The sequence below is a fragment of the Penicillium verrucosum genome, assembly GCF_028828655.1.
Source record: "Penicillium verrucosum strain IBT 35672 chromosome Unknown utg000004l_segment0_segment0, whole genome shotgun sequence".
Taxonomy (NCBI): domain Eukaryota; kingdom Fungi; phylum Ascomycota; class Eurotiomycetes; order Eurotiales; family Aspergillaceae; genus Penicillium; species Penicillium verrucosum.
Genome location: NW_026643213.1, coordinates 2,990,703 through 3,116,700, shown reverse-complemented (window position 1 = coordinate 3,116,700; position 125,998 = coordinate 2,990,703). Strand labels below are relative to the sequence as shown.

The 125,998-nt window shown below is 38.3% G+C and overlaps 15 protein-coding genes across 15 annotated transcripts, besides 2 other annotated features; 8 read left to right on the top strand and 7 right to left on the bottom strand.

Annotated features, from left to right (window-relative positions):
* Positions 1-41,458: 41,458 nt before the first annotated feature.
* Positions 41,459-41,509: a sequence feature (Short protein (N7516_010476, KAJ5922773.1) was converted to a misc_feature.).
* Positions 41,510-42,718: 1,209 nt separating this feature from the next.
* Positions 42,719-42,739: a sequence feature (Short protein (N7516_010476, KAJ5922773.1) was converted to a misc_feature.).
* A 1,237-nt stretch (positions 42,740-43,976) lies between these two features.
* On the top strand, positions 43,977-44,945 carry N7516_010475 (uncharacterized protein; the record flags this gene model as incomplete). The annotated part of the gene is made up of 1 exon (XM_057223194.1): positions 43,977-44,945. The coding sequence occupies one exon, from the start codon at positions 43,977-43,979 to the stop codon at positions 44,943-44,945; it is 969 nt and encodes a 322-aa protein (XP_057070415.1).
* Positions 44,946-61,407: 16,462 nt separating this feature from the next.
* On the bottom strand, positions 61,408-65,783 carry N7516_010474 (ABC transporter ATP-binding protein; the record flags this gene model as incomplete). Its single annotated transcript, XM_057223193.1, has 9 exons — positions 61,408-61,434; positions 61,487-62,992; positions 63,039-63,211; positions 63,274-63,847; positions 63,912-64,509; positions 64,566-65,167; positions 65,220-65,274; positions 65,329-65,444; positions 65,637-65,783. 9 exons carry the CDS (start codon positions 65,781-65,783, stop codon positions 61,408-61,410), a joined length of 3,798 nt encoding a protein of 1,265 aa, XP_057070414.1.
* Positions 65,784-66,752: 969 nt separating this feature from the next.
* N7516_010473 (uncharacterized protein) lies at positions 66,753-79,462 on the top strand (the record flags this gene model as incomplete). Its single annotated transcript, XM_057223192.1, has 2 exons — positions 66,753-72,644; positions 72,743-79,462. 2 exons carry the CDS (start codon positions 66,753-66,755, stop codon positions 79,460-79,462), a joined length of 12,612 nt encoding a protein of 4,203 aa, XP_057070413.1.
* A 1,170-nt stretch (positions 79,463-80,632) lies between these two features.
* On the bottom strand, positions 80,633-81,542 carry N7516_010472 (uncharacterized protein; the record flags this gene model as incomplete). Its single annotated transcript, XM_057223191.1, has 3 exons — positions 80,633-81,184; positions 81,252-81,430; positions 81,494-81,542. 3 exons carry the CDS (start codon positions 81,540-81,542, stop codon positions 80,633-80,635), a joined length of 780 nt encoding a protein of 259 aa, XP_057070412.1.
* A 1,945-nt stretch (positions 81,543-83,487) lies between these two features.
* N7516_010471 (Nucleic acid-binding OB-fold) lies at positions 83,488-87,383 on the top strand (the record flags this gene model as incomplete). Its single annotated transcript, XM_057223190.1, has 11 exons — positions 83,488-83,535; positions 83,599-84,073; positions 84,159-84,630; positions 84,685-84,724; positions 84,784-85,171; positions 85,219-85,394; positions 85,447-85,580; positions 85,645-85,993; positions 86,064-86,540; positions 86,616-87,020; positions 87,105-87,383. The coding sequence occupies 11 exons, from the start codon at positions 83,488-83,490 to the stop codon at positions 87,381-87,383; spliced, it is 3,243 nt and encodes a 1,080-aa protein (XP_057070411.1).
* Positions 87,384-88,384: 1,001 nt separating this feature from the next.
* N7516_010470 (uncharacterized protein) lies at positions 88,385-89,255 on the bottom strand (the record flags this gene model as incomplete). The annotated part of the gene is made up of 2 exons (XM_057223189.1): positions 88,385-88,968; positions 89,042-89,255. The coding sequence occupies 2 exons, from the start codon at positions 89,253-89,255 to the stop codon at positions 88,385-88,387; spliced, it is 798 nt and encodes a 265-aa protein (XP_057070410.1).
* A 1,423-nt stretch (positions 89,256-90,678) lies between these two features.
* N7516_010469 (uncharacterized protein) lies at positions 90,679-91,554 on the top strand (the record flags this gene model as incomplete). Its single annotated transcript, XM_057223188.1, has 1 exon — positions 90,679-91,554. The coding sequence occupies one exon, from the start codon at positions 90,679-90,681 to the stop codon at positions 91,552-91,554; it is 876 nt and encodes a 291-aa protein (XP_057070409.1).
* Positions 91,555-95,681: 4,127 nt separating this feature from the next.
* Positions 95,682-96,482, bottom strand: N7516_010468 (CE1 family esterase; the record flags this gene model as incomplete). Its single annotated transcript, XM_057223187.1, has 1 exon — positions 95,682-96,482. One exon carries the CDS (start codon positions 96,480-96,482, stop codon positions 95,682-95,684), a length of 801 nt encoding a protein of 266 aa, XP_057070408.1.
* Positions 96,483-97,521: 1,039 nt separating this feature from the next.
* N7516_010467 (uncharacterized protein) lies at positions 97,522-97,825 on the top strand (the record flags this gene model as incomplete). The annotated part of the gene is made up of 2 exons (XM_057223186.1): positions 97,522-97,746; positions 97,769-97,825. The coding sequence occupies 2 exons, from the start codon at positions 97,522-97,524 to the stop codon at positions 97,823-97,825; spliced, it is 282 nt and encodes a 93-aa protein (XP_057070407.1).
* A 1,312-nt stretch (positions 97,826-99,137) lies between these two features.
* On the bottom strand, positions 99,138-103,791 carry N7516_010466 (bifunctional urea carboxylase/allophanate hydrolase; the record flags this gene model as incomplete). The annotated part of the gene is made up of 15 exons (XM_057223185.1): positions 99,138-99,388; positions 99,448-99,851; positions 99,915-100,344; positions 100,406-100,562; positions 100,616-101,011; positions 101,062-101,164; positions 101,235-101,486; positions 101,538-101,571; positions 101,627-101,848; positions 101,918-101,936; positions 101,997-102,292; positions 102,347-103,067; positions 103,127-103,400; positions 103,470-103,589; positions 103,646-103,791. The coding sequence occupies 15 exons, from the start codon at positions 103,789-103,791 to the stop codon at positions 99,138-99,140; spliced, it is 3,825 nt and encodes a 1,274-aa protein (XP_057070406.1).
* N7516_010465 (Zn(II)2Cys6 transcription factor domain-containing protein) lies at positions 103,661-106,630 on the top strand (the record flags this gene model as incomplete). Its single annotated transcript, XM_057223184.1, has 6 exons — positions 103,661-103,863; positions 103,926-104,010; positions 104,077-105,352; positions 105,432-105,662; positions 105,712-106,010; positions 106,085-106,630. 6 exons carry the CDS (start codon positions 103,661-103,663, stop codon positions 106,628-106,630), a joined length of 2,640 nt encoding a protein of 879 aa, XP_057070405.1.
* A 496-nt stretch (positions 106,631-107,126) lies between these two features.
* Positions 107,127-108,084, top strand: N7516_010464 (uncharacterized protein; the record flags this gene model as incomplete). The annotated part of the gene is made up of 3 exons (XM_057223183.1): positions 107,127-107,281; positions 107,380-107,799; positions 107,871-108,084. Coding segments are annotated over 3 exons (789 nt in total), but the record flags the coding sequence as incomplete, so codon positions are not given.
* Positions 108,085-108,814: 730 nt separating this feature from the next.
* N7516_010463 (uncharacterized protein) lies at positions 108,815-110,511 on the top strand (the record flags this gene model as incomplete). Its single annotated transcript, XM_057223182.1, has 2 exons — positions 108,815-110,249; positions 110,315-110,511. The coding sequence occupies 2 exons, from the start codon at positions 108,815-108,817 to the stop codon at positions 110,509-110,511; spliced, it is 1,632 nt and encodes a 543-aa protein (XP_057070403.1).
* A 1,813-nt stretch (positions 110,512-112,324) lies between these two features.
* Positions 112,325-114,571, bottom strand: N7516_010462 (ankyrin repeat domain-containing protein; the record flags this gene model as incomplete). The annotated part of the gene is made up of 1 exon (XM_057223181.1): positions 112,325-114,571. One exon carries the CDS (start codon positions 114,569-114,571, stop codon positions 112,325-112,327), a length of 2,247 nt encoding a protein of 748 aa, XP_057070402.1.
* Positions 114,572-117,652: 3,081 nt separating this feature from the next.
* On the bottom strand, positions 117,653-118,405 carry N7516_010461 (uncharacterized protein; the record flags this gene model as incomplete). The annotated part of the gene is made up of 1 exon (XM_057223180.1): positions 117,653-118,405. The coding sequence occupies one exon, from the start codon at positions 118,403-118,405 to the stop codon at positions 117,653-117,655; it is 753 nt and encodes a 250-aa protein (XP_057070401.1).
* Between the last annotated feature and the right edge of the window lie 7,593 nt (positions 118,406-125,998).

Sequence of the window (125,998 nt, the reverse complement as noted above, 5' to 3'; positions counted from 1 at the left end):
GTTTATTCGAGGTCTTTTATACCTAGGTATTAAGTCGTTTCGGACGATAAAGTAATAAAATAGTTTAAAATATATAAGATATAATAATAGTAAGTTATTAAAAAGAGAGATAAAGAGATAGAGGGGTAGATCTATATCGAAGATAAATTTAATATAAGTAATATAAACTCGGTATAGTTCTTATAGATCTATAATTAAATTAATATAAATAGGATTAATTTATTTTAGTAGGTTATTATTAGATCTCTATCTATTAATTCTCTTTTTCTCTCTCTCGCTTCTAAATTCTTAGTTTCTTTCTCTTTTTTAATCAATTTTTATCGATTTTTATCTTTTTTTATTTAATTATAAATAGTTCTACCCTTTCTATATTTATTATAACTTAGTCCTTAGCCTAGATTATCTTTTAGACGGCCGAATATATAAAGCTTAAACCGCCTATAACCCTTAGAGATAATAAGGATAATAGTTCGGACGATAATAGTAAAGAATAAGATAAAAAAAGTAATAATAAAGCCGGCTTAGGTAAAGACGAAGGGGAGCTAGTAGAGACTATAAATATAGATATTAGAGTAGATAGTAAAGATAAAAATACTATCTCTAGCTATAATTAACTTAATATTTATTAATAGTAATCTTATAGTTATAGTTATTTCTAGATTTATTAGGGCTACTAGTACTATTATCGCGGTAGTTCTTAGTCCGATTAGACCTATTACTAAAGTTACTAGACTTATAATTAAGATTATTATATTAATAGCTAAGATAGCTATACCTATTCCTAATACTACTTTTCTTAGTCTATCTTAGTATAATAATATAAAAAGCTAGTCTTATCTTTTACTATTTATTACTATTAATAATATCTATTAGGCTATATAGATAAATAATAGTACGTTTAACTCTTTTTATTTTATTTATATAAAACTAACTATTATTTTATAAGTACTAATTATAATAGCGCCGGTCTATCTATACTTATTAAATTATCCGCTATACTAGCGAATAATATATAGCGCCGGATTAATACTAAGCGGGCTATACTTAATTAATAGATTAGTAAGCCTATCTATTTAAATATTATTAGCTATATATAAGCTATATTTAGTTAGCTAATTAACTATTTAGCTTTTACTAGTAGGATATATAAGCCTTATACTTATAGTAATAGATTATAAGGGTCCTATTATTTAGTTTTTTTAGAGGGTCTAGGTATTTAGTAGAATCTAGCCTATATAAACTATTAGTATTTTAGTACCGGTAATAAGTATTCCTTATATAAGTTCCTTAGATCTAATTTATCTTATATAATTATTAATATAATTATAGATACTTTAGGCCTCGCTACTAATACCCCGAAATAGATATATAACCTCCTATAGTTCTACTAACTAGATAACTCTTTTAAAGATAAGCCTATAATAATCTATTATATTATTATTTATTATCCTATTAAAAAGAAGAAAGCTATAACTACTAGCCTAACTCTAATTATATTAGATAATAATAATATTATATTTAAACCGGCCGGTATAAATAAGAAGAAGAATAAGAGTAAGAGAAAGGCTATAGATAAAGAGAAAGCTATTATTACTAAGATTACTCTAGCGCTTATAAAAATATATAAAGCCGTTTAGGATACTACTAAGGCTAATAAGAAGTATATAACTCTTATATTTATTATTATAGCGCTAGCTTATAAAAAGACTAAAGATAAAAAGAATAAGAATCCTAATCCCCCTATCTATATAAATACTACTCCTTATTCTAGTCTTATTTTTAATTTAAATCTTTATATTAGTCTATTAGACTAGCCGAAGGTTTATTATAATAAGAATAAAAAGTATTTTATAAAATCTTTTAATTATATTTAGGAGATACGCCGGCGTATATAGTATAATTACTAGTTTATATAGGAATTTATTATTTCTTAAGGCTAATAGAATAAGACGGATAATACTAAAGAGTTAGAATCTAATAATTCTAAGATTAATTTAAAAGAACCTATAGATACCTTCTAATATTAATTAATAGCGGCGTTCTATTTAAGATCGTTCGGACCCCTTTTTTATATATTAATCTTTTTTTAAGATATTTATATCTTTATAACTACGGTTTAGCGATATTTTCTAAACTTTACCCCTTTTAGGCGGCTCTTTTTATATTATTATATAGGTAATATAATTCGAATTATTTAATTTCTCTAGCTTCTTTTATTATAAACTCTTTAAATATCTCTTAATAATAATAGAATAATAACTACGAATAGGCTTATTATCCGAACTAAGTCTTCTATAGACTCTTAATAAATATCCTCTACCGATTCGTATCTTAAGGAATTATTTATTTATAAATCTTCGGATTTATAGTCGTTCGCTTCTAAGTCCTACTTATCTATATCTAGTAGGCCTTATTTAGGTACTTTATTAATAGTTTCTTTAGACCGTTTCTTACGCGCGGCTACCTATACCTTTATAATAATATATTTAGCTATAACTTCCTCCTCTAAGAATTTAGTAGAGGCTCCTAATTACTTAATGTTAGAGTCACGTGACGGCCATATGGGGCCGCAGGTGATCCTGACCCATAGAACTCAGGATATTGTTAGACAGTAGCTAGTTTTTCTTCTCTTCTTTTCTTTCTCTCTAGAGTCTATAAATCTAATCCTTTAAGGTTAACATTCATTCCTATATAGCCTACATTCTATCTAATAGGTTATAAGCCCTTACTCGTATAACTCTAAGTATCTTTTCGTTAAAATTTTTAACTAATTAGAGTTTTTATTTTTTATTTTATAGGACGTGTTTTTCGGCCTATTCTATATCTCTACTTTTCGACTATCGATCCTATTATTAATTTTTATCGATAATCTTATTATAAGTTAATATTTTTATTATTCTAATTATTTAGGAAGCTTTATTTTCTATAGTTACCTTATTAACGCGATAGACGGTACCGCTTTATATATTTCTTTTAATTAAGACCGAAGATAGATATTTAATATATAATTAAAATAACTAATTCTTATAATAATAATAATAATAAAAAAGAAGATTCTTTATATTCTCTCCCTACTTCTCGCTAATAATATAATCTTATTTCTAATAATTAGTAATAGTAATAATATAATCTTATTAGATAGATATATATATAAAAGACTAATCTTCTAGAAGTAAAGGAAATTAAGCTTAATAAGGATATTAAATTAGCTTTTAATAGTAGTAATCTAATAAAATAGAAATAATAAATTATTAATAAATTAAATATAACGCGAATTAATTAGATCGCTAATTATAATCTTTCTTATCCTACCGAATTTAATCTTAATTATAATCTATAAAAATATTAGTCGAAGATTTTTAGTAGATAGATTAAAGATCTTCTAGATTAGAAGATTATTATAACTCTTAAAAGATATATAAATAGTTTTCTAATTTATACTAATTATATATTATATAAAGTCGAGTCTATTATTTATAGTACTAATATTATTAATAATATAAGATATAAGATAATTAAATTTAATAAGATAAAAAGATTATACTTTAGTTCTACTAAAGACTATATTAATACCTACTAGACTTAATATAACTAGCTTAGTATATATAAAATTAAATCTTATTTATTCGGAATATTATTTATAATATTTCGATAATTAGAAGATAAATTTAAATCGATTATATTTACTTATAAGACTTTAAAAGATAAAATACTAGATTCTATTATAAAAAAGATTTTTAGTAATATATATAAGATATTAATAATTAAAGTATATAATATTCCTACTTTATTATTATTTAATCTAAAAGCTTCTACTAATATTATATAAAATAATAATAATAATAATTAATATAGAAGTAGAATAAGAGGTTAAGGCTATAATAATAGAGATTATAAAGATAATTTATATAACTCTAGATTAGATAATAATAATAATAAAGATAATTAAAATAATTAGAAAGAATAGTATTAAGATATAAAGAATATACTACCTAAAGATAAATTAATTAATAAATAGGCGGAATAATAGTATAATTAATAGCTATAATATATAAATAGTTCTAAATATATTTATTATAAATATACTAGATATCCTATTAAAATATATTTTTATCTAATAAAAAATCTATTTATAAAGAGATAGAAGCTATATAATAATACTTAATACTATATAATTATATATAAAAAAAAGATAAGGCTAGTATTACTTATACTAATATAGCTCGTTTTTTAGAGAATAATTAGATAATTAATAGTAGTATTTTTAAAATAATTACTAGATATTATAAGAATTTCTATAAATACTTAACTTATAAGCCTAATAAGGAACTATATAGCTATATAAATACTAATAATAAGATCTAATTAGTAATTAATTATAATAAAATACTAATTTAAATTAAGAATTCGGAAGATAAGATTAAGATAATTCTTATTAATATCTATTATAATATAATAACTACCGATTATCTACTTTTATTTAATATTTTTAAAGCGGATTATAATATCTATTATAATCTAATTATTTCGAAACTAGTTTATAAGAATAAGAAGGAAGTTAGATTAGTAAAATAGTTTAATAATTTACTTTAGATTAATAGTCTACTTTATTAAAGAATAATTTTAGAGAAAATATAATAATAATCTTCTATTTAAATAACTTACTTCTATAAACTAAATTCTTTTAATTTAGACTTAGATTTAGATAAAGAGTTTAATTAAATTAATAAGTCTATTTCGACTTATAAAATTTATTATTAATTTAGTTATATAAAAAGACTATATATTAAAGCTTCTCTTTTTAATATTATTCTTCTAGAAGAAGGAGACTAAGTTAAACTTTATAACTTTAACTATAAAGCTTATTAACTTAATAAAACTAAGAAATAAATTTCTTAGGATATATAATAATATATAGAGAAGCTAGATATAAAATTTTATATAAATATATAAATTATAAATTTATTTAGATCTTATAGTAAATATTATTAAGTACTAATTATTAATAATTATACTCGATATACTAAAAAATTATACTTTCGAACTAAAGAGAAGATTATATCTTATATAATTATTTTCTATAAAAGATAGAAGATTCTTTATAAATATTATCTAGCTTTCTAATAAATTAATAAAGGAACTAAATTCTATAAGTTCTAGATATAGATAAAGAAAGAAGATATAATTTTTAAAATTACGCTTATCTATATATCTAAACTAAATAGTATTATAAAATATATAGATAATTATATTAACTAGATTTAATATATAATAAATATAGACGCTAAGCTTTCTAAATAGCTTTAGCTTTACTAAGTAGATACTATAATTTATATTTATAATTATTTAATTAATCCGAAGACTATAAAGATACCGATTATCTTTTAATAAAAGGGCCTTAGTTTTAGTAAGATAAAGATTAATTTAAAATATCTTTATATATAAGATATTATTATATTTATCTATATTCCGAGGGAGATATATATTTAATTAGAGAAATTAGCTATTTATATATTTAAAAGATACTTAGTTAGTTATAAAGATAAGAATAGTTATATCTTTAAAATATAGAATCTTACTTTAAAGAAGATTATTTATTTATAAGATATTACTTTTCCTAATAAATTTAATCTTAACTTTTCTTAATTAAATAATAATCTAAAAAAGAATATTTTAGCTAGAAAGCTAATATCTAAAGATCCTAATTTAGATAATAATACTAGAGTACTTTATAAAGAAAGTAGTCTATATATTCTAGATTTTATAATTAAGAAAGATAAATAATCTTATAAAGATTTAAAGGTTATAATTAGACTAAAGCTAGTTCTATAGATTTCTATTACTAGTAGATAGCTAAAGATAGTAATTTAGATTTTAAGATCTATAATTTAATAAGAGTAAGCTTCTATAAGTCTAGATATACTAGGAAGAGTATAGACTATACTATTTATACTAAAGCCGTTAACTAGAATATAAGAAATTAAAGATTAATCTCTACTTTAATAACTAAATTTCTAAAAGTAAGTTAAACTAGCTTACCTTCTACCGTTAAAAAAATAGATTATTTAGTAGCTAATTTATTAATTAATTCTTTAATTAATATATTAATATCTAGTTCTTTAATTATAGATTTATAAGATAATTTAATATTATATAATTAATTATATAGATAATAAACTATTACTTCTATTAGTTCTACTATAGCCTAAAAAATAAATAGTAATATCTCCGGTTTTAGAGACTATTCTAAAGTCTTTAGTTATTTATTAATTAATTAAAGAGGATAATAGTAACTATAAAAATAATAAATATAATAATTTTATTTATTAAAGATAGTATATATAGCGAGCTATTTATAATATAGAAGTTTTTATATAATAAGCTATTCCTATTTCTTTTTAGTATTTATCTAGAGTATTTTAGGAGGATACTCTAAAAGAGATTTTTCTATAAGAGATTTTTTTATAAAAGATTTTTATATAAGAGATTTATAATCTTATTATTTTAGAAGAAGAATAGATAGTAGTTTAGCTTAGTTCTTATTAGATTTTTAAGCCTATTTTTAAATTATATATAAAGACGATATCTAAAATCGAATTATTTTAAAAAATTTTAATTAAAATAATTATTAATAATTTTATTACTAAGATAGCTTCTATTTTACTAAAATATTTTATTCTCTAACGATCGAGCTAAATAAGATAATCGTCTAAATAATATAATTTTCTTATAAAACTTACCGAGATTATATTAATTCTAAGAATAAAACTAAAAATAAAATTAAGATTATCGAATTAACCGAAGCGAATTATTATAAAACTAAACGCTTTATAAAATAATAATAATATTAATAAAGAATTAGATAATAATAATAATTAAGATAAAAAAAGACTTATAAAATCGAGAGTTATTATAAAATAGAATATTTCTTTTATTTATAATAGGAAGCTTTTATATATTAAGAATATTATTATTCTCTAGTCTTATAATAAGACGATAAATTCTTAATTTTTAGACCGTTAGTAAATAGCGATAGAAGATTAGTTTAATAATATTTATATAAAAAGAACTTTTAATATTATTTATAAGCTATTAAGGATAGTACCTCTACTAAATTAATAGATTTTTAATTTTAAAGTAACGAAAGATAATCTTATTTATAGTTTTAAAACGTATTAAATAATTTATAATAATTACTAATAAAAGAAAGAGGATTTAATCTTCTATACTCCGGTTATTTAGAATATTTTTATAAAGATTATCTTTATATTTATTATATAAAGAGATTATAAATAGCGTTAGTTTAATATAGTAGTTATATATTTTAATACTTCTTATAAAGATTAGGAGATAATTTATATTATTTAACTAGTAGATTTTAAATACTCTAAACCTAATATCAGAAGTAAAGATTAGATTTATTAGTTATAGTAGGCGTTATTTAGTCTTTATAATTTAGTAGCTTTATAAAATAAAGAACTTAATAGAAGACTAGTTAAGATTAGGTTTTATACTCTTAATAATAATCTATATATCTATATTAAGATATATAATAATTTAATATAATTTCTTTTTATTTATATTAATAACTTTATTAATATAGCTCCGACTAATAAAGAGATTAAGATAATTTTTTAGTAGATAAAAGATTAGTTTAAGATTAAAAATATAAGAGAACTATTTTATTTTTTTAATAGTACTATTATTTAGGATTATAATAAAAGAATAATTTAGATAATATAATAAATATACTATCTAAAAATACTTTACTTAGTAAAAATATAAATATATTCTCTAATTTTAATTCCGCTTTCTCTAAATTATAAATAGGATAATAATAATAAAGATCTTAATACTCTTTTAGATTAGAAGAGATATATTTTATTTTAGTCTCTAGTCGGTAGGCTTAACTAGCTAGTAATTAAAACTAAGCCTAATATTAAATTTAGTATTATAAAATTATAATATTATTTTACTTCTCCGACTATTAATAATTTATAAATAGTCTATACTATCTATAAATATCTTAGTAATATAATATATCTTAATATAATACTAAAAGAGGTAGATAATATCTTATTTTTTATATATACCGATATTTTATATAATAATTAGTATAATTTAAAATTAATAGAGGGTACTATTTAGTTTTTTAATAGCGTATTTATTATTTAGTACTCGAAGAAATAGAATATTATAACTCTATTATTAATAGCTATAGAATAATATACTTTAGATCGACTTATTAGGGATATTTAGTAGATTTTAAAGATTACTAAAATACTTAATCTTCCTAAGATAGGTAATCTAATTATTATTTTAATAGATAATATTAATACTTAGTTACTAATAAGTAAGAAATCGTATAAGAATAATATATATTAGTTTAATATAAAGTAATTTTTCGTTAAGGACGCTATTTTCTAGAAGAAGATCGATTTATAGCGTATTAAGACGAAGAGTAATATCGCCGACGGGTTTATAAAAGCGCTTAATAAAGAAGTATATATAAAGTTTATCTAGATATTAGATCTTAATTAATCTATATACTAAATTTTATAGGTAGATATAGGTTTATATTATATAGGAAATAGTAGAAAATAAGAAAACAAAATAGAGAGTTTTTATTAGTAGAGATAAAGAGATATAGTAATAGTCTTCGTCCTAAAGGAGGGTATTAGAGTCACGTAACGGCTATATAGGGCCGTAGGTAATCCTAATCTATAGAACTTAGGATATTGTTAGATAGTAGCTAGTTTTTCTTCTCTTCTTTTCTTTCTCTCTAGAGTCTATAAATCTAATCCTTTAAGGTTAATATTCATTCCTACATAGCCTATATTCCATCTAATACTTAAATTCCTATTATTCTTAGTATATAAATATAAATAGGTCCGAATATATTAGTAGAGAGGGTTTAACTTTATTAAAGATCTTATAAAGTTCCTTAGGATAGCCGATCTTTTATCTAGCTCGCTATAAGGCTAAGCGGCTAGCTAGAGAGGCCTATAAACTAAGGTCTTCGCTAATATTCGCGTCTATTAAACGCGCGTTATTAATTAGGTTCTTAAATATATATCTATTTAATTAGGTTAAGGCGTATATACTAAGTAGATAGGCCTATATAATCTAATATAGGCTAAACTATATACTCTTAAATTTTTATTTTAACTTATTTTAAATTAAAATCTAATTATTTAGTTTAAAGCTTATTTTCGTAACTACTAAGTCCCGAACCTTTTACTTCTTAATTATATAGATAAGTAGTAGTTTATTCGCCTTTAAATAGGCGTCTATAAGCTATTAGATTTACTCGTCTCTATCTAATTTTATCTAAGCCTTTAGTTAGTTATTATTATTAGTAGCGATATATAGATATACGCTATAAACTAAGAAGAAGAGACTTATTTTTATAATAGTATATTCTTATATACGTACCGCGAATACTACTTTAATAAGATATTTATCTTATAGTTTTATAGGCCTTTTTATAAGATATTTTATAAATATCCGGCTAATTAGGCTATTAAAATTTTTTACTTTTCTATTTATATAAAGATAGTATAATATAATTATTTTATAGTAGGCCTTAAAAAAGCCTATAAAGTATTTTACCGCTCTAAATAAAAGATTTATACTATTATCCGAGAGTAGTTTATTAAATATACTATAATATATATAAATATTACGGAATAAAAACTCTATAAGGGTTTTTTTAATAGCGTTAGAGGTTATTTAAATAACTAGCTAGCTTATTATATAATTAATTACTATAATAATCTACTAATTTTTATTTAATATAGCTAGAAAAGGTCCGATTAGATTAATTCCTTATCTTTTAAATAGCCGGATACTACTTATTATTATATATTAAGCTACTTCTCTTTCTAAGTCTTTTTAGAACCTCTAAGATATTTAGTAGTTTATATATTTTTTAACGGATTTCTCGATATCTATTTATATAGCTAGCTACTATCCTTAGAATTAAATAATATTATTTAGGCCTAGATAGTTAAAATAACCGAACTTATAATATATTATTTATAAAAATTTAGCTTAAAAAGATAGTTCTAGATATAAAAGGATTACTTTATTATCGTATATAAAAAATAATTATCGATTCTCTTTTAGCGAGGCCTATATAAATATATATATATTCTAAAAACTAAATTTATCGGTATATTTCTTTATAACTTATTTTATAACTTTATCTTTAGATTCTATACTATTTTTTAAAAACCGGATTATAGCTATTAGCTATTCTTCTTCTAGGATACTTTATACTATTATTATAATAGTAAGATATATATCCTAAATAAACTATTCGAGGTTAATATTAATAGGCGTAATTTTAATTAAATTAAGATAGCGACTAATAACGTCTATAATAATATTTTTAGTACCTTTTCGATATCGTATTATTAGGTAGTATTATTAAAACTCCGCAATCTATTATATAAGCCTTTTATTATACTCCTATATAATATTAAGATATTATAAACTAATATTATTAGTAATAATAATAGTTTTAAAGCGATCTCTATCGATATATCTATCTTATATATAGATTACTTTTTTAATAGCTAGTAATTCTTTCTTATAGACTAGGTAGTTTAATTCTATTTTATAGAGTTTATAATTATTATATATTATTAGATATAGTTTATTATTATTATCTTTTTATATAAAGATTATTCCGATAGCTTATTTAAAGATATCTATTTCGATAATATATAATTTATTCTAATCTAATTATTTTAGAATTAGGATAAATACTAAAAGGTTTTTTATCTTTTAGAATATATTTTTATAGACTTCTATTTATATAATTAGGCGGAATTTCTACTTCTTAAAGATACTATCGCTTTCTTTTAAGAGTTTATAAAAGAGTATATATATCTTTAAGAAGTTATAAATAAATCTATAATAGTAAGTAGTTAAATCTAAGAATTATTAGATATTATAAATAGTTTTTAGTTATAGCTAGATTTATATAGCTTCGACCTTAGCTAAGAAGGGCTATATACTTCTATTACTAATAATATAACTATAGAATTTAAGTTTATATATTATAAATATATATTTTATAAGTAAGATATATAGTTCTTATTCGCCTAATAATATTAGTATCTACTTAAGATATTTCCGATATTCCTCTATTAAATTAGAGAAGATTAGGATATCGTCTAGATAGACTATTATATTATAGCTTAAGAAAGAGTATAATATATTATTTATAATTAATTAGAATATAGTAAAGATATTATAGAGCCTAAATAGTATAGCTAATTATTTATATTTATCTTAGATTATATTAAAAGCTATTTTTTTAACCGATCTTTATTTTATATAGATTTACTAATATCTAGCTATTAAATTAACTTTTAATAAGATTCGGGTATTTCTAATAATATTTAGAAGCTTATAGATTTATAAGAGCGGGTATTCGTTTTTCTCTATTATAAAGTTAAAGACCCGATAATTAATATATATACGTTATTTCTTATATAGCTTTCTTATAAATACTATTAAGAAACCCTAGGCGCTACTCGACTATTAAATTAAACTCTTTTAAAAGAGTTCTTCGATCTATTTAGCCTATTTATTAAGCTTTTTTATAAAAAAGCTATAGATATTAATATTAATAAATCGGTTTATATTAATATAGACTTTATAAGTTATATTATATTCTAATAAAAAAGCTATAAATAGTTCTACCCGGAATAATTTTTTATATTTTGTTAGGATCTATTAAATTCTAGGATTATTATAGATTAATAGCTCCGATTTAGATCTTTTAAATTCTTCGCTTATATAGCGGACTATAAAGAGATATCTTTTATAATTTTTCTTCTAAAAGAATTAATATATCTATTAAATAGATACTAAATTAATATAAGCCTTTTCGGTATAAATTATTTAGTTATTATTTATAAGATAAATATTATAGGTCTAATAATTATAATCTATAAAGATTATAATTAAGATTTACTAATTAATATATAGATTCTTAATTTTAAGAAAATCCCGCCTTAAAATAATATTATACTTTATAGGGAGTATCTAGGCTTTAATCTATCCCGCCTAATTACTAATCTTAATTAAGAGGATTATAAATCCTTTAGTAATTAATTATTTATTATTTATAATAGTAACTATTAAAGATATCTTAGATTTTTAGATCTAAATCTATATATTAAGTTTCTAGAGTATCTAAGATAAGATAAATATATTACTAGCTCTACTATTAAAAAGTATATAAATAAAAGTAGTCTATTAGTTTTTTATTTTAATTTTATCTTAATAAAATATAAGAGAGTTATTAAGTATATTAAGTAAGGCTAAAAGAGATAATAAGATTCTCTATTATTTAGAGGGCTTTAGCCGAGTCTATTTAGATATATTTATATAATAATTAGGATCGAGGACGTTATCTATATTAAATTATAATAGTTTAGAAGTCTTATTAAAATAACTAATAAAAGCTTTTATATTATATAATTATACTAGTTTTTTATAGACTATTTAGAGGTAGTCTTTTACTTTTATTTAGTCTCTTCTATTTTTACTTAATAGTAATTATAAGCTAAATAATCCTTTTTTTTATAATTATAGTATTTTTAGATCTCTTTCGAACTTATAATTAGTTAGATAGATAAATTTATAGCTATAAAAATCTTACTATTAATATTTATTATATTAGGATAATAAGAAGTAGTCTTATATTAATAGACGATAATCTATTCTTATTTATACTAGACGAATAAGGCGATAATATCTTAGAACTTTTTAAATTAGTCCTATTTTTCTATTTATTTAATTTAATAAAAAGATTTTATTCTAATTATAAATTATTAGATAAATATTAGATCCGGAATATTCTAGTTTAGATTAAAGATAATCTATTAAAGATTAAAAGCGTATTCTTAAATCGATTAGTTTCCTTACTTAGTCGATTTATACTATTTATATAATTTCTTAATAAATAAGTACTCTATAAACTCCTATTAGAGTTATACTTTAAAATTTAGCTATATCTTAAAGATTTCGAGCTAAAAAAGGATATAGTATTTCTTATATTATTCTAATTATTATCTTATAAATCTTACTAGCTTTCCGGACGTATATAAGATCTTTACTTAATTAAGGGAGTTATATCTAGTAAATTTAAATAGTTCCTAAAAATACCGGTTATAATTATATATCTATTTATACGTAGTATTATTAAAGATTATTCTATTAAAGTTATTAATTATCCTAAGATTATTTAAAAACCTTTTCTAGATCTCTTTATTTATATCTATAATATTCTTAAATATCGGAATTTAAGCCTATATAGAAGCGTTTAGAGCTATCCCGCCTCTTTCCTAAAAAAAAGAGAGGTCTTTAAAGAGCCTCTTTAGTAATATTAAAGACTATTATAATAGCGTTAAGAGATATAGTAAGCTAGGCTATCTTAGCTTAGACTATATTAGTAGCTTTAATAGTTATTATAAATTACGCTATTTTAGTTTATTCTTATTAGGATATCCTAATCCTCTATATAGCTTATATAATAATAGGATCGACGCGTCTTTAATTAATTATAATATATAATTTAATAAATATATCTCGTTCTTTTTCGGTTAGGATATTAAAAGTTTTATTTATCTCTAGGCTAAGCTAAAAGCGGACTTAAATCTCGAGTATTTACTAGGGAATATTCTTAGCTATTTTAATTAAATTTAAATAGTTCTATCTTAAGAAAAAAATAATTTTTCTAAATCTATTTTTCCTTTTATTAGATTAGGAGGCTATTATCTTCTTATAATAATACCTAGATATAGATCTCTTTCCGCTAAATATAGTACGTATAGTATTATTATAGTTATTTTTTACTCTTTATTAGCCTATAGGGCTATTAGGGTTTACTTCCCCTCTCTATCCGGGGGTTTTTAGGACCCCTTTTTCTTCTCTTTTTTTAGGATAGAAGCTATTCCCTTATTTCGGGTAGTAGAGTAGTTAAAATATTTCCTATAGTATCTTTATATTTAGCCTAATAGGTCCGCTAGATCGTTATCGGGATAATACGAGAGGGTATTAGTATCTCTTAGATCCGATTAGACCTTCTAGAGATACTATCTTATACCTCCCTAGGCTACTATAGGAGGTAGCTTATACCGATATACTACTAGATAAGATTCGTAAAGTATCGTATAGTTTCTATTATATTAGGAATACTAATGTCTAAATACCCTACTAGTACGGGTGCCCATAGCACCCGAACGTATAGGTTCGGGCCTTAGCATATCTTATACGGACATATATAAGGGCCAATGATACAAATCTAGTTATATAAGTGGCCTCTAGGATCACATAGGACTAGCGGTTTATAGTACCTAAGCTAGTAACGACCGCTATCTTACTAAGATAAACGGCGAAGCTATAGCCGACGTAGCGAATACCTTCGAGGTACTATTCCGATCCGTCTATAAAGATAGTAACCGCTATCTTAAGGAGAGACCCCTACTACTCCTTAAAGTTAGTAAAAGCCGTATCCTTATCTAAGAGACCGGTAGGATTAGTACGATAGCCTATAGTATAATAGGGGCCGTATAGGACTAAGCGAGGGACCCTTAGGAGGAGGTAACCGAAACGCTAGATCTTAGTTTTAAGTATCTACTTAGTACTAGTACCCCGGCCCCGTATAATAATTAGCGGATTAATTCTCCGGGTAAAGGGGTAAGCCTTATCTACTATATTAAGACGGAGGGTAAAGCGAAGTTTAGCTTCCTCGGGTACGATTATAGCCGAGGGGAGGCCTACGTCTTAGAAAAGCGTAGGTATTAGGGTAGTTCTTTATACTAAAAGGACTCCCTAGAGGATAAAGGCGAGAATACTATCGACTAGGCTAATATACTAGCCTAAGCGAGAACTTACCTAGCCCTAACTAACGTATCTCGCTAGCTTAATACGTCCGCTATACTAGGCTTTAGTATTATAAAAAAAGGAGGGAATAATATAAGTAGTAACCGTCTTTCTAAATAAGAAGGCGAGGGGACTATCTATAGTCTAAGTAAAGCCGCGAATATATTATATAAAGGCCTAAGCCTTAGCCGCGTATACCGCTATATACCGACGCTATATAAGACGTCTATCGAAGTATACCCCGAGCTATTTAAGGGTAGGCTATTAGCTAGCTTTTTCCGCTAAGGTAATAGGGTAGATAGTAAGGTTATTATTAATCTTAATAGTAGATATATCGCCTATATATTTCCGGGAGATATAGATTATCTCGAGCTTTTTAAAGGTAAAGGCGACCCTATTCTCGGCTTCCTAGTTTAGAATAGACTAGATATCGTAAGAGAGATCCTCGTAGTTCTTTTAAAGAGAGTAAGACGTCTTATATAGGGCGATATTATCGGCGTAGCCGAAGCGAAGGTTAGGGTCTTAGAGTAGGAGCTCCGCTATATATAGAAGGAAGAGTATAGGGGAGAGGGGGAATCTTATAACGTACTATATAGGACGGGATAATCCGGCGTAATAGCTTTCTTAAGTCTAATCTAGGCTATCCTATTAGAAAGAAAGCTATTAATTAATTATACTAAGATCTTAGGCTAGCCTTATTACTTTATACGCCTAAGTAAGCGTCTATATAGTAGGGTATTAAAGGCGCTTAGTACGTTTATTATAGCTATTATAACTACCTTTCCGCTAGATAGAGCTATCTCTATATTATATATAAAGATAGCGACTAGGTCTATAGTCGATCTCTTTAGAAGGGTATTCCTATATTAAAGGCTAAGGACTTAGTATATAAGCGCTATCTAGGCGATTCGTTTAGCGACGACTTATTCGAGCCCCTTAGCTATATATAAAAGTAGCGTAATTAGTCTCTAGGAGCGAACGGAGGACTTATCCTTCTTTCTAACTTTAGAAAGTATAGCTACTTCTATAGTCTTCTACGGTATAGGATAATAACTAATAAAGAGGTAGCGATTAAAGAGGGCGTAAAGAGTAGGGCCGACCTACGGCTAATAAGCCTTAAAGAGCCGAACTATAATACTATCTAGCCTAAGAGAGGTACTAGCGACGCTAATAGTACTAGCCTCTACTTCCTCTAAGAATACGCTAGTATCTTAAGGGAGACGTTTATTACCCGTCTAGTAATTAAAAAGGCTATTACTAAGGTTATTATCTTCCGAGAAACGGCTAAAGACCGCTTTTCTTAGGGCCTCGGCTTTCTCTATAGTTTTGCTAAGCGCAGCGAAGCAAATTTATAGAAAAGGTACCTAATAGACTATGCCTAAAATTCCGACTTACGAATTCTAAGATCCTAGCCTCTAATTGGCTAGAGAATTTATTAGTCATATAAATAGGGTAGGGTTAGTCACGTGACTCGACTTTAATATATAGATACCTTAGTGCCTAATAAAGTACGTGACCTATATAGATCACGTAAGCAATATAGGGAAAGCTATATACTTCTTATCGTTATCTAGCCCGTATATAACCTAGGTTTAGCTAGGCCCTATTATTTATACCGCGTCCTCCGATTCTAATTTTCGACCTTATATACTATCTTACCTCTATCTCTCTATATAGCTTTATTTATATATACTTATAGCCCTCTTCGCGTTCTAATAGATCTCGTTACTTATAGTAGCTACAGTTATACTAAGCCTATAGATTAATTTAATATATCTTAGGATCCTACGGCCTATACTACGTCCCGTCGAACCTATCTCGATTATTATACTTAGTATAACTAGATATCTATATATCCTATCTATATAATATATTATTATCTAATACTTTATAAAGTAACGCGTATAAAAGAGACGTATAGGCCGCGATATTAATACCCTATAAACCGCGTCCCCTACCTAGCCTATATATTAAGATTTCTCGCCTACTATAGCCTATTATCTAATCGAGCCCGCCGGATCTTTAATCTAGTAGCTATAAATATACTAAGTACCGCGTCTATAAATATACGGATTAGTTTTATAACCGCTACTAATTAAGTATTCTTATTATAGAGTACTTAGATTACCGTTAGAGCTAGAAACCGCCTACTAAATCTCTATTTATTAAGATTTAGATCTATATATAGCCTATCCTATATACCGATTACTATATATACGTTAAATATAATACCGCTAAGCCGCTAGACTAATTCTAGAATTACCGCTAGACCGGTTTCCTAACTTAAGCCTATCTCTAATATTATAAAGAAGCCTCTACTAAGATTTATAACTTCTTTATTATCTTTACTTTACTAATATCCCCTCTCTAAATAGCTTATAATATCTAGGCCCGCTATTATATATTCTAAGGTTATTCCCGGCTATATAGCCTCTACTAAGTCTTATAATATAAAAAAGAGGGAGTATCGCGTCCGGTATCGCGTTAGTAAAGAGGTCTCTTAGACGCCTCCCCTTCTAAGATCGTCCGTTCCCCCCTCCTTTTATATCTTTTTATCTTCCGACCTCTCTATACTATCTTTATCTTAATATTTCCTATTCTCGCCCCCTCTTCCTACGCTTAGTACTTTTTATACTTTCTCTAGTCGGCTTATAATTACCCCTACCTATATACTATTATATTTATTTTAATTTTTATAGATCTACTTAGTTTATACCGCGATATCTAGGCCTTTAATAAAAATATAATAGGATCTAATCTATAACTTCTAGGATATACTTCGAGGATCGACTATAGAGACTTATACGCGTTATAATAAGCGTTAATTCGATATAAAATATATAATATAAGGGCCTTAGGCCGGAGTCTATTATTAGTATTATATTAAAGATAAGGATAAAGACTAGAAGCTAGTTCTATCGGACTATATCTATTTTTATAGTCTAAATAATAATATACGTCTTAATAACGTCCTATCCTACCTCTTTATTCTAATATAGATAGAAGAGATACTAATTTTATTTATCTATATTATTATTAAAGTCCGCTAGATTTATAATTAATAGTATTTTTATTATAGCTATATAGTATATTTTTTAGTAAATATATTTAAAGTTTATAATTAATTACTACTACTTCTTACCGAGTTAGATCTTATTATACTCCGACTTATAGATATTATAAAATATCCCTAGCTCCGCCGCTAGTTTAACTATAATTTTATAATCCGCTACGCGGCGGTTATATAATAGCTTTAATTCTTAACTACTTACTATCCTAGATACCGCTATCTTACTATTAATCTAGCCCGTCTTTCTTAGTTATCGCTTTACTAGAATATCTCCGATCTTATCCCGTCCTAAACCTAGCCTCTTAAGCTAGAGAATCTAATAGCGCTATTATAATAAGACCCCCCTATCTAAGATAACTTAGGTCCTAAATATATAGCCGTTCTTAATCTCGAAAATAAACTAAATAAAAAGACTATATTATATAATATTATTTTTATAGCCTACCCGCTATTTAAGAAGTCCTCTATTTAGCTTAAATATATATTATTATAATATCGCTATCTTACCCTATCTTCTATTAGACCTACCCTAATACTCGAGTTTAGTAGTAGCTAGCCTATACTCTCCCTTATATTCCTAACTCTTTTTTTATATAATAAAGCCGAGTTTTAGGCCTTTTATATATATATAATTAAATTTAAAAAATAGTATTAGTACCTAATACGCTATAAGTCGGGCTAGTTTATATAGTATCCTCGGTTCTATTTTATAATCTTTAATATATTTATATAGCGCTTTATTATATCCTAGGCTAACTTCTTTATTAAGGATTATAGCGACTATAAGATCTTAACGGATAACCTCTATATAGCTTTTAAAAATAATATATCTAAGGCTTAGAAGCTACTTTAAAATATTACGCGTTATTCTACCTATCTCTAAGATATCTAGCCTTATTAGAATACCTACCGTTATAACCTAATTATTTATATTTAGAATCTTAGTACTATATATCTTTTTATTACCCTTTTAGCCGCTAATCTTTATTAAGATAATCTTATATACTATCTCCCGAAATATAGGGACTAGCTAGTAGCTAATAGCGTTATATAATACTATATTATATAGACTAATCTTTAAAAGAATCCCTATATTATTATTTAGTAGTTTAATATATACTTTAAAGCCTTTTAAGAGAATATCTTTAAGTAGATATTTTATATTAATAATTACTAGAACTATTATAAGTAGTAGGGCCGAGGCTCGATTTATAATTACGCGTTATACTAGATCTATAATTACTTAGACCCTAATCTTTTTAATACCCCCGAGCTTTAGTCCTATTTTATCTAGTATTAGGATATATCTATCTTTATAATTAATCCTATCCTTATCTATATAGTATACGTCCTATATAAATAAGCCTACTCGGACCTATAGCTCCGGCCTAAGGATTAGTATAATACTATTAAGTATCTAAGACGTATTATAAATTAGGTCTAATATTACCGGTATAGTGTCTAATATTATCTATATAAGAATAAGATTATAGACTAGACTAACTACCGGATAGGCTTTTCTTATTAGATTCGCCTAGAATCGGTTATAATAAAGCTACTTAGCGCTATATATTATTATTTATATCTAGAGCGTAATAACGCCTACCTTAATTTATATAATCTAATTATTAATATAATATAGCTAGCTAATATAGATATCGCTCTATATACTAATACTAAGGTATTATTAAATTATCTATCTAAATATATAAGTAAGTCCGAGCGTTTAATATAAAATTATCTCGATTTAATATAAGATATTCTATCTTATATTAATAATTATAATCCGCTTTTCTTAATTATATATAAGATAATAAATACTCTACTCTCTTAGCGTAATTAGTCCGCTTAAGAAATTTTATAGATTCTATTTTAGATCCTACTATATTATAGTAGCCGGATTATAGTCGCTATTTAATACCGCGCCTAGGATAACTAAGCGATATTATATTATACTTAATCTAATAAAAAGATCTAGTTATATAAGTCGCTATTTATAAAGTATTATAAATATCCCTTTAAATATAGGTAGATTATATATTTAGAATTCCTTCGATATTTTAATTATTAAATTAAAAAGCCTTATAGTAGTATTATACTAAATTATATTCTATTATATTAGCTTTAGTACTAGCTTAATATAATAGATTATACTTAGATTAAGATTACGCTCTACTATCTATTCTAATATAAAGATAAGCTTCTTAAACTTAATAATATTAGATTTAGCTTCTAGCTTAATATATATTAGTACTATTAGGCCTCTTATAGCTACCCCGACGATTAGTACGGCTATATAATAAATAATACCCTAGAGGACTTATATAAAGATTCCGCCGATAAGAACGATAAGGATAAGCCGCCCCGCTCTTAATAGAACTTAGTATAATATAGCCTAAATCGGGACCTAGCTATATATATCTAAGACCCTAATAATCTCGGAGAGCGTAATCTCGACTATAAGTATAACTAGATATCTTATATATACTATAATATAGATCTCTATATCCCCTTAGACTACTAGAAGGAGTCTATCTTTATAGATCCCGCCCCTCTTAAAGCCTAATCTAACGCCTCGCCTAGTACCCTCTAGCTAAAGTAGCGGTAGATATTCGATATAGTTATTAAGTATTTCTATAAGTCCCTTTTAGTAAGACTAGACCCCCTACTACTAAATATCGATAGTAAGGTAGGGACTAGAAAGTCCTACCTGATTATACTCTTATCCGCTATACTTACTCGGATAGCTAGAGAGGCTAGCGTCTATACCCCTATCCTATATATAGCCCTAATAGGGGTTGCCGTATTTAATGTTATAGGCCGTACTTTATATTTATTATTCCGCCTCCCGCTTAAACTTATAGGTGAGTACGTATCTGTTAGAGTCACGTGACGGCTATATAGGGCCGTAGGTGATCCTAACCCATAGAACTCAGGATATTGTTAGACAGTAGCTAGTTTTTCTTCTCTTCTTTTCTTTCTCTCTAGAGTCTACAAATCTAATCCTTTAAGGTTAATATTCATTTCTATATAGTCTATATTCTATCTAATAGGTTATAAGCCCTTACTCGTACGACTCCGAGTATCTTTTCGTTAAAATTTTTAATTAATTAGAGTTTTTATTTTTTATTTTATAGGACGCGTTTTTTAGCCCGTTCCGTATCTCTACTTTTCGATTATTAATCTTATTATTAATTTTTATCGACGATCTTATCGTAAGTTAATATTTTTATTATTCTAATTATCTAGGAAGCTTTATTTTCTATAGTTATCTTATCGACGCGATAGATAGTACTACTTCGCGTATTTCTTTCGATCGAGACTAAAGATAGATACTTAATATATAATTAAAATAACTAGTTTTTATAATAATAATAATAATAAAAGAGAAGGTTTTTTACGTTCTTTCCCTACTTCTCGCTAGTAATATAATCTTATTTTTAATAATTAATAATAGTAATAATATAGTCCTATTAGATAGATATATATATAGGGGACTAATCTTCCGGAAGTAAAGAAGATTAAGCTTAATAAGAATATTAAATTAGCTCTTAATAGTAATAATCTAGTAAGATAAAAATAATAGATTATTAATAGATTAAATATAGCGCGAATTAATTAAATCGCCGACTATAATCTTCCTTATCCTACTAAATTCGATCTTAATTATAATCTATAAAGATACTAGTCGAAGATTTCTAGTAGATAAATCGAAGGTCTTCTAGATTAGAAGATTATTATAACTCTTAAAGAATATATAAATAATTTCCCGATTTACGCTAATTATATACTATATAAAATTAAGTCTATTATTCGTAGTACTAGTATTATTAATAATATAAGACGTAAGGTAATTAAATTCGATAAGATAAAGAGATTATACTTTAGTTCTATTAAGGACTATATTAATATCTATTAGATCTAATATAACTAGCTTAGTATATATAAAATCGAATCTTATTTATTCGGAGTATTATTTATAATACTTCGATAACTAGAAGATAAACTTAAATTAGTTATATTTATTTATAAGATTTTAAAAAATAAGATACTAGATTCTATTATAAAGAAGGTTTTTAGCGATATATATAAGATATTAATAATTAAAATACGCGATATTCCTATTTTATTATTATTCGACTTAGAAGCTTCTACTAATATTACGCGAAATAATAATAATAATAATTAATATAAAGGTAGAATAAGAGATTAAGGCTATAATAATAAAGATTATAAAGATAATTTATATAACTTTAGATTAGATAATAATAATAATAAAGATAATTAAAATAATTAAAAGGAATAGTATTAAGATATAAAGAATACGCTGCCTAAGGGTAAGTCGATTAATAAATAAGCGGAATAATAATATAATTAATAGCTATAATATATAAATAGTTCTAAATATACTTACTATAGATATATTAGATATCCTATTAAGATATATTTTTACTTAATAAAAGATCTATTTATAGAGGGATAGAAGCTATATAGTAATACTTAGTATTATATAATTATATATAAAGAAAAAGATAAAGCTAGTATTATTTATACTAATATAGCTCGTTTTTTAGAGGATAATTAGATAATTAATAGTAGTACTTCTAAAATAATTACTAGATATTATAAGGACTTCTATAAATACTTAACTTATAAGTCTAATAAGGAGCTATATAGCTATACGAATACTAATAATAAGATCTAATTAATAATTAATTATAATAAGACGCCGATTTAAATTAAGAATTCGGAAGATAAGATTAAGATAATTTTTATTAATATTTATTATAATATAGTAACTACCGATTATCTATTTTTATCTAATACTTTTAAAGTCGATTATAGTATTTATTATAATCTAATTATTTCGAAATTAATTTATAAGAATAGAGAGGAAGTTAGATTAGTAAAATAGTTTAATAATTTACCTTAGATTAATAGTCTACTCTATTAAAGAGTAATTCTAGAGAAGATATAATAATAATCTTCTATTTAAATAACTTACTTCTATAAACCAAATTCTTTTAATTTAGACTCGGATTTAGATAAAGAGTTTAATTAAATTAATAAATCTATTTTAACTTACGAAATTTATCGTTAACTTAATTATATAAGAAGGCTATATATTAAAGCTTCTCTTTCTAATACTATTCTTCTAGAAGAAGGAGACTAGGTTAAACTTTATAATTTTAACTATAAAGCTTATTAACTTAGTAAAGCTAAGAAGTAGATTTCTTAGGATATATAACGATATATAGAGAAGCTAGGTATAAAGTTTTATACGGATATATAAACTATAAACCTACCTAGACCTCGTAGTAAATATTATTAGGTACTAATTATTAATAACTATACTCGATATACTAAAGGACCGTACTTTCGAACTAAGGAGGAGATTATACCTTATATAATTGCTTTTTATAAGAGATAGAAGATTCTTTATAGACGTTATCTAGCTTTCTAGCGGATTGACGGAGGAACTGAATTCTATAAGTTCTAGATATAGGTAGAGGAAGAAGGTATGGTTTTTAAAATCACGCCTACCTATATACCTAAACCGAATAGCGTTATAGAGCGTATAGGTAGTTATATTAACTAGATTTGTTAGAGTCACGTGACGGCCATATAGGGCCGTAGGTGATCCTGACCCATAGAACTTAGGATATTATTAGATAGTAGCTAGTTTTTCTTCTCTTCTTTTCTTTTTCTCTAGAGTCTATAAATCTAATCCTTTAAGGTTAATATTCATTCCTATATAGCCTATATTCTATTTAATAGATTATAAGCCCTTACTTATACGACTCTAAGTATCTTTTCGTTGAAATTTTTAACTAATTAGAGTTTTTATTTTTTATTTTATAGGACGTATTTTTCGGCCTATTCTATATCTCTACTTTTCGATTATCGATCCTATTATTAATTTTTATTAATAATCTTATTATAAGTTAATATTTTTATTATTCTAATTATCTAGGAAGCTTCGTTTTCTATAATTATTTTATTAATATAATAGACGGTACCGCTTCGTATATTTCTTTTAATCGAGACTAAAGATAGATACTTAATATATAATTAAAATAACTAATTCTTATAATAATAATAATAATAGAAGAAAAGATTTTTTATATTCTCTCTCTATTTCTCGCTAATAATATAATCCTATTTCTAATAATTAGTAATAGTAATAATATAGTCCTATTAGATAAATATATATATAAAAAATTAATCTTCCGGAAATAAAAGAGATTAAGCTTAATAAGAGTATTAAATTAGCTTTTAATAATAGTAATCTAGTAAGATAGAAATAATAGATTATTAATAGATTAAGTATAATATAAATTAATTAGATCGCCGATTATAATCTTTCTTATCCTACCGAATTTAATCCTAATTATAATCTATAAAAATACTAGTTAAAGATTTCTAGTAGATAGATTAAAAATCTTCTAGATTAAAAGATTATTATAACTCTTAAAAAAATATATAAATAGTTTCCTAATTTATATCGATTATATACTATATAAAATCGAGTCTATTATTTATAATACTAATATTATTAATAATATAAGATATAAAATAATTAAATTCGATAAGATAAAGAAATTATATTTTAGTTTTATTAAGAATTATATTAATATCTACTAAATCTAATATAACTAACTTAGTATATATAAAGTCGAATCTTACTTATTCGGAGTATTATTTATAATATTTCGATAACTAAAAGGTAAACTTAAATTAATTATATTTATCTATAAGACTTTAAAAGATAAGATACTAAATCTTATTATAAAGAAGATTTTTAATAATATATATAAGATATTAATAATTAAAATATATAATATTCCTATTTTATTATTATTTAATCTAGAAGCTTCTACTAATATTATATAAAATAATAATAATAATAATTAATATAGAGGTAGAATAAAAGATTAAGGCTATAATAGTAAAGGTTATAAAGATAATTTATATAATTTTAGATTAGATAATAATAATAATAAAAATAATTAAAATAATTAGAAGGAATAATATTAAGATATAAAGAATATACCGCCTAAAGATAAGTCGATTAATAAATAAGTAGAATAATAGCGTAATTAATAGCTATAGTATATAAATAGTTTTAAATATACTTATTATAAATATATTAGATATCCTATTAAGATATATTTTTATTTAATAGAAGATCTATTTATAGAAGGATAAAAGCTATATAATAATACTTAGTACTATATAATTATATATAAAGAAAAAGATAAGATTAATATTATTTATATTAATATAACTCGTTCTTTAGAGGATAACTAGATAATTAATAGTAGTATTTCTAAAATAATTACTAGATATTATAAGGATTTCTATAAATATTTAACTTATAAATCTAGTAAGAAGCTATATAGCTATATAAATACTAATAGTAAGATCTAATTAGTAATTAATTATAATAAAGTATTAATTTAAATTAAGAATTCGGAAGATAAGATTAAGATAATTCTTATTAATATCTATTATAATATAGTAACTACTAATCGTCTATTTTTATTTAATATTTTTAAAGCGGATTATAGTATCTATTATAATCTAATTATTTTAAAACTAATTTATAAGAATAGAGAGGAAATTAGATTAGTAAAATAGTTTAATAATTTATCTTAGATTAATAGTCTACTTTATTAAAGAGTAATTCTAGAGAAGATATAATAATAATCTTCTATTTAAATAACTTACTTCTATAAACTAAATTCTTCTAATTTAAACTTAAATTTAAATAAAAAGTTTAATCGAATTAATAAATCTATTTCGACTTATAAAATTTATTATTAACTTAATTATATAGAAAGATTATATATTAAAGCTTCTCTTTCTAATACTATTCTTCTAAAAGAAGGAGACTAGATTAAATTTTATAACTTTAACTATAAAGCTTATTAACTTAATAAAGCTAAAAAGTAGATTTCTTAAGATATATAATAATATATAGAGAAGCTAGATATAAAATTTTATATAGATATATAAATTATAAATCTATCTAGATCTTATAGTAAATATTATTAAGTACTAATTATCGATAACTATATTTAATATACTAAAAGACTATACTTTCGAATTAAGAAAGAGATTATATCTTATATAATTACTTTTTATAAGAGATAGAAGATTCTTTATAAATATTATCTAGCTTTTTAATAAATTAATAGAAGAACTAAATTCTATAAGTTCTAAATATAAGTAGAGGAAGAAGGTATAATTTTTAAAATTACGCTTATCTATATATCTAAACCGAATAGTATTATAAAATATATAGATAGTTATATTAACTAGATTTAATATATAATAAATATAGACGCTAAGCTTTCTAAATAGCTTTAGCCTTATTAAATAGATATTATAATTTATATTTATAATTATTTAATTAATCCGAAGACTATAAAAATACCGATTATCTTCTAGTAAAAGGGCCTTAGTCTTAATAAAATAAAAGTTAATTTAAAATATCTTTATATATAAAGTACTATTATATTTATTTATATTCCGAGGGAGATACGTATTTAATTAGAGAAATTAGCTATTTATATATTTAAAGGATATCTAGTTAGTTATAAAGATAAGAATAGTTATATTTTTAAGGTATAGAATCCTACTTTAAAGGAGATTATTTATTTATAGGATATTACTTTTTTTAATAAACTTAATCTTAATTCTTCTCGATCGGATAATAATCTAAAAAAGATATTTTAACTAGAAAACCGGTATCTAAGAATCTTAATTTAGATAATAATACTAAAGTATTTTATAAAAAAAATAATCTATATATTCTAGATTTTATAATTAAGAAAAATAAATAATCTTATAAAGATCTAAAGATTATAATTAGACTAAAGCTAGTTTTATAGATTTCTATTACTAGTAGATAGCTAGAAATAATAATTTAGATTTTAAAACCTATAATTTAATAAAAGTAAGCTTTTATAAGTCTAAATATATTAAAAAGAGTATAAACTATACTATCTATACTAAAACTATTAATTAGAATATAAGAGATTAAAGATTAATCTCTACTTTAATAACCGAATTTCTAGAAGTAAGTTAAATTAGCTTACCTTCTACCGCTAAAGAGATAAGTTATTTAATAGCTAATTTATTAGTTAGTTCCTTAATTAATATATTAATATCTAATTCTTTAACTATAGGTTTATAAGATAATTTAATATTATATAATTAATTATATAAATAATAGACTATTACTTCCGCTAGTTCTATTATAGCCTAAAAAATAGGTAGTAGTATTTCCGGTTTTAGAGGCTATTCTAAAATCTCTAGTTATTTATTAGTTAATTAAAAAGGATAATAGTAACTATAAAGATAATAAATATAATAATTTTATTTATTAAGGATAGTATATATAATAAGCTACTTATAATATAGAAGTTTTTATATAATAGGCTATTTTTACTTCTTTTTAGTATTTATCTAGAGTATTTTAGAAGGATACTCTAAAAGAGATTTTTTTATAAGAGATTTCTTTATAGAAGGTTTTTATATAAAAGATTTATAATCTTATTATTTTAGAGGAAGAGTAGATAGTAGTTTAGCCTAATTCTTATTAGATTTTTAAGTCTATTTTTAAATTATATATAAAGATAATATCTAAGATTAAATTATTTTAGAAGGTCTTAATTAAAATAATTACTAATAGTTCTATTACTAAAATAGCTTTTATTCTACTAGAATACTTTATTCTCTAATAATCGAGCTAGATAAGATAATCGCTTAAATAATATAGTTTTTCTATAGAACTTATTAAGATTATATTAATTCTAAAAATAAAACTAAAAATAAAACTAAGATTATTAAATTAACTAAAGCGAATTATTATAAAACCGAACGTTTTATAAGATAATAATAATACTAATAAAAGATTAGATAATAATAATAATTAAGATAGAGGAAGACTTATAAAGTCGAGAGTTATTATAAAATAGAATACTTTTTTTATTTATAATAGTAAGTCTTTATACGTTAAGAATATTATTATTCTTTAGTTTTATAATAAAGCGATAAATTCTCGATTTTTAGATTATTAGTAAATAGCGATAAAAGATTAGTTTAACGATATTTATATAAAAAGGACTTTTAATATTATTTATAAACCGCTAAGGATAGTATCTCTATTAAATTAATAGATTTTTAATCTTAAAATAATAAAAGATAATCTTATTTATAGTTTTAAAACGCGCTAGGTAATTTATAATAATTACTAATAAAAAAAAGAGGATTTAATCTTCTATACTTTAATTATTTAAAATATTCTTATAAAGATTATTTTTATATTTATTATATAAAGAGGTTATAAATAGCGTTAGTTTAACGTAGTAGCTATATATCTTAATACTTTTTATAAAGATTAAAAGATAATTTATATTATTTAATTAATAGATTTTAAATACTCCGAATCTAATATCGGAAATAAAGATTAGATTTATTAGTTATAATAGATATTATTTAGTCTTTATAATTCGGTAGCTCTATAGAATAAAGAACTTAATAGAAGACTAGTTAAGATTAGATTTTATACTCTTAATAATAATCTATATATTTATATTAAGATATATAATAGTTTAATATAGTTTCTTCTTATTTATATTAATAATTTTATTAGTATAACTCTAACTAATAGAGAGATCGAGATAATCTTTTAGTAGGTAAAGGGTTAGTTTAAGATTAAGAATATAGAAGAACTATCTTATTTTCTTAGTAGTATTATTATCTAGGATTATAATAAAAGAATAATTCGGATAATATAGTAGATATACTATCTAAAAATACTTCGCTTAGTAAAAATATAAATATATTCTCTAATTTTAATTCTACTTTCTTTAAATTATAAATAGGATAATAGTAATAAGAATTCTAACGCTCTTCTAGATTAAAAAAGGTATATTTTATTCTAGTCTCTAGTTAGTAGGCTTAACTAACTAATAATTAAAACTAGACCTAATATTAAATTTAGTATTATAAAGTTATAATATCGTTTTACTTCTCTAACTACTAATAATTTATAGATAATCTATACTATTTATAAGTATTTTAGTAATATAATATATCTTAGTATAATATTAAAAGGGGTAGACGATATTTTATTCTTTATATATACTAATACTTTATATAATAATTAATATAATTTAAAATCGATAAAGAGTATTATTTAGTTTTTCGATAGTATATCTATTATTTAGTACTCGAAGAAATAAAGTATTATAACTCTATTATTAATAGTTATAGAATAGTATACTCTAGATTAATCTACTAGGAATACTTAGTAGATTTTAAAGATTATTAAGATATTTAATCTTCTTAAGATAGGTAATCTAATTATTATTTTAATAGATAATATTAATATTTAGTTACTAATAAATAAGAAATTATATAAGAATAGTATACGTTAGCTTAATATAAAATAGTTTTTTATTAAGGACGCTATTTTCTAAAAGAAGATTAATTTATAACGCGTTAAGATAAAAAGTAACGTCGCTAATAGGTTTATAAAAGCGCTTAATAAAGAAGTATATATAAAGTTTATTTAGATATTAGATCTTAATTAATCTATATACTAAATTTTACGGGTAGATATAGGTTTATATTATATAGGAAATAGTAGAAAATAAGAAAACAAAATAGAGAGTTTTTATTAGTAGAGATAAAGAGATATAGTAATAGTCTTCGTCCTAAAGGGGGGTATTAGAGTCATATAATAGCTATATAGGGCTATAGGTGATCCTAACCTATAGAACTTAGGATATTATTAGATAGTAGCTAGTTTTTCTTCTCTTCTTTTCTTTCTCTCTAGAGTCTATAAATCTAATCCTTTAAGGTTAATATTCATTCCTATATAGCCTATATTCCATCTAATAGTATCCCTACCTACCGATACCCTTAAGGCTATATAGGAGGTCTTCTATAATATCTACTATCTTATTATTGATAAGAAGTCTATAGTCGGGCTTAATATACTATTCTAGATCAAGTAGCGGTACTAAGAGATTTTCTCCCGCTCCTAGGACCGCTACTTTAGTAGTCTTAATATCCTACTTATAGGAGACTTTTTCTAGCTCCCTCTAGTCCTCTAGAAGCCTATATTCTCTAACTTATCTATATCTAAATCTTATAATATATAGGCTAAAGCCTTCTATATAGCTTTTAACCGGATTATCGAGCTCGATACTATTATACGTTAGTAGGGTACCGATAATATTAGCGTCCGGTTCCGTAGTATACTAGACCGGCTTTATAAAAAGCGTCTTACTCGGGCGGACTTTAAGCTCCTTATATCCTAAGTCCGTAGTAATAATCCTTATAAGACTATCGCCTTTACTAATACCTTACGTATCCTACCTACTTAGAGCTAAATATAATAGTTTAATTATAACTATCTCCGGGACCTCGATTAGCCTATACTTATACTTACTACCGCTTATATTAGTACTAATACTAATACTACTTCTACTAAAAAGGCTAATAATATCTATTATATAATCTAATTCTTTATTAATAGCTATATTATACTCCTTAATAATATTTAGACCGAATATAGCTTTATAAATAGGGTATTTAGTACTATTAAAGATATAGTATAGCCTTTTAGTATTATAAATCCTTAATATAAAATCCTAATAGCCCTTCTTATATAATTTGATTATTTTATAAGCTATAAAATTAAGCCTAATCGCTCCTCTATTATCCCTATTCTTACTATTATACGCGAGTTCTTTATAAAGAACTAATAATATATAAGGACCTAGTTTTTCCTAGTCCTATTATACGCTATAATAATATATAAGATATAGAGTATTAATATAGACTAAATAGTACTTAATATTACTAAGCGGCTTTATTCCTTAGATCTTTATTATATCGTAGTTTCTTAGGTCTATATTTTTATAAAAGTTCTCTTTAAAAAGACTATTAGTTTCGATCGCCTCTAACCCGCTCGGCCTATACCGACTATATTTATATATTTAGATAATTAATAATACTATATACTATAATATATATCGCTATTAGACTCGATTTCGTTTTTTATAGCTATCCTAGTCCTTCGCCTATTTTTATATTTTATATTAAGCCGATTTATATCGTCTTATCTTCTAGTCTAGTTTTTTATTATTTCTTTATCCGCCTTATTTCTTTCTTTTTAAAAAGCTACTACCTATCTACTATTATTACTAAAGCCGCTATTAAAATAGCTTCTAGAAGATTAGATCTCCTCCTCCCCCCTTAATTAGTATAGCCCCTAGCTTTATTCTTTTTATTATCTCTATAATAAATAAGCCTATACTAATATAGTATCTAATTCTTTTTTATAAGGACCTTTCTAAGTCTTATAAAAGCTATTTTAACTACTAATATTATTTTTTAATCTATCTATTTATTTTACTACTTTTATTACGCTTTTATAATTTTAATTTAGGCTTATAAAATTATAGTCTCTATCCCTATCTTTTATTACCTCTTTAGTATTTATCCTCTTTCTTTTTAATATTTTCTTTAGATAATCTTCTTCTTATTATCTTTAATTATATTATTATATATTTATTAAAAATACTATCGATATTTATACTCTAATTCCCCTCTAATAGCTATTTAATCTTTATTAAGCTTTTAACTCCTATATTCTCTTATTTTAATCCGGCCGCTAACTCGTCTAGATATATATTTCATTAGTTCTTATATCTTTATATTATTAATACTTTTTTAGCCCTCGGCTATTCTAATCTTATTATAACGCTCTTACCGAGCCTAGCTCTATATAGTCTTAATATTAATAATAATCTAGTATTTAATCCTAACTCTTTAAGCTAGGAGAGGGAGTACTAAGTATTAATCTATACCGATTTACTATATCTAGATTAACGATATTAAGCGTCTAGCTAGTCTTATTATTATTATATAAAGCTAAGAAGACTATTAATCCGTTCGGTTCTAGATTAACGGTTTAATATTATAATTAATCTTTTTAATTAATATATCTTCTATATATAGAGTAATAGACTATACTAATTATATATTATTACTATCCTCTTAGAATCTTAAATATTATTTAATAGTATATATATAAATTATACTTTTAACGATAGTAGTAATTCCTACTCCTTCTATATTAATATATTAGATAATATCGCCTAGTACTTTATTATTTAGGCCCTAGATATTAAGATTATTATTTCTTTTTAGTAAAAGTAGTAGATTAGTTATACTCTTACCTCTCGCTATATAATATTTTAATAATTAGTAATACCTCTTCTATCTTATTAGAATATATAGTCTAAGTTTTATAAAATATACTTACTATCTAAATCTATTATTCTTTTATCGCCCGATAGTATACTACGCTCTAATATAATCTAGTCTAGGCCTAGATTACGTTTATTATATCCTTTATCCTTATATAGGTCTCTAGTTATCTAGAGCCTATATACTAAGCTTATTTAAAATCTATAATACGCTAGAAAGTAGGTAGATTAGATATATCGTTAGATTAACTAGGATCGGGCGGTTTTTAACGCTTATATTACTAAGCTTAAATACGCCGCTTAAAAGCCGGACTTAGTAGATAACGAAGCTAAAAAGGATCTTTTTATATAGATAATATAAGTTATAGGCCGTTATCTAAGTATATATAGAATCTAGTTTACTCTAGATTATCTAGTAGTTCTATAATAGTTAACTTAATTTATATTATAATTAGTACCTAGACTATAATAATATATTCGGATATATCTAATTCTCTCTATAGCCCTACGCCTAGTATATATATTAAAAATAGAATCTTTAAAGGCTATTTAAGTATTAATACCCGTATCTATCTATCTATAAACTTAGTATATTATTATAAAGTACTTTTAAGGATATATATATATATATATATATATATTATTAATAGACTTCGTTATAGATTTATTATATAATATTATACTAGTAATCTTTAAGAGGATCTTTATAGGTACCCTCTAAAGGATCTTTATAGGTATCCTCTAGAGGATCCTTAGGAGTATCTTTAGAAGGATCTTTATAAATACCCTCTAAAGGATCCTTAGGAGTACCCTCTAGAGGATCCTTATAGGTATCCTCTTAAGTAGTATATATAGATTATACTCTATAGTCTAATATCTATATATATCTATATTAAAAGTAGGATCTATATATATATTATAGATTTAAAGCTATTATAAAGACTTTTAGATCTATCTAATTAGGTTAGTATACTCTACTATAATCCTTCTTTAGAATTATAATACGCTTTTATACTTCTTTATTTAAAGTATATAGTTAATTATAATCGCTAGCTAATAGGTCTTTTAGTACCCTATACCTAAATCTATATATCGGGATAAAGATTATAAAGACTTATAGTATCTAGTCCGGGATCTTACCTATAAATAAATAACTAATATAATTACCTCGGAATACGTAGTATATATATACGCTATCGAAAAGTATAGAATTATTTATATTAATTATAATCTTATAAGTCTTAAAAACTATAGGCCTTATAATATATTATTTATAGCGATCTATATTTATAGTTTAGATACTAAAGCGTTATCTATATAGGGCGATATAGCCGGCTAGGTCTATTAGTATTTATATCTTATAAGCCTCTTTATTATCTATACGCTAGTTAATATTTAGATATTATAAATCCTTAATACTCTCTAGGTATATTAATATATCGGATAGAAGCTAGGTTATATTTATTCGTTTTTAGGCCTAATACTTTTATAAGTTATCTACTATATATATTAATATATAGTCTATAATTAGTATCTAGTATATATCCTTATTAATTAGAACTAATAATTTATCTAATAGTCCGATATTTAGATTTTTATTAGATAGTAGCTTATCTTAATTTATATCTATTATTATTAATATTATCCTATTATATATATAAGATATAAGTATATCTTTATCGTCGGTCTCTTCCTCGGTATCTCTTTTATTATTATCTTATACCGCTTTAAGAATAGTATTAAACTAACTCTCTAGCTAGTCCTCTATTATATTAATAAAAAGTAATACTTATAGAATCTAATAAGATAAATTAGAGTTAGTAGTAATATAAATTAACTAATTTAAAGAATTATAAGATCGAATAAAGTTAGTATATTATTAATAGTAGCTATATAATATCTATATTTTATTTATAACTTATATACTAGCCCTATATTTAATAATCTAATTTAATAGATTAACTATTCGATAAGTATAAATAATAAGAGAGTCGATAGTAGAGAAAAGCGAGTAAATATATAGAGATTTTACTATCTACTTATTTTACTTTCTTACTAAATATTATCTTATTAGCCCTTCTATCCTTATCTATATATATAATAATAGCCTAACTAACTATCTCGACTTTATTTTCTTATTATTTTTTATTACTTCTTTTTATATTATATCTATCTAGTATTTATATATAATAATCTTTATTATAGCTAATAATACTAAGCTAGTTATATTCTTTATATTATTATTACGCGGTAAGTATTATAAGCTACGGCTTAAGTATATACTTATATATTATACTAATATTTTTTTTAGCTACGTAGTAGTTCTTAGATCGATAAGATAATCTTATAGTTAACCTCGCTAACTCTCCTAAGGAACTTATTTATATCTTATCTATTAACTAGTTTAGTCTTTATATCAACTAGGTCTATAATAAGTATAATCTTAAGATTTACTAGATCCCTAGCTATATTAATAATATTATAACCCTCTTTAGTTAGTAATTTAGCTATATCGCGTTTTATAATTAAGCCTATTATAATTACTCCCTCCGTTAATACTCTTTTTAGTCTTATTATATTATTATTAATAAGGATAGTAACGCCCTTTTTAAGAGGTATATATAAATTATATATTCTATAGCTAGGCTACCGTCTACTTATTTAGTATATTCTACTATTTCCTTTTATATTTTTAGTTCTAAACTCTAATTATATAGTTTTTTATAGTCTATAACCTATCTCCCTTTATTTATACTCTTTTTAGCGAGGCTAAACTTACTAAATTATATATTAAGGATAATAATACTTATATATACGCTATTACTATCTCTTAGTATAGTTTCTAGGTAATTTATATTATTAGGATATAGCTTAGATTATAGTAATCTTAATAATATCTATAGCTATCTCTTTAATTAAATCTTTTATAAATTATATTATACTTTATATACCTATAGCTACCTAACTTAATCTTTACCTTTATTTACTATAATTATATTATAGTCGTCTAAATTATCTTTTAGTATAGCGTCTCGGTTTATTATAGAGCTTAGTCCGGCCTAGACTATTAAATTTATTAGATACTATTTATAATTATAGAATATACTATTCTTTATATATTAAAATTATATATATAGTACTTTATCTTAAAAGCGTAGCTTATATATATATCCTAAAATACCGGCTCTTCTTTTTTATTTATAGCTATCTTATAAGATTTAAAAGGCGCTAGGCTAGCCTAATATTAGTTATATTTCTAATCTTTAGGCGCTACTATCCCGATTCGCTAGCTATAGAGGGCCTCGGCTTTATAATAGTATACTAGAATTAGTATCTTAAGGATACTATTATTATTATATTTTTAGTCTATATCTAGGCTATCCTAATAAATTATATTATAGTATTTTTTCTCTACTAGGCTTTAGATTAGCTTCCGGCTATTAGGATTTCTATTAATATTAAGATATATCTCTCTAGCTATATTACTAATTAGTAAAGTCTCTTAATCCTTCTCCTAATCTAGCTTACTATTTATTTATAGTAGCTTTATCTCTAGTAAGCTACTTAGTCTTTTAGGATTTTAGGCTATATAAATAATATAATTATTAGCTAGTAAGTCGTATATTATTAATAGATCTATAAAGATATTACTAGTTAAGAATATATCTATAAAACTCTTTTCGGTATCCTCTAATAGTATAATAAAGATATTTATAGTTAAATAACTACTATAATAGCGTTAAATAAATATATATACTAATAATATTTATTAAAAGTTTATTATTCTTTTTATATATAGTCTTTATTTTTTTTTTATTCTTTACTTACTCCTCTCTTTAACCTCTTCTTCCTATTTTTTATCCTAAGAAGACTTTTTATTATATACTTTACTATTATCTATTATTATCTTTAATAATACTATCGTCTAAAGCTAGAGTTAAGGCTAAAAAGTAGCCGGAAATCTTTAAATACCCGCGTTATAAGTCCCTAGTCCCCTCGTCCGATAATAAGATTATTTTTATTAAGAGTAAGTCTTTTATAGCCTAAGGTAGATTAATTATATATCCTACCCTTATATCTATATTAGTATAAACTAACGTTAGTAATACCTAGCCTATTATATTACCGTCTTAGCCTAGTCTATATAGTCTAGATAAATATTAGAGTAATAGAAGAATCTAAGCTTAATTAATCTACCGCTCTCTATACCGCTAATTCTAATCTATATATTACTTACTAATAACGCCTTTACTTTATAGATACGATACTATAAGTATTATCGCGAGACCCTAGCTATACTCGCTTATATAGACTATAAGCGGTAGTAACTAAACGCTTATATATAATAATTTTATAAAAAGTTAGCTTAAGGTCTAGCTAAGTAGTCTTCTAATACTAAGGTTAAGATATAAGATAGTATTAAATAGTCTAAAACGGAGATATAGAAGTAAGTAAGCGAGTTATATATATTTCCTATCTATATATCCTATTTAATCTTTATTATTTAAAATAATTAATTTATATATATATTCTATTAGTCTAGTATTATAATATCTAATATACTAGTAGTCTATCTTATACCCCTATTATATTATATTCGGCCTAGAGAGCCTAATATTAATTAATCTAGTTTTTTATACTAGCCCTAATTATCTAAATCTCTTTATTTATTATTATCTTTATTATTTATATCTTTATTATCGGTCTCTATCCCTTCTATAAGTAACTTAATAGTATTCTATAGCTTAGTTATATATTACTATTATTACTTAGTATCGGTTATTATAGTCTTTAACTAAATTAATATATTATCGATTGTTAATTTAATTAAGTTATCTAAGATAGTAAGATTATTAATTAATTACTCTATCCTATCGGTATTTTATATAATATCCTATAATATCTTATACCGCCCTATCCTAATCGGCTTCGACTTAGCGACTTAGGGTTTACTTACCTTCTTCCTAGTCTTATCTAATATATCTTATATAGACTCCTTTCTTTTAGCCTTATTATTTTTTTTAGTCTTCTTAATCCTACTCCTACCTTTACTAGTCCTTACGATATCTTTAATAGTCTTTTTATTCTTTATTAGCTATCTTATAATAGTAGTAATACTACCGCCTTTATTATTATTATTATTATTATTATTATTACCTTCCCTACTCTTATTAGGGACTTTAAGGCCCTTAGCTATCTTTCTTATATAGTATTAGCTTATTATTCTTTTCTAATACTAGCTATATTATTTATTAAGTTTATACTAAGTACCCTAACTATTCTAATAATAATTAGTATAGGCGCTTTTTAGCTCGCTTTTAATAATTATATATATAGGAAACGGATTATTCTTCTTCTAGTAATAATTATATATCTTTTCTATATTATCTCTAATAATATAATCTACTAATATTTTTATATTTACTATAGACTTTTAGGCTTTTATAAAGAGATCTATTATCGGTATTTTCTATATATAAGATTCCTATTTAACGATTAGTTATTAGAGTATTTATATTATCGCCTTACTTATAAGATCTTTATTATCTAGACTAATCTATTTATATTTTATAACTAGCTTTACTTATTATATTAGCTTTATATCTTTATCTTTATTATTAGCGATAATCGGAGGGATCGCTATACTATTAATTATTATACCTCTATTTCTATCTTTATCTCTAGCTCTATCTCTTTTTATTATAAGCTTAGGTATAAGTCTAGCTCCTACTATAGGCCTAGCTACTCCTCTTTCTATAGGTCTAGCTCCTCTTATAAATCTAGCTCCTTTTTCTATTCTTATTTATAGTCTATTAGCGGTTAAACTCGCTATTATATATTATTTAAAGGACTATTTATTAGCTAGACTAATAGTTCTAAAGGCTATTAATATTTCTAGGTTATTTATTTTATAATTAGATAATATAGATTCCTTACTAAAGAGCGATCCTAATTTATTTTTAATAAAAGTATTTCCTAATCTTAGTTCTTTTATTATATACTTAGTATATATAGAGAAATCTAATTATAGGAGATATAATCTCTTTTATATCTTCTTTAGCTAGATTTACTAAGTTATATAACTCTTTATATAAGTAGTCTCTATCTTTTAACTAATTCTAGGCGTATACTCCGCTTTTTAACTATTAAAAAAATCTATTAGGGACTATAAATATCTCGCTATATTCTACTTTTTATTATAAAAGCCTCTTTATTAAGACTTTTATATATATATAAATTTAATTTAGGATATATAGCCGATCTTTACTAGCTATCTAATTATAAAACCTAAAAAACTTTATATAGGCTTTACGCTTAACCCTTTAAAAGGGATATACTAATCGATAGTCGACTAGGGCTAATTATAATTAATAGTAGCTACTAAGGATAAAGGATAGTTTATCCGGGCCTTATTTCCCCTTTCTATATCCTTTAATTATAAATAAACTCTAATTCTATCTATCCTAGCTTAGATCTAATACGCTATAATCGGCGCCCCTCCTATATAGCCCTAATACTACTTACCCGGCCCTATCCGACGTTTATATAATTAATAGTCCCTAATATCTATTATTTCGAAAACTAGCCCGCTAATTATAGTCCGGCTATACCCCTATAGTCCTAATACCGCTATCGGCTATCTTCTATAAAATCCGGTATATAAAAACTACGCTATAGGCCCCGAAAAAGAGCCGGCTATAGGCTAGAAAGGCAGCCTACGGGCTATCTTACTCGGATCCGCCCCGGATTTGCTTCTACTAAGCTTAGCAAAATATCACCTATATGCGTTTCTACCCCCGGTAGGCGCTTACAGGTAGCTGGTATCCTTAATCCGATAGCTATTAATTATAAGAGGTAGTATCTTAAGTCTTAATATAAGTTTATACTAAGCTATAATATTATAAAGGTCCTTATCTAACTCGATCTCGTCGATAATAGACTTCTAGTACCGACGCTTAGCCTATCTAACTACGTTTTTAAAGGACTCTTAGAGGCGTTTAGTAGTAGAGCTAGCTTTCTTTATAGCCTTCTAGGCTAAGTAGGCTATCTTATACTCGGACGTCTACTATAGCGCTATACCTAACGCCGAGGGCCGGCGTCTAATAGTTTTTATAGATTCCGAGAAAATTATTATAAGTCGATTAGCGATACTATTAAGCTAGTATAGTTTTATAAAGGACTAAACGCTAGGTAGATAGGTAATATCTATCTATATTAGGCCTATAAAATAAGGAAAGTCCTTATCGAGAATTACTTTATATATAGAGGGCGCTAGGGTCGGTTTATCCGGATAAAAAATAATAGTAATTTATATTTTATAATCTAAACTATAATAGAGGTCGCCGCGGACCTCCGTTTTAATAAAGGTAATATTAGAGAAAGTAAGATTAAGGACGTAGCTAGCTATATATATTAGTACGCCTAGATCGCCGATAAAGTCTATATCTAAAGCGGCGGCCTACTAGATAAGTTCGCTACCCTAGTAGGCGTTAGCGACGCTAGGCTTAAAGATATCGTATTAAGTATTAAAGTCCCCTCTAATTAGGTATTTCGGGCTAGGAACGAGGTTAATAATATAATCGATAATTTATATTATAGTAGGCTACTAATAGGCGTTAAGTATTTTATACCCGTTAACGCTAATCTAAAGGAGATCGCGACTCTCTACTAGGTAGTATTATTAGGCCTAGATAATATTATATTTACGAACGTAAGTTATAATCTAAGGGCGTTCGGCTTTCCTTATTTATAGATCGGTCGAGTCCTAGATATCGACTAGCGCGTAGTAGTCGTAACCTAGATAGTTAGAGGTCTTAATATCTAGGAAAGTATAAGGTTCCTAGACGTAAACGACTTTATACTTAGCTTTAAAGGCTAGATAGAGTAAAGCTATATAGTAGGGAAGTAATTTCCCTATATTTACCTAGTAGACTATAAGATCCTTACTAGGCGGTTTATTATAGTATCGGCCGCGATATACCTAGTAAGGTTATTCTAATATTAAGAATATATTAGGTCGTCGGTCTCGTCTATCTCCATAGGGGCGGGGGATAGATTAGGGCCTTAGGAGGTACGAGTTCGAAGGGAGATCTTATTAAGACTACTTTTATAGATAGTACTATAGCGCTATCTACTATATATAATAGTCTACTATAGGCCCTTATCTTCTATAGACCTACCTAAGATAACTCGCTTCCTACTAGATTAGGAAAAGGCCTAGTTCTTATATAGTATATCTCGGCCTTAGGCTTATAGCTAGAAGTACGCGTCTTAGAAGTAGCGGTCTCTATAGTAGCGGATACTATTAAGCTCCTTCCTAGAGGGATATATAAGAATACCGTTCCTCCGCTTAGAGGTAGTAGGATAGAGATTATATCCTAAAGGATAAGGACCGTAATAATTAGCGTATCGTAGGTTATTTATATAATTAGGGCCCTAGGGGCCCTTATACGTATTAGTTCGTTCGCTATAGTAAGTATAGTAAGATACCCTAGTATACTTTAGTAGGAAGTAGTATCCTTAATAGCTAGGGTTATATTAGGCGGTCGGAGGCTTTTTATCGATAAGATAGGAGGTCTTTATAACGTTAAAGAGAGTAAAGGTCTATACTAAGTAAAAGAAGGAGATAATCTAGGTCGTAAGCCCTATAAGGGGATTAGGGCTATATTTAAAGGGGCGGTAGTTAATAGATTTAGCGCTAGCTTATATAGTAGCTTCGTCTACGATTAGGTCGGAGGTATTAAGTCGCGTACGGTCGAAAACGCCGACTATAATAGGGACGTCTTAAACCGCGTAGTTATACTATTTCTAGGAAATAGTGACTTTAGTAACGCCGAGGGCGCGGTAAATAGTATTAGCGCTCTCTAGCTTAACGAGTTTATCCTAGGTCGCGATATCGATAGGGGTAATAGCCTATCCTATATAGGTAGGTTCGATCTTCGGGATCTCTATAACTAAGTTTAAGCCTAGGACTAGTCTAGTAAGTATCTAGCGGACTATATATAGCTTAGAACGGTCGAAGAGCCGAGAGGGCTCGAGGATAATTAGGATCTAACGGATCTCGCGTTAATTAGTCGAAGCGGTAGAGCTATTATATACTATATTTTTCGACCTACTTATCTTAGTAAGGGGCGCGTTAGCTCCTAGATTTTTCGGGGTCTAGGCGATTTCCGTATAGGAAATAATTTTCCTAGAAGTAGTAGTAGGTAGGCTTCTCGCCTAGATAAGAATGTAAGATACGCTGTTAGTATTAGTATAGCTGCTTATAGAGATAAAATAGGTAAATCTAATATAGATATCCTAGGCGATAGCCTTTTTATTAGGCTATCTATTCTCGAGGATAAAGTAGTCGATAGTGTCCGCGAGTGCCTAGTAGACTTCTCTTCGTAGGTTAGACTTACGTTCGACCTCGTCGAGCTAGCTATAGATAGCGGTAGAAGCAGAGGTAGTTGTTGTTGTTATATTGATTAACGTCCATGTGGTGACGGGCGTAGCCCGTCTACCGACTACCTCCCTTAGGGTATCGGGACGTGCTAAGCTATAGTATTATATATATTAATATGCCTATAGAAAGCAACTCTTTTAAAGAAAAAGGGTGCTGAGTCCCTAGTTAGATGCCCGTCCTTCTCCGCTGGCTAAGAAAGATATAGTTAATATTAATAGTAGGGTAGTCCCGCTATAGGTTTTTAGGTAGTATACCCTATCTTAGGGCGGTATTACGCCTATATATTAAGGGGTAGGAAGCCGAAGCTACCCTTAATTCGCGCCCGTATAAGTAAAGAATAAGAGTAGTAAGAGAAAGTAAAGAGGTAAGTTAAGATAAAGGAGATAGGGAAAGAGGGCGAGGGGAGGGGAGAGGGGAAGAATATATAGTACGGGCCTAAAGGCCTTATCTTATATAAATAATAGCGTAGAAGCTAGTAACGCGTAGGAGCTCGTCGAACTTAGAGGGCCTAAGTCTCCGGAGGTAGGCTACGGCTACGTCCCGGCCTATTAGAAGGGAAGGAGGCCTATTAGGCTAGGCCTAGAAGCTATATTACGCCTTATAATAAAGTATAATATACTCTAGTATCTTAGCCCTCCTATAGGAGTAGGAGAGCTTAGTATTATTATATCGGAATTTACGATAGTACTAGCTAAAGTCCCTATACGAGGAGCGTAGAGCGAGCTAGCGGTATAGGGTAGGTCGACGGAGGTTAAGTTCTAGAAGGTCCTTAATTTTATATACCCCCTACTACTATTAATACTATACCGATAACTTTAAGGAGGCCCCCTACTACTAGGCGTAGCGGGCCTCTTTTTAAAGATCCCGGTATATAGAGCGGATTCTACTGATTATAGGAGAAGCCTAGGGGGCGAGTCCTTATATACCGTGAAGGGCGCCTTAGTTGGCAAGATGGTCAGCCGTATCATTGCCCTCGATGCCCGTATGGCCTAGGGACCATCGTACGTGGACGATCCGCCGGGCCATGATATTATGGCAGCGGATGAAGGCCCACTGCGAGGTAGGAGGGGCGTTGCCCCGAAGAAGCAGAGGTAGTTAGCGCGCTAGGACCTTTAAGGATTAGAGGAGGACTATAGGATTGCGGGTTCTTTATCCTCTTCGTAGTACGAAAGTTAGTAGGAGACTCCGTGGCCTAGGGCCTAGTGAAGTCAGAATCGTAGTCCGCGATGGGACGGTTAGGAGTTGACGGGCCTATGGATCCGGTTCCTCGCGGAAAACACGGTCGGCAAAGGCCGGGAATGAAAAGAGAGTAAGAAATGAGGTATCTGGGAGCTATTTGAGATCCTGGAGGGCCTAAAATGAAGGGTACCCCAATTTCGAAAATAGTTGTAAAGGTGCGGACCGCCAGGGCGACAAGAGGGAGTTATATATTCAGTCATGTGATCCTAAACAATCTATCTCATCCCTTAAAACAGTGACCAAATTGAATCTAACCATTATGTGAGCAGCATTGACATCGTTCTTTTTGCACCATTTCTCGAACAAGCGAGTGATTGTCTTCCTGCTTTTACCTATGGAAACCTGCCTACTACAACCTGATGGCTGGTCAAGCATTAACCCTCCCACTCCTTCGGGGCTCTATCACATTAGATGAAGCCCTTGAGCAGGAGGAGGATATGCTTCTCGACGTGTCTTATCCAGATTCCCGGATGGAATTCTTTGTATTTCTCTACAGTCATCGCAACGACATCGCAGCAGTCGTTTCAGACCATTTGGGACTAGGCCAATCCATCCATTGTCGCTTGGGAGAAGTAAGAGAGTGGATACATGGCAGCTTCAACGTTTGCATCCCTGCTTATGTCGAAAATTGGAACAACCATTCGGCAAAGCGAGTCCTCATCCGGTTCCCTCTGCCGTACAAAGTAGGGGAATCGACTTATCCTGGAAACGCCGATGAGAAACTCCGTTGTGAGGCCGCTACCTTCATTTGGATACAAAAGCATTGCCTTGATATCCCACTCCCTACCCTTTGGGGATTTGGTTTTCCTGGAGGTCAGACCGTATGCTATCGAAACACATCAGGGCGTTATGCTTAGAGACTAATGATCATTTCTCACAGTTCACCAGACCCGAACAAATGCCTGTGACGACCAGGGTGATTTGGTACCTCAAGCAATACGTATCATGGCTCTTGGGATTTCCGCTACCCTGCCCATATATAAGCTATCGTCGTCAACAAGTGCTAGAGCACGGTTATCTAATCATGGACTATATCGACGAGCCAGAGGTGCAGATGCTGTCAGAGACATGGGATGAGTTTCCCCACCAACCCGACAAAACAGCTAACTTCTACCGGGACCTATCTCGCATTATGCTTTCCTTGAGCCAATGTCCATTACCTCGGATAGGATCTTGGACGATAGACTCAGACGGAGTATTACAACTTTCCAATCGGCCGCTCACTCTTCGCCTCCATCAGCTGGAAAATGCGGGTATCCCAACTAATATCGGTCGGAATTTGACTTATCCATCCACTGATTCATATTACCTCGATATTTTGTCCTGTCATGACAGCCGTATACGACACCAGCCCAACTCCATGGATGACGAGGAGGACGGACGTGCCCAGATAGCGAACCTGAGCATCATGCGAGCGCTTCTTCCTCACTTCACCGACCGAGAGTTCCGCCAAGGACCGTTTTTCTACAAACTCACAGACTTACACCCAAGCAACATCTTCGTCGACAACCAATGGCATATCAAATATCTAGTCGACCTTGAGTGGGCATGCTCACTTCCATCAGAGACCTTGCGCCCTCCGTATTGGTTGACCGGTTGTGCTGCAGACAACATTCTTGGTGAAGACCTTGACACATTCAGCAAAGCATACGACGAATTTATGGAAATCTTTGAGGAGGAAGAGAGACGATATCCGCCTCTATTCAATGTCTGCTCGTATCGGACAAATATCATGAGAAAAGGCTGGAAAATCGGAAACTTCTGGTACTTCCAAGCCTTGGATAGTCCCAAGGGCCTATTTAACATATTCCGTGACCATATCCAGCCGAAATTCGCAATGTCTCAGAGTGCTGATCCATCAGAATTCTCGAGAATCGTATCCGAGTACTGGGCTGTAGATGCGAATGATGTTATGGCGGACAAGTTGAAAGATAAGGAGATGTACGAAAAAGAGCTACGCCTGCGCTTTCAAAATGGTTCTAATGGCACATGATACTGAAGCAGAGCAGCAATTCATTCTGCGAAGCAGACCATCTATATAGCATGGCCGGATTTACAGATGGTTTCTACAGGGTATATAAACCCCTGCATTATTAGTTTTAGCAATTAAGGATCTTTCTCCTGATTTTTCCCCACACATAGTAGTGATCTAAATCCATAGATTGCTCATCAGCTTCGCTTACGTCAGTTTCGTTGTTGGGCTTTCCGACACACTTCCGTACCCATGAAGACATCTTGGATAACGTAGCTGCCGCCGAGACCATATAGTATTATTTGGGTATTTCCGTGTAACAATACTTCGAGGTGTGTTACAACCTGCCCCTGGACTTGCGAGTTACACACTAGGCCAGAAGATCATTATATATGAGCAATTACGCTCAGATTCTCCAGGGTCCGATATATAATAGTGCATGACATGACAAGGTGGTGCGGCTGGCTAAATATCCTAATGTGGATCCTGCATATACTTCTAAGCTAGTAAAGTTGGCGTTTTATTTCATCACAACACTATGTTTTTCTTAATGAAGAACTTACAAATTGGTATATGCAATACAACATCGTGCTAGCAAAAAGATTAGCGTAGATATTTCTGACTAGATGGGTTAGTATAGGTGATATCACCGGGGGTAAAAACGGGCAACCGGAATAGAGGGAGGGAGGTCCTATAAGTTTCAAGGGAATAGTAGACTCAATATGATAGCAAAAACAAACAAAAACATACAACAGTGAGGATTCGCTGGTGGTCACCCACCCAACTACTAACTCACCGGCGTGTGGCTTAAGTACGGCTGAGCGGACGGGAAGCCCTGTTTTCCACACCCTGTGGTCGTATGTACCAGATTATGTGAAGGACGGAATGATAGAATGAGATGAGTACAATCAATTGTGAAGATATGGGGTTGTATAAGGTGAGAATGAGGTTGAATATAGCCCTGGGTCTGTTACGGTCAGCTGTGTTGGTCCTATCAGTTGACACGGACTGGGACTTTTAGATCGCAAGTCACCTGAAACAAGGTTCGTCCCTTGGGATTTGTACGTAGCGCTAAGATGCCATATATCCTGATAAAAACTAGATTGCCCATTCAGAGTCCACGTGTACAATCCATTGGGAATTGTTACACTGATAGTCAGGGGAAGGCAAGATCGTTTCTATTCGTAGCAAGCCCACGCTGCCTATGGAGGGGCAGCGGGTCTGTGCTGACTAACTACTATTATGTAACATCTGCCGCCGCCGAAAGGCTCGGCCGCCCCGGCCGCAGCGGGAAATGCGAGAAATATCAAATGAGCAAAGAGAAACATTATATGTAGATAAAGCGATAAGTAAAGCCTTCCCTCCATCGTCTACGATGTTGTCGTAGCAAGGAGTCATCGGCAGATGCTACGGAAGCAAGTTTGATCAGCCCGCCTGTGGCGAGTGGTCGGGCACGACGCTACCCTATGTCTTCCCGGTGTCTTTAGATGGCGCTAGGGTGCGAATTCGTGATGGTTCTACTACGACGCTTAGGTGCTATATAGGCAGTAGCTTCGCCTATTTATTACGTAGGTTAATAAGGATGCCGATCGTAGGGTCCTCCTGTCGTTCGTTGCTTATGGCTACGGAGAAGACCGATAGGCTCTATACGAAGCGTAGCGTATCCCGAATGTGTACGCTCTCCGCTTCTATTTTAATGCTCGAAAGCGTGTTGTTTATATATATAGGGAGTATTTATTGTCTAGTACGTTAAAATAGAATACTCGCTTCCCCGTCGTTTATATTATACTTACTGGCTAGGCGTAGGAATGTTAGGGCTTTCCTACTTATTACGTAACTAGCTGTAAGCGCTTCTAGACGGCTGGCCGCTATTATTAATACTAGGAACGATCGGGCTGCTTCTAGCCTCGCGAGGTTATAAAAGGATTGTAAGGTCGGGAGGCTCTGTTACGTTTCGGTTAAGTAAACTTCGGGTATAGGAATTATTGCGATATCAATATTCTACTCTGTATTATCTATTATTATAGCTACGTCTTTAGTTTAGACTTTAGCTCTGCTTACTAGTTATACTATATTGCTGTCCTCTAGCTCTAGGGTCGAATTAGTAATTAGGGTGGTAGCGGTAAGCGTTTTTGTTTTACGACGCTTCGCGGATATAACTACTATAGTTGTAGACGATCTCGTTTTGCGGTATCGGGACGAATGCGATTTCGTGATCTCTTCCTATATAAACGGAGTGCCGGTTCGCTCGGCGATAGTGGTTTCTTTTATTTAGCCGTCGCGTAGTGCCGCCTCGTAGTCTTCCTCTATCTAATTAGGGGTCCGTAGGCAAATCTCGTAGGGGTTATCTTTATTCGCGGATTAATAGATCTTAGGGTAGAAGTATTTCTATCCTTATAATATACCGATTATTCCTCCTTTTTCGGTAATAATAAGTACTAGGTAGTAAGCGCGCTGATTCCCTTCGAAGTAAATCTTATTATTACGGGCGTATACGGTCTATCTATTGATTAGCGGACTACCGGCTTAAGGTTCGTAGCTATCGAGCGTGATATTTATCGATATAGTAGGCTCCTTCGCTAGTAATACTAAGCCGGCTATAAAGCGGTTAACTAGTCCGGGGTTGCTGCTTAGCAGCTATCCGTAATTGTTTATACCGCCGGTAAAGGCGTACTAGTCCTTCTAGATAGGTATAGTCTTAAGGCCGTTCTATATAATCGTGATCGTTAGTCCGATAGGTACGCGTATTTTCCGGATCTCCTCTTTAGAGTCGAAGTCCTATAATAGGAAGGTTATACGGTATTACTTATCGTAGATATAGATCGATATAATTATAGCGTCGTCTATTAGGCGGACGTACTTCGGTTCCTAGAGCACGCTACCTAATCTATCGAAAAGTTGATACTATAGTAGTAGCGATATTAGTTTCTAGCTACTATATCCGCCGCGTTACCCTTTACTCTACTCGAATTCTTCGCCGTCGCTATTACTATCTATCTATCGGTTTATTACGTTTAGCTAGCTCCTAGCGAGCTATCGCGCGAATTTATTATTATACTATTCTTATAGCGGTTTGATTTCTAGCGCTAGCCTCTTTTCCTCCGGTATTAGGGTATCTATCTTAGTATATAGGGTCGATACGCGTATATAGATAAGATCGTAAATACGTATATAGATAAGATCGTAAATAAAGGTTAATAGAAGTAAGTTAGTAACTTAGAAGTAAGTAAGATAGGATTGAGATTAGTTAGATTCGGATTAGGAGTTAATTAAAATTAGAATAAGAATTAAAATTGTTTATAGATTGGTATAGGTATAATGATTCGAGTAAGGAGGGAGTAAGAATAGGAATAGTAGAGGTAAATTGTTAGGAAAAATGTGAAAGTAAGATTCGTAAAGAAGGTTTTATTTATAGTGTCAATTTATACCGTCTTAGTAAGTAATACTATTATAAATAGATTAAGCGTTCTTTATTATCGCTATCGGTTAAACTCGTCGATCGCTTCTTCTACGCCGACTACGTCTCTTTCCTTAACCTATTCGGCTTCCTCTCTTAACTAGCCGCGCCACTATATTAGATAGTCTATCTAGGGTATTCTATATCGTCCCGCGCGGCGTATCCGTACGTCGAGGACCCGTTCTACTTCGTAGCGGTCGGTATTATCTAGGAAGCGTTCGTCGAATATAGCTTCTAGTTCTACGGCTTCCCTATCGAATAGGTTTGGGCTAGGCGCTAGTTCTAAGTGTTTGATACTAATAACTAGGTATATCTTCTATACTATAGGAATATCGATCCGGTAAGCGAGTCGTCTAATACGTTCTAGTACTATAAAGTATCCTACGTACTACTATCCTAGCTTCTTAGTATATATATTATTAATAGGAATATTATAACCTTTCTATAGCCGGAGTAGTACTCTATTACCTACTACGAAGTACTTCGGTAGGTAGGTACGGTCGTAGTACTCCTTTATCTTAATAGCCGCGTACTTTAGGCATTCGGTAGCGTTTTAGCGAGCTAAGGTATCTTACTATCCGCCTAGTACTATCTATAGTAGGTTCTATAGCATTCGAAGGTTTACGCCGAATAGGAGCTTATATAGTATCTCGCGTATAGCTACTAAGACTAAGCTATTTATTGCTATAATTAATCCTAGTAGGCCGTTCGGCTAATCTACTACGCGGTAGAGAGCGTAGTAGTAGCGGAGCTAGATCTCGGTAGTTTAGTTAGTCCTTTCGCTCTATCCGTCTGCTTATATATAGTAGGCCGTAGTATAGAATAGTAAGACTTATAGTATAGTGAATATAGCTTTCTAGAATCCTTTAGTAAATTTAGGATTACAGTCGCTAATCTATACCGTAGGAATACCCTAGTCTACTATCTATAAGAATACTAGTACTACTAGGGCCTATTCTTCGCTCGTCTAGGTTAATTTCCCTAGGACTACGCCTAGACGCTTTATAAATTTGTATATTAGGTATACTACTATATCGAAACCTTCCTTAGATATTAGTAGCCCCGTAATAAAGTCGATATAGATTATATAGTATAGTATCGGTAGGGATATAATTGGTTATAAAGTACCGTATAGTCGGTGCCTTCTTATATTATTACGTAGGTACTCGGGATAGTATTTGATATACGTCTTTAGTTTATATATTCTATAGTAAATCACTAGTCCGGCTATCTTTACTTTATATTGTTTAAAGCCTTAGTATCCCTAATCGTCGTAGATAAGCTAGAATATATCCTTCCGAAGTGATTTTAGAACGTATAGCTAATAGCTACCGTCTTCCTATAGCGAGTATAGTAGCCTATCTTTTATAACGTATAGTAGTTTCGCTACTATATCGTCTCCTTCGTTTACTACGTCTTCGAGCTCCTAAATAACCGTCTTTTAGCGTAGGTTAGTCTCGTAGTTATCTTTGACTTTCGCTTAGAACTCGTCGCTTAATTAGATCGCGGAGGTTTGGAGTATATAGGTAGCTAGATCGTAGTCTCGTTCGTTTGTTCGTATACCGAATAGTACGTAGCGAGGGTCCGGTATCGCGGTTAGTACTTCTAGGTCGTCGTCTTCCTTTACTAGTATCGGCGAAGCGCTTAGTAGCCTTAATAGCGCGTCTATTATCCTATTCGTTTTCCTAGGTCTATAGAAGATCTTAATAGGAAACTACTGTATATATATTAATACTCGTACTAGGCGAAGGTTTAATCGCTCTATAGATAAGGTTTTTAATAAGGTAGCGACCGCGATTATCGCGGAGTGATTAGTATAGAAAATGACTGGTTTGTGTGCTGTTTCTATTAAATGTCGGATTTTCTTAATGGTCTATATAATATAGCTTACTTCTAGCTCGGTAGCCTAGTAGTTCTTTTCTGCTAATATTAGTAGCCTACTTAGGAATATAATAGGTTCTGTGGCTACTGCTAGTAGTAGTTTGGCTAGGTCTTTCTCCTAATACTCCTTCTTAGCGTGATAGATTACTACCCCGAATCCTATCTACTATAATACGTCGACGTCGATATACGCCTATCTACTATCGTCCTAGTACGCTAGTTTACTATCGATATCCGTTAAATATACTTAGAAGTTATCCTAAAGGATCCGGAAGGATTGTAGTTCTTTATCGGTAGGGTTGCTATATCGAGTCTTCTTCGCCTATTCTTATCGCGGTCGTCCTACTAGTAGGCTACCGCGTAGTAGTACTGTTTTCCGTATCTATAGCGGCTGCGCTTTCTACGCGTACTATAGGATAATATAGCGGAGATCGCCTATTATTCCGAGGTATATCTCTAGCTTCTATAACGTATCTAAGAATTAAAGGTCCGCTATTACTTTAAGCTTCTCTTCGGGGGTAGATATTCCTAGTACGTCTACTTACTACCCGAGGAGAGAAACTTATAGGAAACCGACGTATACCTTTTTAGGTTTTAGCTTAATATTATAGCTCTATAGACGTTCGAAGAGCTATTGAAGGTAGGAAATGTGATCTTTAAGTATTATAAATACGATAACGATATTATCTATATAGGTCTTATACTAGTCCGCGAAGTCTTTTAGGATTAGGTCTATCTATCTCTAGACGTACGCGACTAAGTTGCGGTAACCTATAATCGCGATATTGAAGATTTCTTATCCGCGGTAGCTAATAATAGCTATCCGTTCTTAATACTTTATCTTAATCCTCTATTAGTAGAAAAAACTTTTCGCGTCTAGGACTATAATAAACTTTTTTCCGAAGTATATATAGATAACCTCGCTTTAGCTGCGTACGGGATAGATATTAGGGATTATGATTTTGTTAAGGCCGCGGATATCGACGACGGGTCTCCCTTTACGTATTAGTACGCCGTCCTTCTATATTATCCGATACGCCACGAAGATAGGAAAACCTATTAGCGTATAATACTTCGCTTATAATATCTTTCCTTCTATATAAAGCTTATCAAATTGTTCGTCGATTAGGGCGCGATCCGCTACGCCGAGTAGGTAGGTTCGTGGTTTAGGTAGTTTATTCTACTATCCCTCTTATAGTAGGATCTCTATCTAGCGGTCTAGGGGTATATTAACTAGCCCGCTATCGCCGTCTAACCCCTAGATATTATACTAGTTATAAACTTCGGCTAGCGCAGCGACTATTTTATTACTACCGAAGATCGTAACTCCGTTCGGTAACTATATCTCGTTCTAAGCGTAGGTAGCTCCGGACCTATAATTAGGATTATTTAGCTCTAATTAGGTAAGCTCCGCGACTTCCGGTACGACTTAGAATATATATATTACGTCGTTCTCCGTAAGGTTATCTATCTAGGCCTTCTTCGGGATCGTATATTATTTGTTTAAATAGTTTACTCCTTATATCTAGCTAAAGTCGGCGTCTACTATATAATAATAGAGACTAATATTTAGGTAGCTTTCTTAAAAGATATATTCCCGATCTTATAGTAGTTCTTTAGTAGCTATTAGTATTCGGAAGTTAGAGTATAGGGGTATTCTAATAGCCGTTATATTATAGACGTCCCTATATTACTTATAGTTTAGCTTCGCGTAAATTATAACTAGGAAAGTAACTCCTATATAGGATATTATATAGATTTACTTTGTTTCTAGATCGATTCTAAAACCTTCTAGTCCGGCTACGTTAGAGCTAATTAGTAGGTTAGCTCTAAGGTTATCTACTAGGTACGCTTCGATATTCAATTTAGCTATATTCTCTATGCCCTCGAAGAAGATAGGTAGTTTGATATAATTAGTAGATAAATGTTTCGAACCTAGTCCTAATATAGAGATAGGTAGGTTCGGTCGCTTTTATAGGCCGAGAGTGTCGGCTAGCGAGGCGTCGATTAGTATAATACCGTATCCTATATCGATATAGATTGAAATTTTGCGTTCGGGGGAGCTAACTCTTATAGTAGCGCTAACGTAGTATTATAGCCGGAAGGCTATATCTAGGGGTTCTCTTATCTCAATATTAGATTTAATAATTGGCTTATTTTCTTATATAGGCTCGCTGCCTTTACCGGTAGTAGCTTAGAATATAGCGGGCTCTATAGCTACCTTACTATAATAGTCGGGTAGATATCGGAATAGCTTATTCCTAGATTCGAACTCTATATTATATTGATAGTAACGGACGATTGATTTAGAAGGGGGTACGGTAGCCTACTCGCTCGTTAAACGAGTGGCTACCTTCCGAAAAGGAGGCTAGGCGAAGAATATATCTACGCCCGGATCGTCGTAGCCGCCTTTGTGATCGTCGTACGTATCCTCGTCGTACTCGTCGTAGGCGGGCCCTATATCTTTATACGGTTCGAACTATTCGTTCGGGTAAGCGTTATATAGCGCCTAATTATTATACGTTATATCGGGGGCGACGTCCTATGGCGTTCTATAGGTGCCGTATACCGCGATAGGTTCTAGCCTATATATAGTGGCTTATTCCTATCCGCTGTTATTCTCCGCGAAGTAGGTAGTGCCTCTTTATATAGTGTTGGGCCGGTTCTAAGGCTGTCGGGGGGTCCTCTGAGTATAGTTCCTACTCTATAGGTTGTAGTTGAACCGCTTTTGTTGTTAATCTAGGCCTTGTTGTTAGAGCTGTTGATCTAGGCCTTATTATTAGAGCTATTGGCTAAACTATCGGTAGCCGGTCTGCCGTGGGCTGTTGTATTTACTATAATCCTATAAGTTGCCCTACGATTAGCGGTTTACTGGTGCCGCTCCGGAATTTGCTATCGTTTAGTAGCTCTGCTGCTGCTACGGCTGAGCTTAGTATAACTGGGCTTAGTATAGCGATAGCTAGTGTGGCGTCCGCTGGTATTAGTACGGTTGTTAATATATCTAGTACCGTTAGCGTGATTACGGCTACTGCTATTGTTCTTATCTTAGCCGGTAGCTACGTTAGTTCCGGGAAGACTCTCTAGCGATACTTATACCGTACTACTACGTATATCGGTGGTCTAGCTGTTATATAAAGCTATCTATTGTGGTTATCTTAGTCGGCTCGGGCACGTCTCGTTGTAGTATAGGGTCGATTGTGACGATCTGCAGAGTTTTCTGCTGACTGACTCCGCCTTTGGACGAGTCAGTTGGTTCTGCCGTGTGTTTCCGCCTTGCAGAGATTTCTGCTGATTGTTTCCGCCTTCGACCCAGGACCCACCCCACAATGTCTTTTGGTCCTGTTGATAGATTCTTTTCTTCTCTTTTCTTTTTCCTCCCTGTACTTAATGTTCTAGTTAAATGCACTCTTTTTGTTAAAGAACTAGCTGGTAACATAACATTAAGTACCATTTCAATTTTCAATAAGCAGAAGACCGTATAGATCCCTATTATGGTGGATCTCGGTCAAAGCTTACCTACTCTCCGTTCCTTAGCATTGTATAGCCAAGACCGATCCTCCGAACCGAACCGAATCCTATCTAACCAGTCATAATAGTCGAGACCCGCCGGAACCCGACGAACTGTGGTAAGCAGCCGCTCGCTACTATACCGGAAGAAGAAGAGATCGACCGGGTGGTCGATGTATCCGAACCCCGAACCCTATATACCGAAATACCGAGACTAGTTAACACTAGTAAGACGAATAATAATAATAACGCTAGAGAGGGATCGTCCTCTATATACAAATAACTTCGGAAGACTCCTTTAAAGGAGAGATTCTAGGAACTTACTCGCTAGTACCGACGACTAGAGTAAGAGAATCAGGATTTAAGAGAGGAGGTCGTAATACTCCTTAGTAAGATTGACGATCTAACAACTAAGCGTAATAAGGCAATTGCTTATCGTAACATTACGACCCGTAAGCGGGGAGACTTAGCGTTCCGTCTCCTTACTGCTTAGAATCCTAATATAGCTAATACTAGCGTACCGATTATAGAGGCTAACGTTACCCGAAAGACGACTAAGATACCTAATATACTAATACTTAATAACGGGAAAGAAGTAAGATTCGAAATATAGGAGATAGTGATCTGATAGAAACTTAAAGCTAACGTAGACCATTACCCTCTCCCTATCTATCGGAGACTCTACGTATAGAGCCGATATAAAGGCAAAGCCTAGCTATATATTGCTCCCCGAATAAGCGCTAACGCTAGTGTTCCTTACGAAGATATAGAGGACATTATTACTTACTTAAAGACTATCTTTATAAACCCGAATCGACGTACCGAAGCGTATACTATATACTACCGACTAAAGATAAAGCCTAGGGATAACTTTACCGATTTCCTTATAGAGTTTATATAGCTTATAGAAGAAGCTACCGTCGTAATTAAGAATCGGAAACGAGATCTATATTCTAAACTCCTATACCTACTTTAAACCTAGGTTATATAGGCTATTAACTAAGAAATAATCTCGTTCGATACGTTCGTATAGAGTTGCTAGAGTATATCATACGAAATTAGTTTATAGTAGGAAGCTAAGTCGACTAATCCCCGTTCCCGCACGAACCTACCCTTAGGAAGCGGTATAGATACCGCTATAACTAGTTCGAATTCTACTCCCCGTATAAAGCGAGAAGGTAGTACTAACTTTATTAGTCTCTCTGCGTCTAAGCGGGAGACCTTAATAAAAGAAGGTCGTTGTTTCAATTATAAGGAACGAGGATATATAACCTATGATTGTCCGAAGAAGAAGTTAAACTAGCCTACTACTATAGCTACTACGACTATTACTAACCCTCGGATTTAGGAGATCGTAGAGCTCGAAGTAAGCGATAAAAAGAATCCGGGAAAAGCCTTTACCTAGGATAAGTCTCCCTCCTAGGTAGAAAGAAAGTTTTACTATTTACGCTAGACTTATAGAAGTTAGTTAGTAGTCTAAGAGATAGCTTAGTTTTTAATATATAACTAATATATAATAGCTATTCTTTTTCTATTTTAGTACTAGGTAATACTAGAGTAGATAGATATATCTTTATTAATACGATAATAATTATACTACTCGGCAAGCGATTTAGGATTAAGGTAGAGAGGCTTAGTCGTGAATATCTAATACGCGGATTTAATAGTAAGCTAGCTAAACTAATACGATATACCGCCATTCTTATAGTTTGCGTAGATAGCCGAGTATAGCGATAGGTCCTAATATTAATTGCGGATCTTAAACAATATAATATAATCCTCGGACGGATATAGTTTGCCGAGTATGATATTCTCCTAGATTACCGACGGTACCGAATGATTTAGCCGGATTAAAGAAGTCTCTCTAACGAGGTTATAAGTAAGATTATTATTCCCTTTCTAACCGAAATCTTAAAGAAGCTATCGAAGACAGACCCTACCTATTAAGCTAATATAGAACGACGCGATCGCCTTTTCGGACAATAAGATTAGCAAGATTAGTAACTCTAACGTACCCGAGAGCGTTAATACGGATACTAGTAGGTTAAAGAGAAACGGAAGATAATTCGAAATTTAGAGGATAAAACAAAAGTTCTAAAGCCCTAGATATCAACGAAGGAAGAGTAGTCCCCGATTAGTATCGATATCTACGCGATCGGAGGCGCTAGATTCAATCGACTTTACGTAAGAAGTAAGGTTAATAAAGAAACCGAAACCTTTATCACTTCCCTCTATAAAATCGACTATATCATCGATATTAAAAGTACCTAAATATAGGATCCTAAAATCAATAAGATACTCCGGACTCTACTAAAGGAGTACCACGACCTCGTAGAAGTTTTCTTAAAGAAGAGATCGGATGAATTGCTACCTTATAGACCTAGAGTTAATTATAATATTATACTTAAAGCCGAAGTACAACCTAGGTATTATCCTCTCTATAAGCTATCCCTTTATAAACTAAAGGAAGTAAGAGAGTATATTATAAAGAATCTTAAGAAAGGGTTTATCGTTCCGAGCTTAGTACTATATACTTCTCTAATCTTAATAGCGAAGAAACCTAGAGGTAGTCTTCGTTTCTATATCGACTTCCGAAGATTAAATACTATTACGAAAAAGGATTATTACCTATTACTATTGATCGACGAAGTCTTATAACGAACTAGCAAAGCGAAGTTCTTTATAAAGCTTAATATCTAATAAGGTTTCTACCGAATTCGTTTAATACCGAGAGTAGAAGAGCTTACGACTTTCTGTACGCGGTATAGATCATTTAAATATAAAGTTATACCATTTAGATTAACAAACGGACCTACTATATTCCAACGGTATATAAACAACGTGTTACGGGAGTATCTAGATAAGTATACTATGGTCTTTATAGATGATATCTTAATCTATAGTAAGACCCTTAAAGAGCACTAGCAATAAGTAAGGGAGGTACTTTAACGTCTATAGAAAGTAGGTCTCTAGATAGCATTACCGAAGTACGAATTCTCCGTATAGAAGACAAAGTTCCTTAGTTTTATTGTGAGCACGGACGGCATTATAGTTGACCTAGGAAAGATTAGTATTATTTAGTCATAGTAAGCCCTAACGACCGTAAAAGAGGTTTAGTCGTTTTTAGGATTTTACAATTTCTACCGACGTTTCATCTAAGGATATAGTGCTATCTTAAAACCTTTACATCGACTTACTCGATAAGACGTTTCTTACGAATAGACCGAATAATATAAGGCCGCCTTCTTATTATTAAAGAAGAAGTTAATAACTACGCCGGTTCTCCGTTATTACGACCTAGTTCGACGGATAAGAGTCGAGACCGATGCTTCCGATAGGGTACTCGGAGCAGTTCTCTCCTAGTATTACGAGAACGATGACTTCTAGTATCTAGTAGCTTTCTTCTTAAAGAGCATACAATCCGCGGAGTTAAATTACGAGATATAGGACAAAGAACTCTTAGCAATCATTTATATACTATAGGAATAGCGACCTAAACTTAAAGGTTTAGTACGAAAGGATCGCTTCGAGATCTTAACAGACTATTAGTCTCTTAAATACTTTATAATAACGAGATAGATAAACTAACGATAAACGAGATAAAGCGAGTTCCTATCTTAGTTCTATTTTGTGATTAAGTATCGCCCGGGAAAGAAGAATATCGTGGCTAACGTCTTATCGCGAAAAGACTTACCCTATACCGATAATAGTAGATAGATAACACTTCTACTAAGGAGTTATTTAGAAGAAGGTATCTATCTAGTCGGTTTAAACCCAATCGATATAGAGCATATAATAGATATTATCGGGCGAGTAAAGTAAGCTAACCGAGAAAGTACTAAGCTAGCGGATTTCCGATAGATAGCTAGGGAAGGTAGTAACTAGAAGTAGACTATCGAAGAAGGTTTGCTCTTATTCGAAGGACGACTTAAGGTTCTAGACGAAGGAGATTTACGTATAAGACTTCTTAATAATATATATCGACAACCGTTAACCGTATACCCTAGAATCGAAAAACTAAAGAAGCTTATCTCGTTAAGATATTATTAGCCGGGATAGACTAATAACGTAAAGCGATATATAGAAAACTACTTAGTTTGTAAATAAATAAAAGCTTAGCGAGATCGTATACCTAGATTGCTATATCCTTTACCTATTCCCGAGAGACCCTAGTAGTATATTTCGATAGATTTCCGCTTATTCCTAAAGGATCGTTATAGTTACGACGCTATCTTCGTAGTTATTAACCGACTAAGTAAGAGACTAATTTCTATTCCTTATTATAAGGATACTAATGCCAAGTAGATAGCTAGATTGTTTATTAACAACGTGATTCGGACTATAGGTATTCCGGAGACTATTATATCTGACTAAGGCGGATAGTTTATTTTAGAATTCTAGACCGAGTTCTACCGGATACTTAGAATTAAGAGGAAGTTGTCAACTACCTACTATCCTTAGACCGACGGATAGAGCGAGATCGTAAATCAGTATATAGCCTAGAGGTTACGACTATATATTGAATAGAATTAAGATAACTAGTTAGAGATTCTACTAATAGTAGATTTCGTAGCATTAATCCTTCTATAGGATACTATAAAGTAGTCACTATTCTTTATCGAAAGGGGTTACGAACCGGCTATATCCTTTAACTAGAAGGACCGAAGTGATCTAACGGATAACGAACGGGACGTAGTTAATATATTATCGCAACTTTAAGATATCTAGACGAAGACGAGAGATTAGATTACAAAGTCCTAACAGCAGATAATTCAATAGGCGAATAAATACCGGAGAGAAGAGGATTTCGACGTCGGTAATTAGGTTTTCGTTATAACGAAGGATTAGCAGCTAGACCGCCCGAATCGGAAGCTTTCTTATCTAGCTAGTAGACCCTATAGGATTATCGAGAAGATCGGAAACGCCTATAAGCTCGATCTTCCGGAATCTATCAAAGTTTATCCGGTATTCAATCCTAGTAAGCTTCGAAGAGCGTTATTATTAGAACTATTACGCGGATAGCATCTAGACCTACTACCGCTAATTAGGATCTCTAAGGAAGATAAATAGGAAGTAGACAAGGTTATCGATTCACGCCTTTATTACCGGAAGTTGTAGTATCGAGTTCAATGGCTCGGCTATAATCTCGACCTATAGTAGTATCCTATAGGAAATTTTAAGTATACACCTCAGAAGATTCAGCACTTCTATAACGATTACCCTCTAAAGCCCGGACCCCCGATACGCCTATAAGCCTGGTTAGATGCGGCTAAGGACGAAGTCTTCCTTAAAGATCATAGGGATAACGACAAGCCGGCATTTAGGGGCTAAATGCATTCTTAGTCGGGGGTTATATGACGATCTGCAGAGTTTTCTGCTGACTGACTCCGCCTTTGGACGAGTCAGTTGGTTCTGCCGTATGTTTCCGCCTTGCAGAGATTTCTGCTGATTGTTTCCGCCTTCGACCCAGGACCCACCCTACAATGTCTTTTGGTCCTATTGATAGATTCTTTTCTTCTCTTTTCTTTTTCCTCCCTGTACTTAATGTTCTAGTTAAATGCACTCTTTTTGTTAAAGAACTGGCTGGTAACATCGATCTTTACCTATATTATATAGAGCTATTAAGTTGTATCGCTGAAGCCCGCTACTTAGGCTATCTATAGTACGTTTTGGGCCTATACTAATACTAATCGAGCGTTTCGAACGTCGTTCTAGGAGTAGGTTGCGTTCTATAGCTATATTATCGCTATAATAGCGTAAGGCTTAAATCGATATTTAAGGGCTATAAACTAGCCTTCGGGATAGTTAACGTCTACGCTATATAGATTAATTCTTACTAGCTCCGAAATGTCTGTTATATACTAGCGTTATACGCTGTCTAGTAGAAGTGATTAAAGGTTAGCGCGTACTACGGGTTCTGTTTTTAGTAGAATTAAGCTTTATAATTAGTTGAGAAATACGTATACGTTTATATAATAGGTTATTCCTCGGATTATACGCGTCGGGAGTTCGCTCTCGATATTCGGAGCGAAATACCCGATCTCGTCCGTCTTCTACGACGTATTTACTACTAGTAGTGCTATTGCGTCTAGCCCGTTACGGCCTAGGATGCCCTAAGGTCCGGGAGGGCCTAGTATGGCGGCTTCTACCTATAATATTCTTATTATCTCTATTAATATCGCTATCTATTACAGCGAGAATCCGGATTCCGACGTTTCCGTCTCGGTAGTCTATATTCTTATATATCTCTCGACCGGAGGCTCTTAGTATCGGTTATCCTATCGGCGCTATTATTCCTATCGTTGCTAGCGTTACCCTATTAGGACTATTCCTATCGCTTATATAAACTATCTAGATAGTTCGTCCCTACTCGGTTAGGGGTAAGGACGAGGAGCCGAGTCCGGGAATATACTAGACGGCGGTACCGTATCTCCCTCTCGTCCGGTTAGTATAGCGGGTGGTATACTGCTATAGCCGAACTCGGTAAGCGATAGAGATAGACTCTGACTATATTTCGCTATTAAGGTTTATAATCGAGCTCGCTTATATACCCGAGGTACGGCTAGCCTTATAGTACTCGTAAGACTTTATAAGCGGTATAGCCGCTAGGGAGTTATAGGTTATTCTAAAGGTTGCTCTATAGAACCCGGCTACTATTGCTCTATAGCCTACCCCTGTTAGAGGTGTCTATAGAGTCGCAGCAGATCCCGTATAGCTTTCTTGATTGGCTGGCTGCTTTCTAGAAGCTACTTAGGTAGAAAGCGAAATAGGGTTACGGGGAATGTGGGTAGGAAGGGCCTTACTTAGTCACGAGTGACTTACTCTATCAACTAGGTTACGTTGTCTATGAAGAGTTGTCGGTAAGGCCTATCTGTGTCTTCGATGTAGAGCTGTAGTTGAAATGCTAGCCTTAGTACGCGGGCTTGCTGTTCGGTAGTCGTTGACCGGGGCGGTGGGGTCATCTAGCTGCCGCCGCCGAGAGGGTTTTGCCGTCAGAAAAAATTCTTCTCTCTTACCGCTCCGACTATACGGATACCACTCAGTTCGACGGGGGCGATCCTTACTATGCGGGTGCTACGCAGTAAGGATCGAGATCTGACAGATATACGTAGTAAGGATCGAGGTCTGATAGATGGGGAAGGGTGATAGAGTTCCACTACTACGCGGGTGCCACGCAGTAGTCTTCGTCGCTTGCGCGTCGGGTCTACTACTGCGCGGGTACCACGCAGCAGTCTTCGTCGCTTTCGCGTCGGATATAAAACGAAAAAAATTTTGAAAAACTGCTAAAAAACGAAAACTGGGGTCCTGGATGGAACCTAGGACATGCTACCAGTTGTTACACTGATAGTCAGGGGAAGGCAAGATCGTTTCTATTCGTAGCAAGCCCACGCTGCCTATGGAGGGGCAGCGGGTCTGTGCTGACTAACTACTATTATGTAACAGGAATATATATTTTGTAAGGGGACGACATTGCAGCTATGTTTCGTACATTAGGCACTTGATCCCAGAGGTCAGAAAAGCGTTCGATTCTTGAAGAATACTGTGGTAGGTATTTTGCGGTAGTATTAGAGATACATATAAGTATGAGATGGGAGGGGAGAATGAATGATATAGAGCTGCTTGAGATGTTCACCTCTATCAGCGATCCAGAGCTTGCGCTTGACACTATGATCACGTTAGTTATGAGAAGTAGATGTAGTCCAACGGGGAAACATACCATCTGCCAATAAGCCCCCTTATTGCGCAACAATTCATGGTGCGTTCCGGACTCCAGAATCATCGATCCCTGCCCGGACATCCCTTCCCCAAAGACAAAAATGGCATCAGCTTTCTGAACAGTTGCCAGTCTGTGCGCGACTGCAATAATAGTCATGTTTCGCTTGCTGGCTAATCTCTCCATGGCACCTTGTACAAGACTTTCCGAGTGAGAGTCTAAGCTGGATGTAGCCTCGTCAAGAAGGAGCAGTAGCGGTTTCCGGATCAGGGCTCGCGCAATGCAAATTCGTTGCTTTTGTCCACCACTCAGAGAGGCCTGAGCGTTGACGCCAAGTTCAGTCAAGAAGCCATCGGGTAGGGATACTATAAAGTCGTAAATTTCGGCGTCCTTGCATGCTTGAATCATTTGGTCTTCCGTGGTCGGGTTATTGGGGGCTTCTAGACCGAGAAGGAGATTCTCGCGGATGGTGCCTTCAAAGAGTTTCGGCTCCTGGGCGACGAGTGACAAAGCACTTCTGTAAGAAGCAAGTTCAATGGAACGAATGTCTCGGCCACCAAATAGAATCGTTCCCTGAGTGCAGTCATAAAAGCGCTCGAGTAGCGAGACAAGCGTGGATTTTCCACACCCTGAAGGTCCGACAAATGCTACGAATTGCCCGCTCGCAATGGAGAGATTCAGATTAACAAATGTTGGTACCTCTCGAGTAGAATATTGAAAGGAGACATTTTGAACTTCAACAGAGGGACTGGGGGTATGCTCTGAAGAAAAGAGTGGTCCCGTCGGAACATGTTGAAGCTGTCCCTGGGTAGGTTGCCGTGCAGCCAATATGCGATTGGCAGAAGCCTTAGCCTGGGCAATATTCGGACCAAAACTGAAAAACTGACCGGCCGATTGGCCGCCTTGGATGATGGCAATATAGACGACGAAGAATGCAACTGGGTCATATTCACGGGAGGCGAGGAGCTGGCCGCCGTACCAGAAGGCGAGCGCCATGGCACATAGCTCAACGCTGTCGGAAAACGCAAATACCAACGTTGCGTACCACGCCTTGCGGATGGCCTTCTGACGCTGATCTTTCAGTAGACTTGAATATCTTTCCAAAATTGTATCTTCCATCGTCAGAGCAGTGACCGTTCTGAACGCCCGAACTGCCTCCGTTGCGAACTTGGAACTATCGGCATAGACTGCTGCATTTAGGGCCTCAAATTTGATCTCATATCGAATGCGCATGAAGGCAGAGAAAAATAAGAATGGCATGGCGGCAAAAAATGTGACCGCCGCCAGCTTCCATCCAAAGGCGAAGGAGATTGAAACACATCCAATGATGTTGAAGACTGAGATAAGAGGGAAAACACCGGTGGGACCAAACATCTCCTGTAATTGTTTGGAATCAGTGGATAGTCTGGAAATCAAACTACCCGAAGAATTCTCCTCGCGGTCATAGTATGACACTGGCTTGGACAAGATGTTATAGAAATAATCCATCCGAGCATTGGACACGACAAACTGAACAGTTAGCCTTGCTTGAAATTCGTGAAGTATGTAGACTCACCATCGATATCGAATTGGACGAAAACCCCAGCATGAAATAGAAAGTCGCCATGGCAAGGGCGAGGATGAAAAACATCAATGCCCAGAAGTTCGCGGCGTCCACGAGCTTCTGGCCAGTGAACTGGAAAACCTGTACAAGTCTAGCAAATAGCCAACTTTGCAAGGAAAATCCGGCTATTGTATCATGTAAGCTTATTATATTAGGAAATGTGCGGGCGAGCATGGTGAATACTTACAACCTGCTCCGACAGCCCCGGTCAGTGTCAGTGCATATAAGAGCCAATGGCTACGATTTTCATAAATGAGCACCCCAAAGCTGTGGAAAAAGCCAAAGTTTCTTTCAGGCTCGGGACCATCCAGGCAATTCTGATCGTTGCCTTCTTTGGTGGTATATTCCTGAGCAGTGACTTCTTCTTTTTGCGAAATCATCGAACTTGGCACCTCGGTATCCATCAAATCTGTAAGTGACACCAGCTGTTGCGCATGAACCAAGCTATGGTATATCCCTTCTTTTAGTATCAACTCTTCGTGAGAACCTTCTTCAAAGTTTTGGCCGTCTTTCATGACGATGATCTTGTCCGCACGACGGACAGTGGACAAGCGATGTGCGATCATGATTGTAGTTCGGCCCTTGGACACACGATCGAGCGCAGCTTGTACTATCTTTTCTCCTTGGATATCGATCGAGCTGGTCGCTTCATCAAGAATGAGAATTTGGGGTTGGCTGACGATGCTTCGTGCGATGGCAATTCTTTGGCGCTGTCCGCCACTCAGTGTGATTCCACCTTCCCCAACTGAGGTCGAGTAACCCTAAAAATCAAATGATCAGATGAAATGGAAACGAAAGGAGTGCAGCGAAAGGGGTGTAACGAACCATGGGAAGGCGGTCGATAAATTCATCTGCAAAGGCTTGTTTGCAGGCTTCGGTGATGAGGTCCATTTTCACAGCAGCTATATCATTCTCCCACTGCGATCCGATCAGACCAAAAGCAACGTTGTTGTATATTGTATCATTGAACAAAAACGGTTCTTGCTGAACAAGTCCAATCTGGGCTCGCCACCACTTCACATCCAAGTCATTGATGTGGTGAACTCCCACATTGATGTGACCCGATGTGGTCTCTTCTTCTTCCTCGGACTGAATTTGATACCATCGCTCAATCATTGCGACAATGGTGCTTTTCCCCGAACCGGAGGGTCCGACCAGAGCCGTGGTTTTATTCCGTTCAAATTTCGCATGGAATCCCTTAAGTACGGTCATTTCTGGTCGTGTGGGATAGGCAAATGTCACATTCTCAAACACGATATCCGCATGGGATAGCTCCGGGTCTCGAGTTCCTGGTGGGTCATCTTGCTTGGAGTCGATAACACCAAAGAAGGCACCTGATGCACTAATCGCCTTCGAGATAGCCATCAATGGCCCCGCAATACCTCCCAAAATAGTGACCACGAGGAGAACGGAAAAGAATACCCTAGTTGATTGTCAGAACACGGCGCCACAAGTATTCAAAAGATGGGATAATCGTACGTGATCACGGTATTGATGTTAGCGATGTGACCTTCGCGGTACAGTTTCAGCCCAAACCAGAAGGCCAGGGAGAAGCTGACATACATAGCGAAGAAGAGCATTGCAAGGTGAATTCCACTGACTAGGGACATGCGCAGACCACGCTTTCGTGCTTCCTCGACCCACCGTGTGTACTTTTTGAAGAGCGGTTGTTCAGCGTTCAGAGCGAACACCGTCCGAATAGATCCAAATACTTCTGCGGCAAGAGCTGCATGCTTCTCGTCTGCTTGGTCGACATTCTGCTGCGCTTTGACCAAAAACGGCATTGTCAGGCTAAAGCCTAGGATCACGAATGCAATGGCGGAACTGACAACAAGCGTCAGTGCCCATGAATAACGGAATGCGATGGCGTAAGCTGCGATGAGCAAGGCAAGTGACTGGAACAGAATGGCGAGCCGATCAGAAACACTTTGCTGGATCGTATTTGACAGTGCGGTGATCGCATGTGTCACAGTTCCGACCGACATCTCGTCCAGCTTACTCATAGGAAGTGAAAAGAGAGCCTGGGTGTACTCTAGGCGCAAGGCCCCTGAGGCCCGGAGGCTGGTCAATCGAAAGCAAATCTGTCACATTGTGAGTAATAACAGAGATTTGGGGATAGAAGATCAGCCATACCATGGATATATATGTCAGACAGAACTTTCCGATAAACAAATACACAATATACAAGCTAGAAAAAGACGGTCAGTTAGCTATCATGAGAAATAGAGTGTAAAATATTTACCTGCTTTGGTTGACGGAGGACTTGAATGATTGCTCTGTGATACCCGATCCGGGAATAAAGTACTCATTGAACTTGCCGACCAGCTGGCCAAAGACAATATTCATCAACGGAAGGGCCTGGAATTTTATTAGTTGATCATGGAGTATATCTCGAGATTCACTCTCAACTTACAATTCCCGAAGCCATGGCACAAACCAGCCCCAAAATCATAATATAAATCCCCCCATGAGAGGCACCATACGATAGAATTCTCTGGAGACGTGAGCGATAGTAGACAAAGCCAGGTCCATCAATGAATCTGAACTTACCGCATAGCTACTGAGACTCGCTGGTTGGACTCTCTCGTCGTTTGATTTCACCGACCGGCCGACCATATCTGGACTGGCGATGGAGTTATTCTCTGGCGATGTTGGTATGTCTTGCGTTTCAACGCGCGGGGAAGCTGACGGAGGCATTTTTCACGTTAACACAGCGCCTTAATGGAAGAAAATCGGTTCTTTGTCAAAGGACTTATGCACCATTGTCGGAGCAGTGGTTTCATGTGTAACTGGAAATATCGAATATACGTGTGAGAATCCCCTGAGAATGGACCCTGAGCGCTCTCAGCAAGGCACCAACTGTCCAAGGTTTTCAGGCCCTCTAGCAAAAGATTAGGCACGGATAGTCTCAAGATCATCACAATATTTTGATTCCTCACATTGGCCAAAATGGTGGAATGAAAGGAAATGAGTGGAGTGAGCAGTGATGTCAAGGACATTTAAGGTGTGGGTTGAAGGTGTTGGTGGGTTCGGCTTCCCCGATGTAACCCTAATGTGATTTCAACTCCTATTACCAATTTCGGAAATATATTTTCAAAATAATATGATATGAACTCAATCGATGATGAATACACATGGAAATTGCTTGGTAGAATGCAAATAAAGAAGTGGAAATCGCCGGAAAAGAGGAAACCGCTGTTCTAAGATGCCAATATTAGATGTAGAGTTTACTTCGTACGTCAAGGAAGCTATCATGTTGCATTGTTAATGGGTGTATACCATGGTTATTGTGAAATTCCTTGAATCAGTGCACCTAATGTTTACTTAGGTTTTCCTATGGACCCATAGTGTGATTGTTCGAAGGTGTAGAGCTAGGTACTATGGATGTCGCCGAAATCTTCGTATAAGTTTCATTTCAACTCGCCTCTTGGTTGTCAATTGCAAACTATCAATCTATGATCATACCATAATATAATGTCGGCGTGATTGCTCGTACCTTGATACATTGAACAAAACAGAAAACAACACGAAAGAGCTACGATTGAGTGGCACAGGTATATCATATAGACCCCCAGAAACAAAGATATATTTTCCTAACCAAATGGACATCAGAGAAATTTGTGCAAAGAGATTTGTGATCATCCTACCAAGCCACCCAAATACAGGATGATGGCACCAACAAACCTCCCTACCACAGGGGCCATCACCCCACCGGGAGACTCATTGGAGAAAGCATTGATCTCGTTCAACAAAGAACTCCCCACTCCATCTCCCACGACTGAGAAGGAAAATGGAATAGATGGAGTTTGGCAACAAGTGGCGGATCAATGCCATTGCTCCCTGGACGACATTGAAGATGTATATGCCTGCACCGCTCTCCAGGAAGCAATGATAGCCCTCACTTTCAAAGACCCGAGAGCATACACCATTGAACACGAATACCGTCTGCCACGAGAGGTCGACCACCATAAGCTGCAGGAGGCCTGGAATACGACCGCCCAGGCCAATCCGATATTGAGGACTCGTATGATTCCAACCAGTCAGCTCGGGTGTGTGCAGGCAGTGGTGCAAGGGTTGATTCCATGGCAGGTGCAGGAGACCGACGACGGCATAAATGGAGAGATCGCCAGCCCTTCCTGGAGAGCAGGGGCTCCGTTGGCGTATTTCGTCTTCAATGTCACCGAACATAAACTGAAGATCATAATACATCATTCCATCTGCGATCACTGGTCTGTGGCATTGTTGTTGCGCCAGGCAGATGCCGCCTACAAAGGCGAAGAACTGTCTTTCCACCCCTTTCGGCCTCTAGTGGATCATGTACAGCGCACACAAGACAAAGCCAATGAGTTCTGGGGATCCATGTTCCGTGATGCACACGAGGCCACGATGATCGCATTCCCTCAACTACCCACAGTGGGCCATTCTGCCAGACCAACCGAGCGGCTGGAGAGGTCCTTCAACATCCAAGATGGGAAAAGTTCCTCAAGTACTGTGGGAACCAAGATTCGGTTGGCCTGGGCAATCCTACAATCAGTATATACTGGCTCTGACGACACATTATTTGGAGCAGTAAATGCGGGTCGTGCTGTCTCTGTTGCGGGAGTGCAGGACTTGAGCGGGCCTGCAATCGCTAGCGTACCGGTTCGCATCAAGCTATGCGCACAGAATACCGTTGCAGATGCCTTGACTGCCGTACAGGATGAATGGGCAGCATCTATGGAGTTCGAACATGTCGGATTGCAAAATCTGCTTCGTCTTGGGGCAGGTCCAGCAGCAGCGTGTCATTTCCAAACCCTACTCTCGGTCGAGCCTCGAGATGGCCATCAGCTTCCCGATATATTCTCCCAGAGCCGGTCAACCCAAGCGACGTATGATATGTATCCTTTGATCTTACGATGTCGTCCCTCGACCGCGACAATGTGGATTGAGGCTTCCTTTGATCCGGCAGTAACTGAGCCCTATCAAATGGAGCGAATACTCTCCCAGTTCATTTATATCTACGAGCAGATCGACACTAAGCCGGGCCTCGCACTTTCCGATGTCTGTGTCGTTAGTCCCGAAGATTTGAGCGATCTTTGCCGCCAGAACATTTTGACAAAGAGCCCTGATCCTATGCCGTGTGTTCACTCTCTGATTGAGAGCCGCACGCGGCAGCAGCCTCTTTCCCAGGCCATCAGTAGCTGGGATGGCAACTATTCATATCTAGCCCTCGATGAGTTGGCTTCAGCATTGGCGAATCATCTTTCATGGCATGGTGTTGGCCCTGGGTCATTTGTACCTCTTCTCTTAGGAAAAACTAAGTGGATGGCTGTCTCCATGCTTGCTGTGATGAAATCCGGTGCTGCCTTTGTGTTGCTAGAGCCATCACATCCACAGTCCCGACTACGGAATATGTGTGAAGCCGTGGCAGCTCCCCTGGTATTGACTTCCGACTCGCATATTGATGTGGCAGCCCGGCTTGGAGTCCAAGCGTTGTTCAACGTGGATACTTTTGATTCGAAGCAGCTGCACCGCAGTCACCCATCTCGGAAGCCCTCGGTCGGCCCACAAGATTCCGTTTATTTAACATTTACCTCTGGATCCACGGGAACCCCCAAAGGTGTAATTGTTCACCACGAAGGCTTTGCTTCAAGTTCTGTAGCTCATGGCAACCCATACCACTTCACACCAAAGTCGCGTGTGCTACAATTTGCCTCCCCGGCATTTGATTCTTGCATCATCGAACATCTCAGTACGCTGATCCAGGGGGGTTGTGTTTGCATTCCGTCAACGGACGACTGTCAGAGCCATCTTGTGGAATCCATGAACCGCTTTGAGGTGGACGTTGCATGCCTTACGCCCAGTGTCACCCGGATCATTTGCCCCGACAGTGTTCAGTCCTTGAAGGTGTTGATGTTTGTCGGAGAAGCAGTTCTGACTAGCGACGTCCTTCGCTGGGAGCCTTACGTACACGTTGGAAATGCGTACGGTCCAGCGGAGTGCTCTGCAGTGTTCAGTGTACAACCAAATCTAAAGAGCAACGATCCAGCGAACATAGGATTTAGCACTGGGGGATCTGGATGGGTTGTTCATCCTGATGATCACCGGGTGCTCATGCCACTGGGATGTACTGGAGAATTATTAATAGAAGGACCAATTGTTGGAAAGGGTTATCTATCGAATCCCGAGCAGACGAGTCGGGTCTTCGTTGAAGCACCACCCTGGCGCCTGCAATTCGGCTCCGTTCCATCCAGAACATTATACAAAAGCGGAGATTTGGTGCAAGCCACCGGGGATGGTAGTTTCCGATACTTCGGACGCAAGGATACTCAGGTCAAGCTACACGGACAGCGTTTAGAACTGGCGGACATTGAGTACCATCTTCACAACGCGTTTCCGAAATCCCGCCAAACTCTTGCAGAGGTTCTCCGATCATCCGGTCCTAACAATATCAATGATCGTCGACCAGAGGCTTTGCTGGTGGCGTTTATATGTCTCCCTGCATCTCCTCCGGATGACGACGGCAGTCATCAAACCGAGTTTCTTCCTCCAAACGACGAGTTTCGTGAGGCTTGTGCTGCAGCAGAGGCCAGCATGTCGGATGTCTTACCATCCTTTATGGTTCCACGCTTTTTCCTACCCCTGTCCCATATACCTCTGACGCCATCTGGGAAGACCAATCGACGTTACATCCAGGAGCAGGCAAATAAGCTGTCGTTGGAACAGATGCAAGCTTATCGAGCTGTGAAGATGCAACCGGAGGCGCCATCAAGTTCTCGCGAGGAAAAACTTCAACAAATCTGGGCCCAGACACTAAATCGAACTGTTGAAGAAATCGGCACTACGGAAAGCTTCTTCCGTCTGGGAGGTGATTCAGTCAGCGCGATGCAAGTCGCTGCAGCCTGTCGCACCGTCGGACTCAAAGTAGCTGTTGCTGATATATTCCGGTTTCCAAGCATCAGACAACTGGCAGAAAGGATCCAAGATTCCGGATCCGTGTCTTTCGCTTCGACTGGGGAGGACGATCAAACGGACGTGTGGTTTGAACTTTCCCCCATACAAAAGCTCTTCTTTGAGCGAGTGCCCAATGGTCACAACAAGTTCACTCTCGAGTTCATTCTCCGGCTCAGCAAACCCCTTCCACCTCCTGAGATTAAACGAGCGATTGAGAAGATTGTCACCGCTCATTCAATGCTCCGCGCCCGATTTGAACAACGGGCAGATGGTCAATGGGGACAGATTATTGGCCGTGACGTGTCCAGAAGCCTTCGGTTTAGAGAACATCGGGTGCCCTCTATGGACGACCGTAAAGCCTTGCAGAACATTTTGTCCATCAGCCAGAGCACGCTTGATATCGTCCAGGGAGTGATGATTGTCGTTGATGTTATCACCACAGACACAGGGGAGCAGTTCATGGGGTTGATGGCCCATCACCTTGTCATTGACCTAGTCTCATGGCGTGTCCTTCTGCAAGACCTGGAAGATATCCTCAACACTGGCCGTACAATCCAACCTCTCTCCAGATCATTCCAACAATGGTGTCGGCTGCAACAGAGTTACGCCAGAGAGTCTCTTGATCCCAGTGAAACGCTGAAGACAGAGATCCCACATCCCTCAATGGACTACTGGGGCCCAGAGGCTATTCTGAGTGAAAATACCTGGGCGGATGCAACGCGACAAACCATCACAGTGTCCAAGGAAACAACGGAGGCAATAATTGGTGCTGCAAATGGCGCATTCCACACCCAGCCAGTCGAAATTATCCAGGCAGCTGTACTTTACGCTTTTGTCCAGGCATTTGACAATCGGCCTGCACCCACGATGTTCAGCGAAGGGCATGGGAGAGAGCCTTGGGACGCAGACATCGATATATCCCGCACAGTTGGATGGTTCACCACTATTGCACCTTTGTTCTTAGATGTTAAGAAGGAGGACAATGTCAGGAGGATCTTGCAGATGACGAAAGACGGTCGTCGCAGCATATCCACGAACGGATGGGCATATTTTGCGTCGCGATTCCTCCACCCCGAAGGACCGGAAGAGTTCCGGAGTCATTCCCCAATGGAGATTCTGTTCAATTACACCGGTCTTTTCCAACAATTTGAACGACCAGGTGCCCTGCTTCAGATGACATCAGTTCAAGATGATTCCCTTCTCCCCATGGCAGCTGATTTACCGCGCATGGCTCTCATCGATGTGAACGCAACCGTCATGAACGGATCTCTCGCCTTGTCCTTCATCTATAACCAAAAGTTACAGCATCAGGACCGACTAGAGCAGTGGATTAGCAATTGCCTACAAACACTTGAGGAACTCCCCATGGAGCTGCAGCAGGAACAGCGACTCGCCGCTGTCGACTTTCCGTTGCTATCACTTGCAAACGAAGAGCAGCTTCACAGCCTACTCCATCAGGTGTCAGGCCGATTTGATGTGTCTCCGTCTGGAATCGAGGATATGTTCCCGTGCTCACCCATTCAACTCGGCATGTGGTTGAGTCAATTAAGAAACCCTCAAGTATACTGGTCGCATATCCGGTGGTCTCTGTCTCCAACCTCCGCTAACAGCCCAATCAACATAACTGAGGTCAAGCAAGCATGGCAGCAGGTTGTTGACCGTCAACCGATCCTGCGCACTGTCTTCGCCGATGGCGTCGCAGGGCATGGTCATCCTGTCCAAGTGGTTCTGAGAGCTTGCGAAGGAAACGTCAAGGTGTTGTCGGAATCGGAACTGCGTGCGGAGGGCCAAGTTCCATCCGTTTCGGATGAGTTCTTGTTGAATGCGAAATCGTCAAACACGAAGGGTCTCCCACCCCATCAGCTTACTGTCGCAATTGAGCCTCATGGCGGAGCTTACTGCCAGCTCGCCATCCACCACATTCTTGTTGATGGTATCACGGAGCAGAGATTGTTGTCAGAATTCTACCAAGCATGCAATGGGACACTCGACGCCGAGCCTGCGGGCAGCTATAGCAAGTACCTGGGTTATCTGCAAACTCGGGATCACAGGGCCTCGGAATCCTATTGGAAGGAATATCTGACTGATGTTTACCCATGTGTTTTCCCATCTCTCGGCTTGAAACAGCATGGGGCCGCCTCAAGTTCTCTGAAATCGTTGCCATTCTCCATAGGTATTGGCCAAGACCTCCGGTCATTCTGCCAGTATCACAGCATCACCATTTCCAGTCTGCTACAAGTCGCTTGGGGTATCGTTCTCCGTGTATACACAGGGAGCGAGTCTGTATGCTTTGGGTATTTGAATGCTTGCCGCGATATCCCAGTAAAAGATGCGCACGATATTTCTGGACCTTTAATCAATCTTTTGATTTGTCGCCTATCTTTAACTGATGAATCATCGGTTCTGTCAACACTTGCCGGAAATCATGCGGCCTACGCCCGAAGCCTTGATCACCAACATTGCTCTTTGGCAGAGGTCATGCATTCTTTGAATCGCTCCGGTCAACCTCTGTTCAACACCGCAATGTCATTACAGAAGGACGCCGGCAGTCTGATTTCTAGTCTGATTTCTGAACACGCTCAAAGGATTAAGTTGCAACCAGAAGATGGTATTGACTCAACTGAGGTATGTGTGGATAGTGTCTGAGACATTCTTATCATTTGCAATATTTTATCTGTCAACATTCATTTAGAATAAAGAAGCACCGACTTACCAAATCACAGTATGACTTGACCATCAATATCACTGCACGCGAGAAGACCATCGATTGTGATTTGACATATTGGACGCACGCCGTGGCCGATGCTCAAGCTGAATTGGTTGCCGACACCTTCCATCATGTCGTTCTGCAGCTTATTGATCCCGCAATCCGCAATTTGAGCGAAATCAATCTGTCAATGGGGAAGAATGAGAGTCAGATGCTTCGTTTCAATTACGACCTACCGCAAACTGTGCGATCTTGTATTCACACCGACATACAACGAATGACGGCGGTGCAACCAGCATCCCCCGCAGTCGATGCCTGGGATGGTCAGTTTACATACGAGACCCTCGACCTTCTATCATCGTTATTGGCTAAGGATTTGGCCGTGCGTGGTGTCGGTCCCGAGGTATTTGTGCCAGTATGCCGTGAAAGATCTCGATGGACAGTCGTCGCCATAATCGCCATCATGAAGGCAGGGGGAGCATTCATATTGCTTGACCCGTCGCATCCAGCAGAGAGGCTTCAGGATATGGTGCAAGTGGACTTCCAGTGTCCAGTTATCATCACCTCATCGAAGTACCTCGAACTTGCAGCCACTCTAGCGCCGAACCCAATCATCGTAGAGGACATCAGCCAAAAGTCGCATGACGACATTCGAAAAGATAGTATCCCATCGGTGACTAGTCCAAAGTCATCTGCATATGCTGTTTTTACATCTGGGTCGACCGGTAGGCCAAAGGCAAGCGTCATCGAGCACCAGTCTTTCCTGTCAGCATCAGCAGCACATACCCAGGTACTTGGTCTTGATAAAAACGCCCGGGTCATTCAATTTGCCTCTTATGCTTTCGACGCTAGCATGGTGGAAATGATCGACACACTTTTGGTCGGTGGGTGTATCTGCATTCCCTCCGATGCAGACCGAAATCAGAGACTGAGTCATGCAATCAGCGAGATGCATGTGAACTGGGCGCTATTAACTCCTTCTGTGGCTCGCATCCTAAACCCGCAGCAGGTTTCTACCCTGGAAACACTCGTTCTCGGTGGAGAGGGCATGACTAGGGACGATGTCCGTCGCTGGTCACCGCATGTACGCTTGATGAATGCCTATGGTCCTTCAGAATGCTCCGTCGTTGCTACGGCCCAGCCATCTCCGCAATACCTCTCACAAGATGAATCAAATATTGGACATCCTACTGGTTGTGTCGCATGGGTTGCGCGTCCAAACAAACCAGAGAAGATCGTTCCAGTGGGTGCTATCGGAGAACTGCTCATCGAGGGTCCTATTGTCGGTCGCGGTTATGTCAATCGCCCGGAGGCCATGGCAGCGGCATTCTTCCCATATCCCATTTGGTTGTCGAAGATCCGAGGTTCCCGAAACGGCGTCTTGTACCGAACAGGTGACCTTGTGAGGCGTCTTGTGGATGGCTCTATACAGTACATCGGACGGAAAGACCGTCAAGTGAAGTTACGTGGACAGCGTATCGAACTCGCTGAAGTTGAGCACCATGTTCAGGAGTGCTTCCCTATCAACGACCCTGAAGTCTTTGCGGACTTGGTCGCACCAGAGGATGGCAAACATGCGCACTTAGTAGCGTCCATTATTCAACCAGAAGACAGTGGTGGCGTTCAAGCCTTCGAGGCCGCCGTGGAGCAAATGAAATCACGTCTTCAGGCAGATGTTCCAGCTTCACTGATTCCCTCTGCATTCATTCCTGTCTATCAGGTACCACGATTGGTGAATGGAAAGATTGACCGAAAACAGCTGCGGCAGGCAGCATCTCAAGGCCTACGAGCGCAGATTGGTCGAGGGGCGACCAACCACCAGCTGCAACAGTTGAGAGAAATGACAAAAGGAGAACTTGCATTGCAAAGTTGCTGGGCTGAAGTTTTGGCTCGCCCTGCGGAGACAGTCGGACCTGACGACAACTTCTTCCGCTTGGGCGGAGACTCGATTGCAGCAATGAGGCTGGCTGCCACAGCTAGCGAGAAAGGCATTCAACTAGGCGTCTCGGATATCTTCTTGCACCCGAAACTTAGTGACCTCGCACTCAATTGCTCGTTCTCAGTGCCGAAGGAACGGCCAAACTGCGAACCAAAGGTATTGGAAGGCCTCGTCCCTCCGTTTTCAATGCTCCCAGCAAATCACCGGGAAGAATTGAAATCACAAGCAATGGAGCAATGCAACCTCCCGATAGAGCAAATCGGGGACATATACCCCTGTACCGCATTGCAGGGCGGTATGGTAGCTTTGACAGCGGAGCGTCCCGGGTCATATATCGCATACCATCGTTTCCGGCTGGGACCAGATATTGATCTGTCTTTACTGAAAACTGCTTGGGAGATGGTGGCAAAGCACAACGACATTCTACACACCCGATTCATTCAGTCGGAGTTTGGCTTCATGCAGGTCCTGGTACAGAACAGCGAGCTTCACTGGATCTCGGGAGACACGAAGGAAGATGAAAAATTACATTGGGACGTCCTCCTAGGCCAACCACTGGTCCAATTCGAAGTCATCCCTGTGTTGAGCGAGGATTCCAACATAGCTCAGCGACTTGACCTGGTTATCACCATTCATCATGCTCTGTATGACTCCTGGTCACTACCTTTGCTTGTGCACCGTGCACAAGAGGCCTATCAGGGCCAGATATTGGAGCCCTCCGACATGACTCCATTCAAGGAATTCATCAAATATTCCATGTCCCAACAAAAGGATGCGCTCGAGCACTGGCGCCGTGAATTCCATGAACTTACCGCCGTGCCATTCCCCACACTTCCTTCCATGTCATATCGGCCTCAGGCTTCGAAACAAACGGTACGAACAATTGAGACCGGCCCAGTGATGGATCAATGTGTTAGTCGAACGACCGCCATTCGCTTCGCGTGGGCTCTTGTCCAGTCTCACTACCAGAGTAACGATGATGTGGTATTCGGAATTGTGTCCCCTGGGCGAGCAGCATCCGTCGATGGAATTGAGGGCATGGCTGGTCCAACAATAGCCACACTGCCTTTGCGCGTGCAAATCGATGACAATGCGACCGTCTCACACGCCCTCAGAGATCTGCAAGAGCGGACAGTACAGCTCATTCCTTTCGAACAAGTTGGACTGCCCGAAATTGCTGCCATAGGACCCGAGGCCAAGCAAGCCTGTTCGTTCCAGACCCTACTTGTGGAGGGGAGAGGAGAGGTTGAAAGCCTAGGCACCACCGATGGTCCTATGGAACCCATGGGAACATCATCCGGGGATGCTGCGTCAAACACTTACGCTATCCAAATAGCCGTTATGTTCAAACCAAACATGGTGACTGTTGCGGTGTCAACAGATGAGACTGTCATTCCAGAATGGCAAGTGGAACACATGCTGGACCAATTCAGTCATATTTTGCAGCAGGTGCACCATCATCCCACAAAGTCGGTGCACGAAATTGCTACACTAAATGACAAAGGTATCCAGCAGCTGCAAGCCTGGAACACTGGAGTCCCGGCACGATGTCCGGTGTCGGTCACAGATGTGATTTCTCAGCACTGTGAGAGGCAACCATTGAGTATAGCTGTCTCGTCTTCCAACTTCAGCCTATCATATAAAGAGCTGGACCTTCTTTCCACCAACCTCGCCAGTCTTTTGCGTACGCAGGGAGCGTCATCAGAGGTCTTCGTTCCAATATATTTGGATCGGTCCTGCTGGACTGTGGTGGCGCTGTTGGCCGTGCTCAAGGCAGGGGCAGCCTTCGTCCTTCTGGACACCTCGCACCCACAAGAGCGGCTTCGGAATATCTGCGAAGAAGTAAAGCCTCCTTTCATCCTTACCTCGACCGAGCATCGTCATGAAGCCGAGGCGCTGTTTCACAATGTTGTGATTATGCCTCAGAGCAACGACCCCGAGCTTGTGTCGATATCACATTACAGGATGACCCGTTTGGGTCCAGATCGTGCTCTCTATGCGGTATTCACATCTGGTTCAACCGGTAAACCCAAGGGAGTTGTGATTGAGGATGGTTCCTTCATGACAATGACCAACGAAGTTTCTCGTCTGATGGGTATTGGGCCAGGTGCCCGCGTCCTGAACTTCTCCTCCTATGCTTTCGACGTCAGTATTTCGGAAATACTCGGTTCATTGCTTGCTGGTGCTTGCATCTGCGTTCTGACGGAGTCTGAGCGCAGAGGCCGACTAATTGAGGCATTGCAAGAGCTACGACCATCGCATGCATATTTCACCCCCGGTGTGTTGCGCGCGATGGTCTCAAAGGATCTGGGGTCACTCCGGACGATCATGCTCGGTGGAGAGCCCCTTCGGTCAAGCGACATTAAGCAGTGGGAGCCACATGTACGTCTGGTATCCGGTTACGGTCCGGCAGAATGCGCGGTCACGTTTACTGCGCAGTCCCCAATAGACATTAGCTCGCAAGGCGGGAATATCGGATTCCCGATTGCAGGTGCCTGCTGGGTGACCGATCCACGAAATCCTGACCGAATGGTTCCTATTGGTGCTGTGGGCGAACTTCTCCTTCAAGGGCCTCAGGTTGGTCGCGGATATTTGAACAGTGCGGAACAAACAGCCACAAACTTCATCTCATCTCCAACATGGATGCGACGTGTTGGCCTCGCCGGTACTAGGAAGGAGGGCCGGGTTTATCGAACAGGCGACCTTGTTCGTTATGAGAACGATGGCTCTCTCTCGTTTATAGGGCGAAAGGACCTCCAGGTCAAGTTACGAGGTCAACGTTTTGAGCTTGCAGAAGTTGAGAAGCGACTGCAGGAGGTCTGGCCCGAAGAGCTAACGGACATCGTGGCTGAAATTGTCACTCCGATGGCTTCGATGAATTCCAAATGCTTGGTTGTCTTTGTCGCTTCGAAGGCAGCTGATACAGCTCCACTGCTATCCGGCTCACCGGTCCCTTCCCTGGAAATTGTTGCCACGGCCAACTTTACGGCCCAAATATCAAGTGTCAGGCGCCAACTCGGTGATATCCTCCCAGAGTATATGGTGCCATCTGCATTCGTCCCACTTCGACGGATACCTCACAATGCTAGTGGCAAAGTAGACCGAAAGCAGTTGAGAGACTCCGCGGCGAGCGCAACGCGGGTGCAGCTGGAGTCATTGTTTGCTGAAGCGCCTTCAGATAAGCGTGTACCCGCCACGGGAACGGAGCGGGAATTGCAGCACATCTGGGCCAAAGTACTGGATATTGCAGCCGACGAGATTGGTGCCGATGACAGCTTCTTCCGATTGGGAGGTGATTCTATCTCGGCTCTCAAAGCCGCATCGAAGGCTCGGGCAGCTGGGATTATGCATTCAGTGGAAAGTTTGTTCCAGTGGAAAACAATAATGCGCGTTGCCAAACATGCTAGCATCGTGACTTCAGATGTCATAGATGGGATACAGAGCGCAGGTTCTTCCTCGCGGCACCATATACCCTACTCCCTGATTGCGGACCACGAGCGTGCAGAACTTTTTGCTTCACATTCCGCACGGAAACATCCGTTGGTCAAAGAGAATGTGGAAGATATCATCCCGGCGCTCCCATTCCAAGTCTTTTACATAACCCATGCATCGCCAGTTTCGATGGCACAAATATTCCCAGCAGTCCTGGACATCGATAAACTAAAAAGCACGTGCAGGCAGGTTATGGCTCACCACAGCATCTTACGCACGGTATTTGTGGAGGCCAATGGCCGGTTCTTCCAGGTGATCATCCGGGAAGCAGACCCTGTTCTGAATGTTGTTCATTGTGATGATCCAGAGGCATATATTGCTCGAGAGTCCGAGCAGAAGGTTCCACCCTCTACAGTGCAGGGCACAATGCCAGTCAGCTTCACTCTCGTGACTAGTCGCGTCAAACAGTGCTCTGCATTGATTCTTCGCATATCTCATGCGCAGTATGACGGGGCCTCCATGCCATTGCTGTGGGAGACAATCAAGAAAGCCTATCATGATGAGCCGCTCCCACATGCTGCGCAATTCCAGGATGTGGCCTATAAGCGAATGGGCGATCTGAACAAAGCCGAGATTTCATTCTGGCGAAGATACCTTCAAGGTGTTGGCTCCGATGCCCTCGACCCCCTTCGTCAAACTGGAAAGGCACGCATTTCGGACAATGACATAGTCGAAAAGCGCCAGATGGGAATGCCCTCTCTTCCACCAGATATGACCGTGTCAACGCTTGTGAAAGCAGCTTTCTCGTGGGTCCTGTTTGAGAAAACTGCACAATCCGATGTTATATTAGGTCAGGTTGTTCATGGACGTGGAAGTTCCCTGTTGGACGTGAACACGGCCATTGGGCCCTGCTTGAATCATCTGCCCGTTCGAATCAGGATTGAACCTGACTGGACGGTGGAGGATTTCCTGCATCATGTTCAGGTGCAGCAGCTAGAAATCACAGCCCATGATGAGGGATCATTTGACGCGATCGCAGAATCTTGCACGGAGTGGCAATCTGGGTCGAAAATGGGCTGTCTTGTTCACCACCAGAGTGAAGAAGCCACGGAGCCCTTCGAACTGGATGGTGTTCGTTCGTCGTCTGGTTGCGATTGGGCCAGCTCCAAGTTGGCGCATGGTCAGCTTAGCATTATTTCCGTGGAACACGGAACCCAGCTTGAGCTTATGGTCTCAGCTACTGAGGAGACTATGGATCAACGTGGCATTGAGCTCCTGTTGGAGAAGTTGGTTGCCACCATTGAGTTGTTCTCGAAGTTTACGCAGAGCCAATTGGCAATGCTGGGTAGCAGGATCCACACATGAAGTTGTTGTCTTGCCTCGACAGGGGTACCGTGAATTTGTAGATGGGGTGGAGGAATGTGGGAAGAGGTAGTGGCGAGTCAAAAGATGGATTGGCAGACCGTACGATGAACAAGACCGGCCAGAATAATTTTGCATGTTCGCAGTTTAGCACAAAAATTGTTTATCTTTTTCAGTGAGATTAAAAATTGAACGACTTTTTTATAACGGTGATATTTATTTTGGTGTAGGACTAAACCCCCTTTTGCTAGATCCTGGCCATTGTTGGTACCGCCTTCTTAATTAGGTAGTTCTGCCTTCCGGGGATGACATCTTGTTATTCTTACCGCTGTACTCACCGCCTTCGATTAAGCGGCAGGAAAGTATCTGGCCAACTCGGGACACTCACCATTATATCCACAGATTCATTAGACGTCAGCTCTGAGGTTGTTCACTAACGGCACGAGCCCAAAATAGACTGCACAGAGCTTTATCTTGACTTAGACCCTATTGCACCGGGTGCAAGAGAGATTTGGTAGGTACCATTTGCTTGAATCGCGTATCCGCACGAGTTAGAAGGCTGCGGCCGCTGCGCTAATGTTTAGCTTTGAAGGATTCCACCTCTGTAACCTATCGGTACATTTTCAAACTAGTTAATGATTTATAGCCCGAGTATTAGGTTGCATCGGCCTGAAACAACAGATAATCCGACGTACCGGAAAATGCATTACGTGGCCTAGCGGTACCTTTCTGACTTTCAACAAATCAAAAATGGCATTGTTTCGTACTTAAAGTGGCGTAGAATAGGCGAGGAGACTATCAAACCAACGCTTGCTGCTACGACGTGGACATATAGCTGAATCCTGCCATTCACAATCTCCGGGGCTCTAAGCCTTTTTATTCCCTCTATTACAGAAAGGTATAAAGGTGACATGTATAGATCCCACGCAAGACCTCGTCCATTTGCGCTGATTTAGTACTCAATGGCGTAGGAAGAAGAAGGGTTGGAACAACAAATAACCATAGTAAATATGCCCGCTATGACCGACACCTTTGTTCCTTCTCTATCCTTCCACTCATCCCATGCCCTACAAACTGCCATTTTTATACACCGGGGAAATACCCTGAAGAAATGCATGTATACCATAGGGCATTCCGACTCCGCAGAATTGTGTATAAGAATGTGTCTAAGTCTCACTTTGGAGTGGTCGTCGCTCCCGCCGGGACTGGCCTCGAGGAAGCCGGGGTGGTCGTCGCTGATCCGGTTTTTGTGGAGCAACTTCCCTTGACTGTCGTTTTGGCTCGAGCGACCCAGTCTGTGTATGACGTGTTGGGCGCATCTTTCAGCGTAGCCGCCCAGATGTTGTGTCCATTATCGTGATAATCGAGGGTGATATCAGAGGGACATTTCGGGTTCCCTGGAGCGGGAAAAGCCTGGGCCCATCCTAAGTCCACCAAACCCTTGCTCGTGGAGGCATTTCCACTCTCACTGCCCTGAGTCCACTGCAGACAGTTTGAGCATCTAAAGATCAAGGTGTAGTGTGTTGCATTGATAGTGGATGAAATTTGGGTTAGCTCGGCGTTCCCAGTGTAGACATCCGGCATGTGGTAGCCTGTGGTGTAGCGGAAGGACGTGAGAATGGATCCGCGATAAGGGTAGGCCAGCAAGAGAAGGGAATTGGTCATTGTACCCCCGAGCGAAACACCACACCAACCGGTGGACGTAGCATTCTGTGAGGAACATACCTGCGTGACCGCTTAGTAAAAAGGACAGACAAAGCGGGAATTAGGCAAGGTAAAAAGATCCACACACCAAGTAGCCGATAAATTCGGAGGCGTCTGTGGTTAGAGCATCGGATGGCAGAGCGATACCAAAAGTGAACCCTCCCTTGCTCAAGGTCTCTGAAACAGCCCAAGTATCAAAGGTGATTCCTGTATCCGGGTCTGTGTATGCCACTGGAGTCCCACTCTGGGCCACAGAGGTTGATAAGACTAGATGAAACTGGGTTAGCTAGTGATTCACTCATCTTTGAGTAGGAAGAGGGGAAAGCTTACATAGCGTAACGGCCGCCACGGCGACCAAAGCATTGGCACAAAACCTCATATTGCTATTCGTCTTATGATTGCAATCGCAGTGTCTAGAATACCAGTATCAGAGAAGGTTGCATGCGATCACAAACGGGGTAATAGGCATCTTTTAATGTTGAACACCACTGCCCCCGCCCCGCTTCCTATAGGGACTGTTATCCGAATATGATGAAGAGCGTCAAGAAAGATGTAGGACTGCACATGCATTAGGTGTGACTCGAAACCTCAAAATGTACTAAAGCTAGCTTTTCCGCGAAAAGACCGTTTCATCCAAAGGAAGTTAAACAAAAGGGATCGACAGGGCGATATCGAGGTGTGTTTCAGTTTGATTGGGATATATAGCGAAATAGGGCACAAAATGCTACGAAATGATAATAGCCCGCCTGTTATTGGTCGAGCCCAAATTGTAAGGCTGTATCCATAGCAAGGGCGGTTGCAGAATGAGGTAGGGAGGGTATAATGATTTGATGGCTCCCCGATGAACGGCCGACTGGGGTAACATCAACGGGGGGGGTTAGGAGACGCTAGCTATCCTCCTTGTCAACATTTGAAATTGCGACTAACGACCAATGGATAAAACAGGGCGGCGATCATTATATTCCCATCCTTCCTTCCCTGTCTAGTCCCCCCGCTAAAGACCCGGTAAAATGCCACAAATTAAATTTTTAGTTGGTCCAAATATTCACTAGCTAAAGCCGGGCTCTCGTTAGCATCTCGTTGCATTGTTTTGCAGAGACAAAAGACGCAAAACAAAGGTACATTTCATAGGATAAGCCACGGTTATTGTATTAGCGACGATCCCTACGATGTAGACCGTCGCCTAGATACCTTCTTTCTCAATGAGGAAGACAGTGTTGGGCAATTACGTCTAGCCATCACCCTTCATGAACCATTACCCATCCGGACTCTTCAGGGCCTTCAGGGCAGATATTCAAGAACTTGGATATTCACACCGTGCAGTAGAAGGTAGGTTCTGCCATTTTGACCGAAAAAGCAGTAACCTTTTTTCCCCTTTCCCTTTTATCTCTCTAGCCTTGCTTCCTCATTAAAGTATGATATATACTACGCATAACCTAATATTGACCCAAAGGGAGCAGCTTTGCAGCCCGACATAGTCCGTCGTCAACACATCAATCGTCATATTGGGGTAGGTAAACGGGACTGGGAATCGGAAGAATTTGGTGGTGGAGAGCTGATATCGTATCGCTGTTGAATGATGATCAAGTGTGCGAACTAACAATGAAACTTGCAAGGCGGCAAAGGAAAACGTTCGCATCTAGAGAGAGGTTGTATATTAGCAATGCATGAAGTGGGTGATCGTCCCAAGTTAAGGTCGGGGTGTAAAATAGAAGTAAACTGGAATGAGCAGTGGGGCCCCGAGGCGCGTTTAGGTATCCACGCGAAGTCGATCAGCTTGCTTCAGGCTTGTGGGCTCCTGTCATAATAGTCACTCACCAAACGCGATTCTGCCTAGTTAGTTAACTAGTTAGTCAAAGATCACTTCTGTTGGAGCCTGGATGGTCAGGCACCAGGGACTCCAGATCGCCAGCTCCTCCAAGTCCTCACCGCCTTTCTTTCTTCTCCAGAGGGTTTATACGCGCCCAGGCTAAAAGAAAATCACTGCATGAATGCCTAATCATGCAGCTCAATCACACCATAATCTGAGGTGATATGTGCTTCCTCTAGAGCAAGATTGAGGCTCTTATCCTGGCCAAACTTGAAATATGTTTGACACGTGTGATTATTCCCCTAGGGTCTAATGCCCTCTGGCAGGGGCGAGTGGGGTCATTAGGACCCTTCCCTCCAGATAGAACTCTCGTTCTCTCTCGTCTTACGGCATATCTTTTGCACTGTACTTTTCGTTCCGTTTCTCTCGTTTCATGTGTATCGCTACTGCCACTACTACTACTCTATCCTGGATGCTTTGACCACGATCACATGAGACGAAGACTGTCGTGGCTATGGGTTACTACGATGAAGAAGGGAATTATCATTCCTTCACAAGGGCTGTAAGGGCTGTTGAATATCCGCTTCCCTGGTACAATTAGTACAGCATCGTGCTGACCGAGTAGCCCGAAAACCAACTCACCCTAAAGAAGCCGCAGCTGCTTCCTCGTCCTACCGCTTCCAAGCGAGCAGGTCACCACGATAATGGGGAAGCCTCTAAAACATCAGAACCTCATGATCTCCACGATGACAATGGAACTTATGATGACCTCAAGGATGATAAAAATCGTGAGCCTCCCCTTCAGGATAGGGACTCTGGGGTACCTGGTGGAAATCAACCGTTTGTGACAATTCCTTGTCATTTCATTCGAATTGGCGACATATTACTTCTCAATCAACGACCTTGCCAGGTTATTCGAATCTCTGTCAGTTCACAGACAGGTCAATGCAGATACCTGGGTGTTGATTTATTCAGCCGCCACCTTCGCGAAGAGACTTCCTTCGTAGCCAACCCCTCGCCAGATGTGATTGTTCAGAGCATGCTGGGTCCAGTCTATCGCTTCTATCGCTTGCTGGAGATGAACATGCTTGACGGCACAGGTATGATACATGTCTCCTCCCAGACCTTATCACCCCCTCACCTTCCATCAACAAGCTCTAATCTCTAAACTGAGCATGTTTATAGTCGTTGCTATGACCGAAACCGGTGATGTCAAACTAGGTATTCCGGTACTACCCCAGATGTCGCTTATCGAACGCATTGAACGTGAATTCGCAAATGGAAAAGGCACTATTCGTGTCTTGGTTATTTCCGAAGTGGGCAGCGGCCGTGAATTGGTCGTTGATTTCAAAAACAGCCGAGGTATTATGCCAGCTACCTCCCTTGCGAGTGAGCCTGATGAATACGAGCACAGATCAGACGGCATCGAAGTGGAAGTTTATGCTTTTTCGAAGACTGGCGAACCGTCTGTGTTGCCTGTTACTGAAGATGACAAAGAAGCTCAAGAACACACATCACTCGAGTCTCCGAACCCTTTCCCGGGGTATTTAACAGCTCATAATGTTGATTGGATGGAGTTCCAAGGGGAAACCGAAGTGACCCTCTGGACGGTTACGACACCAACAACGCACAGCAGCCCGAGGCTATTTCGATGGATGTATGGATACTCTTTCCCTCTCTGAAAGAAAAATTTCCTTACTATGCCTCCCAGTCACATGCAGCCCCCGGTAATGCGGTTCAACGACTTTAAAGTGAGTCATTATTTCAGTCAAAACTCCCAGATTGAGACCATGAGCTTATTGTGAGATAGGAGAATGCAACACGTATACCTGGCTTATCCGATAGTGAGAAGAAATCACTCAATAAGCTCCTCGAGAGAGTCGAGAGTGAATGTGATCGAAAGCCTAGCCCCAATACGACCGGTCGGTTCATGAAACCCGGCCATCTGACTGAGACCTTTCCGCGCGAGAGTTTTGACCTCGATATACTCTCTTGGCTCTGTCTTCCATATTTTTGTCTTGATGCACTGTGCAGTGATTCGAATGAATTTTCAGATTCGTATCCTATGCAACGATTGCTGCAGGACCTAATGCTAAAACCGGAACAGGAGAAGAAGCAAGTCATGAGTCTCATGAACCCGCCTGAAAATGGCAAGTGCCTACATGTTGCACAATTGTGGGCCATTGAGATGAACAACTGTAGGTTGTCAATGAGCTCTATTCATATAGAGAGACTAATATTTTAGCTCTCCTCGTCACCTACGGAAATCTGGATTTATCTAAGCTCGATGGCATAGACTTGAAAGATCTACCTCCAAGCCAAACTAATCAGCCCCCCAAGATTCCCCCTCGCCGCATCTTTGTATCCTTTGAGAAGAGGGTTATGTGGTCTCTGCCTTTAGAGGACTGCATCACATGGCCAGTATGTCCATATTCCACCTCTGAGCCCCGAAAGCAAGATTTAACAACACCAGAGCTTCCTCTCACACTTTACCGAATTTGACACCACTCAGCTCGTTTTCACGTACGGAGGAGAACATGTTGAGCCTAGTCAATATGCCGAGTTACTCAACGGGGAGCATGACATTAAGTTGGCGCTGAACATCACGTATGAAAATAAATACCCGACCCAATATGTGGCTTGTGACGATGAGTAAACTAATTCGTCCCAGTGAAGGATCCGATATCTTTTCAGAGGTAAATGGTGGATTCGCCGTATTTGAGTGGCTCACCGATAATGGTACAGCTCTACATGATGATGGAGATCATGGAAAGGCCATAAGGGTACAGGAACGCCTAACAGCAATTGATGAGTTCCTGAAAGAACAAAACGTTGACTCCCGCGCTTATACTGACGCACCGTTGTTAAATTCCGAGGCAGTACGGGAGCTTGTCAAAGAAAGCGAACTCGCTACGAGTACTGCACAGGCAGCAGAATCGCTATATGGCTTTTTCGTTCCTCCCAATGCCACGGGTCCTGTCCTGGGGAAATACTGGGGTGCGGTGCACTCCCTCATTCGAGTAGGTTGCTTTCAATTCAATAAACCATTCAATCCGGATAACATGATGAGTCTAATAATGACTTTTATAGAATTTGCAATCTGACCCAACGGAGGACATCAGTCCAGTCAAAGACTTTTGTGACCAGCTGATTGACTTGGCAAGGCAGATGAATCCGATCAAGCTTCGCTTTTCGCGCCCTGGTCTGATCAAACCCCCTACTGACAAGTCATCACACCCACTGGAGATTGCTTGGATACATCTTCTCATGTCCTTAATCTCCGTGAAACGAATGCCACATCGGTCGCGTCAACACATAAACACTTGTTCAGGTCTGCTTATCTTAGGCATTACAAGAGTAAAGGATACTTTCTCGGGTCCACCACCACAGAAGCCGAAGGTAATTTTACCTTTCGATATTGCAACTTTGATTGGCTTTCGCCTCTTGGGTGAATGTGAGCGGAAACATTCTCCTGGTAGAGAGACCAAGGGGATTTCCAAGAAGAAGTCTCCAGCTATGGATATCAAAATGATTTGCAAAAGTTACTCTGATTATTTGGATCGATTGGTAAGTACCCAGCCATGGCATGGCCCCAAAAACCAAAAGAAAAGAGCTAGAAGAGCACTGCTAAAAGACGAGCAGAAAAAACGTGTGCAAGTTGATAAATTGGACGTGTCCCACAAGGAGGAAATCGAATTCCTACAGACACAAATCAAGCACATACAAGACAGGCTAGCAGACAAAAAAGTGGTTTGGGACGCTCTAACTATACCCACGGCGAACACAAAAATGGAAGTGAAGCGGGAGTCTCGGCAAGGAACCCATCTAGGAGATGGTTCCGCCCATTCAATTTCCAAGCCAGGAACAGTTGATGCATTCAATGAAACCAACGACGAACCCGAGAGCTACTCAAATAGCCAACATATGTCCCAAAACAGTCTTACCAGTCTACGCAGTATTTACTCCGAGAACTGCAGAAATCTGATTAATGAAACGGCAGAAGAATTCAGACAGCTTATGGTCCAGGCCCGTACTCTTAAGGACATGGTATGTTGCAAAAAGAAGAAGAAGACGACGAAGAAGCCATTTTTATCATATTGAACGCCCACTGACAAAATTGAATAACTTCAGAACGACAAGAAGATTCAAAATGACAAAAGCCGCCAAGACTTCGCAATCTATGCCTTTACAATCGTGACAATCATCTTTCTTCCATTGAATACAGTCTCGAGCATTTTCGGTATGAACACTACTGATATTCGCAATATTGAGAGCGGGCAATGGATCTACTGGGCAGTAGCCATTCCATTGACTGTCATTGTTATGGCCCTGACGCTATTCTGGGCTGGGGAACTTGAGATATTTTACAATCTTGTGAAAAGTTTCCCACGTCGCAGAAATGTGAGCTAAGCAGGCATGAGCCCTAAGTCATGTGGGAATGGATAGCTCTATGCTCCTTTGAAAACCTCCGATTAACTAGTTTCACTTTCCATCTGTCAAGACTGCCACAATATCCTTATAGAAAACGTTGTTAGCCAGAGCCAGACCAAAGGGTTGTGCCTGCAACAATATACCTAGAAAACGTCAGCACGGGAGGGGAAGGAGAAGTCAGTGCTTCAGGGCCATGCAGGATGTTCAGGTGCGAAATAGTGGTGTTCAGGACATTCAGGTGAACGGAAGGGAAGGAGTCTTCTTCTTCCCTCGCAGGATATAAACAAATAAAATAAAAACAAAAAACATACAACAGTGAGGATTCGCTGGTGGTCACCCACCCAACTACTAACTCACCGGCGTGTGGCTTGAGTACGGCTGAGCGGACGGGAAGCCCTATTTTCCACACCCTATGGTCGTATGTATCTGTTGGAACTATAAAGGGGTATACAGGCAGCTTATATCTACAATACACGTTTATTGGGTATCATAATCCTACTTGAAACACCCGGTCTCTTGGTGCTAATCTTTGTATGCTCGATGCATGTCGTGAATATCTTGTTTTTTGGATGTTTTATAGATCTGTTGGGGGTGCTGATGCGGATGTATTTCCTTCTCTCGATGCGCCGCGGTTCTCTCGATGGTCCTATTTGCCCAGGTTACGCTGAGGCTGGCCTTCCCAGGTCATCAATCTGCGCCCGTAGCGCTTGTGTTTTATTTTGCCAGTGCCATACTTCGTCTGGGAAGAGAGATATGTGTACGAATCATTAAACAACAAAAAGGTTTCAGGTGCATGACGCTCATTGACTTGGATGATACCTAGAGCCGTCTTGTAGCCTATGACAGGGAGAAGTTTAAGTTTTATTTGGGTGGTGATGTTTGATTCAATCTTGGAACTTATTTTGCTCGCCTTTTGACTGATTATAGTCTGAGAGACCGCGTAGCCTATCCCCTTTGAGGGCGATTTGACGACATACTATTTACTGAATCTCTTCAAACGCCCGAACAATGAACGACTTTCCCTGGATGACCACCTTCTCCCCTGGGATCCTCCATGTACCCATACCTTCTCCATCATAGCCGTTTTTCATCGAGGGTACGGCAGCTCCATCAGGGCCCACTATATACTTCTCCTCCCACCTAGAACTCCACTCTTCTCTTCTCGCGCTGACTTCACTTCCCGACCTCTTCACAGACCACACTCCGCTCTCGTCTTTCTGTCTAGAATGAGTCTGAGTCTGCTGGAACGCCAAATAAGTTCCCCAGATACGGCCCATGAAGATCTTGGTTATGGTCACCTGTCCTTCCTGCTCACCTAGAGCTAGGGGAGCATCATCGGACTCCAGAATCCACGAAATCCCTTTCTTCGCCCCTTCTGGGCCCTCCCTGAAGGGTAGCTCCTGCCAGACCTCCTCAAAGGCTGTCATAGGCGCGCCGGGAAGGTCGGTCCGAGGCATCTCCCCGCTTTCAAGGTCGGTACCATCGGGACGGGGGCTAAAGTTACCAATATCCTTAATGCCGATCTCATTCAGGGAGTCCAACTCGCGTGTAAAAATAACTTTGACTGTTAAAATAATTAGTGGCTATTCAGCCAAAGAACGTAAACGACAATAATAGGTGAGTTCAGGGCAACGAACGTGGGATTCCCTTGGGATTTTCCTCGATTCTAGTACCGGCCATTGCCCAGTCGATGCCGCCGGATTTCTTGTCCATTCGCAGATCAAGGAACCAGTCTCCCACGGAAAGTACAATTGTGTCGGTTGTTTCCTCAGGGACTTCTGGGACCCATCGGAGCGAAATGCGTGTTGAGAAACCGCATGATGAGCCTAGTTGAGCACCGGTAGCAGACATTGTGTGAAGGTCTCTCCCTAGGTGATTTTTGGTGGTCACCAGTTCCTTTATACCGAGTATTCTAATCAAACTTCGCCATGGCAGGTTTCGGTGATCAAAGCCAATTGAAAGTCGCAGCTCTCTCGTGCACCGCTTGGCCCTAGCTTATGTAACACTTCCGAATTGGGAAATTTGAAGCGATTCGAAGATGGATACGTTATCAGGCGTTAGTTGTGTATCATCATTCACCCACAATATAAGACCACAATATAAGACTAACTGGCTACGGACCCTGGGTTATTCCCAGTTCACCTACGACTATTCCAGATGGTATTGATACCGGTACCGATCAGTCCAACTCTTAACGGTACCACGGTTTATGCCACTGGTAACTGCTCCTAACATATATTTGACCACAGAAGGTGCTGAAAAAATAAATAAAAGGCTATAAATATCAACTTTGTCAAGAACAATAGCACCCAAAAAAGACATCGCCACCCTGGGGTTTGCTGTCAGGTCCAGCAAATATGCCAGCCTGGTGATAAGTCTATCTCCTTGTTTTACTCTAGTCTCATTCATAGAAGAGCTTGATGTTGACACCAAGAAAAACAGGCTGCCAAGTTAACGGAAATCAAGACTTCGAATGAATTTTTCAAGAATATATATTCAGCCCGCAACTACCACATAAATCCAAACTCCATTATCATCAAATTGTCTTATTTGATAGTAAGTGACGACATATGAGCTAGAATTACATCCTTGAAAAGATTCATTCTCCAGAATGTACGTACATAAGAGTAGTTCTGTTTGAGGTTCTAAGGTAGTTGGTTCACCCGTTTTGGGAAAGCGTGGTGAGCCTAATCCATTTAGAGTTCTCGAATCAGGAACCTTCCAAGGTTGGTACCTACCTAGGAAGGTACCTAGGTATGGATTGCCAACTTAGTCATAAGATGGTCCAACTTGTACGTCATTCTGCGTCTGGCTGCATCAACATGACCCGGACTTCCCAATTTCGTCGCCTATTGCTTTCCCACTTTGATATTCGTGGAACATTTAATTTCATGTCATCTTTGTCTCCGACACGTAAGATGATATATGCCACCATAGGGTTAGAAAACAGGAATTCCCGTCCGCTCAGCCGGACTCAAGTCACACGCCGAATGTCTATACTGGCCAATGATTTGGTCTAGCCTAGCAGGGAAAATAGTTCTTCGCCGCTTCATGACCGCACGGTGCAGGGTGAGTGCATAACGAATGGAAGCGAAATCATGTCTTAGTATCAAATAAGCGTCGACCAACCACTGGTCCACTTATACGCACTAGTGATTGCTAGTCAGACCCTGGGCCCCTACCCCAAAAACCCCTCTTCCAACCTCCACCAAGTGCGGCTCAACGCAGATCCTCAACCCAAACGCGCTGCATTTCACCAAAAGGAAGAAAAAAAATGTCAGAGAAAGCTCAACCTCGGGCCCTCGCGATCCCCGAGATCGTAACCTCAATCCTACATCAAATGGACACGCGCACGCTGCTCGCCGCCCAAAGAATCAGTCGCACGTGGAAAGATCTGATCTGCAACACGCAGTCACTTCAGGAGGCCTTATTTCTCCGACCAAGCAGTAATGGCCATGACCTCACCCCTCGAGTCGACAACCCACTGCTAGCAGAAGCGTTCCCTTCACTATTCCGGTCGCCAGACCGGGACAATGCGCAGGGACAATATATTAGCCTAACGGATCTTGCCTGGGAGAAAGACTCCACTACTCGAGCGATGTTCATTCGCCCAGAAGCAAGCTGGCGCCGAATGCTTACACACCAACCACCTCTCTACCGAGCCGGTGCATTCCAATCCAGCTGCACACCTTTTGGCTGGGGGTGGAGTCAGGAAAAGGCAGGCATTGCGGAAGATGGACTCCGGATGGCACCGCTCTTTGAATACTTGATTGATCGAGACCCGGACGATTGGGCTTACGGGATGTCAATCGAGATCTTTTTCCCGTCTTCTTCCCCTATCGGGCTCCTTGCATTAGACAAATATAAGAATTGGTGTGAGGCTTATGGAGCCGATTGGGCTTGGAGGGAAATGATGGGGCAATTTGATCTTGTGCTGCAGGTTGAAGGGAGTACTACCTGTACGTCTGAGATGGATTATGAGGAGGAGCAGGAGGAAAGGGAAAAGGAGGCTAAGGAGAAGGGGGTGAAGCTTCCAGACACTGGTATGGTTGTGTCGAAAAGAATCTGTGAATGTTATCGGGAATTGGGTGTGAAGATGGAGGGCCTTCGGATGGAGGAGTATAATAAAGGGTGGGGCATGTGGGACTAAAGTAATTAGTTGCATGTACATAATTTCGCGATCGTGCTGGTTTGTTTGTTCAAAATCGCTTCTACCGCTTTGTTCTTGTCGCTTTGCTTGCCACTTATATGTTGTGGTCTATGGTAGAGAGTCTGCGTGCGAGCGCGTATGGTTTCTCGTATGCAACGCTGGCAGTCACTCCAGAAATGAGGTTTCTCGTGACAGCGGACATGGCGGGAACAAGGTACAAAAGGGTCATTGACGGGAAATTGTGCGCCTGATGCCAACGCGGGCACAACACTACCAGGCTCTTGTACACATCGGTACGCGCCCAGGGTGTTTGCAATGAACATGGCATGGAAACCGGCCTTGTCAAGCAACTGAGCTAGCTTGGTCCAGAATAAGAGTGAATTGTACTGGTCTGTCTGGACTGAATAAAAAGATGTAGTGGTGAGGGCTCGTACTGGAGGAGAAACCTCGGATGTTTCGCCGAGTACTTGAGCTTTAGTATTTGGTTAAACACATATAACGTACATATATGAAATAAATTCTGAAAGCAGTTACATGAAGAGCCATCTTTGGTTTCTCTAGTTTCATTGCAATCTTTCTCTCTTGGTTCACGCGTGCTTTTTGCGGTGTACCGCCCTGGTCATGTTTATTACAGCAGTTTATTGTTCACGAGATATTACGTTCAATACGATCCTTGTATTTTAAATACTCACTCGTACCTTTGGTGTCGTAGGCCTGCAACCAAAAGAAAAAAAAGGGGCAACCCCGATCCACTTGTTTGGGTTTCACCGGCACGGCAAACTGGGGTCGACACTAAACAACGTGTGGGCCCAGCCCAGTTGGCTGGTCGCCTAACTAGCCCCATCCTCGCCCCACCCTTTTTCAGGGTCCATCGGGCCAATTTTCCTACTTACATCACCTTCCTACCTATCCTTACTACCAAAGGATTCCGAAAACTCCTCAGGATCACATTTGTAGGGCTAGATAACTTATTTAACTCCCTACTTAATTGCGAATCAACCCTAGATTCGCGTTTTCCTAGTTGTTTGGCGTTCTAAGGGATAAAAGTTGAGATATTGCTATTTGAAGTTGAACCATGTGAAATAGGACGGTCCGGGGGAGTGGGTGATGCAAGCTGAATATTGAAATAAGACAACACCCGGTCAGGCTCAAATGCAACAGGACCAGTAGCAGCGAGGCGCTATGAATAACGGTTCCTTTAGGTGCATCACCACAGGCTTTGGGGAAGATATCAATGAAGTCATATTTTTTTAGTAGAATTGATACCTAATCGGGTATATCCTGCAATCCGACTTCATAAGATCGCTTCAAAACAGCAACACAACCAATATCAAGAGGCTGCAAAGGGTGGGAAGTATACGTAGGCATACATCTACAATAGGTATTATCCAAAAGGTTCGGAAACAGCAACGCAACTTCTCATTGTTATCACCTCGGTTCCGACCGATACGATCAATCTCCGACAGATAAAGAGTCTCTTGGATTTGGTGACATCGCATATCTTGGCATTGGTGAAACTTTCTTCTGAGTTATATTTCTCGATTATAACTATATATTTGCCGTTCATGGGCCCTACGTAGGGCTTATAGCCCAAATCCCAAAGCCCATCAATGTATAACAATCTCAAATAGGATGGATAAAGTGCTGATTCAGCCAACAAGAATACCTAGGTACTCGTTATCTACACTTGTTTCGGTCACAACAGAGCCCACCACCCACCCCTAATTGACCCAAATTCCTGTGGAATTTAAAGAAATATTCAAGTATTCTGACGTTTCAGACAGGTGCTTTGTATTTTATTTCCTTGGTATAAGGCTCTGAGTGCATTAGCGGTGGGGTTATGAGCGGATATCGCAAAGCCATAAAACCCATCAGAGATATATTTTTCTGGGCCGAGTATGTTAGGACAGCCTAACGTCCAGATATGACCAAAGATTTACTTGATCTTGATTTTGTTTATTATTTCTACTTCTCATACTCCAGTGGCTCTGTAAATGGTGGTATTTACGCTCAGTACATCCCACCTCATACTGTTCGGAGTCAGTTGACCGAAATCAGCCTTGATGATTGCCGAGGTCTTCGCGCTTTTATTCATGGTTTACTGATGGTTTACTGATTACCAATGTTTCCGAGATATTTCTTCCCGTGAGCCTTGAAATTGGCATCAATGCTCACATAGGCCTGTCGGGCTCCAACAGGTCCGGAAAGCGCCTAAAGGAGAGCCAGAGCAGTTGCCTTGGTTTGAACAATCCTAGGAAACGTATCATTTCCTCATCTCGAGGAACGGAAATAAGAATAATAGAAGAAAGAGACCATCTAGGAGGGACGAGACAATATTAATATAGGGTAGGAGCCATCGTGTCAAGGAGGAAGATAGTCATAATTAAGTGCTAGATGGCTAAGTAGAGATATTTCCCTAATTTTATATATATCATTCATCTTTTTCATAGATGCGGAACGGAAATTGCCTATTTCATCCAATGTCCTAGCATTTTACTTGGTAGAAATAATATTCAATCAATTTTTTTTGCCTAAATATTTGCATAGAAGGCTTCGGCCTAGACGCATCTTTAGATACGACCAGACCATCAAGCTCCTTTCTGGCAGGCCCGCTGCGAGTTCTAGCCCCTAGCCGTGCCAAGCGCCCAACACCAGTGGTGTTGATGCACCCCACCAGATAGCCATTTTTCACCAGATAACCAATTTATTTACAGTTTATGTATCTTTTGTATGACTTACCAATATAAAAGGTACCTAGACAGCCCGTAGACATAACATACATGTTCTCAGCGCTCGAACTAGCTAAAGTAATAGAAAGTATACGAATATATATTAAAAGTCTAGCTTAATTAGTTTAATGGTATTAGAAATTCTTAGTATCTAATATAAAAGAAGAATAATACTTTTAAAATGCCACTATATAAAGGTTAACTAGGGGAAATAACCAGGTACATTCTTTATTTTAGTATACTTAATATTCCTTACCAAAGTTTGGATAAATAATATAGACATCCTTTATACTATATATATCTTCTTATATCTTCCCTAAATAGTTCGAGTGCTGAGAAAATGTATGTTATGTTTACGGGGTGTCTAAGTACCTTTTGTATAGGTAAGTCATACAAAAGATACATAAACTGTAAATTGGTTATCTGGTGAAAAATGGGTTATCTGGTGGGGCGCACCAACAACCAACAACCTGGAACGGTTGTTGGGCGCCTGGCACGGCTACATATCAAAATGAAAGGACTCTCAAGCCTTGGTTTGTGTTTAAGGGGAAAACATTGCGGTCAGTAGGAACGGAATCAGGGTCCTCCTACGTGAAGCCGACGGAGATCAATTCTACGTTGGAGGTTGCTTCAACCAATCATCTTCAATTATGCCAAACTAGGCGTGCCCTGGTTTCAGATACTACCCGGTTCTTTGCCAACCAACGGGAATGCTTAAAGTCATTTTCGGCTTCCCCTGTTTAATTCCCCGAGGAACCTCCGAGTAGGATCATTCCTGACATTCTTCAATGAACAACCCAACCCGCACAGAAAAGTATAATAACCATTAAACAACGTCATTAAACTCAAAATGTTTTAAGATTATTGTGTCTCATAATGAAACTGTCATATAATGAGAATGTCTCAGTACGATACATCCATTGAGAATTGCCATGGATACCTACATATGTCTATCATCCCTTTACTAGTTACTGGGAGCGGAGAAACTAGCTACTAAATAGGCCTGGACAGCCTCAGGTATCCATCACAGACGATGCTTTGACAGATCTACTATATGTCTGCTTACAAAGGGTATATACTAACTGTATTTTGATGAAGATCCAAGTTTTGCTAGAAAATATTATGGAATCTACTGATGGAATGCAGATGGAGAAACCATGTAACTAGATTCTTGATGTAGAAAGTGGACAAGAAGAGAGAAGAGAGAAGGAGAGAGAGAGAGAGAAACTATCTACTACACAGATGTGGATCTGTCCCATGTGGGTCCTGGGCCTCACGCACCCCAGACACCCAACAGAAAAGGCTTACTTTCAGCCATCAATTTGCCATCAAGTCGCGTTGTAGCGTTGTAGTATAATGCAGTGTTTTTCTCGCACTATCAAGCACCAACTCCCAACTTCAAGCGCCCATGAAAAATTCCCAGGTCGCATCTGGAGCCAGAGAACTCTCAACACCCAGGGGCGCAGGATCATGTCCCCCATCATAAGCAATGAAGGAAACTGGCTTGGAGCACCCGTGGAAGTCCGTTCGAGAGGAACTGCCACTCCCAGACGCCGGCTTATCGATGTTTGCTTGCTGGCACTGGTCGTTCTCAATAAACTTATTCGCCAGATCCACACCCCCGTCAAATGGTAGAATTGGGTCATTGATCCCATGAATACCCAAATAAGCGATAGGATCATGGCCCCCATCACATCCACTAATCACACCACCACTCAGCACACTAACAGCCTTGAACTGCTTCGCCCGCGAACAAGCAAGCGAATAGCTCATTCCACCGCCCCAACTGAAGCCCGTCGCGAAGCGAGAGCTCGGGTCCACACAGAGGTCACCCTCGACTTCCTGGATAATAGCGTCGATGAGGGCCACGTCTTCTCCGTTGGAGTTGGCCCAGCCAGCGTTCTTGCCGTTGGGAGCTACCAGGATCGCGCTGCCCTGCGCTCGGCTTTCGAGACCGTACCAGGGTTGAACGCTTTGGCCGTCGACGACAGAAACCATGTTTCCGCCTCGCCAATGGAGGCCGAAAACGAGGTGATGCGGCTTGTTTGAGTCGTAATCGTCAGGGATCTTTAGGATGTACTCGCGGCCATTGATATTGTGGACTCCATTGGCGAGAGTGGGATTTTTGCCGCAGCCCGAGGACGTGGCGGCCTCGGCCAAGGATAGTAATCCCAGGGATAGGAGTGTAGGAAGAAGCATCATTGCCAACTAACAAAGAAAGAATATCACAGACAATGGGATTCTGATGGAGTGAAAGATTTGAGGGTCGTCTCAATATTTGGGATTGATTGTCGGGACAAGTGAGAGTGAGCTTCACGGCCACCTTTATATATTTTCTTAGAGTTGGATGATTAAGCTGCCAACATAATCGCCGAGGTTCCCTTCCCAAAAGGAACGGAGCTCTGGATGGATGATCTTTCCTCGGACTTCTGTTTCAGGGTGCAGATCACCGCCCGGCTTGATGTGTGGGCGAATAATCGGAGCAGGCGTGGCCAGGAATCAGGTCAAACGTTTTAGATAAACAGCCATGGGCAGCTTTCAAATACAATTTTTTCTATAAGCGGACAAATACATCCTGACCAGGCTATATTCTGGCATACTCTTTAACAGACCCAGTGACCAAAAGTCTAGTTGTCTCAGTTAAGACCTTCAATTTCCACATCGCCAATTATATCGCTTCTAGAATTATTAAATAAAGTAACAGATTATCATTCCAAGCCGCCTCTATCGGCAATTAGGGGCATCGTTCCTGCCGAGATTTATGTTTCCTTAGGACCTAGGGAAGCTCTCACGGATTACCTATTACGTAGTTGTTCTTTTGAAACAAAACTTGTGGAGACCACCTGGACAGCTTTGTCTCCTCTCAGCCCGTTGCATATTTAGACAGGAATGACAACCAATCCACTATTATGGATAGAACGGGGATGCCTCCATGAAGGCTAGCTTCTAAGTCTTAGCATATTTCTTTCTAGGATAGAGAAGCCTTGCAATGTCTGGCTGAGGTTTGAATAGGATCCAGATATGTCGCAAGCCCCAATAACATGCAATTGCTAGGGGTCAAGATGCGTATCTCATGCTAAGTACTGAGAGGTCAGAAAGCATATAAGAACATAGCTGCAACACAGTCATTGTTAGTCGGCCTCTTCCGTTCATTTATATCTCAGTATATTTGCTTTACTTGGGCTAGTCCTTTATTCGTTCTTTACAAAAGCCAAACAATTCATTCATTCATTTAAAAATGAAGTTCTCCCTTCTCGCTGCCGCGGCTATTGCGCCCATGGTCTCGGCCTATTATTTCTTTGATACCCTCGTCATTATGACCCCTGATGTTCTTGACTTTCGCTGCAATAAGGGCGCCTTCAGTTTTGCTGACACAACTGGTACCGCGGAGGTCAAGGCTGGATCCAATCTTGCTCTGAAGCTTGTCGTTAGTGCTAGAATGCAGCACCCTGGTCCCGCCCTCGTATATATATAATATGTCTAAGGCTCCTAGTACGGCCAAGCAATACCAGGGCGACGGCGAGTGGTTCAAGATCTACTAAGAGAGCGTCTACGATGAGAATAAGGACTTTGCTAAAGATGCCTTTGGTACGTATTTTGCTCGTGATAAAGCGAGGTTAGGTTGGAGTGACGAAGTGAGGTTGTAGTGATAAAGCGAGGCTGGAGAGATAAAAGTGGAGGAGAAAAGAAGGGTAATCGTGCCAAGCCCACCCACCACCACCTACCCGGTGTTGATGGGCTTCACCCGATAGCAAATTTTCACAAATTTCAAGAATTAAGTATCTTTTGTATGGCAACTCCATACAAAAGGTACATAAATAAGACAGTCATAACCTCAACTCTCTAAACGAGCAGACTAGTTTAAGAAAAATTAAACAGACAGGTTATTCAAATAAATCGGGCTTGACGGATCTACTACTATAATTGTCAGATGAACTGAAGGTTACGCAGGAAGAGATGTTAACCCGTAGGGAATTGATATTGTAGACTCTGGAGAGAAAGAAAGGAAGAGAGAGAAAACTAGCCACGGTCTAAACATGAGTCCTGTCAGGCAGGATCACATGCAGCCCCACGTGGTTGTCACGTGACCTCCAACAATAATTAATTTTAAATAGTTATATAGTTAGTTAGTTACATAGTATGGAAGTGTAGGAGACTTTTCAGAAATCACCATACATAAGAATTTGTATGTAAAAGATGAACCATTCTCTTACTCCATACATATATTACAAAATTTACTAGAATTGATACTAAGTAATTGAGGCCTTATTTACACTATGTATATCTTCCTATATTTTCCCTAACTATTTTGAGGGTTGAGAAAATTGGGGTTATGACTATATCGTGTTTATGTACCTTTTGTATGAAGTTGCCATACAAAGGATACTTAATTTGGAAATTTGTTATCCGCTGAAAATTTGCTATCGGGTGAAGCCCACCAACGCCGGTTAGGTGGTGGTGGGCCGTGCCACGATTATTTGTAGCTTTTTTGGTCATGATGGTAAATGTACCTTTTCCTGTACGGGCTGAATATCTGCCCTGAGTGCCCTAAATAGAGCGGCGAGCCGCCTATGCCCGAACCGTGGGCGTTGGGTGACCACCACCTTAGACATGCTGTTGTATGTTTTTTTGTTTTTTGTTCTATTTGTTTAACTGTCTTTTTTTCCCTTGTGGGCTTCCTCCATCTCGTACAGGATAAAAAAAAACTGAAGACGGTAAAATGCATCAACTGTGCAGAGAACTTTCCTATTTATATACAACCTTCGATCTAACAATCCCATATAACTTTATATTATCTTTATATATACTCAACAGCTAATCGGACGGAAAACACTAGACTTATAGAAACAAACCTCAAACCTTTCTCAAAAATACCAGCGCATCTCCGGCCCGAACGGTGTCGCCTGGTTGGACGAGTACTTTCTCAATCGTGAAAGACTCATCAATGCCATCTCTCTTGTCCCCATCGTAGGAGACGGAGATTTCCATCTTCATTGCCTCTAGTATGACAACAACTTGAGCAGAGCGGATAACACTACCATCTGCAAAGTTGACCTTCCACACGTTTGCATCGAGCGGAGCATACAATGTTAGAATGTCAGGGTCTGGTGATCTTCTGTCAGTATGCTAGAATGCTGAATCATTTGGGAAATTTGAAGCTGACCTTCCCTCAGGAGCGCAATTTCATCAACGGGAACGTGGTTTTGCGCTTTCTCGGCTATCCATCTGTCCATTGATTCCTTTTCCAGGGCTAACATTTTTACCTGTGCCGTAGCTTGGCGAGACTTAAATTCCGCTACTTCATCTCTAGTTTCCCCAAGTAGACGGTTGTGGTTGCTCATATCGAAAATGGCATCTTCGTACTGGAATTTGTAACAACCAGACCGGAAGCGCGCCATATCACGCTCAAGCTCTTCCTTTCCCACTCGATAGAAGGTAATCTGATCGAAGTCGCGGAACAGACCTGGCTGACTTGCCGAGAAGTCTGGTTTGACTCCCAATTGGTCGAAACATGGAATAGTTTGGCCTGTCATCTGGTACCCTCCAGGGGAATCAACGGGATAGATGCTGTTAAAAGTAGCATGTTAGTTTCGCCAACTTTAGTAGGATCTATGGATAAAGAAAGCTTACTTCATGCATGATCCACCCCAGCTGACACTACCTTCTGGGGTGTACACCCGGCTAGGGTTCTGTTTGGGGCATATCAAGCGATAGCGGGGATCAACTGGCAGACAAATGGTATCGCCACAGAAGAACCCGACACAAATCGCCATGAACTCGACCGAAAGGAAAATATCGATCAGTTCATCATACGTAACCCCATTTATATTAGCCACGAAGTCCATGTTATTGGGTAAGAATGGTGCATGTGGTCTTTGTGTCTCGATGTATCGCTGGACGGCTTCTTGTTGAGCCGGGCTTTCGAAGCAGATGGGAAGACGGAACTTTCGGCTTGGGACTTTTGAGCTGCTGAGATCTCCAACGGCTTTTTGCAACGATACCAAAAGGTTGACAAGGTTGTCTTGGGGGAGCTTCAGACCATCGTAGTGGATCAGGAGCGCTTTGGTTCATCGATCATTAGTCCAAGTTAAAAACAACACTGCGGAAGGAAGGAAACTCACAATTGCAGCATCCGGTGGTCTTGTAGATTGCCCGTCTCAAAGCTTCATCAGACGCTTGAGACTCCTTGAAAGCCCGGTCCAATGCTGTCACACTGCAGCGATGATTAAGATTAAATTTTCCATCGCCGAACTCGACCAACAAGAACTCATCCCCACCCTGCCAGCGGCAGTTAGAATTTGGTGATTATAGTAACCTGAAAGATCGCTTACCTGTCTAAATGTCATGGAAATCCCACCTTCAATCACTTCAGTTTGGTAAATCAACGCCTTTCCCCAGTTTCCAGAAACAGTCGACTCTCGTAACTTGGAAGGGAAGATTGGCTGGATGGAATCCATATTACACTGGCCGGCAACGAGTGCGGAAACACTTTCCGTAAACTGTTCCAATTCAGAACGAGCACGAAGAGCATCTTTCAATGATACTCTGCGGTATTGAATAGTGTCGCCAGATTTCAGTTGACCCATACACCATAGACTGGCTTTCACAATCGTCGTAGAGGAAATGAAGCCGCCAAGATCAGGGGCGTCAACGGGGAAGATGCAAGGACTGAAATGGTCAGCTGAGCTAGTAGGATTAATGTCAAGAAATTTGCCATCGGGACTTGCCTGTCTCCAGTCCAGTTCAATGTCCCGTTGGGGTATCCATATTCAATAACGTTGCTAGGGTGCTGCCCACCCTCGCCCCCATCTTCCCTTGCCCATCTAGGAGTAGGTCCCACAAGACGAATGCCACCTCTTGTGGCATTATGTGAGACATCCCTGGAGTCAAACAGTTAGAAGTGCCTTATAATACCTCCTTTACCTCCTTTCGTCTACTGGTTTAACATACCAGACTGTGTTATAGATCATGTCAATATCTTCAGATACAATATAGCCCTCATCGTATGGCCCAACCATAGCATCAATCTCCCAGTGGTTGGAGTATATGGGACGCAAATGGGCGGGCAATGAGACCTCGGGCTCTGCTCCATCTGCATTGAGCTTTGCAATGGCCAACATATCACCTGGAGCGAGCGGTCTTCCTTGATACCCACCAATCGCAAGTAGAGGCGATGTTGATTTTGACCCAAAGTATGGCGCACTGCATATAGTTAGCTCTGGAGTCGAGAAGAATGATTGATTTATAGCTCACATTGCCGGGAATCCCCCAAGAACAGCGAGATATGCTATCAGCAAGTTAGAAGACTAAACCAAGAATGGTAAATATAGCGAATGTCATACCTCGGCATCCTCCGGATCCATTCAGCTTTCCAATTGATAGCATTTGACCACGTTTGATATAGAGTCGTGTCCACATTGGAACGTCGGCCCCGTCAAGTGTCATGTCCATTGGAGCACCACAGACAGAGATGCATGCTGGAGCTAGGAAACGCAGTTCTGGTCCTTTCAATGTGATCTCTAGGCCTTCGGTGCCGGAATGATTCCCAACCAAAATGTTGGCAACTGCAAGCAGGATATATTGTTAGAACTCTACGCACGTATAAAAACACAAAGTTTACATGAGGGCCATACCTTGGAATGCCAAAGGGTCCTGGTATCTATATGTCAGCCGATGCATTAGTTATTTTAAGCCTCAGGGAGTCTAGCTCACCATTGGTCCTGCTTGCGGAATTCCACGCCCAGCAGTTGGACGTCCTGGATAGTCCTGTATTGTTGTATACAAACCTGGTGATATGACGTCGATGGCAGCCGGAGTGAACTCGAAATTGGTTAAAAAGTTGGTCAATGTATCCCCTGTGCGGAATTTATTGGAGTCAATGATGGCGTTTAAAAAGTCCAAATTTGTCGGTGGTCCACAGATTGTTGAGTGCGACAAAACATCACCCAATTTCTCAATAGCGGCTGTCCGGTTGGAATCATGTACCATGACCTTTGCGATCATAGGGTCTACGGTTGCCGAGTCAGCCTATGTCTTCATATGACATGAATGAGATAACAGACCGTAATATGTGGAAACTCGAGTCCCAGTAGCGACCCACGTGTCAATTCGAGTGCCGATCGTCTCTTTCCATTCAACATGTTGAAGCAATCCAGGGGATGGAGAGTAGTTTCGAGCAGGGTTCTCTGCATACACGCGAGCTTCAATCGCACAGCCTTCAGGCTTGTCTGGTTGCAAAGATTCCAGATAGTCCTTGTCCAGACCTCCGAGATTGCACAACTCCCGATCAGCTTGTTGAAGCATAAGCTTCACAATATCAAGGTTGTAACAGAGCTCGGTGATACCGTGCTCGACTTGCAGGCGAGTGTTCATTTCCAGAAAGAAGAAATCTCCCGATACGTCATCAACTAAGTATTCGACGGTGCCTGCAGATCCGTAGCAAATTGATTTGGTTAAAGCGACCGCCGCAGAGGTGAGCCTCTCACGGAGACCTGGGTGCTTTTCCACGAACGGGCTGGGGCACTCTTCGATAACCTTTTGATGACGGCGTTGAATTGAGCACTCTCGCTCTCCGATATGCATTGCATCTCCCAGACCATTACCAAAAACCTGTACCTCGATATGATGACTCTCTGGATAGTAACGCTCCATAAAGACGCCGGAATTCTTGAACAAAGTTTCTCCTCGGGAGCGGACTTGCGTCAAAGACTCTCTGACCTCTTCCACTGATTTGCATATCATCAGGCCCATACCACCACCGCCACCTGTGGCTTTTAGCATGACCTATAATAAATTATGGTTAGTAGGTCTTTTTAGCTGCGAAAAGTGACAGGGAGGAGTACAGGGTATCCTAATTCATTTGCCGCTTCCACTGCCTCATCTTCTGTGACGAGTAGTCCCTGCGTCCCGGGAACAATTGGGACACCTGCTGCCACAGCGATCTCACGAGCGCGATGTTTCAGCCCGAACGCTTCAATGGCTTCGGACCGAGGGCCTACAAAAACCATCCCGGCATTGGCGATAGCTTGAGCAAATTCCACATTCTCCGATAGGAATCCATAGCCTGGGATAATCGCATCGACTTGATTGGAACGAGCGATGTCGATGATGGAATTTCTATTGATTCATTATCGTTTCAGCTGCGGGTTCGTAGCGCAATCATTTTGGAAGTAACAGGGGACAAACCCGTTGATGTATGCGGTAGAATCGTCACCAGGTAGTAGGACAGCCTCATCTGCCGCCTGAATATGGGTTGAGGTTGCGTCGGCGGCTGTGTATATTGCGATCGTACGGATACCTAGCTCCCTATTGAAGACGAAGGGTTAGCTGTAGCTGCTTTTGACAATGGGCACTTTGCTTACTTGGCTGTTTTGATGATGCGAACGGCGATCTCACCGCGATTTGCGATCAGTAAAGTCTTCAATTTCTCCATTGCGACAGTATTGATGCCGACTTCTGGGAATTTCCAAGTAGATTTCCAAGTAGATATTAGTATATCCAATTCCATTCGGCCGAGGTCCACCCCCAGACAAGCTTATCGCAGTCTCCAAGTCTCCAACGTGAAACGCCAAGCGTTGGGGTAATTGACGTTCATCCGACTGGCTGGAAACCACCGGTTATCTCGGGGACTCCTTCATAAAGGAACCTGGATATCCCCGGATCGGATCATTTGGCTTATCTTTCGCCTTTAATGTCTTCTGCGAGAGAACACAAACGGGTGTACCAGGTATGTGGGCCTTGACCCCTCAACTCCCCGCATTTGGTAGCCGATCATTCCTGACGCTGTACCCAGGCTTGTGAGCCTTGCAGGGAGAAAAAAGTGCGTTGTGAGTTAGGATCGGCCGATTGTCCGAATAAACCACCTTGTGCGCGATGTCGGAGAGAGAGCAAACAATGTTTTTTTGCCGCATCGAGGATAAGAAAGACTGCTTCCACAAAGCGGAGAGCGGAATCACCTCTTGATCGAGAACCCAGACCGCAACACACGACTGGTGTTCCTGACTTCGCAGTGTCTCACGGCACTCTACCTCCTGCTGTAGAAGAAGAGAGCCAACCCTTCCCGGAAGATGGACGTGCTGCAGCTGCTTTGCTCGAGGGTCACCCCCGAACGTATCATGACGCATTGACATTGCTATCAGAGGCTTGTGAGCACAGTGAGGCTCGAAAGGAGTCAGCCGATGGCTCAACGTCGTCTAATCATCCCCAAGGTGCCAGGCCAAATCCCACTGGCACAGCTCTGGGGATTCATACAGACACCGCCACCAACAAAGGCACCGCTGAGGCTCTTCGCGCTTGGTCCAACGTCCGTTTTGTCCGCGGTGGACTTTTCACAGCAGAGGAAGCGCTAGACATGGTCGATCATTTTTACAACTTGCACTCAGCCTTCTCGCCCGTTGTACCGGAATACTTTCGCAGTCATTCCCAGCACGCGACGCTGATCGAGGAGGAGCCCGTATTGACTATCGCGATGTTGATGATTGGATCGCGTTACCGAAAGTGGACAGGACCGGCTGCGGTCGCACGTTCCTATATTGTTCATGATCGAATTTGGAGATATCTACAGGGAATGATTTCCCGATTGTTTTGGTCAGAGGACCTGTTCGTAGGTGAATTTGTTTCTCTAAAAGACCCTTTTCTTGGTGGGAGAGGCCCACGACCGACACATATGGACAGTTGGTCACATGGGTTCCGGACGTTAGGGACATGCGAGGCTTTGTTGCTGTTGTTGGATTGGCATCCTCGGGCTCTCCACTTTCCGCCCCCAGATGAGGATACGTCGTCAATCGTGCTCCCTGAGCCGAAGCGACCGCGCAAAAGTGCTAGTACAACTGGATATTACGGGCCCGGGTCCGGGCATGATTGGCTTGCTCGATCAGATCGCCTATGCCACTCTATGCTTTCCACAGTTTTGATGCTGGCAACCGAGATGGGGATTTTTTGTGATGATAATTCATTTGGTCAAGATGAAATCAGAAACGACCATCTGAAGATCACTCGTGACCAAGAGAGATTTCACCGTATACGGTGCTTGATATGGGTTTATGCGACGCTACAGCCAGGTCGACCAGGTAGACACCCCCTGGACAAACGCATCCTATGCCGGAATTTTGAAAGATTAAAACTAATAAATAGTTTTGAATACGGTAGGACGAAGAAATCCGGCGCAATGCACCCCCACAAAAAGCCCAGGCATAAGGAATGATGATGCAACAGAATGCTGGATGCGCGTCGCAACTATTATGCAGAATGCAAACGACCTTCTCTTTGTGTCACCCAAATATACGGGAGAAATTATTCGCAACGGACAATACCTTCGGATTGTTAGCGGCCTCGAGCCACTTCTAAACGAATCAATTGTCGAGTTCGATCATGCCAAGTGTATGTATCAACCCCGAAGCTTTGTGAATCAACCCTAATTTCAGTGTAGTGGCGAAACAAACGCGATATATCCTGAGCATTGAGTACGAGTATGCACAACTCTGTATTTTCGGCCTCGCTTTGCAAGCTGTAATCAGCCGAAATTGCCGCGATGACTCAAGTTCCAGACTAGAGAGACACTCACAAGGTACTCTACCGGAAGAGGATAAGTATCTAAGAGAAACTGTCAGGGCTTCCCGGACTATACTAAGAACGGTGCTCGCCGATCTACTTCCGCATGGAAGTTTAACGTATATTCCTGTACGATCATACTCCAGGATTCTCGGTTCGGCTTTGATTCTTCTCAAGGTAAGTGGCTCTCCTCCATCATCGTCATTTAGGCAATCCTTTCTCTGTTTCACTATCCTAAATCGTGGTATCAGTGCTGCGCGGCGGGAATTAGCGAGATCGACGTACCAATGTCCCTTGATCTGGTTCGGCGAGTCGCTGTTGGTCTTCGTAACTCCGCAGTGGATGATACACACTTGAGTACGCGCTGGGGCGATCTTCTCGAAAACCTCGCTGGTAGACTGCAGACGCGCTTATCCCAACCAACCATACCGAAAGCATCATCCACGAGACTCTCATCGCTAGCAACTCTGTCAAAAGACCAAGCAGACGCCTCTCATGCCCCTCAAGTAACACACCCATCGACAGTACAATCCTCCCCTCAAAATATACAGGCTCGAGCTAATCTTGAACCCAACAATAATATATTGGATCTCAACCAGTCCAATTCGCTTGATGCTAAATATGACACGCAGTTCGATGCGTGCTCAGCATGGTGGGATGATCAATTTTCTCAGGTCAATCTCAATTGCATGCCTTGGTTTCCAACTTTGGGGCTTGTGGGTGGAAGTGGAAGTGATCCCCTGCTTTCAAACGATTTCGCCGATGGTATTTTTGAAAGTGTTGGGCCAACTCATTGAGCCTTGATTTCGCATTGCTAGGAAACAGGGATAGCTACTTGTATATAGCTAAGATGTAATTTGGTTCTATCGTACCATAATAGGCCCCTCATGCTTTTGATTAACTTACCTTTGCCCACTCCTAAGATTTTAAAATGCCAATTAAAAAGGTGTGTTTAGTCGCAGGCAAATATTGTATGACGTCTTATTCGATCGTATATTTTGTCGATCCTTGACTTAAAAACAAATCGAAGGTCTTGGGTTAATTTAGTTCGGATAATACAGGAAAGCGGTTTGATTCCGAGCCGAGTCTCCAAAAGGTGGACCTACGGATCAACGAGCACAAGCTAAGCAACATCCGAACTGACTCGATTTATGTCTTTTTTCTTTTTATTCTTCATCTTTTCCTCCTTCCTAAACCCAACCCGAATTACAAAAATTACAAAAATTGAAGGACTTGAGAGAAATCCTTTCAAAGATCCCACTCTCATATTTCCAATATCACCCACCAATAGAGCACCACTTTCCAGCTGCAGTTATGGGACCTATAAAGCACAAAGCCCTGATCAACGTCGATCTCGGAGAGGGGTTTGGAAATTGGACAATCACTTCAGATGAAGACTTGCTTCCATTCATTGACCACGCCAATATTGCTTGTGGATTTCATGCCTCGTATGTCCTTTCCTTCTTCTGTCCGACGCCTAAATTGTGCCTGCCAGTCGGTTGGAAATATGACGGAAATGACAACTCACACATCTTTCTATTGGTAGTGACCCCCTCATAATGATGGAAACCGTCCGCAGCTGCAAGGAGCACGGTGTGAAAATTGGAGCACACCCCGGCCTGCCAGATCTCCAGGGCTTTGGCCGTCGTGAAATGAAACTTTCCACGGACGAACTTACTGCAATTACTATTTACCAGGTTGGAGCACTCAAGGGGTTCTTAGACCAGGAGGGAGTACCCCTTCACCACGTCAAGCCCCACGGGATGCTCTATGGTATGTGCTGCAGAGACTACGAGACTTCCAAGGCCGTCTTCAAAGGCATCCCCAAGGGTGTCAAGGTGTTCGGGCTTCCAGGTACTTGTATGGAACAAGCCGCCAGAGATTTAGGACTGGAGTTCGTCGCAGAGCTTTATGCGGATGTCAAGTACAATGCCGATGCTTCTCTCCTGATCGAGCGCAAAAAGAAGTAAGTCATTCATTTTTGTCTTCTGGTTCTTCTTATTATGTGCTAATTCTGTCTTGCTTTCATTGTTGCAGGGCTTGGGATCTTGCCGAGGTCCGAAGACGCGTAACACAGCAGATGGAAACATGCACTGCTCCTGCAATCGATGGATCGACCTGTGGACTACCCGTCAAGGATTATCCCATTTCCATATGCTGCCATTCCGACGTTCCCGGGTGCTTGGAGTTGGTGAAGGAGACAAGAGTCGCTGTCGACACGTTTAACAAGGCTTACTTCCCCAACAAGTAAAGGATATATACAGAAATGAACTTTATTTTACGGTTACTGAGTTGAAAAGACTATTGTGCTGAGATCAACGTCTTTCTACAAATGTATCATTCTGTTCATCCTTTTCCGTTGATAAGCCAACTGGTGTAAATAATTGGAGAATGGTTGTTGAGAACCCCAACTACTCCAACTAAAGTGACCCCAAATAGCTCACAATGGATGCTGATTGGCTATAGGTCGGATACCGATCGACGTCATTTGGAGTCGAATCGAAAATGGAGAATCCGACTGGATACGCTCTCTCAACTTCCTATCTCGACATTTGAACTCGACTCCAATCAGTAGCCAACTCTACACTCGTCGACCACTGAGACCCATATTTAGAGTGATAACGTTAAATGGAAAAGGGAGTGGATCGGCCATACGGTGCGGGGGTATCACTTGGCGGCTTTCCCTTTCAGTAATACAATCAGTTGGGTTTCAACAAAAGCCACCATCGGTTAGTGTTAGTTCATTTTAATCCTCGTTCTCCAGCCGTGTATGATAAGGCATTTCCGAAAACCTGTGTACTAGTTAATTGAATGCTGTATCTTATAGAGTTGGAGAAGTCAGATAAGACAAACCTATTAAAAGCGACCATTTCTTGTTTTTATATTTGAACTCGAGTTTATACCCCAATCGAAACAAAGTACCGCAGAAATATACATACCCAGTACCCCTAGAGAGCTGAGTAGTCTTGAGTGAAGCAAAGATGGACGATGCTCTTCCCATTCCCGGAACGGTCCAGCAGGTGGATGTAGACCACACCCTGCGCCTGAGACACAATAAAGAGCAACAGGATATCGTCCTGATCCCTCTCCCAAGCTCTCACCCTGATGACCCTCTCAATTGGTCCCGATGCCGGAAATTCCTGAGCAGCACCTGCCAAATGGCCTGGTGCTTCTTCGCCGCCGCTCTCATCAGTGGTCTGTCATCCTCCTATCTCCTGATCTCGGAAGACACAGGTATCTCTGTGGCAGATCTCAGCACGGGGAATGGCCTCCTCTATCTCTTCATGGGATGGGGCACCTTGTTGACTCAGAACCTTGCGCAGGACTTTGGTCGTCGCCCGGTCCTGTTGGTTGGAATGCTGGGCTCATCGCTGTTGCAGATCTGGTCTACGTATATGAAGTCCGTGGGTGAATGGTACGCCAATCGAATTCTTCTTGGAATTTTTATTTCACCTCAGGAAGCGCTGATCGAGCTCTGCATTGCGGATATCCACTTTGCCCACGATCGAGGCTTCCACATGGGTATTTATAACTGGACCTTGTGGTGCGGTGCGTTTATGTCACCTATCGCCGGTGGCTTTGTTGCTGAAAGGTTCGGTTGGAGATGGATACAATACATCCTGGCCATTATTTGTCTTTGCTTTACGGTTATAACGTTCTTCGGCTTTGAAGAGACGATGTTCTTCCGCCAAGTTAATATTCAAGAACCGATGTTTCCTTCCCCCAAAGATACCGGGGATCTAGAGCCCTCCATTGATACTGATCTCAAAAGGGTCTCCGAATCCAAAGAGTCAGAGAATCCCGGTATTACCCCTGTCGTTGTGGAAGAGATTTACCAGATTAAAACATACACCCAGAAGTTGAAGATGTGGGGATTAAGACACCCTTCTCAGCCCTTCAACTTCTTCCGATCAATCCTTCTTTCCTTTCGTCTTCTATTCTTCCCCACGAATATCTTTTCCGGTCTTCTCGTGGGAAGTATTCTCGCCTGGTACAATGTTCTGGGAGGATCCTTAGCGGAAGTTCTAGGCGGTACCCCCTACAGTTTCACCACGGAACAGATCGGTCTTACCTACTTCGCCAGTGTGATAGGAGTGTCGATTGGATGCTACTTCAGCGGCTGGCTCAGTGACATCCTTGCAATCAAGCTAGCCAGAAGAAGAAACGGTATCAAGGAGCCCGAAGACCGTCTCTGGATGTTCTTGATTGCCCTCGTCGCTCATCCTCTCGGATGCATTCTTTATGGTGTCGGGGCAAGCCATCACATTCCATGGATTGGAGTCGTCATCGGAATGGCCTTCATTTGCATCACCCTACCGATGGGATCTGGCCTAGCCATTACCTACATTATTGACAGTCAAAAAGAGCTGGCTGGAGAGTCAATTGTGACTGTTATTTTGATCCGTAACACAATTGGTGAGTTGGAATATCTTGCGAGGATCAATCAATATTTTTTTAGTTATCTGACAATACTATCCTAGGTTTTGCTTTTGCATACGCGGTCAATCCCATGATCACGAACATGGGGCTGCAGAATACTTTTATTCTGATAGCAGTGTTGGGAATGGTTTTCTGGAGTGGTTGTTTGCTATGGATCAAAATTGGAAAGTCGGCTCGGAGATCCATTGCTAAATCCTACTGGAATCTAGTTGAGACTCATGGACTTGCTGCCCACTAAGCTTATTGTGTTTCGGTACTTCGGCATGCCGATCTCGGGATCTGACCGAGCTCGGGACACTCAAAGCTTGTTTTATGTGAGATGTCATTTTTCACACGTTGCTTACTGGAAAAGTAATACTTCCAAATGGAAACATGAGATTTGGTTGTCTATATGTTTAACTGATGTTCGTAAGTGGCCGACCCAACGGTCTCTATATCCACGCACAAATCCACTCCTCAAACTCGTATTCATCGTTCATGCCTTACCCGCGCTAAGCCTTCGCGCACGGCCTCCTGGATAACGCCCTCTTGAACAAAGGCCTTGGCGATACTCACACTTAACCGGGATAATTGACCAAACCCCGAGAAAGGTGGCTAAGTTGGGTCTTAGAAGGGGGAGACTCGGCTGTTAGTGCATATTTGAGGCATCAACCATCACCTCAGGCAGCCGGGACTGCTAAACATAGCTGTGCCAGGACAAGGGAAGGCATTTTCATGGATGTTGCCAAGGGCTGAGTTACATGGTTTTAGACCAATTTTAGAAGATCTTGGACTTAATTCCAGTCATTAGATAATCCCGAGTTCTCCTTGTGATGTCTTTTTGATAGTCCTTTTAGATATATACGGTGGTAAGAAATATCTTTATATAAGAGTCTTTCTATATATAACTAGGAGTATCAATCAATTGCACACACATATATATATACACCAATCATGCATAAGAGGCCAAGGAAGGGTATTGTATTTGGCGTGTGGCTTATGTACAGCCATTAGTCGGGCGCTACTATAGCGTCGCACGTCTAGACTGAGCCGGAAGATCCGCACTGACCTTTCGATAAAAAAGCAAATAAAAAATAAAGACACTAGCTAGCTTGGCATCTGCAACAACAGTCTGGAAGGGTCGAGCAAAAGCCTCGGGCTAATTAAAGCCAATCCGTGCGTGACCACCAACGACTATTTCTTAAGAGTCTGGGTTTGAGAAACCTAACCAACTTCACATAGTAGATTCCTATGTTAGGTGCCTCTGTACCTGTGTACCTGTTTCCAGAGCCCCAGGGCAAAAATCAGGCGAAAAAACTAATAGGCGGGGCATTGATGGTGCGGCGCCAGCCGAGGTTTGCACATCACATTCCCGATGAACTCCGCCCCCCAAAATTGGAGGCAGCCAATCTCCACCGTTCTATCAAAGCGTCGTAATACGGACCAGGATCAAACATGGATGTCGCTCCTTCCAACCGAAGGTAGAAACAATGCCTGATTCCCACAGTTCGACAATCCACAATGTTAGCAGTCGGCCAGCATCTGCACTTTCCAGTCATAATAATTATATAGGTTTTGAGAACTAAAGCCGGACCCAGTTACAACAGGCTTCCCCTGCGAGGCTGAGCACACTTGATTTTGATAATGAACAATATGCGTCTTTTTCCTGGATTTTAAGTTACATAGTGACAGGTTGATAAATACCTCATTCGTATTCCGTACATTATATACTTGGGTCGCTGCCATATGTTGTTGAAATACCTGGCATACGCTACGGTTCTTCGGACTACCCTGATAAACCCAACCTTGTAACTGAGCTATTTTGAAATTGCGAAGGCAATACCGCAGGACATTTTTATTCAGATAGTCAAGGCCGAAGACACCAAATCGAGAGTTTCACTGTGGTTTTCAAATTACTTCTCACTCAGAAATTCGAGCACCAAGTGGATAAGATACCAGCAGATCACGGACTAATCCGACTACCGCGAATATGGATGTTGATAGAGTCTTGGGGTTCTAGAGAAAATGCCTTGGAGCTGTACAAAAGAGGGATATCAAATATAAACAAATTATCACTGACGAGCATTCTTCAAAAGAAGCTCAGTTCCTTCCGGCCAGCCAGAAGAATTCGCCATATCCAAAACCGTCGTACCAGTCTCATCTTTCTGAGAAACATCAACCAGACCACCCTTCTCAATCAAAAGCTGCAACAACCGAAGATCGCGGTCCTCAATGGCCTGCATAATCGCATTCCAGTCACGGTAACATGTATTAGGATCAGCGCCCCTTTCCAGAAGCAACTCAATCATAGCAAAGTTACCATCGTCACATCTCCGGATCGCCTTAACGAGTGGCAAATGCTCACCAGGGGCATTGGGGTCCGCACCAGCCTCGTCCAGAAGATAGCGCACAATAACCCAGTGACACTCGCGCAGAGCTGTTGTCAGTGGTGAGAACACACCGCCGTTTTTCCACTCTACGCTGGCGCCAGCTGCGATGAGTAGTTTGACGTTTTCTAGTTGGTTGGCCTGCACTGCTTTCTCCATAACACCCTTGTGTGCCGAAAGATCGGTTATACCGGGCAAAATAAGCCGTAGCATGCTCGTCGATTGAGTCGCCATGTATATTGGCCAGTCCTTGCCGCGTAGGTTGGGATCGGCTCCGTTTGCCAATAGCCATTCTAGCATTTCTGGACGGTTCTTCCGGATCGCAGTGGTCACGGCTGTGTGGCCTTGCTCAGTACGGTCGTTTGGATTGACGCCTCCTTGGCCCACGAGCCATTGTAGAGCCTCCATATAGTTTTCCTGTACGGCGCACTCGACAATACCTGGTGGTTTGCGGAGATCTGCGCCGGCGGCCACCAAGTCCGGGAGGAAATGAAGACGTTTATGCGTGATACACTTCCAGGCTGGGTACTCAGATGCCATCACATTCGGGTCAGCACCGTGATGGAGAAGCAAGGTGAGGATATCGGGTCGGTCATCGCGGATGGCGGAGCAGAGTGGTGTGTATATTCCATCTTTCTTGGAATTCGGGTCCATACCCGCCTGCAGCAGGACGCGCACGGAATCGATATTATTAACACCTGTCGCTTGCTCCATAAGACCAGGGGTCTTTTTTACATCGGCACCCCGCGCGAGCAGGATGCGCAAGCAGCCTGGGCGGTGGACAGCGGACCAGAGGACGTGCTCGGGTCCGGGCAAGTTCGGATTCGCGTCTTTGTTTAATAAGACTGTCACTATAGATGGTTGGTCACTTTGCACAGCTTCGCATAGTGCGGTCTTGCCGTGGTCGTCTTTGCGATTGGGGTCGGAACCGGAATTAAGCAAGGTTTCGATAGCTTGCAGCGGTGCGCGTTTGTGAATCGCGTCGATGAGTAATGTTGTGCCATCGCGCGTCTCCTCTTTCAGATTTACGCCGTGCGCCAGTAGAGTCTCCGTTAGCTTGATGCTGGCGGCATCGTGACCCGAATGACTGAGGCTGATCTCCTCAGCAGAAGCTGTTGGGTTAGGTTTGGCCAGCCGGTGCGTAAGTTCCCGCTGATCAAAATACGGAGTTTTCGCGGTCTCACGAGGCTGGGGACTCAGGAAACCGTTCAAGGACAGAACGGAGGACATGTCATCCGTGATAATTTCGGCTTCTTGGCGAGTGCCTTGGTTGAGTCGGGAGGCGGTAAATGATTCTTTCGGTGGCACAGATGGCGTCGACCGCATTGAATCAGGGGACTGATGCTGACTCGATGAGGATCGCTCAGGTTCGATAGACTTGGCCTTGTTTATGCCCATCACAGAGCGGCCTTTAGATACGCGATCGAGCGCGGCCGCTAGGCCAGCGTATCCGATACCCACGGACTCTTCCGGGTGGGCGTCTCCGAGCGACCAGTGAAAGGCCATACCACTAATTTGGAGAGTTTCGGTGGTCTTCTTCAGCGACTCATGAATGCGATTGAGGTCATGGCCTGGCCGATTCCATCCTCGCTGAAGCTTTCCCAGTGCCCCGCGATGTTCGTATTGAACAAGCTTCAAAATGATCTTGTCAAGTTGTTGGAAGTCCCGGTAGGTGGAGACGAATTTCTTCTCCACCTCTTCAATTATAACATCAGGTAGGGCGCGATTGGCGCCGGCTAGTTCGGTCACTCCAGCTTCAATAGCCCATAACATGCGACAAGTGTCGAGGAAGGTATGGGAAAGTTCGCGAAATCCGTCGGGGAGGTCATTGGTTGTGCTGAGGTAATTTAGCATGTGCACAGAGATCTGGTTGCCTAATTGCGTGGCAAGAGCCGAGACGCTGCGGATGGTTTCCTCTGGCTTTGCCGGCATGGTTGCAGTGAGATGTTCACCTAGATAGAGAGAAGGAGATACATAAAGGAGTCAACCTTGGAAAAAATGAGAGTGGAGATTTCCCAGATAAACATGGGGGGCAATCTGGGCCGGCCAAGTTTGGGGCCAAATCCTCCATCTATACAGTGGGGCCACATTACCCAAGTAACCTTCCAAGGTTGGAACCTTCGTACTTTCAATCTCTCGATCTAGGGGGGTGGTACCATGGCTTTGTCTCCATTAGTGCATGTGAGACCCATGGTTCAACTGGATCAGCTGCCTGAGGCTTTGCCCACACTTGAAATAGTTTCACACATTAGAAAACAGAAAATAAAGAAAGTTGTCCAATATCTCCTCTCCGTAGGTGGACTGAAAAGGGGACTACCGCTTGGCCTCGGTGCGATAATGGAATGTGGGTCCAGACTCCAGATAGTCACATAGATGACTACATGTAGGTGATCGCTGAAGTTGAAACACAAACATGTACAAATCGGAATAACGGTGCATTCAACCCAACTTTAAATATTTACAGTTGCCTGGACACGTGGGATAAATGTCATCCTTTGGGATCAATTGAACGTATCTCCCCCATTCCACTCCTACGCAGCCATGTCAATATCCCGCCCATGAAACATTTTTGGGTTTGGAGCTCTCCTGCGCCCCGCTTAGCTTCCCATTGACTTTTCTCGATTTTTTGAAGCCTTAATAAGTGACTAAAACGTCTCACCATTGTTCCTACAACATAATTGTCCCCTAATTGTTCCGTCCCTCCTCCGTAGATGACCCTAATTGGCCCACCCCCACAGAGGAGATAGTTTCAAATCGGATTTGAATCTTCTCAATCTAGCTTCGTCCCAGAGCTTAAGGTATATATTTCACAGTCGGATTCTGAATTTGTTCGTTTCACAAGTATATATCGCATTATCAAGTTTGGTGTTCTCAGCCAGCCATCACTGTGGAGCTCACGTGTTTGGCGGGTCACACCGGCCCCCATCGGATAACGATCATTTGATTGGTTAGGCGACCTCGGGACCTCACTCACGTAACTCACTACCGAGCTGGCCACCTCACCCAACATACTAATTTCAATCAAATATATCTCAATCAAAACTCCAATTAAATGTACTAAACTGAGAAATCCTCTGGAAATAACTGTCTTTTATAACCCTAGCTTTTGTATAACCCGTACTTTGGTAATACTCTCGTTCATATTATAAAGGTAGCGAAGGCCTTCTCTGCCGGCGGGGGAAGATAACTAGTTAGTTACCTTAATTACTTCTACCGGCTTGGTAATTAATTAAGAAGCCTCTTAGACTATTAAGCCCACTTTAGCTACATAGTATCAACCTCCGAGATCTAGTTCTCTTTAACTTCTATTTCTTATTAGTAGTGTGTAATTCGGTTCTTTCTCGAGAAGTACGGCACATTGTATGCAAACCTTAATTTACAGCGGAATTAATCTCCATAAGTAAACAGATCAATATTAATTTATTTAACTTATAAACAGATAAAACGTGTATAAAGGATCCTTAGAAGTAAATATGACTAAGGTGGAGGCGGACAGACAGGGGTAAATTAGTCGATTGCTGAACCGCTCCAGGTCTCGTCCGATGAGCCGCTGTGTCCCGCCGCACACTTGGCTAAATCATGATTCTGAGACACAACACTTTTTAAGTTTCTACAATAACCTCTTCCCCTGAGGTAACCATTCTATTTTACCGTTTCCAGAAAATACTATTCAATTCTAAGTGGACTTTAACATGGCTCTCATCGAAGTCCATCAAAAGAATTTGCCAAAACGGCATATCAAAAGTTTCCTTAGTAGGATGCTTCACTAATCCCATCCCATCTTGTTTGCACATATTAGATCTCCAGCCTCGGAATAATATAATAGAAGATGGAAATTGGTTGCTATTATAGATCCGGACTAGGGTCGTCGGTACCTGGAGTACTGGGATTTTGATGTGGCCCTACTTATATAGGTAGGGCTGATAGGGTGACTGGACGGACTACTGGTGCAAATTCTTCAACCATATCACGTTGGGCCCTTCATGCACTCTTCTTTGATAGAGAACAGTGATAGAGAACAGCTAGAAGAGATACATGTCTTCTTAGCTCATGATATAAACCAGGAGACAAACAATCAGCAAAATGAGGAGATAGAAACCGATTGTTTAATGTCGTCTACAAGCCTGTAGCAAAAAGCGAGGCTTGACTTTGTGATTTAAAAAAATCCAAGATTAGCGCACATTAGGTGTCGGCGTCCTTGCTAGCTAGCATGGATTAGAAGAGAAAAACTACGAAGATAAAAAAAGACGTTGGACAGTTGGTAAGCACTGATCCCATTTCTAGGCACAAACGGTCATATCATCCTCGCCGTAATGACTCAAGGTATAAACGGCTTCCAAATTTAGAAGGAACGAACGTCAAGTTTGTCATTGTTATTGAGAATCTGCTTGGTCAAGTCGAGGCTTGCCGCTTGAAGGATAATATTGACCTGGGTCATGAGTGTTTCATTCGACCCCCTAGTCAGGGCACACGTTATCACTTTCACCTCGCAATCATAATACGATATTCTAGGCAGATTTCGAGAACTTAATGCTGCCTCACTAAATATCACCTGACGACAAAACAAACTGGGAAGGAGACCGGTCAGCTTGATTTGCCTTAGAACCTTGAAGTGTTTAGGGTGTGATCTACCCACTCCCTGTGCTGATCTAGGCCAAGCACAACCAAATGAGGGAGATCTTGATCATCTTTAAGTACGACAACGAGATGGCTCTTGTCTTGGTTTTCGATATAGTTGATAGGTATATTATAGCTTCTCACCATCGTAACATATGCTGCGCAATGGTAGGGCGTAGATTTCAGGTCTTCTGGTGAGAAGGGGCTGACAATTCTTACCAGAGATGAAAATGAAGATCTTTTGCTTTTTTTCTCAAATATCTTCTGTTATGGCATTCCCCTGAATCGAAAAATCATGATATCCATGGAGCTTTCACAAAATGAGAAATTATAAACATTAAAATCCTGACAAAAACGCTGGACCGTTATGCTGAACATAGATAATGATGGAAGCTCTTAAGAAAGCGAGTCAATGCCTGCTCGCTTCACATGATTGATGATAGTACTGCAAGTTTCGTGGAAGCGAGCTTCAGTGATGTTCAACTGAGGATCACTGACGGCGTACAGCTCTTTTTCTTTAAGATCAATAAAAGCCTCGAGCGCCAAAACCGTGGATAATTCCCGAAGCATGATACAGAGAGCAAGATAAGGCGTAAACATGGCACCCCGACCATTGGCGACAGAGAAGTTATCCTCCAGTGTAGCAATAAAGTCACTGGTGTTATCGAACTCGGCTCGTCGGGTATTGAGAAACCTCATCATAGCAGGTTTCAGAGCCCTATGATGCTTACCGCTGAAGTGCTTTTTGGTATTCGCCATAAAGGCGTCCGCCAAGTACACATCGTTTCCGTAGGCGCGAATTTCAAGATAGAACTCGTTGCTTACGCTCAATTCGAGCCATCTGGCGACTTGGCACGAAAGCTCGTGCCATTGCTGTCTGGCAGGATCACTGCGCGATGGGCGGGGCAAGTTTGCGTCGATCAAGAGGTGCAGGTTGCGGTCTGTTAAAATGTTCACCACTTCGTCGTACCAATCATCGAAATCTTCTGCGTCGTCGAGGCGAGGCGAGAGCTTGGGCAACACGACCGGGTCAACGTCGGGGAGACCCGTAGCTTGGTCAACTGAGACTTGATACCAGTTGCGGTCGCGTGACGCGCCTGGGCTTCCGATACTCCCATTTGTGCCGTTGCCGTTTGGAGAAGTGAACATGGCCGAAGCCTCGCGCCCAGAGCGCTGAATAGATTCAGATGGAATTATGGCGAGGGATCAGGGGCACTTCTAATTTGATGAGGCTGATAGCGGGTGAGTTGCAGTTCGACAGTGGGGGTATGTTGTAATTGAAAAGACTTTGAACGAACATTCGATTTTTAAACCGATCTCCGATAAGTGTCGTTAAAACTTAACGTGATGGTAAGGTGGCTGAAACGTGACAAATGAGGATGAGAGGAGATCGGGGATTGTCTCACAGAAAATCAAGCACAGCGTGTCCAACCAACTTTCAGTCCGGGGAGAAATCCAGTCGGTGACAGGTAAGATTATTATTTTATCTTTCACGACGTGTAACATTTCAGAATGGGCCGTAAATCCGAATCAATATGAAACTCGCTTGGGGATATCAATGTTGGCGATTTTAGCCCTCGCTCACATATACCAAGTTCTCCTCCGTTAATAACGTATATCTCACTATTACAATCACATATAACATATATCATGAAATCTCATGGTTACGACTCCTAGGCACAACCTTGGAAGTGCAACGTGTAGAGTGACCGATTTAAGTGGACCCCGCAACGCGTAATGTTATACAGTAAGTTTACCACACATTTATCACAACTATACCCGACTATTTATAGCAAAGGGTCTGTCTTTTGATAATCCGTAGACTTGGCTTTAAGCTTAGAGTTGAGATGGAAGCAAAGGCGCAGGGAAATATATCGGGATTCTAATACAGTCTTAGTCTTGTCTTGCGCATTTTTAAACCTAGAGATCTTGCGACCTTAAATTATTTATATCCGCAATTTTCACAAATACCTCTTCAACGTAATGTACTTAGTTAACTAACTAGTCCATTCGCTCTTTAGTCTGACAGTTCAGGAGAGGAAGCGGTTGCAATTCGATTGAACAGACCTCTTCCCGTCATATATATCCGCGCTGGTTCATATATCATGTCACACTATCAACTTGGACGGTAGCCTAACTGTATGATTCAATGTTATCCGTAGAAGCTGTTTCCATTTCTCGTCACATCGATACCTACTAGGTAATTCTTCTGGTTCCGGACCTTGGCGCCGAAAAGCGGGTAGACCCGCACCCAAGTACAACCTTGGAACACTCTCCCGTGGGACAGGGCACACCCAATGTAAGCTTAATCTACTTTTGATCTCGTAGATCCTCCAGATGGCAAGGTCCGAGTGGAATTCTGTCCTGATGTCTTCGAATTCTTGGTTCGAAGTGTAGTAGAACCATCCCATAGATGCTTATTTGCTATGCTTAAATATATCATGGATTCTAGACCTGGCATTACACCGCCCACAGGTGCGGAGGTACCGCACCTATACCTGCACCTTAGGAGGTTCAGGCGCGGACCTTCGCACCTGACCCGAACCTAAGGGTCGATAGGTTCGGTGCAGGGTTACCCTCATCAACCCGTATATTGTCACGTCCTGCACCATACAAAGTAAGGTGCAGAACCCGCCTGGACCCGAGATGGCACCTTCAAGGTGGACCTTCGGAGGTCTTCGGGACCTACGCAGACATATCAATGGCCTGCGAGATATATGGGTCCAATGCACATGATCTCGCTTAGGCTGCGCACATTGCATAACTAGTGGATTTGGAACTATGGACAAAGGTTTATAGTTTAGTTTGAATATATACGTAGTGCTAGTGGCAATTGCTTCGCAGTAGTAATTCGTATTATATATGCCCTTAGCACTCTAATCATACCCTTTATAAGACCCTTTATAGTAGGTCTTTATATTCTAAACTATCTTATTTTTAATCGGACCGCTACTAGTAAAATATAGTGCCTATACGCCGAACCCGCGTAACCACGGAATAAAGTAAGGAGACGCCGGAGGCAGCTATAGAAGATAACTTCGAAATAGACCTCGGCCTCCCCGAAGGTAAATACGAAAGGGTATAGGTAGGTTCTACGAACCCGACCGAATCTATCGCGGAAGAACTAATCTCTATTATAACCGTCGAAGATAACGAATAAACTAAGGGTTTAAAGATAGCAAAGGCCCGCGTATAATAGCTTAAAGAACTTAAAGAGTATCTAGAGATATAAGCGTAGATAGAGAAACGTATAGCGGAATTAAATACGAAGGCTAAGCTAAGTATTCCTCTAATAAGAATAATATTATTAATAGATATAGATCTCGATAACGATAGGGAAGAAGATAACGAAATAAGCTTCAAAGTCCTCTTAGTATACTATATATTAAGTATAAGATATCCTCCGTACCTAATAAGTATCGTAAAATACTCTAGAAAAATACTCTAAGAGTATAAGATATAGTAGACGCGCCTAAATAACTACTTCGGCTAATATCTATACTACTTTAAAGATAATACTATAAAGATAGATAGGGGGGTCGAGGTCCTTAATAGCGATATAATAATAATATAGGAATCCTATATTACTAAACCTAAGGTATTAAAAACTTATATAGAGTTTATCCGGTTCCTATAATATATAGTAGATAATCCTCGGGTTATTTATTAAGAAGTAGAGGAATAATAAATATATTACTAGTAGAGGCTAGGCTAATCGGTTATAATATACTCGCTATATATCGACTAGATAGCGAAAAACCTATATATACTACTACCGGAGAATATACGTAAAATACGTCTAAGTATAGGTATAATTAATAATATTAAAATAGAAGATTATAGATAGGTCGAGATAGATCTAAACTATTTATATACCGACCTCTTAGGTCGCCTATAAACTATCGAATTAGATCTAAATTTATAGAAGAAGACTTCGAAACCGAGTTAATCTATCTTAGAGAAATAAGGTAAGAAAGGTAAACGACCTTTCGTAAAGACGTAGGACGTAGAGGAAACCTCGTAATTGTCACGACTGACGTCTTACGTCATCGTACATCGTTCTCATCTGATCTATGATCATATGCCACTCCTTTGTTTGCTACTATGCTACTATGCCTAATTAGGTAATAGCTTGATAGCTACTAAGCCTAATCGGGTAATAGCCTTTTCTTTGTCTTCTTTATTGTTTGCTTTAGCGAGAAGGACGGGGTTTGCATTGTTTGCATAGATCTGGCATATATCTAGGCCCTCCAGATCTTGCTTCTCTTTCCTTCCTTTTCTCCCCCCACCTTTAGTATCTTGAATTTGAATACTCTCTTGCTTTGTCATCATCGATCGATTACTAAGCTTGTAGACTTGGTTCGTCACAGTAATTTATATATAAAAGGCCGGAAAAGAAGCGTAGAAAGGATAAGAAGCCCTTATCTATATATAAATATTACTAGAAGTATAGCTATAAAAAAAGCAAATACTACTTCCTTTATAGAAAACCGGGTAATAATATAAAAGACAGTAAAAAAGATAATATAAAAAAATAAAGAACCTAATACTTTAAGTAGTAGCTATATTAGGAGTTACTATTTTAAATCTATAACCTCTAAAAGCCCTTATAAGTAAGGCTATAATCTATATTAGGATAGAGAAAATCCCTATATATACCCTTATAAATTATAGCGTAGAACGGTCTTTTATTAGTTAGAAATAGATAAAATAGAACTTAGAAGACTCGTAACTCTTACCGCGAATAGTTAAAGCCGTCGACGGATAGGAGATTAGGTCTTATAAAGTACGAGAAGTAAAGTTTAGCCTAATTAATAGTATAGGCGTAAAAAGGAGTTATAATCTTATAGTAGAAGTAGTAGATATATAAAAATACAACTTAATCCTAGGATTCGATTAGTTAACCTATAAAAACCTATAGATAGATTAGAAAGAAGCTTCGTAGTAGTATCGTAGTATATAAAATAAAGATAATTTTAAAAGAATTATAGTAGAGGACTATATATAGGACCTATTATAAGGCGTAAAATATATCCTAGTATACCTACGGGTAGGCCTAGTAGGGTCTATAAGACTAGGAGTAATATAAGAAGAAGCCCTACTAGAGGAATATATAGACTTTATAGATATATTCGATCTTATAAAAGTAAGGATCTTAGTATTATATTTAAAAGCGGATTATATAATTAACCTTAAAAGAGATATATAATCTTTATAGAAATCTATATACCTACTATCTAAAGAATAGCTTTAGGTATTAAAGAAATATATTAAAAAAGCTATAGATAGGGGATAGATCTAACCTTTATAAAGCCCTATAGGGGCGCTAGTACTCTTCGTACCTAAGAAGGACGGAGGACTAAGATTATATATCGATTATAGAGGACTAAATAAGATTATTATTAAGAATTAGTATCTATTACTATTAGTAGGAGAGTCGCTAGATCGCTTTATAGGAGCTAAGATCTATAGCTAGTTCGACCTCTTAGATATATATTATCGCCTATATATAAAGATAGGAGATAAATAGAAGATAGTATTCTATATAAGATATAGGCTCTTCGAATATAGAGTTATACTATTTAGACTTTCTAATACGCTAGTAATCTTCTAATAATATATTAATAGAGCCTTCGTAGACTTTATAAATATCTTTATAGTTATCTATTTAGATAATATTCTAGTATTCTTATCTAGCGTAGAAGACTATATAGAGTATATTCGAAAGGTTCTTATAAGACTCCGCGAATATAAGCTCTATATAAAGAGATCGAAGTACGTATTCTATACTATAAAGGTAGAATTCCTTAGCTTTATTATTACGCTAGAAGGCGTATAGATAGATTAGAAGAAGATAGTAATTATTATAGATTAGCTAGAGCCTAAGAGTATCTATAATATCTAGATATTCTTAGGGTACGTAAACTTCTATAGAAGGTTTATAGTATCCTTTTCGAAGATCTATAGACCTCTTAATATATTAGTAAAGAGACTAGATACCTATAAGAAGGGTACGAATAAGAAGATATAAGACTTCGTTTTTATAAAGGAGGCGAGAGAAGTATTCGCTATTCTAAAAAGTTGCTTTATAAAGGTACTCCTTCTAACCTACTTCTAATTAGATAAAAAACTACTAGTAGAGATAGATACGTTAGGCTTCGTACTAATAGTAATTATCTCGTAACTTAAGGAAGATAGTTAATAGTACCCCCTCGTATTCTATTTAAAGAAGCTTAGTAGGCTAGAGATATATTATAAAACCTACGATAGTAAGCTACTCGCTATTATAGAGGTATTTAAAATATAAAGATACTATTTAGAAGATACTACGGATATCCTTATATTATCGGATTATAAGAACCTAAAGGGTTTTATAATACTTATACCTTAGAATCTTAGTAGGAGATAAGCGCGATAGGTAATACGACTTATATCGTTCGACTTTATAATATAGTATAAAGTAGGTTTAAAGAACCTAGCCGATAGGCTAAGTCGGAGGTCCGACTATACTTAGGAAGTAAAGGAGATAGAGTTAGTAGACCCTATAGAAGGTAAGCTACTTTCGAGGATTAGATAAAGCCTATAAAAAGGACCCTTTATAAGTAAAGTAGAAGAAGCCGAAAAGATCTAATTAAATATTATAATACGCGTAAAAGCCGCGAAAGACCCTTAGACTAAGGGTACGATAGATACGAAAACTATATTAGAGCTTAAAAAATAGGCCTAAAGACCTATAGAGAAGAACCGATAGGTATATAAGGAGGTTATAACTATCTTAGAGGAGTAAAAATAGGCTCTCGAAAAACCCTACGAAGTATAAAAGCTATAAGTAGATAAATACTAGGTTATTAGTAATTATAATAGTCCGGAACGGTATATTACCCGCGCGGAAGTAATAGTTAGCTTTATAGGAGAAATAGCGCTAAAAGATACTTCTATAGAGTCTATCGTAAACCTTATAAAGCGGTATTAGAGCTAGGACTATTTTATAGAGGATAAGCGTAATAAAATAGACAAAGTAGAGAGTAATAGACGCCTTAGCGGTACGCTATAGGTAATAACTATCGAAGATAGCCTACTTAGATATAGTAGGAAGGTTTATATATTAAGAGACCTAGTTATAATATATAAAATTATACGTACTTACTATAGTAATCCTTAGGTAGGATACTATAGGAAGAGGCGAACTATTAAAAGGATTTATAGTAAGTATTTTTAGTAATATATAAAGAAGGAAATAACTTTATATATAGATAAATATAACGTCTATTAAAGGAACGTAGTATATAAATATAAACTATATAGACTATTAGAACCGTTACTAGTGCCTTAGAGACTATTATAATAGATAAGTATAGATTTTATAATAGATTTACTACCTTCGAAGTAGGAGTATAAAATCTATAATACGATACTAGTAGTAGTAGATCTATTTATAAAGTTCGTAGTCTATATACTATATACTAAGGATATAATAGTAGAAGACCTTATAGTTACGTTATATATAAAAGTCGTCCTATAGCTAGGGATACTAGAGAATCTTATTAGTAATAGAGGAAGTCTATTTACTAATACTTTTTAGGCTAGCTTCTATTTTTACCTTATAGTACGGAGAAGATTATTTACTACGTATTATCTATAGATAGATAGATAGACGGAAAGATAGAATTAATCTATTAAGTACTACTTTTATAATTACGTTAGTTAGTATTAAGATAACTAGACTAGGTAGATTCCTCTTACGTAGTACGTATATAATACGACTATATATTCGGCTCTAGGTATATCCCTAAGCGAAGCCCTTATAAGAATCCGACCCGAACTCTAATCGAGCGTTAAAGATAATAATAGAGAGGTCTATAAAGATACGAAAGAACGTACGAAAGAGCTTATAGAACGGCGAGAAGAGCTTAAAGAGAGGTTATAAAAGACAAAAGATACTATAAAAAGAGCCGCGGATAAGAATTATATAGAGAAAACCTTTATAGTAACTAACTAGATACTACTTCGGAATAAATATATTAATTTAGGACGCCCCTTTAGAAAACTAGATAATTATTATAAAGGACCCTTCTAAGTAGTTCGTAAGGTAGGATAATAAGTATACTAATTAATATTAACCCCTCTATATCGGAAAATCTATATTACGTAGTATATCTCTATATTAGAGCCTTATAAAGGTAAACTAATTCGTAGCGAGCGGCTAGATCCTATCGAAGTTAATAGAGAACCTAAGTTTAAAGTCGACTATATTCTATAGATTAAAAAAAGAGGTAGAGGCTTTTAATATCTAGTATATTAGGAAGGCTATAGAGATAGCGAGAATACCTAAGAACTAAGTAGTATATTAGATAATATAATTATAATAGATTAATTCTAAAAATCTAACCCGCCGAAGACGACTTAGAAGAAGTTATAAAAGTCTTAACGGGGTTTAAAAGAGAGATAGAATAATTCGTAGACCCTTTTAAATTATCCTAAGTACTATTTATAAACTATAGCTAGTAGAAATATAAGAGTAGTAATCTCTATAGCGAGGCTCTTACTATAATTAGCCTATAATAAACCTACTAGACTAACGTTATTAGAGGAGATAACTCGTAGCTTTATAGTCGGCAAAATAGGCGTTACCCTAAAGATTAGTAAGGAGTACGAATCCTTAGATAGACTAATAAAGGATATACCGCTTTTATAAAGGACGAAGGGATATAGAAGTAAAAGTCTTCGCGAAAGGCTTCCTAT